General features: G+C 45.3%; 2 protein-coding genes across 3 annotated transcripts; both read right to left on the reverse strand.

Annotated features, from left to right (window-relative positions):
* Positions 1 to 2,606: 2,606 nt before the first annotated feature.
* fwe (calcium channel flower) lies at positions 2,607 to 7,953 on the reverse strand. The gene is made up of 5 exons (XM_075687029.1): positions 7,679 to 7,953; positions 6,815 to 6,899; positions 5,616 to 5,741; positions 5,058 to 5,165; positions 2,607 to 3,756 (listed from the first exon to the last, which is right to left on the reverse strand). The coding sequence occupies exons 1-5, from the start codon at positions 7,788 to 7,790 to the stop codon at positions 3,651 to 3,653; spliced, it is 537 nt and encodes a 178-aa protein (XP_075543144.1). The 5' UTR covers positions 7,791 to 7,953; the 3' UTR covers positions 2,607 to 3,650.
* Positions 7,954 to 8,666: 713 nt separating this feature from the next.
* Tsc1 (tuberous sclerosis 1 protein hamartin) lies at positions 8,667 to 96,754 on the reverse strand. Of its 2 annotated transcripts, none has more exons than XM_075687025.1 (21): positions 96,552 to 96,754; positions 96,132 to 96,247; positions 95,691 to 95,794; positions 94,057 to 94,206; positions 93,371 to 93,518; positions 92,861 to 93,027; positions 92,275 to 92,348; positions 85,092 to 85,270; positions 79,059 to 79,172; positions 70,388 to 70,470; positions 70,121 to 70,241; positions 57,855 to 58,186; positions 56,923 to 57,247; positions 40,963 to 41,135; positions 40,436 to 40,566; positions 33,875 to 33,971; positions 23,889 to 24,126; positions 18,354 to 18,442; positions 18,203 to 18,271; positions 11,468 to 11,576; positions 8,667 to 9,372 (listed from the first exon to the last, which is right to left on the reverse strand). In XM_075687025.1, the coding sequence occupies exons 2-21, from the start codon at positions 96,226 to 96,228 to the stop codon at positions 9,101 to 9,103; spliced, it is 3,072 nt and encodes a 1,023-aa protein (XP_075543140.1). In that variant the 5' UTR covers positions 96,229 to 96,247; positions 96,552 to 96,754; the 3' UTR covers positions 8,667 to 9,100. The 2 variants fall into 2 exon arrangements, with proteins under 2 accessions (XP_075543140.1, XP_075543134.1); XM_075687019.1 differs by having other exon boundaries at positions 96,372 to 96,753.
* Positions 96,755 to 144,179: the final 47,425 nt, after the last annotated feature.

Consider the following 144,179-nt stretch of genomic DNA (forward strand, 5'->3'; position numbering starts at 1 on the left):
AACTCCTAAACAAAGTACAAATCTAACATTCACCGGACTTTTAGCAAGAAAAAGGTGTAACATAATGGCGGCCGGTTTTTTAAAAGTTGGCTTTGCCGCAAGGTTTTTCTAACCAGCCTTGCCACAATACATCTGTGTCATGCGTTACAGTAAACAAATGCTGCAAAGGTGGTTTAGTGTTTGATTGCACTGCGTAAGCAGTTTTTGACCCAATTAAAATTAATTATATTCCGGTAAATACCATAAGCAGACATTGTAGGCTACGTTTACTCCTTGAAAATGTTCCTAGGACAGGCCGAAAGTAGGTGTTTTCGATGGGAGATGATGTGCTCAATGCATCCACTGTTCCCCTAGCTCCGCCGGGGCAGACCAAAGGGGTTGCTATTGGGGTCACCATAGGGATCAGGTGTGTGTGCCGACAGGTCAAGTTCGAAATATCGAGCAAAGGCCAATTCTAGGATCGAAATAACGAGCTTTGGCCCATATAAACACATGGGCGCAAGCCAGTACCTTTGGTTGTGATCGAATTAACCAAAAAAATTGACTCGCTATACCGGCCCTACGAAAGTGGACGTCCAGCGAAGCTGTTGAAAACCACCACTACAACTGCTGATGGGGTTTGCAATGCTATATTACTTTAGAGTAATGGTAGTAACTAATTTTGACAGCACACTGCCACCCATAGCGGTGCTAGGCTGTTCTTTTTTTTTATATGAACGGCTAGGGACGTCACACCACACATCACAAGCAGCAGTGAGCACGGCAACTTGCGCAACAGTAATCTTTAGTGGGAAACATATGCGGGGAGCGCTACGTGCTTGGAATTGTTATTAAGAGCGCCTTATCATCAATTATGTGTTTCAAACGATTGTTTTGTGCTTGCACTTTATTGAAACGTATGCTGTTCTGCATGTTGTATGTGTGATTCTAAAGAATGCATGCACCGTTCGCTTCACTTTGCCAACTGCTTGAAGCCTCTGCCTTACGGGGGGGTATGAGCCACTGCTCCTGGCCCAACACTGCCACCGAGATTGGCCCACATTTAGCTGACAGACATGGAAACGAAAAATGCCGACCAACTAGTGGCTAACAACTTCAGTGCAAAATCGAACTGGAGCTGAATTTATGCATGCTCACTGTAATTGTACAAGACCCTATGGTTTCATACACAGGATGCAATGCTGTGGAAGCTATGCATGTGGTGTGGCCCATATAGTTTCCTACAGTAATTACTAGACAGAACTCTGGCACTGCAATTGTTCAGCCACCATGGGAATGTGTATTACATGGATTTGTCTGCTCTTCGTGCTTGCCCCGTCAAGACATTCTTGTGGCATTATCATGCTTTGTCTTCATTGTCCTAAACTTCAAAACAATGTATACTTTTCCAAGTGTAGAACACTGTGAACGTGCACAATCACTACCAATTGCAGTGGTTCAGCCTGTTGAGGTGGCAAAACAGAGACGCACTGGCTTGCCCACGACTAATTCATAAGGGCATTCTATACCGCGTGACGATGCATGCGTTCGTGATGCAATACTTTCAATATCGGGCTTGTACGCTAGAAGTCCTGTTTGAATCCTGCTGTCGGAAAACTTTTAAGGTTGAATTATCACACACAACTTTGCTGAAAAATGATGAGTTGCAAAGTCATGAAGCCATTCCAAGTCAGAAGTTTAGGCACATCCATGTCCTACCCATCATTCCCATGCTGGCTTCCATAGACACTAGTGCCAGAGTCCTTCTAGTAATTATTGTACAAAACTTTACAGTGTGGCCGTATAAATCGCACTCCGCATGTTTCCCAGCACACATTTATCTGCAACATTCTTTGAAATAATGCTATTACAACTGCTACCTGTGGAAGCGAGTTTACCTCAAATCAACACATTTATGCAGTGTGTGCTTCTAGTAGGCGATGTTTTCGTCACTAGTGCAAGTGATGTGCTGTGGCTGCAGGAGTATGTTGCCCCACTTGTTTGGTGGTTAATAGGTTGACATCTGGTACCTTTCATGCAACATGTCCTATTCAGAGACCCAATTTCACATCGAATTACATGGCACGTACCAATATCTTTCCTCCATACGCAATGCACTACTTTTTGGTCACAAATTTGAACCAGCGAGAAAAACCTCTCTAGCCTTTGTAGAATTGCCTGCTATGTATGCAACTGTAGGCATACTGTAGGCAAGCTCATTCTGCACAATTGACTGACTGCTCCTGTTAAATGTCGCCACGCGCAGTTCCTGTGGTTAAAACATTTCCCAGTGCACTACTGCTCAAAGCTTTTCTTCGGCAGCCACAGCAGCACGAACAATGAATACCTGAACTTTCAGAATTACTTTTGCCTGTTAGTCAAGGTTTGAAGTCAATAATGCAAGCATTAATGCGGCAGTATCTCTGGTGCCTTCACAGGGCTATGCCTACAATGGGAAACACTATGATAAAAGATTAAATTCGGAAGTTCACATGCCAAAACCACAATATAATTATGATGCATGCCGTAGTGGAGAACTCCAGATTAGTTTTGACCAAACATGCATTTATCACGGATGCCAGATCTAGCAATTCTACTGGCTCCCAATGAAAGAAACCTCATGCTGGCACATTTTAGGCACATTTTATTCACCACACAATGAATACATAGCACGTTCAGAGAACAGATGTAAGTGGAGCAGTATACTTTGGTTGGGGTTGCTACAAACTTGATCTCATACACAAGTTACAACACATGCTGCACCTTTACAATAACCTATCTTGCGTGTGTATGCTATGAACTGGTGCCATTTGCACAAATTATATGTTGTGGCTAAATCCAAACATGGCATAAAACACTGGCTTGCTTCGGCTAGATCAAGCTGCTTAACCCCAATGACTACTATACTGCATTTTCACACACCCACACACACACAGTCTATAAATATATTTTTAAAAATGTTCCAGGATGAATGGGACGATGTACACCAACAAGACACTTCTGCCGAGGCAGAAGGCTATTACAGATGCCCAGTGGCAGTAATTCAGGTTGACAAAAACATGGTACATAGCTGCTTTTAAATACCTTGAGCAGCACTTCGCAACAAGTTCTGGAAACGGGCGTCACAAACGAATAAAAGGAGGTAAAAGTGCAGCAACACAACAAATGTTAACAAAAAGTTTATGCATATAACGAAGAAACAGTGCTCAGCGAGAAAACACCCAAACATGTAAAATACCTGCACGCATACTTCGACTTGAGCAGAGGGCCTCCTTTAACACCTTAAAAAAAATAAAATAGCAAGAATATACTGACATGCCTAAACATTTGTGCAACTACACCAAGAGGAAGTGATTAGCTGACACAAAAGCCTTAGGCAACATAGTAGATAGAGAACAAGTGACAAAAAGTTATTGTCCTGCACATCCCACACCCTCCCTCGTCCAACTGGACAACGCCAATCAAAGTTGTTCAAACACCTTTGCAACATTGTACATATTCAGAATGGTGTGCGGCAGAAGATTTGTTCCGCTCAACTGGAATGACCTGTCAGATTATCATGCTGCCTAAACAAGCTACAGAGAATAAGAACGTGAAGGAGTTCGCAGCAAAAATAAGGGCAGCTTCCAGACCTCAACAGAATGATGGCTGAATGTTGTTTTAAGCTGCCTTTAGCTGGGTGTAAACTTGTCCCCCGATGGTGCCTCCACGTCTCCACTGGACGGAACCAGGTTGGCGGTACTTGTGGCACGAGCTCTCATTTCATCGGCACTGGCTCTACAAAAGGCAATAGGTTAACATTTTGAAATGCCCACACAAAAAGTGTGTGCTAAAGAAGCTTCAGCATACACTAACACAATTATACAAGCAATGATTTCACAGCACGCTGAAGGAGTGACTGCAGCGAGTGAGCTGAAGCACCTTGCTTTACAGTCACTTCTTTTGGCAAAGCATAAAGTCTGTAATCATCTGACTCGTACCCCTGTTAGATGGGCAAACAAGTGCATTTTGAGCGAGCACACTTTGCCCACTACAGTCACTCGCAGGCTGCCACGAGGTAATGCTTAGCGACACTTACTGCAGAGTGCGCTTGTCGGCGATTATGTTTGGCTAAGTGTGTAGCCTCATTTTCAATGCGTAAAAAGTAAGTCATATTGAAAGCAGAGCCAGGAGTAATTTTTAATAACATTTCCTTTAAATTGCTAATGTTACAACGTAATAAAATGTGCCACACTGTGAAAAGAAAGACAAGAACAGCAAAAAAAAAAAAAAAAAACTTCTCTTGCTTTACAGTAGCACCGGGGAATGACAGTGCAGTTTGGCAGAATGCATCGTTTTAACTGGTACTAGTCAAGCCTTGTTGTCTTGTCTTGGCTCATGACGATTAATCTTGTTACTGAGGTTGTGATGAATTGCTTCACCTGTACTTAAGTTGATTGTAAATGCTGTTTCTAACAATAACTAACTGTTTTTGTGCATGAATTTTTAAGTTACCAAATATATATGTTTTGCCTTCTTACTCGTGATTGCCATCGCCACCAATATGGAACACTTTCTCGTGTAGCAGCGTGCCGCCAAAATGTCACTCGGCGCACTTGCTCAAAGTGCACTTAAGCTTGCCTTTGTGACAGGGGTATCAGAGACTGGAAGAAACGTAGAGCAAGTTTATATATTTATGAGTGGAAGCAACAACTTCATGGCACAATGCTGCGCTACATTTTCCTTGCATCCCCAAGTACCATAAGCACATTTTGTCTACAGTATACAACAGCATTAAGGAAACATTGCCTCAATGTAAGTACAATTTTCTCAGCCACACTGGTCAATGCTGTCAACACAAGCAATGGTGACAGCATGCACACACACACGCACGCACACGCACACGCACGCACACACACACACACACACACACACACACACACACACACACACACACACACACACACACGCACAGAGATTTCACTCTTATCAGCTGCTCACTCCTGGATATCTCAACGTATGCTCCCTCTAATGTTATGTAATCCCTCTAAGCTCTTATACCCATGAAATGAAACAAAGATTTGCATAATAACACTCACTTGCGACCCATGGCCATGATTCCATAAATGCATCCAGCCACAAATACCAAGCCACCACCAAAGAAAGTAGTCACGCCACCGCACAGTGCCACAGGTAGCACACCACCCCTGTAATGAGAAACATGTTATTAAACAAGTACAACTCCAAGCACTCCAACTGGGACACACAACTTGAAAGAACTGGGGGACACACAGTTGGTGTAAAAAGTTTATAGCGCGTCACTTCTACGAAAAAACTCAATTCTGGCTTGCTTCAAGAATGCACCTTTAGATAAGTGGATCATCATGCTGTCTTGTCACAGGTATTTCTGCGAACAAACTGAATTACGGACTCTGGGGCTATGCTTTACAGAAATTTACATTTTACATTGATCCTGCTTTGCAAAACTTTCAGTGCTGACGGTACAATTGACACAGATTTAAACTGGGTGCCCGTGAAAATGGCTGTGTATAAGTTTAACCCACATCTACCATGAGACCAGCGCTTTCGATGTTTGGCATGATGTAACTCAATGGCTGAAGTACACCGATGAGTAATCAAAACTGCACAGCACTTACACCCCGTACAGAAGCGCCTTGTACCAGTATGGTTTGCGGTCAAAGAAGTTCCCTGGAGCTTGGGCGAACTCGAGAAAAGCACAGAAACATGGTGCCTCAATCAGGGCCACCATCATGCCAACAATCCTGGAGGAGAAAGTTTGTATCAGTACATCTTAATGTTCATTTGGAAACACTCTGCTACAATTTCTTTTCCTGCCTTAATGTAAGCAAATAACATAGTACAGGACCATAGAAAGCACATACTACAAATTGTTTGCATTGCTACGACTAAAACGTACAGCCATTAAGAACGGGTTCGAATATATAATGAATATGAACTGAATAGACTTCAGCGTTAGATTCAAAAACGAGATTCACATTTAAAAAGCATCAAATATTCATTTATGTTTGAATAAAGGGACTAAAAAATTTTATTCTGGAGTTTTACGTGCCAAAACCACAGTATGATTAGAGGCAAGCCGTAGTGGGGGACAGCGTATTAATTTTGACTATGTGGGGTTCTTGTAACGTGCACCCTATGCACGGCACCTGGGAGTTCTTACATTCCACCCCCATCTTGATCTTGTAACCTCGAGATTTGATCTCGTAAACTTGGCCTTAGCTGCACAACACAATAGCCAATATGCCCCCACAGTGGGCAACCATAAGGGATAACAGCACTTACTAGAGCCTCAGGGGAGAAAAATCAATGCCAGTGGCGACTGTTTTGAATGATTCTGCAGGAGAGCTCAGGTCATAGTGCAGAAGCACCAGTTCCAAAACACACGAGGTAGTTAACTGCTGCTCAATAAGCTCCAGTGTTCAATAAGAATGGCTTGTTTTTAAGCAGCCTCCAAATTTGCTTCCCAATTTACACAAAGCAAATTATTTTCCAGTCATATCCCGTTTGCACCCTTTAAACAATGCGCGGTGCTTTCGCTTGTTACATTACTGTTAATTGGGCACCAGCTAACTGGAAGCTGTGATTTACAAGCTCCACAGTTGACTGAACGTCCACTTGTGAGCAGCTTTATATGCACACACACACACATGGGTAACTACAAGTTATAATGCATTGCACTGATTTTCTGTAATCCGCTACACGTAACGAAACGAACAGCTGTACACAGATTTTTTCTAGATCCGAACTGTCAGCAATATAATGTGTTGACGCACATACTATCTATTTATTCGTAAAGGGCCATGTGACCACTTACATTTGCAGAATAGCGGCCAAAAGGCATGCCGATGATATGGTGATGGCAGAGAGCACCGCCAACTGCGCGCCGAGACCAATGGCAACTGAAACCAAGGGGAAAAAAAAAAAAATAAAGGAATGCACCCGAACACCATCCAGACGACCTTCTCTCGTATCACACTACAGCAACTACCGCTGTCCGTCCAATGGTGTCGAAAAGGCAACAACGACCTCCAGGATAACACAAGTTGTATCAAATGGTACGAGTGAATTGAAAATGAGAGAAAAAAAAAACGAAGTTCACCACCAAACGAGTGCCCGTAACGCTCTACTTACGGGCTCAAAATTATAGTTTTAATAAAGTAACATCAAGCACTGCACGTGTGGTCACGCTGTTACGAAATTTCGCAGCGCAAATCTCGAATATTCCCCATAAACCTTTTGCGTTGTTCACGACATCGCGGAGCAGCTGTCTCAGTTGGAACCCATGGAACCTGCGTTCAAAATCAATCTCGACTGCTTGAAAGTTTAAAATAAGTCGAAGAGTTATTTGTTTATAAAGGACATTTATAACGTCAGCGCACTAAAACACACGTGCTAACATACAGCCAGTGGTCATACACGATTAGTTTAGTTTGAAATATGTGGACAATCGCGCAACTCGAGCAGGGCAATGAGCTGCCGCACCTCGTCTTCATCAAATATGCAACCGCTTCACACTGCCGGCTTTATCCTTCTGAATAAAGCATATCTGACTTGTCAGCTGCATCGCTTCTCGAGGTGCAGTCGCGATACAACTTTAAAAGCAAATACTACAGCTCTGCGAAGCCGGGGGGGGGGGGGGGGGGCAAAATAGAAAAAAGAAAAATCCGATTAGGCTTACCGAGCGCACTGACAGTTCCCACGAACCTGCCCAAGTACCGTAGCCACCACGGCGCGTCGTCACTGGGGCCTCCAGGGCCCTTGTCGTCGATTTTGCCGACGTTGGGAAACATTCCTGCAGCTTCGGCGTGCTCTAAGGAAGCAGCTCACATAGCGCAACAGCCAGAGGCGGCCGCCGCTGCTGAAAATCAGCTGCCAACGCGCCGTGCGGTCGGTCACTGCGGCGGCTGCGGCCCCTACCGCCCACTGCGAAGTAACGTCAGCAGTGACGGTACTTCCTGCTTCCGCTTCCGCGCACCATGCAAGCTCACCATCTAATAGATTAGTAGGTGGTGGTAGGCAACGATTCGTGGTAGGTATATAGGACGATAGATGTCACTGGTGCTTGCCTTATGTTGGCCTCTCGTACATCCAGACGCGCTAGCTTGCGTTGAGCGCGAACATAGAGTTTCTCACTATAATTTAGTGAGAAACTCTATGAGCACAAACTTCTTACCCACTTCCCCACTTTTCTTTTTAAGGAAAAACTTACTAGCAAGATGAGCAGTTTGAACGCCCATACTTCAAGAGAACCATTCCGGAAAATATAACAGTAATAATGATTTGAAATTTGTACATTTAAATGGCTAAAAAATGTAGTGAAAACCAAATGGTACATGGGCTGCATTTTATGATCCATTTGATTTTCTACTCTTTTCACCCTTTGTGCCACTTGGTGCTAAGGATGAGAATAACGGAAAATGACCAGGATCATTACGAAATATGGCCAAAGGTTCATGATCCAAGGACCTTGATGTACATTGGAAACTGGAGCACACTGGTATGCCATTCCAATGTATGGTTGTATCAATTAATTCTACACATGCATCATATGATCATTAATGCTTTCAGCCAGCTATTGGGAAAACACATTCTATGCTCTTTTGATTCCACTAATGTCGTTATTTGTGGTAGGTAATTTATTTCACAAAGCACTTCCAGCATTTAGATGTATGTACAAAAACTTTATTAATAACATTTCCACTCAGAGCCAACATCAACATGAACTTTCCCTTGTTTCATACAAAGCTTCCATGACCACAGTGATAAAAAAAAGAAGCCATACAAACCCCTTGACAAGCAAGGCCAAAACCAAACAAATCTGCACCTTCAATACGTTTATCAGTATGCAAATATTCAAACATTTCCCCCTTTTTTTCTAGAACAGTAACTAATTAGGAAACAATTTTAGTGGAAGTGCCAACAGGGTCCAGGAACATGCAGCCAGTTTAAGATTTCCCTGACACCTGTGCTGCCTTTAGCGCATTTAACAAGGCTTGCAAACTTGTAAACCAACATAATCGGAGCGAGATAGGGCTCTGCCTTGAACCCAAGTCCTTATGCTTTAAGTATGTCTCTACGTTTGAGGCTTGACTGCAACTGCTCATTGTAGGTCACTTGTCTTTTCATCTGCAACATTTATCTGAGGTTTCTCCTCATGGGCTTCAACCGTGCCGCTGAACTCCAGCTCTTCCAGCAGTGGACTGTGCTGCAATTCAGGAGAGCACAGTGCCTCCTCTGCTTCTTTGAGCATGTCAGAAACTGGCGTCATCTCAGTGTTTGAAGTGTAAGAACCCAACAGTCCGGTAGGGTCGACTGTTGGACTGCTTCCGTCAAGCTCCATGCTAGCGCACATGTCATCAAAGCCCCCGGATGCTGTGTAAGAAGAGGGAAAGGAGAAAATGTGTCACAAACAGATAGTTTTTGGATCTGTCAAGTAAATCCCCACAAAACCATGAACCATATTTCTTGTGTACAGTTAGAAACCTCATGAACAGGCACATACAAGCTGTTGGCACTCTATACTATCAGCATGACGTGGCATTCAAGACTGGCCGGCACACACAATATTACAAGGAGTTTCAGCTTAATGGCCTCTCAAAAAAAGCAGTATGAAGTGCAGGTAAGTGATCAGTTCAAATTCCTAATTTCAGTATGGTTCACTAATGACTATCAGCCAGGTGAAGCTTTTACTGACAAGCTTCTTGCCACTCACTGGAGAACCACAGCATTTACTTGGCGCAGTTGCAAGAGGAAAGCACCTCCATGATCTTTAGCATGGTTGCTGGTGAATGCTGATAACACAGAGCAGTATTAGCTTGCATGTAGACATGTAGGAAACAAGTAGAAATATGCAGATCATACGACATCAGATAACTGTCACCTGTCTAGTGAAGATCTGTGCTAAATAAAGCGTGAACAAATGAATAACAGATGGCTTTACAGCTGGGATGGTGGGAAGTGCATGGTCACATGCTCACAAATGGCTAACAGCCGATGCGGGACTAAAATTGCGACTTTTGCCAGAGAAACATTTCCTACTTTTGTTTATTTTTGATTGCTGGACGTATAAAGAAGCTCATCACCAAGTTTGGTAGCAATCAACACAGCAGAAAAGAAGAAAATGAATTCTCTTCTCATGACAGTGGCACACGCTTGCTGTAGAAAGCACCCATCACCCATGAACACTCTATTCAAGACATGGCCACAGAGTAGGCAAGAAACCGAAAACAGAGTGAATACCTGTGTTAGACAGCTTGATTTTCGTGCATTTTAATCATGGGAGACCTTCCATCAAGAATACAGCAGACTACAAAGTAAAAACTAAAAAAAGAAAGGCATAACTGTGGCTGCAGCACCCTTGTCTGCGAACGCAGACTAGGGCGCTGGACTGCTCTAAAGGTGAAAAAAAAAAGAAAAAAAGGGAAACAACTCGAAGCGACTGCCGCAAAGCAGGTTCGAATTGAAGCGGGCGCTTCAACCCATACAGCAGGGCACTTTAATTATTTTTGGACCTAAAATAAAATAGAAGTGTCTAAATATGTCTGAAGCGTCTAAAAGGTGTCTGGAAACAGAGTAGAAATTACTCTAACTACGGCACCGCCACCTACCACTAGCACCAATGTGTAATGGCAATGATTAAAATTTCAGATACTGTACAGTGTCTTGAGCTTGAAATATGCACGCGATGCTGCAAACAAGGTGGCCATGAACAAAGCTGCGACCATGTCAACTAGGCAAGAAACCGCAACTTTAGTTTCAGGCTATAGTTATACTGATGAACCGGTGTTGGTTAGGCCTAGCAGCCTAAGCAACTGGCAGAGTAGCTGGTGTCAAGCCGTTGCGGGAACTTTGCAGTCAATATGATCGCGCACATAGACCTTAATGGTGAAGACTGGACATATGGGCTAGACTGACAACCGTAGCAGTAGCGAATTATGGATCCAAGTGCAGTCCCTTCCATGGTGGTGGCAGCGGTTTGGCTTGGTTAGACTGCAGTCAGCAAGCCAATGTTAAAATTAAATTCTGATGTTTTGTGCCAAGCCAACATGTCAACACCATGTGATAACACCAACAGAACTGTTTCCTACTCACTGTAGTGCAGAGCACGTGCATGTAATTTATTGTTGTTCTCGTGCTGTGCCAATACGCCAATGGGTCATGAAAATACTATGCAGGAGACTTTTTTTGCTGGCCCGTTGGAGGCATCCTGCTTGTGTTTCTTTTGCACAGATGTGATCAAAATATTTTTTTCTACCACTATCTATGGGTATGCTTGCAACAAATATACATATGGATGAGTGTGTTTGAAAACAAGGAGGGGGTGGAAGAGAGTAAATAGGACAATGTTCACTCTGTTGCATTGTCCTATTCACTAGTTACTACCATGGTGTTCATCTTCAAATTCGTGCTCATTGATCTTCTTTACATATAAATAGCGAACTCATTTACAAAACAGTGTGTCACTCACCTTCTGAACTCGATTCTCGTTTCTGCTCCGTGCAGCAGCGAGCTTCGACCAAATGTGCTTCCATTCTCTGGCACACATTGATCAGGGAATTGATTCGGCTCTCCTTGGTCTGTGTAGACAGAAGGTAGCAACAATGATCAAGCTTTTCTGGTCAACTCTTTATTGAGATATTTATTTTTCTGCTGAAATGCGTAACATGACAGGTTGAATTTCAGGGCATGCAATAAGTAGACTGTATTACTGTATTAAAAGGACATACTTAACCTTTATCAAAATATTGCAATGACTACCAAGAGCACTTTTGTCCAACTAGCTGGAAGTTTGGATAGGTGCAACTACTAGTGGTGGAATCAATCCAAACATTCAGCTTGTCAGTTTAGAAGAAAAAGAATTCCTGAAGAAGTCCTTTTCCGAGGAACTCTGACTGGAAAAACAATTCCCAGACAGGTAAGATGTTGAGGCTTTTTAGAATCAGCCTAAAGGCTGTTCGAGACGATCACATGTTACCTATGGCCCAATTCACAAATTGTCTTTCTTATGAACACGCATGAATGGGCATTGTCTCAAAGCAAAATAGGATTCCTCCCCAACCCTCCATCGTTTACTCTTGATTAGCTTCTGTTTAGCTAGTTTCTGACATACGGTGTCAGTAGCACGGCTGCACTGCAGAGGCAGAGCCAAGTGACGGAAAATTCTAGTGAAGTTATAAATTGTTGGCTTGACTTGTGGCTCCTCTCTTCTTTAGATGCGTGGGAAGGTTTAATTGGTGGCCACTTTACATTCATTCATTCATTCATTCATTCATTCATTCATTCATTCATTCATTCATTCATTCATTCATTCTTTATTTACAACATATTTTACAAAATACAACAGCATTACTGGACCGATAGCCATTGGCTAGACCCGGGTCCATAGTCAACTTAGGGTATAAAACGCAGCATGCGAGCAATAATAGTAATATTAACATAGATAACTCAGACACGAAGGCAAAGATAAACTCAGTGTTCTTTTATCCTTCATGCACGTGAGCAAACAGAACAGACATAATACACAACAATGAAATTGGCATGCACAACTTGAGCAATTGGCATGCACAACTTAGGCAGGAATGTAAATATAAAGAAGTGTACTTTTATCGACAGTATTTTAAAAAAAAGTATGTCCTCACAGCAGACCTAACGTTACGGGCTTCTTTTATGCGTATTGGCAGCGAATTCCAAATAAGTGCGCCGTTAAATTCCACGAGCTTTTTCCTGCACAGATTATGACATGGAGGCAGATTAAAACACTGATTAGTTGCAGCCCTTGTATTTCGTAGTGGGATTTTAAACAAAGTAATTGGAGGTGGATTATTGGTTTCGATAATACTATGAATGACCTCAGCAATTTTCAGTTCATACAATGCATGCACTGGCAAAACATGCAATGAACTATCAAGTACGTACTGGATTGTGTACACCTAGAAGAAGTGATAATTTTTAATGCACGTTTTTGCAGACGGAATACGGGATCAAGGTAAGTTATAAATCAATACAATAAGATATGCGACTCTGAACAAAGGAAAAGTACAGAATGCGTAGGTCAGGATATTCGAAATATTCACGAGCCTTAAGAAGAATATAACATCAGTAAGCAAGCTTGGAACAAAGGTGTTTGATACGAGTTTTCCATTGCATGTCTGAATAAAAGAAAATGCCTAAATATTTGTAGGAGACGACTTGTTATAGCTTTGTACCTAGTAATGATATGTCCAGTATTTCAGTAGAGAGTTTTTTCTTCCTGGAATGAAAAACTGTATACTTAGTCTTACTAAGATTAAGGGTCAGTTCAGTGGACGTGAACCACTTAAAAACATTATCTAACTGCATTTACTTTATCCTGCATATCAAGCAGACTGTCTCCAGTAAATAGAAGAGCGGTGTCGCCAGCATACATCAAAGCCTGTGAATGCCTAAGCATTGCAGGGAAATCATTTATGTAGAGTGAAAAAAGCCTGTGCCGAAGAACGGAACCGTGTGGCACGCCAGTTAGTATGGTTCGTGAAGTAGACGTATAATTTTTAAGCATTACTTGCTGCTTGCGGTTACTGAGGTAGCTTCGAAGCAAGTTCAGGATTTTGCCCCTCAATTCTAGATTGTTAATCTTGTTCAGTAATATCTGATGGTCAACTGTATCGAAGGCCTTTTTTATGTCGACATAGACAACTGCAATTTTATTCTGCTGGAGAGCCGTATTCAGTAGGTGCGTCAGGAGGAAAACAGCGGAAGAAGTAGATTTCCTAGGTCTGAAGCCGTGTTGGTGAGGGCTCAGTATATTGTATTTGGATATCAATTTTTTTATGCGCACAGAGAGTATCTTTTCAAGAACTGTGTTGATAACGCTATTAATTGAAATCGGCCAATAACTTGATGGATTAGAATGATCTCCGTCCTTATAAATCGGAATTACTTTTGCTATCTTTAATTCTGAAGGATATATGTATTTCGGAATCAAGGGAGTGATTAAATAGGTGAAGAAGGGGACCCGCTAATATGTCAATGTTGTCCTTAATTAGCTTAACAGGTATTTGGTCAAGCCCAGCTGCCTTAGTTCTTAGCCCATTAACAACTGATATTATTCCATCAGCTGTGATATCCTCAATTACCATAGTATTCACCATTTATTGGATAGACTGCGTACATTTCGTGACTTGAGGAAGTTGGTTTGCTAGTTGCGGTCCTATATTTACAAAATACTCGTTAAATTCATCAACTGTTTCCTGGTCAAGTACATCAGGCAATATACGCTGCTCTGAACGAAGCCCTACTGCTCCTGTTACAATGTGCCAAATTTTACCTGTGTTGCCCTGAGCATTAATGATAAGAAAATAGTGGTATTCTTGTTTTCTTTTACGCAGTAGAGATACAGACAGATTCCTGAAACGCTTAAACTGGCCTATATGATAATTATTGGTTTTAGCACGTTTCCACTCCTCATGCCATGTTTCTTTCACCTTCAGTATGCGTAGGATGTCGTGAGTCATCCATGGGCATATAGGTGCCACATATCGACCCGAGGACTTGCGTGTGGTACACTCAGCAAGACGGCAGTCTGGACAACTGTAAAGAAGTTTCTATATTCTTTGTTTATGTCGGTGTCATAGGCATCAAAGAAGTTTACTTGCTGCAAGTTCTCGCAAACTAATCGATAGTCAATCTTCTTCTGCGGTTCATGACCATATATGTTCGCAGTTATATTTCCTTGGATTTTAACTGCAACATATATGGGTATGTGATCGGCTATTGGATCTACGTAAGTTCCGGCCCATCTGTTACATGAGATGGTCGTAAGCGCGTGGTCTATTAAAGTGCTAGAACTGCCTGTGATATGCGTTGGCTCTGTTATAAGATTGCATATGTTATACGACTGTAGAAGTATGGTGCAATTGTTAGTTTCTCCAGAAACATCTATATTAAGATCTCCTACAATTACAACATGGTTACTTTTTTCAGAGGTTAAGATTTCTATAATTGATTCAAGTTTCTCAATAAAAATTGAAACAGCAGAACCGGGAGGCCGGTACACCCCACCAACTGTTATACCCCACTCATTTTTTACAAAATGTGTCTCAATTGTAGGGTCACTGATAGTAAGGGCAGGAAGAACTTCAAAAGCAATACTTTCTTTTATAACGAAGGCAACACCACCTCCTCGTGCCTTTGAAACCCTTGGCAGAGAGGAAAGTTTGTAGCCTGGTATAAATGGCAATTCTTTATCCTTGAGCGAGGTTTCCGTAATAACGATCAAGTCGAAAAGTGTGCTGGGGTAGGTAAGCACTCAGTAAGTTAAGAGTTTTTTTTTTATACTGCTCACATTGCAATGAAAAACTGAGAACACATCTTGGTGCTTTATTAATTTATCAACTTGATCCAAACTAAGAGTCATGGTGAAACAGAAAAACAAAAATGAGATATGAACAGAGAAAAAAAAAAACTATACGATTTGAGCCAGGCCGCTCTCACTCTCAATTCTCAACACAGTTGAGGTTTCTGTCTTCCTAATGAGGACCTTTCCTTGTGAAACCCAGGCAAACTTCCATTTTTTCTCTAGGCACAGTTGACGTGCTTTGCTCAACAGTACTTTGATCTCAATACAGAGATGCTCATTAAAATAAACCAGATTGCTTTCTTCGAAGACAAGAACTCTTGTGGTAAGCCTCGACTTTCTAGCTACAGAGAAGAACTTATCCCTCACAGCATGAGTGGAAAACCGCAACACAACATTAGGTCTATCCTTGTCCTTTGAACGGACGCGGTACACAATGTCAATGTTGTCTTCGGAGACATCGACACCCACAAATGTTGCCATCTTTTCCACTGACTTACGCAGATTTTCATCAGGCACCACTGGTATGCCTTTTATTCCTACGTTCTGGCTTCTGCTGTATTGCTTTAGCTCGATCATTTCTTCCTTAGCTTCCACTAGTGCCTTCTGCATCTGCTTAATTTCATACTGGCATTGAGAATTCTGTGTTTTGACTTTGGTCACATTGCGACGGAGCTCTACGACATCCTTCTTGAACTGCTCAAAGCTCTCATTCATGAAACCCACAGCCCCTCGTATTCCCTCTAGTTCAGAATGGATATCAGTGTTTGATGTTCGCACGGCTGCAATTTCATTCTTCACCTCAGTTGCGAATTTGTCAAGCTTCGCTAGTACATCGGTTAACACTTTCACAATCTCTTTTATGCTATTCGATTGTTTTTCGCCAAAAGCCGGAAACATTGACATTGACTCAGGGACGGAAGCGGCCAAGGAAGCTTTGGAGCTGGAATTGTTCATTTTGGAGCAGAAGATACACGTTGTGTAGCATGCTAGGTAATGCTCAACATGGGTGAAATACAGACAAATCAAGAAAAGATGTTCTTTATTAGACATTGCAGAATACAATTAGGTTATGGCGAATTAGTTCTGTGGAAGTCCGCAAGGTGGAGGAAAGTTCAATTAAGGAAAAAAAAAAATGATGTCATGCACCCGGCAAAGGAAACTCATATCTGTTCTCCAGAAATCACTATTATGTTATATACCAGATGTGCCAACTAAATGTGGCCAAGAAAAAAAAATAACCAAGGGATTTACGCGAACAGCACCCACTGTATGTTGATAGGCTTTTGTTAATGCTAGTCAAGAGTCTTCTTTTTGTTGTGCCCAAGCAACTATTAGTAAAGTTTAATTAGATAAAATTAATTACCTCGTTCATTGGCTAAGGATATTCGATAATGCAAATCCAAGGTTACTTTAAACCCAGTTATCGCTCATGTTTCAACATTCTCCACAACTTTTTCATTGTCATCTCATCAATTAGGTAAGTTCATAAAGTTAGCCAATTAGACATATTCGTGCACAATGAACAAGAAATAATGACCGGGAAAACAACATAAAATAAACGCTGTTCGCGTAATGCCATTAGTTATTCTTTAAATTTTTGGTGGCATTCAGTTGGCATAGCAGAGTACCACAGAATAAATGCAAAGTTACTTTGTTGGTCATTGCATGTTTGCCAGCATTCCACATAAGTTGGCGAGAAGAAAGAAAAAAATCTCACATTTATGAAAGGTACAAATGGAAAAAGAAGTGTTCCATGGCTTTGCTATCAGTGCCGCCGACCAATAGTCTGCACAAGCTCGATTATTAGGGCTGTCCATAAAGTCAAGAGAAAACTGATGTCGACCGATGTTTTGAATGCCAAAAAACGGTTTCTTAAAATTTTTGGACTCAATCTGCGCAAGTCAGATCATGAACATCATTGCCGCGAACGCAATTTCTGGCACTCGCGTATTATATGACCACCATTCGGCCGCTATGGTAGACTAAAACCGAAACTTTACATCCTTGGTGTTTGTTTTGAGGCTGAAAACGTCTTGTATGGTGTGTTTGTGCAGAATATAGAGTACCTGGAGTGAAAATTTGCGCGACGATTATGGTTGCCATAGGATATTTCTGGTCAAGAAGCTTCACGAAAGCAAGCAGCTCGTTTGTCAGCATGCCGCACTACCATCCCAGTAACCGACCGTGGTGCACGTGCAAAATATATTCTTAATGTTACACGCGTGGTGCTCGCCATTAATCGACGCAGATTTACCAAGAGGGCGTACAAGCGAGCCTTAAAATGTATATTACGACAGACCGTACGACTTATTCATTCAGCTGAGAGCACAGCTTTCTTTCCCGATTGCCCCGCAAAAAGAAAGTCAGTTCAAATCACCTTTAGCTGGCTCTAATATTACGCAAACATGTAAGACTGTAATGCATTGTACAAGTATAGCGCAAAGTATTTTTCTTCTCCTGCCAGCCGTTACAATGTGCCTCCAAACCCACACTCCAAAGACGCCGATGCTGAAATGGATTACTTAAGCTTGGCTTCTAGGGCTAAATGCTAGCCAACACATGTCTGTCAAGCCTGTCACTGAGAACAAACATCTCGCAAAACTTAGCGACTTCATTCCAAGTTAGTGTTTTTGTGAAAGCTGGCGTAGCTCGGTGGTTTGGTGCAAGATGGCGCAGCAGTTCTATCCCTGTTGACTAAAACCTTCCTGATAAACAATTATTTCAGCAGGAGACATTGCATCAAATATAATTTTCACAGAACTCCATTGCACAATTCAATTAAATGTTAAAGGCACTTCTGCGGTGCTAAATTGTATTGGGAGAAGACGCACATCATAGAAATGACTGACAATTCACAGCACTGACCAGCAACTGCTCTTTGTGGATGGCGTCCATGCGTTCAAGCTGCTCCTTGAGGTCACGAACCTTAGCGTCCTGAACAAAGAGAAAGGAAGATGATTACATCATCTAACTGAACAGAGGTGTAACAATGACTGTTATACAATAACTTCCGTACCCTGCTTGAGAGAGTTGCCTCGAGCTGCTTCACCTCGCAACTTAGCGATTCCACCTGGTTCTGTTTGGTTTCCAGCTGGTGCTTTATACCTGAAAAGCAGTATAAAGACAGTTCCGCTTCCCTGTTGGTGAGGTCCTCTGGAATTTTATTTCAAAGGCTTAACTACAACACCACTTTCAAAACTAATGCTGGGCAAAAATTTCTTTTAGTCACACGTGCCAAAACAGGGTGGCAATGGTTATCAAAAATGTGGTGGTTGTGTGTTATACACACAGCATGAAGTGCATGCGAAATAATTCTGAAAACTACACAAATGCACCAGATGTCCGCTTTCCATCCTCTCTCACACACACATGTGCACACACAAATCACATGAGATGCACAAGTAATTACGGTCCCAAGAACAAGTTTACAGTCACGTTTTTGGCAATGAGGCACTGAGGAAAAGGACACCATAATGTTTGGCCAATTACCGCTCTTCAACCTGTTAACTACAGTGGATAAGCTGGACTTGTCCACAATGTTTTCTACCACATCACCTGATTTTACTGTAAGAGCGGTTTCTGTTGAGGTCTGCCACAGACTCCCATTACACGGATGCAACGAAAATTGTTATTGCCTGACATGGCAGCAGATGGCCTGCCTATGCCTGCCTGCTTCAGGTCGCCGGACTGGCGTCGGACAACACTCTGTGCAACAAAAACGGGCACAGAACACGGATTCCTCACAGTCTTTTCATTCTTTCCCCCATAGATATCAAAATTCTGATGAGTGCATTGTCATGTCCACAGTGAATGTGAAATAAATGGGAAAACCACACACCCCGTCTGCTGGAAGATTGAGTTCATTGTGGTGGACCTTTAGTTACTAAGCAACTTATGTTCGGTGCTAGTTCATGAAAGGTGTGAGGATTAGGCAGAGAAGTATTGCAGTGAAAGCACACTACAGTCCCTTACAAAAATGAAACAAGAATTCAATGTGCCACCCTGCAGTATAACACATTGCTGCACATTTTCTCTCTCATTACATAGCATAGAGCTATACGTAAAGAGTTTGTGCAGTACGTTAAAAAAATTACTTTACAAACTTTAGAATACATTATTGTGGCCGCTTTCAAAATACTCCCCATTAGAGACGATACACTGGTTCCACCTCTTTTTCCATTGCTAGAAGCACCCATGAAAGTCCTCTTATGTTAAGTGGAGCAGCAGCAGCGCCGTTTCCTTTTGAATCGTCACATCCACTAACCCGGAGCACGAGTTTGTATTTTGGGAACAAAAAAAATTTGCAGGCGGCTAAATCTGGGGAGAGTGTTCCTGCACACTTGTGTGCCAAGAACACGCACGCTATCAATGCAGAGTGCGCAGGGGCATTATCGTAGTGGAGATTCCAGCGGCCCTCTTTCGACATATCTGGTCGCACGCGGTGAACACGATCTATCAGACGCTTTAGGACATTCACGTAGAGAGATGCGCTGACAGTTTGACTTTCAGGCACAAATTCATGGTGCACGACTCCATGGCTGTCAAAAACCACGATAAACATGACTGATTTCTGCTTTGTTCTTCCATGCTTTTCTTGTCCTTGGCTCATCTTTCTTTTTCCACTCCTTCCTCTGTGACTTAAACTCGGTGACATATTTGTAAACCCAAGCTTTGTCGCTGGAGGCGACCCTTCTCAATTATTGCTGCTGTCTGTAGTTTTACAACCTACGCAACATTTGACGAAACTTTTGCTCGGGAGTCGGCGCATGTTTCAGTGCCATCTTGGTGCAAACCTTTTCCATTTCAAAAATGTTAAGCCAAAATCCGGTGAATGGACAAATGTCAAAACCAAGTGCTTCTGATACCATCTCTAATAGCCACTCGGCGATCACTGAGCACAAGAGAACACACACAATCAATGCTTTCATCTTCAGAGGTGCATCCTGATCTTGCATCACCCTTGGGTCTTCACAGCCTTCCTGAAAACACTGCACTCACTCAAACACAGTTCTTTTCTTTAAGCCATCCTTGTGATAGGTCTTTTACAAGATTTGATGAATTGCTGCACCATTCTTGCCCAATTTTATAAGAAATTTGACAGAGATCTTTTGCAGGGTTTGCACATGTCTCAAGAGACAGAAATTCAAGGATATTTGAGGACTTTCAAGGCCCTGTCAATAAAGGGTGCACAGAGGCATCGTATGCAGCAATTTTTTACTATAACAGCATTTTCAAAACACTACATCTAAACTTAGAGATAACAAAATGTGTAAAATTGGCACTTTACTTCGTCATATTAAAATTGGACCTTTTATGCAAATAAGTACAGTCGTCGATGTATTTTTCTTGCACGGAAGGGGACGTAAAACTTTTTGCATAACTGCGCAACTGGAAAAATAAAGGAATTTCATGATGAAAACGGCATTTTCTTTCATTTGCGGTTGTTACACTGCCTGCAGTGGGATGACTTTGTGCCTGCCAAAGATTAACTTCAAAGATAAAGCGTGGCTTTAAGAAAAAGAAAAAGCGAGCTGCTGCACCCGCTCTTGTGCCACGCAACCAATGCGGCAGGATTTCGCTGCATTGCCAGCCTCGCACGCCTTTCTCCGGTCTCGCTTCCACTCTTGAAACATGAGTCCAACAGCGCCGACAGAGAAGGGATGGACGGGAGAGAAAGTGCGAGAGGGTGTGACTGCGACAAAGTCGTGCTGTGCGGAGTCAAGAAATTCAAGGGTTTTCAAGGGACAAAAAGAATTCCAGGACTTTAAAGGGCCTTGAAAACATACTTTTGAATTTCAAGGGTTTTCAAGGATTTCAAGGACCTGTGCATACCCTGCTTTGCTCTGTCTGTTTCTCGATCGACATTTCGACAAAGACTAAAAATGAGCTACCTACACACAGCTAGAAGGGGGTTAACCGAGGGGCCCAATTTTTTTTATTAGACATATCGTGAGACGCCAACAAACACTGACACCAAGGACGACATATGGGAAATTACTTATGCTTAATAATGAAATGAAGAAACGATAAATTAATGGAAATGAAAGTGGATGAAAGAACAACTTGCCGCAGGTGGGGACCGAACCCACAACCTTCGCATGTCAGTCACATAATTTGGTAAACAAGTCAACAATGAATTAATTAATCACATCAGAGTGAGCTGGTGCTAGCTGTACGACATGAGTTGTTCGATGACGCCATTTATGAAGGCATACCACATACAAAAACTTGTTAGCTTCCTTTAACTCTCCTTGCAGAAATGGAAAACTCTGTCAGTCACCCTTTTTTTCTTCCTATATCCAACATTAATATTATTACTATTAACTACTATTACTAACAAAGTTATATGACCACAACATTTCTGTTACTGCATCAGTGAAATGATCACTTAAGCATATAAAATACTCTGAAATTTGCTGAATGCATTCATACTTCTACTTTAGGAACTTTCGATGAATGCTCCAAATGGCACTAGGGTGAGGACAGCGCAGATATGCCTTATAAGCGATTGACTTCGCTTCCTTTGTTGCAGAGTGCATACTTTCCGACATGCTTACAAACATGCATTATCCAAATGGCATCGCCAGTCACCATATTTAATCATGCAAATCAAGTGAATCAGTATCTTTGTTTTGTTTGCCCAACAATGGACCAGTAAGTAAAGCATTAGTGAGGTGAAAGGGTCAACAATTGCAAAGTGCCTCATTCATCAAGGGTAATCTCCTCAAGGAATCTTCTTCTGCATGAATTTTTCAAAACAGTTTTGTATCAGAAAAATTGCAAAGACCAAAACGCTTTTCCACTCCCTATCACACTGCAAGCTGCAATGCACTGTGACAGAGGAATTTGCTCTGTCCACTGTAGCTTAACCATGCTTCACTTTTCATATTTAATGCCTCTGTGTTTTCGCTCTTTCTACAGGCAAGGAATTTAGTACGCGTGAAATAAAGATTTGGGCACTGTTGTGTGGCAACTACTGCAGATGACGTCGCACGGAAAACCAATGAGTTTGCTCGCACCTAGTGATGTCAATGCCCCAAACTAAGCAGGATGGCAAAAGGGGTAGATTAACACGTGGAGGTGTTACTTCAACAAAGAGGAATGCAAACTTTTTTTGAAAGTTTGTTTATAACTTACAGAATTTGCATACAGCCCTTAAGAATTGGCCTCCACAATGTTCACCAAGCGACTTCTACTAAATCAGTGTGTTTTGTACAAAACCAATGAAATTGGCTTGGGTGCTCATTAAAGCAGTTTTATCAATACAGCCATCAAATACCTCCGTGGTATCATAGTGCTGAAAGAAGTGTGGCGGGGATTCAATAAAGTTGCAGCAAAGCACAACTACCTATATTTAAATTTTACTTATAGAGTTTGACATCTCGAAGCTGCCCAGTGGGTTATGAGAGATGCCGTAGGGAAGAGCTTTGAATTAATTTTGCCAAGCTGGGGTTCTTTACCACACACCCAAAGCACAGAACGCAAGCGCTTTTTCATTCCACCACCACCAGAATGCAGCCACAGCGGCCGGGAATCAAACCTGTGACCTTGTGCTCAGCAGCAGAACTCCATAGCCCCTGGGCTACCCAGGCAGATAAGGCAAGAAATATTGAGCAGGTCATTTGAAGTACTGTACCTATCTCATACTGCGCCATAAAAACAGACAGAAAGGAGGGCACTGACGACACGAGTGCAACCTGAAGTACAAATCAGTACTAACTAGCCCAGTTTTCACTTTCGCTGCATATTTTAAGTTTCCTGAATTTTCCAAGCTGTTCAGACGAGCATTATATAGCAATTGCATTATAGGCAGGTATGCTACAGCTACGCAAGCAGTGCTGTTAAAAGGGATGCTAAATCAGTTTAGACAGATAAACTATTATTTTAAAAGACTTTTTTTCATTAATTTTGCAGAAAGAATTTGATTACTAGAAGAGAAAATGAAGGCAAGATGTAGATTTTTAGCATTTCAAGCAGAGACCCCAGTGTCGCTTTGTGTGACGTCACAAATTTCAAAGTATTTTCCAGCAGTTGGGCCATTGTGGTGCAGTAAAAATTCTTGAAACCTGCCAAGTTCTATCTTTGGCTCCTTCAGAATACAACGCAGTCTATATTTACCAATAAGCAATAGACCAAGGCCCAAGCAACCGCAGTCTAAATCCATAACATCATGGCAAGTTGGCACACAAACTTAATCACCCGACTTATGTTTCCAAGTCTTCTTCTGGCTTGGCAAGCCTCCTTTCATGGTAAGACTGGCTTTTTAGGCATAACAGAAGCTTAATTTACTAACTGAGGTCAGCTTATTTTTCTCTTAGGTGCCCCTTTAATTTTCTGTGTCAAGGTCGCTCAGAGCAGCTTCCAGCACTTGTTTACACCTGGGTCTAACACTAACCAGACCCAAGAGATGCACTGCTGCCTACGAAAACTCAAAGGCTACAACAGTGGCCTCAATGACACTGAGCCAAACTGAAGAGTGACAAATATACAATGCTGTGACCAAAACAGAACTTGATTCCAGACACAACGGGTGAACCGTTCAAGCCCTCACTGGCCACTTCGCTGTGTGCTGCCTGTTGAAGCAGGACCAGCTCTGCTTCGGTCTGAGGTCGGGGCTCGCTGGCCTGCAGGCGCGCCTCCAGCCGTTTGTACATCTCGCCCAGGGCCACCAATTCCTTCTGCAGGGACTCCACCTGCTGCCGGTAGCTGCTGCTCATGGCAGCCCGACTGCGCGCCGTCTCCAGCTCCATGTCCATTTCCATGCGAAGGCTGGCATTTTTGTCCACTTCCTGCCAAACACCAGTGCGAAGGGGCACCATTTCACAGGCAAGACTCCTCAGGAAGTGCCAGGAATGCTATTCTGGGCATAGCCAAATTCCGCCACATTGTCAAATTCTGCAATGGTGACACTTTGGGCCAATAAGAGAGGCCACAGCAGCCTTCTGGGCCAATCAGAGTATACAAGATGGCGGAATTTGACAATGTTCAGAATAGCACCCCTGGTTAAAATTAAAATTAAACTGGGGGGCTGCGCCAGAAGTTGCACAGCGAGTTTGAGAGATGCCACAGTGGGGAGTTCTGGCTTAATTTTTCACCTCTAAGGGTTCTTTAAGAGTATGCACTTAAATCTAAGTACACAAGAAGTTTTTTGCCTTTCACCCGCATTGAATTGTGGTCGCCGTGGCTAGGAATCAAACCCACAACCATGTGCTCAGCAGCACAACACAGTGGCTATGGAAGTGCCAGGTAGCAGAGGTACTGGGCAAGGGGAGACTGCAAGCAGTGGTCATATTGTCCATCAAAAGCTGCATTTGAGGGAACTTGTGAGCAGGGAAATGCGGATCTGCCACCTTTCTTCCACACTTCTTCCACCCTTGTGAGTGCCGGGTATTTCCACCTGTTGTATGCCAGAGGTTCTCCCAAAAGGCATCCAATTTTTAGTGGGCATTGGATTCAAATGATGTTTACTGGTGCCGGTATGCTGCTGAACATTTTCCCAAAATTTCTTGATCTCAATATTCGTAGAAGACTTAATAATTATGCTAATTAATAACTTGGCCTCTTCATTGCTATCATTGTGCATCTAACAAATCTCGTAATCAATACTGCAGTCCTTCAAATTGGAGTGCATAAGAAGCTCTTGAAATTCTGCATCACTCAAAAACTGCACAGGATTTTTTATGCTGGTCCGTAATGCTGGAAAACAAGAGACCCGAGTTCGGAGATGGAAACAAGCAACACCAACAGATAAAACACAGGTCATGTCACTTGACATACGCAAAGAAAAGCTGGCATGCAATTTCAGTTTAACCAACTTCTGTGCAGACAGCGTGACCAGTACAAGGAGGTTTCATGTTTGTGAATAATCTTGGGTAAGGCAAAGAATGAGTCGAAATTGTGACAACTTGATTTGGGTACGGCACTTGAAGTTCTCAAATGGCAGTCAAATTGTTTCTTTACTTCACAAGCTTAGTAATTAGTGATAACTTGCAACAGGGAGATTAGAGCTTGACATAATTAATGGTCACACAATCATACGTAATGCCAATACCATTTATTTTCTCAATGACCCACTACTGGGTGAGTCCATGAGAGATTGAACATGCATGTCCACTTGATATTTTTGTTTTGTCCGTTTTTTTTATTTCATGTAGGAATATTCAAACTGTGCGGAACCGAAAATTTTATTACTGAAAAGTGTTCCGAGCAAGCTAAAAAAATATTTGAAGGTGGTGGCGCGAGCATCCTTTTATTACTTACCACAGTATTTTCAGATTTCACGGTCTAATTAAATGCAAACTAAAAATTTAGTGTCGAAACACTTTCTCTGCTCATTTTATTACGCTTCCCAGTAAATTAGTTCCATACATTTTTTTATGCTGTTCACCAACGAAAAAAATGTAAAAAAATTCCAAACATGGCCCAAATAAAAAAAAATTTTTATAACTTTAATGCGTCTTGGTGCATTTTATATTTTACATAGAAACTTGAAAAAAGTGTCAAACATACAACATTCTTTTTGCAACATTTATGCAAAATATCATCTTCCAACATGAAACACAAGAGAAGAAAAAAATAGTTAAATAAGCTTTTTTTTAAAAAAAAAAAAGAAAGAACTTAGTTTCAATTTTCAAGAAAATTTTGGACCTAAGTCCGCTTATGTCGGGCAAAATGCGGGTGCGATAATACGTTTCCTGATTTGCTTTATCCACAAAATATAAGGGGCCAAAGTGGCCCGTGTTGAGCATGCTGGCTTTAGTGCCGCAATGTCTCGTTCCGGTTTGTTAACATTTACTCTCTTAAAGAAAAAAAAGGCAGCGGTTGCCACAACTGAAGGAAGATTTACCTGGGACTTTTATTGTGGCGAGAACAGAGAATGTATTTTTGCTTTCTTTTCTTGGACGCAAGAGAGAACAAACTCGCGACACTACTTGTGGTGCTCGAACAAATTTATTGTGTGTCCTTTGCAGTTGGTATTTAAAAGGGTGTAATCACTGTCAGCTGACTAGCGGCAGTTCTCGCAATGGGCAGCGCATGTCCGCTTGGCTGATGGCGGTTACACGTCCACACATGCCATGACTGAATTCCAGGCACACGCGGCACTGACTTTCACTCCACTGACTTCTGTTGACGATGCTCCTTGACGGCTGCAGCAGGCAGGCGTGATGCAGGGCCACATTCTTGAGGTTGCCGCTAAGTTGGGAGACCATCTCATGTGCCGACTCAATTGACGCGGCGCCTCCAGACCTCAGGTTGAGCAGGGAAGCTTGGCGGTTAAGGAGTCCACCCACACCGTCGCAGGTATTCTTCCCATGCCCGGTGGCGGAAAATATCCACCTCGCAGATGTATACTTGGAATGGCAGAACTCATACAGTTGGTACCTATTTATAAAATGGCTCGCTGCACCATCGCTGACAAATGTTACGTGACAGTAGACGGGTGCTCTTTCGTCCAACGCTTCGTGCACTCTGCCCAGGGCATAGCAGGCGTGCGCTGCGTCCTGATGCATGTCATTGCTTTTGACAGCAAAGCTGTGTGTTGCTTTCCTTGTTTTGGCGACACAGGTGGAAATGGAGATTTGTTTCTTGTGCCAATGGTACGATTGTGTTTCATTTGAGAAAAGGACTGTCCAGTTTTCCGCAATATCAGAATGCAGAACAATGCTTCCGTGCTGTTTGTACTTCTTTGCCTCATGAACAGCCACGGCTTGAGTGCGGCATATGTATTCGTGAGGCATCCATTTGGTCATCCATTTGTCGAGCTCTTTCACAAAAAGGGTTCGAGATGACGTCTTTTTGTTTAAGTGACCGCTTTCCCAAACAGCAAATGTGACCTCGTCCTCGTCGACCATTTCCAGACTGGCCAAAGTGAGGCTTTCACTCCATGGGCACCACTTGCATTCACCTAACATACAATCTGTGGTTGGGGAGTAGCAAAAGCATAATGCCTTCATGCCTTCCAATGAGATTGCCATGTTGGTTACGTCCTCAAGCACGGATACACAAAGGTTGGCATCAGCGCAATAAACGCAAACCTCTTGCTGTGGGGCGAGCAGCACACATTTTTGGACGCATGCTGTAGAACTTTGACAGGGCGATGGCACTTTCAAGGTGAGCTACTTTAAACATCGTGAACATCTCGCGCATAGATCATGTCATAAACCCCTTTGAGACATTATCTGGCTCTGGCCGTTCGTGATGACTGACATAACGTCCTCGTTCGAGACACAAAGTCCGAGAGCACCCAAGTTCGTCCTTGGTGAAGTAGTCGAGCGCGCTTGTACATTCGATGGGCTTAACCTTGACCTCGTGTACGGATCAAAATCTGACCACATTCCATGCTTCTCGTGCCAATTCAGGGCCTTTCTGAACATATATGTTGTGACAGCTCTAATTGCCTCTTGAATGCATTTGTTTTCAACTTCTGGTGGCACAATGGTTAAGAGACTGAGACGCTCTTGATAGGACCTTGAAGCCTCGTACGCTTGCTTCAAGCTATTTAACCAGCCAGCACACGCATGTCATTCTGTCACAGACGGTTCAGGTGTACTGATCCTTTCATATGCAGCGCTCAAAGTTGACCGCATCTTCGTCACCATGACACTTTTATTTTCAGCCTATTTTCTTGTTCTGTAGGATCGCCTTCTGCGCTTGTGAATGCAAGATGGTGGCTTCAATGGTGAAACATTAGAAGAAAGGGGGATGTACCTGTTTAAGTCATCAATCGCTTCTGCTTCCTGAAGGAACGCCTCATCTGCTTCATTGTGGTTGTCACTAGATGAAGACAGGATTTCCTTGAGGCGTGTAAAGCAGTGATGGCAGACCTCGTCGGTGTCGCAAATACCTCAGCCTCTGGCAGTAGCTTCCACAGGGAGGCAACATCCAAAACATTTATGCAACAAACATTTTTTTAGTGATCTTCTGCTTGTGAACGCATAAATAATTGGCACAGATTACTTGGACCGAGCTATGAGCCGCATGCATTGTGTGTATAGTGAATAGCTAGACCAAAAGTTTGTACTGAACAGCACTGCACTCTTTCTATCACTTTTTCTGCACCGCTGTCGTGACTGAGCCTTCAGAACGTTTCACGGTTTCATGTTTTATGAACAAGGCCGTCTAAAGCTTTTCACTGTGAAAACATGTGAGCCGCACTCGTTATCGAAGGACAATATCCGTCTGGCGCCACCAGTAACCTCTGCTGTTCTTGGCACGGGAAAGCAAGGTGCTGACAAAATATCATAAATTAGGCAACTTCGGCAGCCTTTGGCTCAATCTTGCTGCACTGCACTTTTTTGGACAGCTGAAACGCAGAGGTGAAGGTCGAGGTAAGACAGGAAGATGTTATGTGTGAGCGACGTGGAAAACCTGTGATAATGGGAAAGAAAATAAACGGCTCGCGAAATGACTCGGGTAAGTTTGTAGAAAGGCACAGCGTGAGTCGCACGCGGTGGTGCTGAAGAAGGTTCCAGTATCCATTGCACGTGGGGGATGGGCAACAGGCACTGAAGTAGCACCTCTATAATGGCGCACCTGTTGATTATGGAAGCGTTCCCTCGCTTATGGTTTAGCCTGCCTTGGTGCTGCATACAGGTAATTTACTGAGTGCAACAGGCAGATTTCGGCAGGCTCAGCCACAACATGCACTTGCGGTGTCTTGCGTGCCGTTGACAAGCGAATAATGGAGGTGTAAGTGCGATGCCCACAGAGGTTGTAGGCTGCAAATTCAGTATGCGTTAGGACTTTAGAGAGCGCCAGCGCCAACCTCCCCAATCCCTGCACATGCTAAACACAAATAAAATCTGACAATACACTTTTGTTGAAAACAAGCTGCCAGAGCAAAGTTCTCAAACAGCAAAGTAATTAGAACTATATATGCAGGAATGCAACTGATTGACAACCAGCAAAAGTACTGAAGCCAGCACACTCTTTATGGGCCACTGTGGCCTGTTATATCTTGTGAATAAAGCAAATGAAGAAACATATTGCACCCACGTTTTGCACGACATAAGCGGACTTCCATCCAAAACTTTTTCAAAAATTGGAACCGGAGCTTTTCCTTTATCTTATGTTTTGAAAAAAGTTTTTTTGAAGAAACTTTATTTAACAATTCTTTTCTTTTATGTTTCATATAGGAAGACAATATTTTGCATATATGTTGCAAAGAGAACATTGTATGTTTGGCACTTTTTCACGTTTCAGTGTAAAACAGAAAACGCGCCAAGACGCATCAGTTACAACATGCTTCTCATTTGGGCCTTGTTTGGAATTTCAAAAAATTTTTTTCATTAGTGGACAGCATAAAGAAACTAATTTACTGTGAAGCATATTAAAATGAGCGGGAAAGTTTTTTGACACAATGGTTTTAGTTTGCATTTAATTTAGCCATGAAATTGGAAAATATTGTGGTAAGTACTAATAGGAGGACGCTCGCATCGCCACTTTCAAATAATTTTTTTGGCTTGCTGGGAACGCTTTTCAGGTATAAAATTTTTGGTTCCGTGCAGTTTGAATATTTCTACATGACACATAAAAAAACCAGACAAAACAAAAATATCAAGTGGACATGCATGTTTGATCTCTTGTCGAATCACCCTACTATTAGTTTCTTTTACATAAGCTCTTTTAGAACCAATGTTCCTGCACAAACTCACTGTATGAGCAAAGGCACCATACGCGAGCTCAAGTCCGAGACAGAAGGGGCTGGTGGACGAGAGGAAAGCGTGCATGTACCCAGTGGTGGTCTCCGAGAGAACAGACCTGTGCTCTTGTCATGAGCAGCTGACACCAGCTACGCCGCAATGCGAGCACCGCAAACCGTATCGAGTGGAGTACCACTGCCGACAACCGTGATGAGTGGAAAGGGGGAGAGGTGTACGGACGACAGAACAGGTGAATGCCCACGCAGTGGTGCCGGGGCGTACCTCAATCCCCACAAATATTAGAGCTTAGAAATTAATAGAATTACAGAAACAAACATGAAACACAGAAATACCGTATTTATTCGCATAATGATTGTACTTCTTTGTAAAAAAAATTGACGCAAATTCAGATGTGCGATCATTACGTGGGTTAAATTTCCAGTGAAAAAAATGTTTCATCCCGCATTTGCTGCGGGATGACAACAGGTCAAGCAGGTGGCTGCTGCTGTACAATTGCGCTGTAATAGTGCGGGACTGGTGCGGGACACCAAAACAAAAATGGCTGCCGGTGGAGCAAGCCGAACACACCGAACTCGATTTTTTTTCTTTTCGTGGGTACATTACGTGCATTGAAACAGTTTCTTCCGTATCAGTAATGAGTAATATCATTAATATCGGCAAGTTTGCGACAATAACATAGCCATGTCCACTTTGAGGGGACAGAAACAGATGGCGAGCATGCTGCGGAAACTGTGTCATTTGTCTTCACTACTATCCTAATACGGCACATTTCCGCTAAAGGTGGGCGACTATCTTAGCCGTGTTACAAGCGTCGGCGTATGAATAGGGTACACTTCCAACGTATCAGTGTAAATGTGGCCACTACGGTTGCCGCTTGCGATTTGTTGCGTGCCCACAAGTGCAGACGAGAAGAATCGAAAGGCGCCTTTTTTGTCGTTGTTGGCCAAAACCATTATGAAGCCTACAAGTAATAAAGCCAAGGCAAGTTTGGTTGTAGCTTTTTTTTTTTTTTTCATGGAAGTGAGGAAAGTGATGAAAGGAATGAAATGGGGCATCTGCATAAGAATATTGCATGTGTGCAGACCATTTGGTATGTCTTCAAGAGTCGCGTTTGACAGCATTTGACAAATGGTAAGCGCAATCATCATTTGCTAGACTTGGCACACAACATATCGCTGCGACAAGTTCGGGGTGCGATCATTAGACGGGGGGGAAAAAAAAATCGAATTTTGACAACAAAATTCAGCGGTGCGATCATTACGCGAGTGCGATCATCATGCGAGTAAATACCGTATGTGTCCAAAAGCATTTACATGTCAAATGGTAAAGAGCAAGAAGGACTGGTTTGAGAAAGCTTTACAGGGTAACGAGGTCTTTAAGCATTAAAGTGCCCCAGGCCAGCACCCCTAACCAACCACAAACCTTGAAAAGCTCATTAGTAATATTGTGTTCGTGATTGTATTGGCTCTTACTGCATAAATTCTGAGATGTCCGTCGTTGCTCGGAAGCTTGGTCAGCAAAATCCCTTCCCCTGTTCTTGATTATCTGAGATGGTTGTTGCAGAAATGCAGCACTATAGCAAAACCACACACAAATTATTGAGCTTAACATCCCAAAGCAATATACAGGCTATGAGGGATGCCCCATGGTGGGAGGCTCCAGATGAATTTCGACCACCTGGGGTTCTTTAACGTGCACCTATACCTAATCACACAAACATTTTTGTATTCTGCACCCACTGGAATGTAGCTGCTGCAGCTACATCCCAGCAAACTTGTGCTCAACAGCAGAATGCCGTAGTTGTTGCTGAGCCACTGCCACAAGCTACACAGCAGAGGCACCAAGAGCGGAGGAGGCTGAACCGGTGGAGCCTTCACGTGGCGGTGCTGCAAATGTGATGGCATGCGATGGCTGGGCTGTGTGCAGCAGGCACAGCTGCCAGCAACGTTGGTTGATTACTTAGTATCATTTCTTTTGTTTCGCACTGCCAAAATACCACGTGGAGACAAATCCAGACAAATGTGTTGCATTTTTGGGTGCACAATAGGTTATTCAAACGTGACTGCAGCTGATGAGGTCATTCAGTTCCATCTGTTTTCATCGCATCCTCACCAGGTGGAACGGTGGAAAGTCTGGATATGTGTGGTCCAAAGGCAACGGTACATTCTATTCTTATTCTGTTTTGCTTTTGTGTAATTGTTCTAGCACAAATAAAGGAGCCATTCATATGCAAGACCTTCATGTTCCAAGTAGATTGTGTGTCTTCGCCTCTGGAGATGTGACGGCTGCAGAGCTTGGGCACTGAAGGCAAACACGAGGATTTGTGGTCGTCATTTTGCCGTCCTCTCAGTTGTCCAGTCCTTTCATTTGGGGTATATTTTCTTTCCTCATGCTTGCCACCTCTCATTGTGTCTGGTACACTACTCTGTGTCCCCTACATTGATGGTGAGCGCCAACGCAGCGGCGTGTTTTATACTCGCCGTCACACCAAGCTGCGTGAAATATACAAAGAGTGAAGAGTGGGCTAGTTGTCAGGAAATTATTATCAGCAACATGTAGCAAAATAAATAAATAAATAAATAAATAAATAAATAAATAAATAGAAAGGAAATGGACAGAGAACAGGAATGTACAGACACATGTGCGATTGGTGCAGCAGAGTAAGAAACCCACGAAAGGGAGACACAGGTCTATCTTTGTGATTCTTATGCTGTTTCATCAATCTACGTGATTCGAAATGTTAACGTGCACAGCAAAACAACATAAACTGCTGGAGTTCCACATCTTAGGTTGCTGCGGTGAACTTTGTGGGGTGCACCTGCATCGTTAATTGCTCTCATTTTTCTCCTTTATACAGGGTTTTTTAGCAGAACCATATTTGTTTCAAAGTAAGCCTGTGTCAGATAACACAATTCTAACCCTTGATCTAAATTACTCAATGAGGAGGCCATTACTTCGAGAAATCAAAATGTTCCATTGAAAAAGTCAGCTAATTAACTTTTTAATTAATTACTCTATGACACATATTTCGATGTACGAATTATAGCCACTGAGTTCGCACGGCGTACCCACATGGAACAAATTCTCTGGACAGCACCAGTTCCGAGATATAAATTTTCAAAGTGTCAGTTGAAATGCATTGGTGTTCCAGTTACTTTTGTACTTCAATGTATAAAACAGTTTTTTTTTTTTTTAAAAGTAACTGGAACGCCAATGCATTTCGTCAGACACTTTGAAAATTTATATCTCGGAACTGGTGTTGTCCAGAGAATTCGTTCCAAGTGGATACGCCGTGCGAACTAAGTAGCTATAAATCGTATATTGAAATATGCGGCATAAATTAATTAATTAAAAGATAATTTGCATAATTATGTTAATTATTCCATTGAACATATTGATTTCTAATAGAAGTAATGGCTGCCTCATCAAGTAATTTAGATCAAAGCTTAAAATTGTGCTACCTGCCATAGGCAATCTAAAAAGTTTTGTGCAGCTAAAAAAAAACATCCTACACTACCCGATGCCACGAATGTGACCTGCCTTGTACAAGCAGTGACCTTTCACAAAAATGCATTTTCCATTTCGTCAGACCTTGGAAACAAAATCACTGGAAGCGCTGTGTGCGCCTTTGCCCTGTCATCTGCATCAGATGCCTTTGCTGTTACTGTTGCTGTTAGCGGCACCGCTCGCCAGCGCACAGTTGGCACCTTACGATCGCCAACCAGTGGTGCTGGCAACAATTGTGTGTGAAAGTGGCCAATCTACTCTTGGCAAGTGGCGGCCACAGGCCAGCCAAATGCACTGGCTATTCCTCCAGTCGGAACAGGCAGACAAGGATGAGAAGGGAAAAAAAAAAAAAAATGCGTGCACCCACCTTCTGAAGGGTGGCTCTCGCCGACTCAGTGTGGCGCACCTGCTCGGCCATGGACCTGTTCTCCCGAGTCACAAGTTCGTTCTTCATCTGCAACTCCCTGCACCAAGCACAACAAATATATATATATTGCGAGACAGTTGTTAAACCTCGACGGTTTATACTGCAGGTTGCGCACTGAAAACGACGACGCTGGCCATGATGGTGAATATATAGAGGTGAAGAAGATGAAGGGGTAATATAATGCTCACACAATTTTCCCTGTGCGTGGAAGCGGCCAACCTGGCCGTTGGTTATGACGGCAAACGCCGTGTGAAAGGCTTTAAATGCGAAACATGCACAATCTCTGTGGCACGGCAGCGGCCATCCAAAGGCGGAACAACTGGAGTGACACGATAGTTAACTGGTGAAGTCTGTTCCTGAACAATGTAGGGTCCGATAAAACGGGACTGAAATTTGTCGCATAAGCCAGGAGCGCGAACTGGGGTCCACAGCAACACTTCGTCTCCAGGGTGGAAGGAAACGACACGGTGGGATGCATCATAGCAAGTTTTGCGGTCATGTTGACTGGCGTCGGTGTTGAGGCGGGCACGTTGGCCACACCGGGCAATGCGTGAAACGAACTGCTCACACATTGATGTGGACGATGGCATGGGGACACCGAAGAAAGAAACGTCGAAGATAGTGATCGGTTGGTGACCATACACAAGGAAAAAGGGCGAGTACCCTGTAGTGTGTTGGAAGGCCGTGTTGTATGTGAAAGTGATGAATGGTAGAATGACATCCCAATTGGTGTGGCCAGGGTTGATGTACATTGATATCATGTCGGACACCGTGCGATGAAAGCGCTCTGTGAGACCATTAGTTTGAGGGTGGTAGCTGGAAGTCGTTTTATGGATGGTATTGGACGCATGGAGAACATCGTCGAGAAGTTTAGACAGAAAGGTCCTGCCGCGGTCACTCAAAAGGACATGTGGGGCTCCGTGCCGTAAAAAGATGGCTTCGAAGAAAAAGACTGCAACCTCCTCTGCGGATCCTGAAGATAGTGCGGCTGTTTCAGAGTACCGTGTCAAGTGGTCGAAAGCTGTGACGTTCCACCGTTCACCGCCAGTGGATAAGGGTAGCGGTCCATAGAGGTCGATACCAATGACTGCGAAAGGAGCTTCCGGACACGGCACAGGTTGGAGCAGTCCAGCCGGAGGTGAGGTCAGTCGTCTGCGGTGTTGGCAGAGCGAACAGGAAGCCACGTATTTCGCTATGCTGGTTGTCAGTCCAGGCCAAGAGAAGTGGCTGTGAATTTGCTCATAGGTTTTATAGAAACCAAAGTGACCGGCAGTGGGATCGTCGTGAAAGGTTTCCAGTATCTGGGCCCGAAGTGGTCGGGGAACGACAGGAACCCAACAGTGTCCTTCGGGATGAAACATGTACCGGTATAATATACAATTTTCGATCTTGAAGTTCTTCAACTGCCGACGGAGCTGAGCGTTAGGTGTGCGAGATGATCCACGCATGCGTTCCATAATGGAGTGGCAGTAGGAGTCGCTACATTGGCAAGATGCAAACGTATAAGAATGGCTGGATGGGAGCTGGTCGAGAGCTGCGAGTAAAGGGAATTCAGATGGCGCTTCCTGCGGTGTGCTCACGGAAGGTTGTAAGCGAGCAGCGCTTGGTAGGGGACAGGGGTGGTAGGGGACAACGAGAGAGAGCATGATGATGAATATATACAGGTGAAGAAGAGCAAATCGGTGCGGCGGTGTGCACATCGGAGCAAAGTGTTATTACATTCCTTTCACCAACAAGAAAACAGAAGTACGAAGTGCATACTCTTTGAACGAGGAAATTATTCAAGTGGCAGATAAAGTAAAGTACCTCAGCGTCAGAATTACTGATACACTGCACTGAACTGTGCATGTGGATAATATAACAAGCAAGGCCATGCAGATGCTGTCCTTCTTTCAGGGAAATTTCAAGCATGCACCACAGTCATTAAAAGAGACATTGTATGTTACTAATATAATGCCCACATTTGAGTATGCATCCATAGCATGGGATCTGTATACCGAAATCCTTACAGACAAACTAGAAAGGGTTCAGAAGTGCTCCCCAAGATTCATCACAGGCAAATTTTCCTTCACACGACTGATGAATGGAATGCTTTACCCTGGGAAATTGTTGATGGCCCCAATTTTCTAAACAGTGTTGAAAATATGCTTTAAAACATATTATTCTTTATCTTCTTTCATAAGTTTCTTCGAGAGCAATGTTATAGTACTGCTATTTTGTATATATTTCAATGTTTCCTTGTCGCTTTCCTTCAATTTTGCAAGCAATGTAACCGTACAATAATGCATTCTTGGTGCTGAGGGTAATCCTAATAAATAAATAAATAAATAAATAAATAAATAAATAAATAAATAAATAAACCATGCGCGAGATCAGATGCACAGGCTAGACTGATGGCTGTAGTGTCACAGTATGAATCCACACGAGGTCCCCTCCGCGTCAGAAAATTCTGTCGACGGCATGTAACTTTTGGCCAGCAGCTAGGTTTGGTTGGACCGCAGTCGGCAAGCCAATATGTCAACCCACGCAATAGCACCAATCACCCAGTTGCATATTCGCGGCGATGCAGAGCACATGTATATGTAATTTATTGTTCCCGTGCCTTGTATCGGCACAGCAAGATGTCGACGGGTCATCAACATCTGCAGGAAACTGTTTGCTGGCTCTCTGAGGCACACTGCTTACGTTCTTTTGGCATAGACCTGACTGAGATGTTTTTTCCATTGATGTCTACGTATATGCTTACAGCAAATATTGGGTGTAACGAAGGTATTATCGTGTCCAATGCAACTTTGTTATAACACGGTTTGACTGTAAACCAATTTCACCATGTTCAGAGGGCAGGTAAAGAAGCCCTATCAGTGCCATGACAGTAGTCTTTGCCTTTTTTACTTGGTTTCAAGGCAACATTGACAGGAATGCTGAGAAAAATCTTACTGTCTTCTTTTTTGTTCCAGTGAAACTGAGAAAGTTGAGGGTGCATCTGCTCAACCCTACTCTTATTGTAGAATATTTTTATTCGCCCCTTGCTGTGTTTTGATCTTGAGGAGTAGACGGGTTTGTCATAGCACAAACACAACACGCTTCTTACTATATTTGGGAAAACACAGGAAACGAGGGAGGGAAGACAAGTTCACTTGTCAAAACACTGGCTCCTGCTTTCACCTTGTTCTCGTTTTGCTCATCTTACTATAGTTGCCCTTCAGCCTGCTAAGGACAAGTACCAGCATGCTTTGCGGTGGTGGCGTAATGAAACTTGTGAAATTGTTCTACTGAAGTGCTACTTGTTCGTGCGTGTATAGTGGAATAAAATGCTTTAATTGTGTAAGGCACACACCACCTAGTATTTGGAACGTGAAAATTTGGAAAAAAATGTTTGACTAAGCATACCCACATGTGTGACCTCGAAGACTGCAGCGGCGTGCCGTTGCCCTGGAGGTCACATTTGCACGCTCTTTAATTTCCGCAAGCCACTGCTACATGGCGCTGCTAATTACTGTTCTGCCAACGATAGCATCATAATCAGTGTTGTCATTTTAGCAATTTTGTCACTAGATTAGCACATTTTTTTATCTGTTTAGCAAAAAAGTTTTATATTAAGTGACAGGTGACTTTTTTTAGCAGTGTGACAGAACAACTGGCAATGCTTTAGCAACTTCAAAGTTTGAAAATGGCTTTCTAGGATGCACTTAATTACTCAAAAACTATAAGTAAGTCATCAAAATTGCCTGTACAGCGCATAGGCTCTGTAACCATGATAAGCAGCACTTGTCTTTATATCTGTGGCATTCACATCGTGTTTGTGCTTCAGAGCAAGGTGGTCTTAACCATTTCCGCATGGAAGATGAGCTCAGCTTGTCAAGGGTTTACTAGCAGAAAATGAAGAAGACGAGCTAAGCTAGTACAAAGATGCTTGGCCTCATAATTGAGTCTAAGAGACTGCTCTGGCTTGACCACTGCACTGTGTTTGTAGAAATTAACGCCAGATGGTGATGCGCGGTTATGTCCAGCAAAGGTCAATTCTTTAAGGGGAGATTTGTTGTTGCACTGGAAATGCTTAACTTCAAGATGGCAGCCCCCATGGGAAGCGCCAGTAATTCAACGCGTGGGGTTTAGTATAAAAATAAAATGTGCGCTTTCCGAAACTTCATCGCCTTCAAGTGGAAGTGATGCTGAACAGGTCTCGAAAGACTCTGGTGTGTCATCTCAGCTCTGATGACGGTGTGAATGACAGTGTGAATGACAGTGTGGATGACAGTGTGGATGACAGTGTGAATGACAGTGTGGATGACAGTGTGGATGACAGTGTGGATGACAGTGTGGATGACAGTGTGGATGACAGTGTGGATGACAGTGTGGATGACAGTGTGGATGACAGTGTGGATGACAGTGTGGATGACATAAGCTGTGCACGTGTATGCACACAACTTGACAACACGAAGAGCAATATTTCTCCTGCACCACCCCGGTTTCCTTTCCCTAGGTCTCCTCAAATGAACCTCTAATCAATGATGGAGCCGGAGGTGGAGTCTTTCCTTTAATTTTTGTTTCAATAGTGATTACCTGGACCCTTCAGGCAAATTTCCACAGTCGGCATTGCTGTCGCCCATGATGTTCTGTATAAAGTCTAAATGTGATAACATCGCAGCCATGCGCCGTATGCTGTAAGTGTGAGGGAAAGTTCTGAGGGTGAGCCGAGAAGGATAGCGGCTTGATGCAGTGGTGCCTTCCCACGCACGCAAGTGGGGAGAGGTGGCAGGTTAGTGCACATCTCCTCTTCTACCCCGGCTGCGGCAGATGAGTGCACTACCTGCGCCCTATCATGGGGGCAATCTGCAATGGGTGTGAAATCTGAGTGACTCAAGATAGCTGATGGATCCATGTGCACTGTGTTCGTATGTACCTAGTTCACGCTGAAGTGAGAGGCAGCACGATGGGGAATTCGCTCGCCGCTGCTGCCTCTCTTCGTCACGCCAGCGTTCCAACAGTGAGTCTCCGTGGTCGTCGATTGAGATGTGTTCGTGTTTGCTTGGGCACGCGTGATAGTGTGCTTGTTAATTTACAGCAGTTTATGCACCTGACAAAACTACTAACCTTGCTTCATATAGCTGTCTAATAATTTGCTATCGCAATAAACACTTCGCCTTTTGGGCAAAACTGTGACATTTCTACAAAACTTCTTTTAATCAATCTTAAAGCTGCAAGCTCTGCAGCTTCTCAAAACATTCGAGTGGTGAATGTAACTGTAGCAGCAAATTAATCTATCAAAACTAATTTCAATAAAGTGTATGGTGAAATTTAGAATGCTGATTTAGAATGCAGCAGGTGCATAATCAACAGATCAAATTTATAAAGGCATACATGTCGGAGCAGCTGGGCTTGTTCATGTGGATCTCAACACAAGAACGCTTCCGTTTCTCATGGCTTTCAGAGAAATCACTACTTCACAAAGTTTTCAGGTGAATCAAGGGGTGAAAGCGTAGTACTTTACCTACCACGGCTGGTCTGGAGAGCGTGTCTGGCATCAGGTATAATATACAAGCGCTCCAAATCAGCCGTGGACCTAGGTAAAGATCACGCACTTGTCATCATCATGTTAGCAATGTATGACAAAGCAAATGTTGAATAATTTTACTCTTGCACGAGCGCTGAGACCTGCAAAGTTTGCACGAGAAGATCACTTTACCTGTGTTTTTAAAAATCTTCCTCGCTTTGTAACCTTACGATCTGGAGGTAAATGCCATATTTCAGCTTGCCTCATCCATTTTTACGTAGACATATTTAATTATTAGCAAATTAAAAGCCTTATACACACTACCAGAAAATTTAATATTTATTCCTCACCTACATAGACACTAGCCAAACATGACACATTTCAGTAGATAATAATTTATGCCTCATTAGCTTATGTAACAGGGTTTGAAAATGGCTACATCATATAAGTTCACTCAAAAGCTTTAGCTACAATTTTAGCTACTTTGAGAAATTTTGAAGAAATTTAGTGACTTTCATGTCTCTGTTTAGCAACACACGTCAAAAAGTTGTGGCGATTTAGCAGTAAATGTGAGAGAAATTAGTTAGGCCTTACCTCGCACCTCTTTAGGATCCCGGATCTATGATTTAAACCATGTTAACTGCATTGTAAAGTGTTGTTCAGGAGCTCACTCAACATACATCCTGCCTCTTTGAGGGGCGAAGTGCAACTGACGGTGGTCCGGAGGAGACCACCGTCAGTTGCATTATATATACATATACATACACCTCTGCCATGTGACGGCTTCCCACACTTTACACACATGCACTTTTTCCATTTTGACACTCTTAATGCTAACACATAAAAAAAAGTGAAAAAGAAAAGTGGCAACACTGATCATCATCATTATCCCCATATTCCGCCAGACTGCGATCCCGCAGATCCCGCTGCATAGGCTGCATAGCTTCAGTGTGCTTCCACGGTATCGACTATGCGGTATTTGCCAGCAAAAGAACAGTGATGCTTACGCAATTTTGCTCTCCAGCATTTTGATGGCTCCTTCCAGCTCAGCCTTCTCTTTCTTGGCCTCTTGGGATGACTTCTGTAGCCTCTCTTCGTACTGCTTGATCTCCAACTCTAGCAAGAACAATTGGTCCTTCTGCAGAAAAAAAAAAAGGGGGGGGGGGGGAACAAGCAGGTGTCTGGTGTCACGGTAGCTAAGAGTGCTAAAATCATGACGCAAGCACTGAAGTCATATTCACACAGCTTTAAAGTCCACAGACATGGCTGGGGAAGTATCAATGTTACAGGGACCATGACACACCTTTTAAAACTGAGAAACATGCTGGACTGGGTGCGGTGCTTTGACAATATGTGACAATATGGCCTTTAAAAAGACAAGTCCACTTGCCACAACGTTGGCTGCTGCTTTCCCCTTGTTCTCGTTTTGCTCAGTATGTGCAACTACTATGCACTCATGTAGTGAGCAAGTAGCACAGGAAACCTGGATGGCAAACACACAGTAAAGGCTGTAGTGCAGAAAACAAATGCTCACATAAGCAGCAGTTTGCTCTTCAAGAGCCAGAATCTTCTTGGCCTTGGCTAAAAGACGACGGTTCCGCTCCATGTGAATGTCTCTGCGGTGCCGCTCATAGAGTAGCACTACATACAGCAGGCACACTTGTCCTTTCAAACACTCCACTTCTTCCGATTTATCTTCTCTCATTCCTGGAAGAGAGAAGAAAAAAAGCTTGTTTTCATCCTCACCATGTTTTTACCAGCCATAGTTTTGGGGTGGCTAGGTTAACAGTTTTTGCTGTCTAACCGATTACACTGTCTGCCTATACTAAAGCACACTGTGATCTGAGCACACTGTTTTTGCATTTATGCAAAAAAGAAGAAGATATCGCACACTGCGGCAAATGTTTACGTGATGCATTTGTGGACCAGCAAGGAAAAAAATTAATTCTGGGGTTTTACGTGCCAAAACCACGATATGATTATGAGGCACGCTGCCGTGGGGGACTCCAGATTAATTTTGACCACCTGGGGTTCTTTAACAAGCACCCAATACATGGTACAGGGGTGCTTTTGCATTTTGCCTCTGAGCCAGCAAGGCAAAATGGCACATTACAACAAGAGAGGCACTGCAGATTTCAGTGATGAATGCGTCCCTCAGCCACCATAGTGGACCTTGCAGAGCAAGCAGAAATTTTATTCAGTCTTAAAATGTGTTGAATTACAAGACGCAATGTGCTCAAGCTTGTAGTAACGTGCCACAGCACCACAATACGATGAACGATGTGCAGCGAATTTCGGTGACAAACGTGTCCTCCAACTTCAATTTTCGTTGTCAGCTAAAAGATGCACGTGCTAACTTCTTAAAAGTAAATTGTTAATGTGCAATGGGCTAGCATGACAAGCATCTCAAAGCACTGGCTTGTATGAGGGAAATTCGCAAGGGTGTTTTATTCTACCTTTTCAGTAGGCATGCATCCGTGGCACTCAAGTATGCACTGTTGTGCATCCCTCTTTCTATGTCATCATCATCCCTCATCACACCTACATGTCCCCATTCCCCTCTCCCTGTGTAGAGCAGCAGGCTAAAGCATGCTGGCTCAGGTTGACCTCTCTGCCTTGGTTCAAATAAGTGCTCTCTCTCTCTCTCATCCGTGGCCTAATGGTTAGAGCATCGGCCTTCTGTGCTGGGAGAACCGGGTTCAAGACCAACCATCAAACATGTAATTTGTTTTTAATGAGCAGAAGCTTTCACTTAGTATCAATATGCACATGTGTAGTGCTCTCATAGCATGTCAAGCGGTTAGAAATGGGCACCAATTTGGGGAGACTGGCAGCAGCGGCATTGCATGATCCACATCTAACCCTGAATCCTCTGCTTGCGCAGCTGTCCTTGTCGGCCGCTGTTTCTTCGGTGACCGTCTTCGTGGTGCCATCCTGCCGCTTTCCTTCCCTGGACGGCGCTGAATCATCCACACGGGTGAATCTGCGAATGCGTAGCCACTTCGTGGTCTGCTGCTGGCATTGGCAAAATCACCACTGGAGATCGCTGCTATCGCGGCGCGCTTGATAAAGAAGCCGCTATCGACGCCTGCTCTTCACTGGCAGCAGCAGCATTGCACGATCCACATCTAACCCTGAATCCTCTGTTTGCACAGGTATTCCTAAGTTTTCCTTCTATTCCATATTTTTTTTCTGCCACTGCTGCTGCTGCCATCAACCGTTTGTTGGTGCTTTTTTTTTTTCTATCCGAGTCTCTGTTTAATACTCGTACCATGCCAACGAATGCAGAACTATCGAAACAAAATTGAGGAGCTGGAAATTAAGATTAACGACATGGCTAAAAGCATTCATGAACTCGTCTTCAGTAAGATCTTGCTAAGAATGAAGGAGTCTGGGATTTATGTTGTCGAGCTAAAAAAAAAGAAGTTGATTCCTTGATTACAAGTGCCGAGCACCTCAACGCACTTGTAGAAGAATTACGCAGCCAAAATGCTAACCTGATTGTTGAGAACAAGCAACTGAAATCCCAGAACCAGTCATTGACTCGTAAAATGGAGGAGCTTGAGCAGTACTCTTGCCTTGGCAATGTCGAGATCAAGGGCATTCCCTGCTCCCAAGGAGAGGACTGTATCGCAATAATGAAAACAGTAGGAGACAAAATTGGCTGTCCCGTATCGCCTAGCGATCTGGACATTGTTCATCGCATACCAACCAGAGCTATCGACAAGAAAAATATCATTGCTCGTTTCTGTTCCAGAACTAAGAAAGCTGATTTTGTGAGCAAAGCACGTAAAGCCAAACTCTCTCTTAGTGACGTATTTTCTGGCCCATTTAATGCTCCCGTTTTTGTTAACAAGCATCTGACCCCATCTAACAAGGCTCTCTTTTCCAACGCCCTAACTTTGAAGAAAAGAAGCAACTGGATGTTCCTTTGGATGGACAACTGCCAAATCAAGGCTAGGAAGACTACTAACAGCAAGTTCTCCGCACTCGAGACGAATCTGACCTAACCAAAATAGACTAGAGCTCATTGTATAACCAATTGACATAACAATTATGGCTTCTCTACTGATACCCCACCAAGTGAATTCTTTTTTTAAGCGGATTTCATTCCATCATTCATTTTAACGCAAGGAATCTTCGTAAGCACTTCGACGCAATTGACAATTTCCTCATATCACTAACTAGTTCGTTTTCACTAATTGCCATTACTGAAACTTGGTTATCTGACGATGACAAAAATTTGTATTGCTTCCCTAACTGTAAATCGGAATACTGCAATAGATTAACGAGCTGTCACGGTGGTGCGGCCATATATGTTTCTCCTAATATTGCTTATTGAAGAAGACACGACCTATCCTTAACCATTACTAAATGCAAACCTGTTTGGACTGAATACTGATTTCTTGCTCAGGACAACAAGAATTTAATATTTGGCTGCATTTACCGTTCTCCTTCATCGTCAGTAAATGAGTTCTGTACCAATCTTGATCATATCTTACAAACTATATCACTAGAAAATAAAAATGTTGTTGTTATAATGGGTGATATAAATATTATAAAGGAGATTTATTGGGGTTCGTAGCGACCGCCAGTCCTGGGATACACCGAGCAGCTCCCGAGCTCGAGCTTCTGCTGCGCGCTTGATGCTGCCGACTCTGTGCGCACGTTCGTCATCTTCCTTACAATGGCCCCGCGGAAATAAAGGAGCCATCCTGACGACTTAGTTTTCTGGAAGGACGGTAGAATGGTGATACGACTTGAGACGCTGAATATGAACGACTTCACGGTTACGACGTCGCATGTCAGACGGCGGCGTTAGCGGCTCAACCAGGTAATTGATGGGTGATGTTCTCTCGAGAACGCGGTATGGCCCGTCATACTTCGGAAGGAGTTTTGAAGCGAGCCCAGGCGTGCGGTGTGGCACTAACAACCAAACGAGAGCGCCCGGGAGAAAAGTGGGAGTTGAGTTCTGGGCATCGTGAACGGCTTTTTGACGGTTCTGGTCGTCCGAGGTGAATCGGCGGGCCAGCTGGCGACATTCCTCGGCGTGTCTGGCGGCTTCCGAGATCGGCAGGCATTCAGATGGGTCGGGGCGGTAGGGTAGAATGGTGTCAATTGTGTGCGAAGGATGACGGCCGTAAAGAAAGTAAAAGGGTGAGAATCCGGTAGTGGCCTGAGTCGCGGTGTTGTAGGCGTAGGTGACAAACGGCAGAACTATGTCCCAATTAGAGTGATCAGGTGAGACATACATGGAGAGCATGTCACCAAGAGTTCGATTAAAGCGTTCCGTGGTACCGTTGGTCTGTGGATGATAAGCAGTGCATTTACGAAGAACAATGGCACCTCGCACTGTGCCCGTCCGTCGCTTCCAGCAGCCTGTGCACCGCCCTCCCCCTCCCAACCCCTGGAACACCACTGGCATCGCTAACCCGTGGCGTACGCCGGACAATTGCCCTATATGCTTCGCATGTAGATGTCCCGGTCATGTCGCAAGGTTCTGCCGCCGCCGATCGCAGGCGTTCGATGACGATCGCGGGGCCATTGCAGCAACTGTAGCATAAGTGACTGGTGTAGTCACGACATCCTGCTGGTGAACAGCCGAAAGCGCTTCTGCGACCTCTTCATGGATCACGTTACGGAGATGAGATGGTAAAGTGCTAGCAGACTCCTGAGTGATGGACACCAGAGATAGCTGTCGTGCGACTTCTTCGCGGACGAAGTCCTTGATTTGGGTTATCAGGGAGGCTTGTTCTGGGCCGGTGGACAGGCTGCAGAGTGATGCCGCATTTGGTGTGGGATGTCGCCTTGTCAGAGCTCGCTGCTTACGTAATTCATCATAGCTCTGGCACAAGCTGATGATGTCGCCAACAGTGCGCGGGTCCTTGGCCAGCATCTGGAACGCGTCATCATCGAGTCCCTTCATGACGTGCTTGATCTTTTCCGCTTCCGTCATGGCAGCGTTCACGCGCCTGCACAAATCTTACACGTCTTCTATATAGCTGGAGAATGTCTCACCCGTGTCCTGTGCGCGTGTACGCAAACGCTGCTCGCACGTTCGTCATCTTCCTTACAATATTAATTTATTTGATGAAACATCACCCATATGTATTCACTATACTAGTTTGTTCCATACCTACGGATATGATTGTTTAATTGATGTCCCCACAGGCGATGTTCCTAAAGGCACAGGTACACTTATTGATCATGCTCTTTCTAACCTGCTTAATTCACCAGAGGCAAAAGTTTTGCACATCGACATCACTGACCATTATCCCCTGCTCTTACGTTTCAATTCCAACGTTCGACCTTGCCCGCCTTCACATACTAAAGATGAGTAGAACTTGTTGCTGGGCGAGATGGTTGGGATCTAAAGAATACATTGTTGCGCCGAAAAAGGAGAATAAAGACTTGGGAAGGAAGAGTACGAAACGACAGATTGAGCGCTCAATCTGTCATTTCGTACTCTTCCTTCCCAAGTCATTATTTTCCTTTTTTTGGCACAACAATGTATTCTTTACATACTAAAGATGTTCTGGACAAAGTCAGCTTCATAACTGCTGTTGCTAATACAAACTGGTCTGAAATTAAATCACTAAATGACCCACAGAAAGCCTTCACCAAATTTTTTTCCCTAATTACATCATACTTCTGAAACTTCACCTCCAAAAAGAAATGCAAAAAAAAATGTGTCATTTTCTCACAATCTATGGCTCTCACAGCAGTTACTAGCAGAAATGCGCAAACGGGATAATTTATATAGGAAAACTAAAACGCAACCATTTAACATGAACCCACGTGCCCAATATAAAAGCTTGTGTAACACTCTTTTTAACTGTAAAATAAAAGCAACTAAACAATTGTATTTCAAGCAAAGAATTTTACAGGCAGCTAATAACACTACAAAGAAATGGGAGATTGCCAACTCCTTTTTAAATAGACACGCACGAATAAACCAGGTATCTAGAATTTTAAAGGATGGAGTAGAGCTCGATTCCCTTGCTGAAGTAACTGAGGCTTTTAGTAGTTTTTTCTTTCCTAACAATCCACCTACTCCTGCACAGATCATCAACATGAACCGTCTACCTCATTAATTATTTTTATTTCCTACAACGGCAGAAGAAATAACTGCTGTTATAAATAATCTAAAAGTGACAAGCGCTGGAATTGATGAGGTCCAGCCTGCTAACATTAAATTAATTGGGCACTTAATTTCAGATATACTTTCATTTATTGTTAATTTATTATTCAAGACTGGTTTATTTCCTTCTGAACTTAAGCGTGGCAAAATCACCCCAGTTTTTAAGAAAGGCGATAGCTCATTATTAAATAACTACAGACCTATTTGCATTCTACCATTCTTTGGGAAAGTTATTGACAAACTAATTGAAATACGGCTAACGAAATAGCTTTGAAATTTAATATCCTCTCTTCATGCCAGTTTGGTTTTCGCCGTGGATATTCCACTGAGCTGGCACTCATTCATCTTACTGACCAACTAAAAAAAATTTAATCGACGAAGGATTTCTCGCCGCCTCAGTTTTCATCGATCTAACGCAAGCATTTCATAGCATAAATCATAACATCCTTTTCTTTAAGCTCGAAGCAATTGGCATTTGTGGGCCTGCTCTCTCACTACTAAAAAGCTACTTATATAACAGAGTTGTTTCTATTTCCAATGCTTATTCTCAGCAGCGAATTAATAACATTGGTGTGCCCCAGGGATCTATCCTGGGGCCACTCTTGTTCTTGGTTTATATTAATGATTTACCTAACTGTCTTTCTTCCACAGAATGCATTCTGTATGCAGATGACACCACTATGTTCACCTTTCATAAAGATATCTCATCTCTCGTTAATAAGTTAAATGCCGACTTAGAAAATATCTTAAGGTGGTGTCATGTTAACATGTTATCTATTAATGCAACTAGGACTAAATTTGTTGTATTCTCTTCACATCAGCAAAACATACCATCCATTCCACCTATCACTTTTGGTCCTTACCGCCTTCCTCCAAGTTCATGTTCATCTTTCCTTGGTATTCTACTTGATTGTAATTTGAAATATTACAATCCTATTGCTCACATAAAAAAAGAATACAGCTTATGGTATACGCATCCTAATTAAAACACGCCCTTACTTCACACATACTACGTTACTCTAACTTTACCAATCTTTTGTACACTCTGACATTACTTATGGCATAATATGTTGGGAAAACACATATAATACTCATATTGCATCTCTCCAGACAGTTCAGAACCGAGCCATAAGAATAATTACTTACAGTCCACGCTTTTCTAATGCCATTTCTCTAATACACGAGAATAACATCCTCATCATTTCTGGACTCACTAAGTACGACCTAGGTATTTTTTTCTACAGATTTGTAAATAATGAGCTACCATCGATCCCATTTTCACCATCTAACCTGATGATTCATAGTACCACCAGATTTGTGTTGAATAACAATTTTCTTCTACCAAGAATCCGCACTAGCTATGGTAAACAGACTGTAGAATTCACTTGCATATCCATATGGAACACTCTTCCTCTCATAATGAAAAACGCAAGATATTTATCACAATTTAAGAGAAAACTAAAAATGCATTTTTTATTGCCAGATTAACGACAAGGATTACTGTAGTCAGTCTTTGTTCACTTTTTTCTTTTTTTTTCTTTTGTTGTTGTAAATTGTTGATATTTTGTTCCCGTACAATTTTTCCTGCTACCATGAGATATGCTAAACGACATTATTTGTAATCAATTCTGTATTTTTTCTGTAACCGTTCTTTTCTTGTTGCTTGTATACTTCCTTATTATATGTCACTGTTGCTTTGAGATGTTAACTATAACTGTTTTTGTACAGGAGGTCCCCATACAGTCTTTGACTATGGGACCTCCTTCTATATACTAAATACTTGTAATATGATCCAACTTCTAATAATATTAAATTCCGATTCTGAAGAGACTGTGCTTCACTTTTAAAAATATGTTTCCATTTGAAACCTAAGGCACAATTAAATTAGTAAAATTGCATTTTGTAGCAGTTTGTAGCAGACAAAATTGCATTTTGGAGCAGTTTTAGAACAGTCTAAACTTAATTTTGGAGCAATCTGGAACAGATAAAATTTCATGTTGAAGCAGTTTGGAGCAGGCTAATGAGAATTTTGGTGGAATAATGGAATATGGCAGTGCACTTCGAAACCATGACTAAACACAGAATAAATCAACACAAAGCGCGTTGTAGAAGCATGCTTTGTAGCTATGGTGTACTGTAATATATACAGCGGGTTGAGCAGCGGCACGGCGCATGTTTTCCTGTAAAGCCAAAAACATTGGTAGCACTACGATCAAACTATATTCCCGCGCCAAAACTCATGACGATAGTGGAAAATGTGCTCAAATCATGCAGTTTAACAGACGCGGTAACATCGTTTCTGGATCAGCATATGTCACCGCAGACCCAGAGAGCCGCAATCAACACTGGGCAAGTATGACACAAGACTATTGTAATCTGTTTTTATTGCGATAGTGATTATATGGACATTCCAGGCACATTTCTGTTGTCTCCATGATGTTCCCCATATAGTCCAGGGGCGATAACATTGTCACCATGTGCCATATGCTGTATGCGCGAGTGAAAGTGTGCGAGGGTGAGCCGACGATGGCGGCTCAATCTCGCACGCACACGGCACTGGGGGAGGGGAGGGAGGGGTTCTACTCTGGCGGCTGCTGTGTATGGGGCTGCCTATCTTGAAAGTGATCTGCGATGGGGACAGAATGCGAGTGCTGACAGCTTCATGTATGCTGTGTTTTCGCTGCTTAGTTCACGTTGGAGCCAGGCAGCATGAAGGTCAATTCGCTCGCTGCTGCTGCCGTACTTCCGCACTCCTGCGTTTTAACAGCGAGTTTCCGCAGTCATCGAGTGAGATGTGTTCATGTTTGTTTGCGCACATGTCCCGCCATACTTGTTAATATAGTTAGTAAGTGAATGTTTAAAAGTTTATATGGCCGATAAAACTACTATCTTTACTTCGTATAGCTGTCTACTAATTTGCTATCGCAATCGACGCTTCGCCTTTCGGGTGAAACTGACTTTTTATTCCAAATCTGCAATTAGCCCTTTGCGATAGGTCAGAATGGCTCAGGCCTTGCCCACATGGGCATAAAAACTGATTGGTATAGATTTACGTTATACCAGCCCTGGGGACCCGAGGCACCTGCACGTTGAACCCGGTGCAGCGCACTTCCCTAATATCTAGTTTGCACACAATGCCCTCGGCCTACTTTTCTTTGTTTTGTGCCTCAGCTAGGGATTACCGCGCCACTTGGCCCACTGAACCATATTTTAGTACAGCCGCCCTGGGCGTTCCCACAGCAGCGACAACAGCCGAGAGTGGCAGCACGCATGCCGGCCACTTGCCAAAAGCGCAGAAAAATCGATTGTCATAAGCAAGAAAATTATGAGAAATTGTGTGAGAGGCACCGTCGCGCGGTGTGTGGAATGTGAGTGACTGCACTCTTTTTCAGATAATGAATCCACTCACTGTTCGCGGCCACTGCCAGAGCACACATGCCGAAGCTGTTCTGGCACAGCATGGTGCAATTTCGGTCAATTCCCTGTGTTTGGCGAAGTTTGGTGCAGGAATTTGCATCAAAATTGGCACAGGTGTCGCACAATTGCAGTAGGCAGGAGTTTTAAATTGTGTTCTGCGCACATGGTTTGTCTTACACTTGCAGTGCCCCGGTGGCTACCTACAATAAATAATAATATATGATAATGGAACTGCTTTCAACGTATGTATGTCAAATTAAGAATTCTGACTGTTATTAATACAGTTAAACCTCAATATAACAAAATTCTCGATATAATGAAGTATTTAACTTTTCATAACCTCTTGTCCATAGAACGCCATGTATTTAGAACCTCAATATAAGAAAATGTATTCATATGTGATTTCAATGTAACAAAATTTCATTTCCACCACAAAGGAATGCCAAGACACTAAACGGAAACTTTTGCGGATGCCGATGATCAAATGATTGAATTACAAACATCTGCTTGCAAACGTACCTCTGAAATCATGCATTGCGCGACAAGAGCGACTGCCACAGTAAAGCCGCTTCATGTTCCGTAAAGTATAAGTGTGATAAGATCCTATCACGGCTTGCACACTTCATGCTTTAGGTGCAAGTGAAAGTGTGCGAGGGTGAGACAAGAAAGATGGCTGCTTCACGAGTGCCACCCTCCCGTGTGAGCAAAGGGAAAGAGGGGAGCAGAGCTCACTCGCGGTAAACCGATCAAGCACGCGCGAGGGGCGAGAGTGGGGGTGGAGGGTTATGCTGGCGCTTCGCGATTTCTGGTGTGCGTCTCGGCCGTGGCTGTGCATGGCTGTAAGCGCAGCTGAGCGCATACGCAGCCGCGCACATTGCCTTAGAGGTAACCTGCCGCGCGTGCAAAGAGTGGGTGTGGCATCATGTTAGCCGTCTTCCAGCGAGTTTAGTATTGGAGGTTGCGTAATCTTCAGTTTTGGCGACTCGAAGGAGTGAGATGCAGACGACACATTTGCTCCCCACTGCCGGCACTTTTCATGATAGTGACGTCCCAATGTGGGTGACGCTATCAGCTGTGGGGGCGGAGTACACGCGAAAGCGTGGCTGGCTTCGATCGCTTAATTCTTACCACTGATGTAAAGATATTGTTGACGCGGCATGAAATCGTATCATTCGTCGCCGACTCCCAAATTAATAAAAATAAATTGTTTTCTCATTCAAATGAGCTTTTTTCAATTGCCCAATAATTCAGAAGATTGTGCGGCCCCTTGTAAGAAAAATTTATTGGTGACTGCACTTATTTGCATAAAAGGTCGAATTTCAATACAATGAAATTTCGATATAACGAAGCAAGCTGCCAATTTTACCTACTTCGTTTATCGAGGTTTAACTGCACATAAGCAATGAACAATTTATTGCACTTAGTTCCGAGAGACTAAATTATATGCTGCCACAAATCAAAGCAATCCACAGTAGGGAACTCCAGCTGCAATCTTTCTGCTTTAGGGGTATGAGCTCTCGAACTGACAACTGATCTCGAAAAGAGCAGTCACTTCAGCCAAAATCTTTCTGCTTTATGCCTATGAGTTCTTGCATTGACAAAGAATCTTCAAAATAGCAATTATTTATTACTCAATTACAGTCTACGCTCGTTACAAAGGACACATGTACAACAGACTTTCGGATATAATGGACAATATTTCAGTCTCAGTTTGTTCTACCTATTTTATTAACGCAACGAAGCACATTTTTAACGGACGGCGCTACAACGGGCTATCGACAACAGCGGACTAAATTAGCCGCAATTTTTTTTCTCAAAATCGGTCGTATAAAACGTACTTCTGCTGTGTCGACACGGGCTGGCAACCAACTTGCGTGGGTCAGCCAACGATCGCGGCTCAACATCGCGCATGCGAGGTACGGGAGGGGGGGAGAGGGGTTCTACTCCTGCAGTTGCTGCTTACGGCACGGGTACCATATCTTGAACGCGATCTGCGATGTGAACGAAGCGCAAACCTGCGCAGGCCTCACCTTCATAGCGATCTGCGATGTGGACAAAGTGCGCCCATTGCCGGTAGCTTCCTATGCAGTGTCCTTTCGACGTTTAGTTCGCGCTGAAGCGAGAGACAGCGCGAAGGTCAATTCGTTCGCTGCTGCTGCTGCTGCGCTTATCTTGCTTAATTTTCTATTGCAATTGATGGTTCGCCTTTCCGACGAAACTGCAACTTCTTTATTTTTATTTTGGAAGTTTGTCATTTCTCTTTGCAATAAGGTTGTTACACATCGGGACAAAAGTCTCGGAAGTGAGCTGTTTCGGATATTACGGACGTCGGATAAAACAGACGTTTTTTTTCGCATTATCGGGGTCTGTTGTAATGAGAGTCGACTGTATTAAAATTTTTGTGAGATAAGTGATTGGCTACATCATTATTTGTTGCCTACGAACATTATGCATCACTCAGAAATCAAGTCGGATGTGGTGCTAAGCGAGGGCTGCCGCTTTGATGGGTGCCACTATGTTTGCTGGTGCAAAGTTTTGGGGGCAAGTTTGGGGCACCCAGACTGTATGTGAAAAAAAAAGTCGCAGTTTCGCCCGAAAGATGAAGCATTGATTGATAGTAATATCAAAATATTAGACAACTACATGAAGTAAGGTTCATAGTTGTATCAGCTGTATAAATTTCAGTAGGCATTGATTTACTACATAAACTAACAATTAACAAGCATGGTGTCATGCGTACGCAAGCAAACACGAAAAGATCTCACTCGAAGAATACATACACTAGCTGTCACAATGCTGGCGTGATGAAGAGCGGCATCAGCGGCGAGTGAACGCTTTGTGCTGCTTCTCACTTCAATGCAGCTCGGAAACTTGAGATTACACAACCTCGAACACTAGGTCCGTGCGAAGGCAGCGTACATAAAGCCACCAGCCATCTTGACCTGCTCAGCTTTTGCACCTATCGAAGATTACTTCCAAGATATGTGCTCAGTCGCATGCACAGACAGCGAAGCCACGGCCGGGCTAGAGAAAGAGACTTGTGTTCATTTGCATCACCCCCCTAGTGCATGCTTAAGCACAATGCCCCGTGCATAATTTTTCATACTCCGAGTCATGGCCACTTGATCAAAACACACAAGGTGCGCTCTGTTTTGTCACGTGGGAGTGAAAGTGCGAGGGCAGGAGTGCTGTCCCGACCGGTGGCATTGTGGTGGCGGTGGGCTGAACTAGGTGCCTGCCACAGATTTTGGCTCGGGCAACAAGGTGCCTAGTTCAGCCCACTACCGCTGCTGTGTCATCAGTCGGAACAGTGCTCCCGCACTCGCACTTGTGCACCGGCACAATGTAACAGGCTGGGCTTTGTTGTGCATTTTGATCGGGCAGCCATGTACGAGTTGTATAGCTCAAAATTTTTATTTAGACCCGGAAAGCATAACGCAAAGCCCATAGTAGCTCATTGATACACTGGAGCAAAGTTTTAGTTGTGTATAGCCCAGAAAACCAAATACTACTTAATTATTACCCCAATTAATTTTACTCAGAAACAGTTCACTGTTTTCTTTTTTGGGACGAATGTACCCTTTATGACTAGAAATGAAGGCGGACAGGTTGTACTAATTTTTCTTGACATGGACTGGTGTGTGAATTCATTAAACACACTGAATCCACAGAAGTAAGCTCGTCTTGTAAGGCACAGACTTTCACCTGGGCATTACAGGACATCCATGCTTGCAAATTATGCACTGAGGCCAAGAGGCGAAGGTAAACCAAAGAGTACATTATTATTGGTGGCCAGCTGGTAACACAGATAATATGTGCTGATACTATGAGCATCAACAGCTGATGGAACCCCACCACTCTGCCCACAATTAAGGCTGCCGAGTGCTGTCATCAGTACTGTCTTTCTGCTTCCCTCCTATTTTGCTGAGACAGGTACAGCCTACATCATACTTAAAGGGATACTAAAGGTTACTATGAAGTCAAGTTAAAGTAATAAAGCAATGTTCTAGGATGTCTAAGGCGTCAATATAGTTGCGAACAGAGCTTTCGGAACCGAGAAATTGAGTTAAATGCCCGATACGATTTGAGACCCCCCCCGTGACATTCCGGTACTAGCCTGATGACGAAGGCACTCCTCATCATAATTTATGTCACTAGTACTCAACTATTCGTATTTAAAAGATTATTTCATTAGGTTATAAGACGGAAGAAAATGCTACTTGTCTACTTCTGTTTGATTCTCAGAAAAAATAACATTTTGATGTTACCCTTCAGTAGTATTGGTGGTGGAAATGTTTCGTTTTCGCTCAACTCCGCGTGCTCGACTCTGTACTGCGCGTGCTTTGGAGTTTCAGTTGTTTCGTTATCACGTCATGCTGCGTTGGTTCTGCTGGCTCGTGAAACTTGCATTTGGAACAAGCAGCGAGAATGCCACGTCCATGTGATGTCGTGGGATGCGCGAACGGTCCGCAGAACTTGGCCAAGAGCAGTTGCAGCGGCGAATCCAACGTTACTTATCACTGTGTGCCAACGAGTAAACCTCTCCGTTCGAAGCGGGTGCCGTACCTCTGCCACAGCACGTTGGCAAAGAGCCGAAAAATCGCATAGTGTGCTCGCTGAAGTTTCATCCAGAGGATTACGAGTTCAACGCTGACTTACTGAAGTCGTGTGGAGGGCCTTTCAAAGCAATGCTTTCCTATAGCGCTGTTCAGTCAGTCTTGCCTGCATTCTCCGAAGTGCAAGAACAATTGCAGGTCAAAGACGGGGCGGTGAGTGCGGCATTTGGTTTTCACGAAGGAAAAGCTACAAATGTGCGAATATGTACAGCCATGACATACAGTTGCTGTCGCAGTAGTACGCAACGACGCAGGCAGCGCGAGCCCTCAGCAGCAGTTCACATTCATCATCATCATCATCATCATCATCATCATCAGCCTGGTTATGCCCACTGCAGGGCAAAGGCCTCTCCCATACTTCTCCAACTACCCCGGTCATGTACTAATTGTGGCCATGTTGTCCATGCAAACTTCTTAATCTCATCCGCCCACCTAACTTTCTGCCGCCCCCTGCTACGCTTGCCTTCCCTTGGAATCCAGTCCGTAACCCTTAATGACCATCAGTTATCTTCCCTCCTCATTACATGTCCTGCCCATGCCCATTTCTTTTTCGTGATTTCAACTAAGATGTCATTAACTCGTGTTTGTTCCCTCACCCAATCTGCCCTTTTCTTATCCCTTAACGTTACACCCATCATTCTTCTTTCCATAGCTCGTTGCGTCGTCCTCAATTTAAGTAGAACCCTTTTCGTAAGCCTCCAAGTTTCTGCCTCGTATGTCAGAACTGGTAAGACACAGCTGTTATACACTTTTCTCTTGAGAGATTATGGCAACCTGCTGTTCATGATCTGAGGATGCCTGCCAAACGCACCCCAGCCCATTCTTATTCTTCTGATTATTTCAGTCTCATGATCCAGATCCGCGGTCACTAACTGCCCTAAGTAGATGTATTCCTTTACCACTTCCAGTGCCTCACTACCTATCGTAAACTGTTGTTCTCTTCCGAGACTGTTAAACATTACTTTAGTTTTCTGCAGGTTAATGTTTAGACCAACCCTCCTGCTTTGCCTCTCCAGGTCAGTGAGCATGCATTGCAATTGGTCCCCTGAGTTACTAAGCAAGGCAATATCATCAGCGGATCACAAGTTACTAAGGTATTCTTCATTAACTCTTCTCCCCAATTCTTCCCAATCCAGGTCTCTGAATACCTCCTGTAAACACACTGTGAATAGCATTGGAGAGATTGTATCTCCCTGCCTGACGCCTTTCTTTATTGGGATTTTGTTGCTTTCTTTATGGAGGACTACGGTGGCTGTGGAGCTGCCACAGATATCTTTCAGTATTTTTACATCCGGCTCGTCTACACCCCGATTCCGTAATGCCTCCATGACTGCTGAGGTTTTGACTGAATCAAACGCTTTCTCGTCATCAATGAAAGCTATATATAAAGGTTGGTTACATTCTGCACATTTCTCTATCACCTGATTGATAGTGTGAATATGGTCTATTGTTGAGTAGCCTTTACGGAATCCTGCCTGGTCCTTTGGTTGACAGAAGTCTAAGGTGTTCCAGATTCTATTTGCAATTACCTTAGTAAATATTTTGTAGGTCACGTTCATCAGTGCTTAAATCGCTGAAGTCGAGCCCAGCATCACGAGCCAATGTGTCGTTGTCAGGGTCGTCCATTGCAACAAGCGTCAAAGTTGGTGTCATAAAATAAAGAACCAGCATATCGTCGTGCGCTTTCCCTTCCGCTAGCCACCTTAGTTCCGCTTTCACACTTCTATTGGCTCTGTCTTGGCTCTGTTTCTGGCCGCGCGTTTGCGTTTTGCACAGAAAAGCCATAGCGCCGTCTAAGGGCGCACTTTTACTCACCGACGGCGCAACGTCACTATGAGACCATGACGTCACCACTCCTCGATCGGAGGGCGGGCGATTTGAACTGCGCTAGAGGTACGTGGACGCTTCAGAACGCATTTCCTCTTAAAATAAGCCTGTTCTACGCATGAAACAAGCGTTTCGAGGTTTCTGGGATGGTATTTCAACAGTCCACGTTGACTTAATATTAACCTTTAGTGTGCCTTTCACCAGAACATGCCTTGAGTGCCTTTCGGCTTCTCCTGCAGAGGATGCCAGGGATTTCTGGTTTAGGTGATAAGAATGCGCTAGCCTAATACGTCTTCCTTCCAAAGATTTAGTGCTTGCTCTTTACAACCTGCATTTTTAAAAAAAGTTAAGCCACTAGATATATGTCTTCACTGTTCGGATCACTGTTAGGATCCCTGTTCGGATCAAGCTTGACGGCGAGTGTACAGTACCATAGCTGTGTGCATGACATGTGGCCTGTAATGGCTCTTAAGGGCGACCATGTGTTTCTCACCACTTTGCTTATTTCCCTTCTTGGCGAGCTGGGCCTGCTGCATGTAGCAGTTGCTGACCAGCTGCAGATGCTTTTCAAGCAGCTCACTAGGCGACATGTCGGCAAGGGCCAGGCTAGAGGCATCCCCCGAGCCCTGCTGGTGGGGCCTGGACAGCGAGTACGAGAGCAGCGTGCGGTAGGAATCTTCGGCAGGAGGATGGGGAGCTTCTTTTTGTGCGTGGTCCCCTGTTGTTGGTGCTGCCACCGCCGCTGCTACTGAACAGACCTGGTTATTGGTGGGTGCCACAGGTGCCCGGTGAAGGTTGCAAGCATCCACAGAGTCACCCTGTCACAAACAAACAAGGAGTTCGCTGCCATTTCTTTTTCAGCATATGCTCTGATTTGACTTTTGTGGTTTACTGGTCTAAAGTTAAGCTGGATGGACAAGGTGTATCACTTCTGGAATATCAGAAACCTAAGTCCTACCATGAGCACAGTCTTGGCAAGCTAGAAGAGATGCAATGACGAAAGATGGGGCTGAACTTGCCGACTAGCTCCTCGGCACATCATGAGAGAGTTGGAGAATATCTGCCCAAGACTCACAGATTTTCTATAAACAAGACTTATACTGAATTCTATAGAAACTAAAGGCTCAGCCTAATAAGCTTCTAGAACTTTTGCTGGACAAAATGGCTTAAGCATGCAAAAATACTATGAAAGCCACGACGTCGTACTAACATAGAGATGCTGTGGTTTGGGTGAAAAATTCAAGGGAAATTGTGCTTCTCATTTCCTGCAGGCAACTGCCCTTTTTCTGCCAGAGAAATGAAAATAGCCTTGGAGAAACACTCCACCAGACTAAGCTAGCATAATGTTGCTTTTTAGTGTCCCTTTATTGCGCCAACGGTAAGTGTGGTGACTGTGTGCTCTACAGGGGGCTCTTGAATGCTTACCTGGTTGGACCTGTTGGCTGTCCTTCGAGGCCGCACAAACGGTTCCTGGAGCCGGGGGCATGAACGGCTGCGCTCCAGGGTGGAGCGAGACGTGCCTCTGCTGCTGCCACTGCAGCAGCGCACAGGACACTGGCTGAAGTACCTCAGCCGATCCATGCTGTGCGCCAATTGCTGCTGCTCCTGGTACTCTGGAAGCTCCGACACCGAGTTATGTGGCTCCGTGGTCAGGTTGTTAGTCGTCGAGAAGAATGGCGTCTCACACCCCACGGCACCACCACTGGCCCCTGGCATAGAAATTAGCTTCTCCGCCATGGCTGCTGCCACCGCTTGCGCTGGAAGCGGGTCCGAAAAAGGACCATTTGCAAAATTGTCTAAGTCAACTGCACTGCAAGGCTGTTTTCTAACCAAGAACTCTACTCCACGGGCTACACTTTTTCGTCTAAGTGTGGTCATGCCACGAAGAAAGCACAAGTGTGAAGGTTTTCAGAGAATTATTCCAAAAATATGTGTGTTCTTTCCAACCTGAGGAAATTTGTGGCTGCCATTCAATAGGCTTTACCACTGACGAATCTATGCAGAGTAGAGGGATGTGCAGGAGTTCGGTGGTCACGGTTTGTACAGGTTTCGGAGACAGAAATTCAAGGATATTCAAGGCCCTGTCAAAGGTTTTTAAAGGGTGCAGAGCGGCACCCCATGTAGCAATTTTTTACTATAACAATGCTTTCAAAACAATATAGCTAAACTTAGAGGTAACAAAGTGAGTGAAATCTGCATTTCATCATATTGAAATATGACCTTTCATGTAAATAGGTACAATCACTGACAACCTTTTCTTGCCTGAAAAAGGCTGTAAATTTTTTATGCACTATTGTGCAACCAGAAAAAGAAACAAAATTCACGATTAAAAAGTCATTTTCTTTAATTTGTGAGTCCACGACTAAAGATATGCTTTCATACCATGTCGATGATGTTTTTACATCGATGGTACAAAACAAAACCTGCGAAGCTTTCATGTCCACTCTACCACCGTGGCTGAAGTGTTGCTCATAGTGGCATGACTTATCACCTGCTATAGATGAACTTCAAAGATAAAGCGCAAGGGCAGCGTGAAAAAAGAAAAAGTCACAGTTTTGCCCGAAAGGCGAAGCATCGATTGCGATAGCAAATTCGTAGACAGCTATACGAAGTAAGGATACTAGTTTTACCAGCCATATAAACTTGGAAACATTTCCTTACAAACTGAATTAACAAGCATGGTGTCAGCGTGCACGCACAAGCACACAAGCCAGCATGAACAGATGCCACTTGATGAGCATGGACACTCGCTGTCAAAACACTGCTGTTAGCAAGCCCAGCAGCAGCAGCAAGCGAAGTGGCCTTCTTACTCTCTATCGCTTCAACGCAAGAGCGGCGAGAACACAGCGTGCACAAAGGTATGAGCAGTTTGCAAATCCCTTTAAAGATATGGCGCATGCGAACTTGCAAAGTACGCACTTATTGGCGGAATTGAAGCCGCCCCCCTCCCTCCCGTGCTGCTTCCCCATTTTCCTCCCTATGGCACGCGAAATTTAGCCCGGTCGCGATATGCGCAGTTGCTGCCGGAGCACAACACCAACCCCATCCACCCAGGGCCTTTCCTGTAACTAAAGATGGTGTGTTTACTCTCCCCTTTCCTCCTTTGCGCATGCCAGATTGAGCTGCGATCGTCAGCTTCCCTCACATGCTTTCACTTGTACACATAGCATACGACGTGCAGTGATGGTGTTATCGCCCTTGGACTTTATTAGGACGACCATGGCGATGGCAAAAACGTGCCTGGAGTGTCCATAAAATTGCTATCGCAAAAAAAAGCGAGCTGCCACACCCGATTTTGTACCACATATCAGATGTGGCAGGATTTCGCCATATCGCCAGCTTCGTGCGCCTTTCTCCCGTCTCCTTTTCACCCTTCTGAAACACGAGTCTGACAGCACCGAAGAAGGGGTGGAAGGGAGATGGGAGAAAGCAAGAGAGGGTGCAACTGCGACAAAGCCATGCTGTGCAAAGTGAAGAAATTAAAGTTTTCATGGGGGAAAACAAAAATTCCAGGACTTTCAAAGCCCTTGAAAGCATACTTTTCAATTTCAAGGGTGTTTAAGGGTTTGAAGGACCTGTGTGCACCCTGGTGGTTAAAAGCAGGCCCTTTGAATGGGAGCAATACTTAGTTTTACTAGTCTGTGGGTGAAAGTTACTGGTTAGAAAACAGCCTTCCTCGAGCATGTGCAGCACCTTTTCTGCAAAGGATCTATTACTTGCTCCAAAAGAACAAGGACATTCACCATCTATAAAAGCATGCAGAAGAAAGGCAACCACGAGGAAATGCGCTCCCCCATCCCAAATCTGACATAAATCAGCGTCTTTTGTCCCACAGATCAGAATAATTAATGAAAAAGAAAGACCAGGTAGTTACATAAAGGCAACGTTCCTTAGTTCAGACCAAGTACTCCAAATGTAGCTGCACTTGAGTAATACTTTTTTCGGCTAATTTGAGCGGTCTGGAAACTTTCTAGACAGCCACAACGAAGGCAAGAAGGAGCAAACTCTATAGGAAGGTGGCAAGACAGGGGCTGTCTTGCCACCTTCTTTTTGACAGTCTGCAGGGCTGGGGAGGGGGTTGAGCACTGCCCCACAGGCCTTTTGCGCTTCCATATATTACAAGTTGTTGTATTCACATTTTAACCTTACCAAGACTTACAAAGAGACTCGCACACTAGGGTGAGAGCGCGTCTTTGAATTCGCCAAAATGATGCAAGGCGATGCTTGTGACATGACTGTGCCATTCAGTGTGTGTGCACATGTGCATGCATGCACACGCATGAATGCAATATTGGTGCATTACACTGTTATTGAAGACAACTAGTATGCCTATGACAGTTTGCTTCTATCAAGATGCTATTTTTGTAGCCTGGCAACCAGCAAAAGATGCACGTGCACGTACACAAGCACACACTTATTCTCTCCATGTGACACTATATTTTTCCGGCCCTATTGCAAGGGCCTTTGGTGCACTACAAAAATTGTACTGCAAAACCCATAGCAGCACTGCTTCAGTTAGTTTTCCAACTGCAATTTGTATACACTTGCTGTGTCCTGCCATATGCTGTTTGTGACTACTCAAAATAAAGGTGTACATTTTGATGGTGTAATAGGAGATACCGTATTTACTCGAATCTAGGCCGACCCCGATTCTATGCCGACCCCCTAAAGTCCGAAGCAAAAAAAAAAAAAAAAAATTGCCTTGAATGTAGGCCGAACAAAAAAAGCGAGGACAGCGTTCACAAAATGCGAACAGCATTTATTGAATCTGAATGTGCAGAGCACATTCAACGTCGTCGTCGCTGTGTTCCTTGTCACTGCCACCTTCAAACAGTGCACTATCTTCAGTACCGTCAAGCGCATTAGATATGCTGCACTTTTTAAAGGCGCGCACGATCAAAGTACCTGGGATGTCGTCCCACGCTGCAGATACCCAGCCTGCCAGCTGCGATAGCGATGCACATTTGATGCGGCCCGTTGCCGTTAGCATGTGGTCTTCGTCAGTCAACCAGTCCATGTAATATTTCCGCAGACGATCCTTGAAAGGTTTGTTGATGCAGACATCAAGTGGCTGCAACTGGCCCGTCATGTCGCCCGGTATGACAGCGAGGACCCTGTTCGCTTGGGCGAGCGCAGCCTTCACGTTGTCGGTCAAGTGCCCACGATAACAGTCGATGACAAGGAGCGAGTTCTTTGTCAAAAGGGCTCCTGGACGCTGTCGCCACACAATCTTAACGCACTCTTCCACCATCGCACCTGTCATCCACCCGTTCTCATTTGCCCGCACAATGACATTTCTTGGGAAAGTTTCTTGAGCAGGCAGTGTCTTCCTTTTAAATATCATATAAGGAGGGAGTTTATGTCTATCAGCTGTGCAGCACAGCATCACAGTTGTGCGCTGCTTCTCATAGCCCGTATAGCGCACCTTCACCTGGCACCCTTTTCATTCATGGTGCACGCCACTGGAATATCAAAATACACAGCCGTTTGGTCAGCGTTGCCGATTTGCCCAAGGTTGTAGCCTGCCGCTTCTCTCTTTCGCCACACGTAGGGCTGAACAGCTATCAGCTATTCTTCGAAATCGCTTTGCAGCTTCTGGGTGACTGAAGTGCGATGTCGGAGGCTGAAGCCGAAGTGCTTCATGAATTTCTGAAGCCAGCCCCGGCTGGCTTTGAAATCCTTTGGCGTTAGGCCTCGCTCCCTCAAAAGTTCCCTAGCTTTCGCTCTGAGCACTTCTGTCGTCACTGGAAGGGCAGCTGCTCTCTGCGTCCGAGCAAAGTCGGCCAAAACTGTCTCCACTTCGTGGTGATGGCCTTTTTTTGGTCCGCTAAATGCCATCCTCGTTGCGGCGCACGCAAAAAGCTGCTGTCGTTGTCCCCTCCAATGATGGACGTTTTTCTCGTCGACGCCAAAGTCCCGCCCGGCTTGAAGGTTTGACAATGCCTCTGCGGCTATCACAACTTTTCGATTGAAAGCGTCACTCTAGTGGCATCTCCTTCTTGGTGCCATCGTGATAACACCGCGCCACACACCGATACGGCCGACATGACACAGGTCAAAATGGTGACCTCACTTGTGTAGGGTTGGCTACTGGCACAGCTAGTAGAGGCTGCGATAGCGACTTTTCTAGATGGCGCTAGCTATGCACCATATTTAGCAGTTTCAATGAAAAACTGGCGCGTTTTTTAAAATCCTCGAATCTAAGCCGACCCTAGAGTTTGGAATATGATTATTTGAAAAAAAAAAAAAAACTATCGGCCTAGATTCGAATAAATACGGTATTCAAAATGGCAAGTGCCATCTACTGACTTGTTGCAAAGCACCATCTGCCATCTTGTTGAAGTAGTGGCAAAATAAAACTGCTCGCTCAACAGCACAAGGACATGCATAGCTGCTGCCTTCACTCTTGTTCTGCGGTATCCTCCCACTGCTGTTCGCTGCTATAAGTGATGCAATAGCTAATTGGGTAGACAAAACAGCCACGTATCCCACAAGACATAATTAACCTTGGCGAGTGCAAATGCACAAAACAAATACGGCCAACAAACATTACAAAACAGGTTACCCAGAGAACTGAATACATTACATAAGAACAAGCTTAATTTGAAGAGTATAAGTTTCAAACAATTATGCATTTATTTCAGACCCCCTTAAACTATTTTATAGATTTTTTACCCCTTCATAATACTATGCATGTGACATTACATTTTGTTATCAGTGTTTTTTTGTTGCTGTAAATGTAAAATGCTTCCTTTCTAAACAGTCGCAACTTATTCATTATGTACCTTAGCATTGTTAATACAGTCTACGCTCGTTACAACAGACCCGCGTACAACAGGCTTTCGGATATAACGGACCATATTTCAGCCTTAGTTTGTTCTATCTATTTTATTAATGCAACGAAGTTCGCTTTCAACGGACCGTGCTACAACGGACTACTGGCTACAGCAGATGAAATTAGCAGCATTTGTTGTCAAAATCGGTAGTATAAAACAGACTTTTGCTGTGTCACGACACAGGCTGGCAACTGACTTGCGAGGATCAGCCAACGATGATCGCCACTCAATATCTTGCGCGAAGGGAGGGAGCGAGGAAAGCGGGGCAGAAGCGCATAGTCTTTCGCACGCGAGGCACAGGGGGTAGGCGAGGGAAAGAGGGGGGTTGTGCTCCGGTGGCTGCTGTTAACCCCGTGGCCGTGCCTGCTTGAAAGCGATCTGCGATGTGGACAAAGTGCGCGCCAACGCAGGCACTGTATCTTGAAAGCGGTCTGCATGTCAACAAAGTGCGTGCCCACGCAGGCCTCATCTTCAAAGCGATCTGCAATGTGGACAAAGTGTGCCCAGTGCCGGTAGCTTCGTATGTGCTGTGCTTTCGATGTTTGGTTCACGTTGAAGCGAGAGACAGCATGAAGGTCAATTCACTTGCCGCCGCTGCTGCGCTTATCTTGCTTAATTTGATATCCCAATCAATGCTTTGCCTTTCGGGTGAAACTGCGGCTTTTTTGTTTGTTTTTTACTTGGGACGTTCGTCATTCACTCTGTGCAATAAAGTTGTTAGACTTCTCGACGAAAGTTTCGGACGTGAGGCATTCGATACTACGGATTTCAGATAAAACAGTTTTTTTTGTCGGATTATCAGGGTTCGTCGTAACGAGAGTCGACTGTATACGTTTCTGCAAGCTTGCTACTGTTTGAGTACATGGCATCATGCAGCTGCGCAGCGGCTATTTATGGGGAGTGTGGCTTCGTTGTGCTGTTGATCTCAACAGCCTTTTCTCTGGTCTCCAGTATTATGTATGTTGCCTATGATGCAAATAAATTTATTTATTATTACTATTTATTAATAAATCACTGGACATCCATGCATGTGCACCAGCAGTGCACACAACAAAATGAGCAAATAAAATAAAATTCACATGCTAAACAATGGCCGGTGCTGATGACGCTGCAGATCGAGTGCTGCTGCTAGCACGTATAGCATGTAATTTACATATCAGTTTCCCCCCTTTTACTGTGACTAGCACCAATACTCCCCTCCCCCCCACGAAAAAAAGGTAGATTTCTGTATAACTTTTCATCGCGTCGACGCGTCGAAGTTTGTGCTCAATATAAAAAATTTATTGAGAAATGTCTGTTTAGGCTACTACAGCAACTATTTTTTTTAAATATTGAAAGGATTGTTCCATTATAGATCTCTTGCATAATGCCAACAACTCTGTGCCCACAGTCGCTTCCTAGCACCACTGTGAAAGGTAGGCGTGCAGGTCAATGTAGAATGTGCACAGGATGTTTGTCCACGCGAGCTCTGTTACAGGCCATGCCAATTGTCTGTCCATTTTTTACACCAGCTGTAAGAGTTAAAGCGGAACCCCGGTTATATGCCCCCGGTTTTGAGACGACCTGGGTTTTATGACAGATTACCACAGTCCCGGCGAAGTCCCCACAGAAGCAATGCATTAAAAACCCCGGTTATCCGACGCAATTTTACGCCTGACCCGCATTATACGACGACCCTCGCGAAGCGCGGGACGGAACGGCGGACGAAAGAAAAGTGCCGTGGGTCTCTTTCCTCGTTCCATCTCTCTGCATGCGGAGCGCTTGACACCGCTCGACCGGTTCACTTCAGCACAGCTTTCTTTCCTGCCTCATCTCATCATTTGTTTCTCTCTCCCCCACCAGCAGCTGCCCGCGACGCCCGCTGTGCTGAAATAGCGCCTTTTTTTCTCCACAATCGCTTTCTCCTCTCTTCTCGGTGGCGTCGCCTCTTGTCGCGTTAGGGAAGCGTTTACCTCCCCCCACCAGCAGCTGCCCGCGACGCCCGCTGTGCTGAAATAGCGCCTTTTCTTCTCCACAATCGCTTTCTTCCTCTCTTCTTGGTGGCGTCGCCTCTTGTCGCGTTGGAGAAGCGTTTCCCTCTCCCCCCACCAGCAGCTGCCCACGACGCCTGCTGTGCTGAAATAGTGCCTTTTCTTTTCCAGAATCACTTTCTCCCTCTCTACTCGGCGGCGTCGCCTCTCATTGTGTTGGGGAAGCGTTTCTCTGCTTCCAGTTTCCCAGCAACAGATCGCCAACAAGGTAGTGCGGAGACGCCTAGGTTTATCGCACGTGTTCTTCGTCGTATTCCTAGCGACCAGCGTTCAGCGGAGGTTTTGAGTTGTGTGGAGTAACGCAACGCACAATGTCCCGAAAGCGGACAGTTCTGTTGCTCGGCGATAAGCTGAATGTTATGGAGGAAGCGGAAAAGCGGCATGGCGCTACGAAAGCCAGCATTGCCCGGGACCTTAAGATACCCGAATCTTCGCTTGAGATGATCCTGGCAAACAAAGCGGTGATATTGCAGAATGTCAGCAAGTTCGGGCTCAAGCGGAAAGCGGCAAAAGAAGGACAGCATGAGAAGTTAGAAAAAGTTCTCGTCGAGTGGCTGCATCAAGCATGGAGCTCTGAGATCAACGTTGACGGCGCCATTCTAAAAGAAAAGGCGGACCTTGTGGCATTGCGTCTGGGCATCGACGACTTTCAGGCATTGAACGGGTGGCTGGATCGCTTTAAAAAACGAAACAGGATTGTGTACAGCCACTCCTGTGGATAAAGCACTTCCGCGGACGTTTCCACGGTGAACGAGTGGATGGAGTCGCTGCCGGAGATGATTGCTTCATACAAGCCCTGCGACATTTTCAAAGCTGATGAGAGCGGTATTTTTTACTATATGCAGCCAGAGCAAACCCTTGCGTTTAAGGGTGACAGCTGTAATGGTGGCAAGTGTAGCAAAGAGCGTGTGATGGCACTATTCTGTGCTAACGAGGATGGTTCCGAGAGGCTGCCCGTGCTCGTTGGTAAGTTTACAAAGCCACGGTGCTTTAAGAACTTGAAGACGCTGCCCTGCAGCTACAACTTAAACAAAAAGGTGTGGATGACGTCTTCGCTCTTCAGTAATTTTTTGCAGCAGCTGGATAACAAAATGGGTGCTAAGGTGAGGAAAATATAGCTTTTCGTGCACAACGCACCGTGCCACCCACCCAATACGTCCAGACCTGAGGAACATAAAGGTTGTTTTTTTCCCGTTCAACTGCACAAGCCAGCTGCAGCTGCTGGATTCCGGCATCATTAAGTGTGCCAAGCAAGGGTACTGGAAGCGGTTAGTGCAGCGTCGGCTGGTGGATATGAGCGCAGCGAATCAAAAAAAAAAGATCACTGTGCTTGATGCCATGCATTTTATTGCCAGTTCGTGGAATGCAGTGTCGCAAAGCACAATCGCTAACTCGTTCAAGCACTATGGCTTTAAGCGAGAGACTGCCTCCTCTGCTGGGTGACGCAACAACCTCCATGCCGCTCGAGGCCGATGCAGGCTTCGCCGACGACGATTTCGAGGGTTTAAACCTCACCACGACCTTCGCCGAGTACGTGGAGGCCGACAACAACATTGCGATCTGCGGCGAGGTGTCGTTGAATGACGCCATTGAGGAGGCTTCGCCTAGTGCCGACACAGCTGCGACATCGGACGAGGACAACGACGACGCCACAGATGCCGTGCCTGTGCCTACCACGTTCGCCGAGGTGCTACAGCACATAGACGGCATCCGGAACTTCATCTTTTCACGTGAAGCCGCAGAGGACCTCCTTTTGGACGTTGCCCAACTCGAGCGAAAGCTCTTGGTTCATGGACCAAAGAAGGTCCGTGAACCAAGAGCTTACCGACTTTTTAAAAATTTGCGTTGGCTGGTGGGAATCGTGGCAGTGGAGTGCTGTAAAGGTTTGTTTGAATAAAGCATGATTGGTACCTGTACTGCAGCATTAATTCTTATCACATTTATTTTTTTGGTAATTTGTGTTTCCAAGCCCTGCAGAGTATGTTAGTAGTTTACATTGAAGTTTCTCGTAAATCCGTCACGCGAAATAAGTAGTATTCTTATAGGCATAATTTATGTTCGGATTTTACGACGCCCGCATTTTACGAGGCTTTTTCGTGGTCCCAAGAAAGTTGTACGATCGAGGTTCCACTGTAAGTGCACTAATAGAGATGTATACAGCACACACATGGCTAGTTATCCATTTTTTGCATTCATGAGTGACAGTGGCGCCGTAAGCTACACGTTATTCGTCTGAAGCCATGTAGGTGACAGCAGTCACGTCTTTTGAGGCAATGATGATATACAGGGCATTGGGGGCTGCAACAAGCTGACCCAATTGTATGGCCAAATACTCGAACACTTGCAAGGCTGCAACAGAGACAGCACTGGATTGCTACACCAGTACCTAAGATATTGCAGCTTGCCACACTTCTTTTTTCATGCAATTTGCTCTGATGGAATAAGGAATGACGTTAGACTGAACCAAAGTGGAAGCTCCAGCAGTTAAAGCCCCTTCAAGTCACTGCTTTCGCACTGTAGTGTGTCAATGATGCCTTCGTGGCACTAATGTGGGAACATGCCAAGATGTATTCTATCTATCCTTTTGCGGGGAGAACCAAGCTTGCATTCACAAGTATGTGTCATGCAGCGAAAATGCTATGTGTGTGTCAGAACCCTGCAGCAACTCAATGCGATCTGTAGCACAGCCCGCACGGCTCAAAAGCTTCTTATGTGGCTCCTGAGGTCGCTTGCAAGTCTGCCCTTCACGGTGGCAGTGGGAATCCAATGTGCGCACAGGGTTTTTGTCATTTTTCAAAAGACCTATAACAGCACACTTTGAAAATTTTAAGCCTTTCATCCACTAAATTATCTTCTGCAATGGAAATAAAAAAACTTTGTGGGTGTTGCAGCCCACATTTTGCACCAAAATTGTTCCAGACCAAGTAAAATTGAAAAAAACTCTGAGAAGACAGTGCAATATCCAGAAAATTGTATTTCAACTTGTACGAAAAAAAAGTAAAAAAGAAAAAAAAAGAAAGAAAATGTGCTTTCACACATTAGTGTAAGTGTGCAGATGGAGCATTTATGATTGCTGTTTATTCCCTCAAAAGTCCAGAAAGCTCAGCAAAGTTCATCAAGGAATGTTATGCCAACCAGGGGAACAAAATGGAAAAGCAGTTACAACATTGGTGTACATTCAATGCTACTGCACCTGTCCACTGCAGCACACCAACAGTAGAGACAGGCAAGGCCTGCGTGCTCCATTCCCTAGGTGTTGCTGCTTCATTACGAAGTGTGTTAAATTGCTGTTGAATTGCACGCGCATTCATTTTCCATACATGACATCTAATCAGCTTTTGCTTACTCATTTTCGGCTCTGGTATCGAGATGCTGCGCTAGTGGGCCTAGCCGCGTGCTTGCAGAGTTGCTCATGTTATTGCATTGTGCTTGCAGCCAGAGCATCTCTGAGCACTGAAGTCCTAAACTTACAGACACAAAAGCAGTGCGAGCATTAAGCAGTGCACAGAATGCAAGTGAGAGTGAGAGAAAACAAGCACAACACCCTATCATGCCAAAATGTGATATGTGCTGTGGTGAATAGAACAAAGAAGTGCACGGAACCAAGTTCCGACATTGAACCTGGTGATCATGTCTGTCTTCTGTTTTCACAACACATGCACGTGCAACCTGACTTCCACAATTTCAGTTCGCACACTCAAGGCAAGAATCCAACACGAAGAGAGCAACCACAGTTCTCATTAATCGCATGCACAGAGATTTTTTATCAGCTCTATTGAACAGCCCTACTATTAACAGATCTCCAATTTTTTACATGCAACATGCTTCCTTACAGATACAAGAAACCTGGGGAACTGCACAGCAAAGAAAAGTTGTTTTAGAGGCTTGACGCGAAAATTTGAGAGCGAACAACCAATTTTCCAGGGCATCTTGCTCAGGTTTGAAGTCCACATGACTTTCAAAAAGAGACTTGATGTAAGCTTCAGTTGCAAAGCAGCACCATTTCATGAATGCCGTTCGTCCGGACATCCAAAGGTGCAAAAACCTGCTGGCATAGCTTCGTTGATTCGCGGCAGCCAAGTGAGACTCACAGTTCATTAATCACGGGACAATGAAGAGTACTGTTCCATTTAAGAGTCCTGAATGGCTGCACAGTAATAACGGTCGAACCTTGCACCATACAGCTGCCTCACAACCTACACTCACCTATGCCTATGCTTGTTACTAAGCCAGATGGCAGATGCAGCCACTGTTTACAATGACTATGCATTTTGAACATTCCCTATTATCCCCTATATTTCTGGAGAAATCTTATATATAATCACACAGTGCTACAGGGAACCAAGACTTTTACGAGAACATATGAAAATTATACACAACTGCTTAAACATAATGAAGCCTTGATTTAACAAAGCCCTCAATTATGAATATGTTAAGTTGTGCTTAGACCTCATTCTTAAAGCAACACCTACCACACAAAGTGACAGATAAACTGGCCTGTTGTAGCTGCCTAGAGGGCATACCCCTGGTGTTAACCAATAAAATGGAATAGTAGCTATGACAGGTGGGCAGAGGTGACATGCGGTCAGCATATACAGCAGCACACAAACATAAAAGTATGATTATAGTCACGTTAATTTGTCTAAACATTAGTTCAGTATTAAAAGAAAGTGAAATGGACCATTTTACTAAAATGTGCAGGTTGCTCAGAGCAACTTTCCCTTTTCCCATTAAAACCATTCAATCAAAACAGCAGAAACACGACACGGTACAACGAAGTGTATGTTCATTATCTCATTCAGGACAACAAATGTTGTTGCCCTACCTTCGCCACCATGCAGCAGTGCCTTGTTTCCAAGATCCCTGAGAGGTATGTCATCCTTGGTGGCAGCTGCAGCGATTCTCGCCATGTCACTTTTTGACTCCACAGTTATCTGCTGCGATGACTGCAGAGCAGCGAATCAGAAGAACAAAAGCAGTAGCAAAAGCTCATTAATGTTTCAAGAAACATTGCAACAAGGCATCAGATGAGACAAGGTATCATACAGAATGACACAATTAAAGAGTAAAAACTGTGCCAACGTTACCATACCTCTGTGCAGCCCGTTTCCTCTGGCGTCGCTTCCACAGCAAGGTCGAGAGGCAAACCAGCCTCTGTGCTCTCATAAGGTTTTTCTTTGAGTAGAAAAAAGAAAAAAGAGTAAGTTGAACAAATTGGTTACTTCTAACTTTGCCCTCTTAGGCATATCAAATGCAAGCTTAAGAGTGAGTAAGAGAACGCTACAAGGCAAACAATGGAAGTCTGATCTTAATAACCTATCTACATTAATTTTTCTTGAATTTCCTACGGACATCAAAACACTACATGACAAAGGAAGCATCCTAGCACTGAGAAAGAACGCAATAAAGAATGTGATGCAAGCAGAACATGCGAGGGTGAGCTTTGGTTTTGCTCGCACTACCATTTGGCCCATATGGCCCACTATATCTTCTAGATTTGCTCAAGCACTTATTCAAAAAAATGTCAAAAGAAAACAAAAACACATGTGACAAACAAACACAGATGAGCTGTAAACAACTCCTTTCGGCAATTTCTGGTAGCTCATGGTATTATGAAATCAACACAAAAAACAAGAGAGGTCAGCCAAGGTGTGCTGTGAAAAATACAATTAAACAAGAGGAAGACAAAAATCCCTCTCACTACCAGGTCTGAAGCTATAAATGAACTGTGCTTTTTGCCCAGAAATAGTCTGATTCATGCATGCACTTGCCGGTTTGTGCATGGCCGGCAGTTACACAAGACTGTGCATCTCTCTCTTTTTTTTAAAGGAGCCTTGAAAAACTTTTCCAACTAATCATAGAATAAAATAGCCTCACTATAAAAGGATCTCATCTCATGAACATCATGGTGCAAACCCTTTTTGAACACTTCAACTATTGAGGAGTTATCGCACCAACTCCTGGTTTTATCTCTCTTTTTGTCTTCACTAGTGCACTGGAAGCTATACAGAGGAGCTCTGCCTTTGGCTCACATGTTCACACCAGCCTCTACGACAGATCGGCAACATTCTTTTTACTATACTGGAAAAGCGTTTCAGAGCCCCTTTAAATTTCATCAGAGAACCAGGGTTGCTTTCACATTCGGTTGCTTTTTATTTCACTCCAATTATTTGGAAGAAGACAAATTAAGCACACTGAGTACTCTGTTGCACGGAAGTTCAGGCCACACAGGTTTATGCACTTTTTCTTTCCTTCGTAGTGGCGCCACGAAAAGCAATAAACAACAGGCGAAATAAATGCAGAGCTTGGTGCCAGCTATCAGCAAATTTTAGCAGCAGTATCCACATGCGAAACAGTGCAGAATGTCCAGGCTCAGCACCACCAGCCACACTTGTATAACTCTCAGGATCGCACCTTTGCATTCAAGAGGGGACTGGATATTTGGCAGAACGGAAGTCGAAATACCACTATATTCGTAACCTTTGTGTTTTTGTGCAATTAAAAAGCCTGCACTCCTTAAATGGCGAGAATGAGGTTTTTAGTTACTCATCCAAGCAGTTTGCGCTAACACTGTATCAGTCCACGTTTAGTATACTGATGACTAGAAGTGGGCGAATATCGAATTGAATATTGAATAGCCAAACGTTGGCGCATATATTTGCAATTGGAATATTTGTTTCAGTATAATTATGTACCACTCCTCTTACTAACTAGTGCAAGAAAGACAGATAACCATCAGGGACAAATGATCAGTTTTAAACACAAGATCCCTAATTGTCATTTAAGGAACTGCATGAATAGGTTTTCAACATCTTTAGCGCCTCGTCACAAACAAGCTTTCCAAGAATGAGTGAGTGGCTGCTGGGTGTGTTCAGGTAAGGACAGGTCTGAGCGGTACCAAGTATTTGTTGTTTTCAGCGAAAATTTTATAAGAGGTGGGCAAATGTCTCTTTAGAAAGGAATCAGCCTTTGTTTTGCAAGATGTAGTGCGGATTTCCAGAAAAAAACATTTTAATTCACTAAAAGTGAAGACAAGCACTTTCGTGCCATGCAGGTTTCACAAATTTGAAGACCTATTACTTGAAAACGAAAACACTGTACGTCGTCAAACATTTTTTCAGCAATTTTACACCATTAGAACTACTGGCCCAAGAAAACTTGATGTTGCAAACAATTTTTGATTTTTTGAAAAATTACCAAAATGCTTTTTAAGCAAGCATTTCTCACCGACTCTGAAATCAGTGGCTTTGTAGGGACATTTTAGCTAAGGTGACGAAGCTAAAACATTTTGCAACAAATCTTTAAAAAGAATTCTTGCAAATTAACACAAGAAATGTGCAGCTACATTAAGTAGTTATTTTGTAATAAAATCCCTATAGCACCAAAACTGCACTAGTGGTAGAAAATGGCCCAATTAAGGGCATTAAAAAAATATTTTCAATGTAGATTTTCATTAAAATTTTACATAATTCCCTCGCAGGAGTGCTAAATCTATTACTGCAAGAACATGTTGCATTATTTTATTTCGAGCTGAAAAATTGGGCCTATTTTTAGAACCCTGTATGGTCATCCCTATGACCTGAAAAGGTAAGACAGAGAAATGCCGACCAAAAATGAAAATGTTTAAAAACTTCAAGACGTTTTGGCTTCGGTACGGAAGCCTTGTTCACAAAAAAGCAGCTCTACGAGGCGTGCTTATCTCCGTTTTAGTGTTGTGACCAAAGCACCTAGTGTGCGCAGGTGGAAGATTGCCATCATTCCTGTTTAGTGTTTTCTTTTTGTAGTCTCCCTATGATCTGTGTAGTTCTAATAAAAAAAATCTAAATTACATTCATATTGCAATATGAGGTCGTTGTTATTGTGGTAGTAAAGAAAAGTGACTAAGATTGCATCTTATTTTGCCTCTGCTGATCCACAAAGTCAGTTGAACTTGGGTTTTTCAGGGCTCCTGTATCCGTATTTTTCTTAGAGTATGCTGAGGTAGCAAGCATGCGAGAGCGCACACAGTGAACTGTTTAAGGCTGGTCTGGAGAAACTACTTCTGGCACTGCTCTCTTATTACACCTGCAATGCTCACACTTTATGTGGCCGATGCACTCGCCTAGCGCGAAAGTGCGATGATGCCGCTGCAGTGGTCAAGTCAGCTTGGTGCGTTCAAATAAGGACAGTAGCAAAGGGGCCCCAAATATTTTTACATTAGGCGCAAAAACACTTTGACATAATACAACCAATACTATATTCCAACATACATTTGTTTTCACACAGAAAAAATCTTAAGTGAGACAAAGTGAAAAAATTTTTGCTATCGAGTCACAAAATGTTGCAACTAAAAAAGCGTATCGAATTGAGAATACTGTTTCCTACACATTCATTGCTTTATTCTACATTTTACAACCTCTCACAGCATTAAGGTGAATTGAGTTTAATTTGTCATATCATGGCACGGACAAAAATGAAAAAACTTCTTTTGTAGTAACAGGGCAAGAATTGCATAGGTGTCAGGCTGGTGCAAGCAAATCAGTCATTCTATATGCGGAAGAACGTAAAATCTGACCAAGAAAATTCCTTATGCGCTACACGGTGTGCCTGCACAGATTGGAGGAAGCTGCGAATGCGCAGTTTGCACAACTTACTTCGAAAATGCCTATTTGTTCCTGCATACCAGGGCCCCACCCTTTTGCTTCATGAGCACGAATTATGCATTAGGAAGTATTTTAAGCATTGACCTTGCAGTGCCTATTATTTCTGTCCATTATGCCTACATATGCTTGTTCTTGCTTTTAGAACCTGAAAATGCTTTTTTGGGGTGCTCTTTTGTTTCAAAAGCACATTCAGTTACTTCACACAAGGCCTGGCAGCACTGGCAGCACTGGCAGATGCTGTTGCTAATGACAATGAACCCGGCAATGTGATCTAGCAAATAAGCACTTGTGTTGTCAACATTAGTTGAGCTTTTGAAGGCCTCTCAACATCTGCTTACTGGGCATGAATAACACAAATGGTAATTACATGCCAAAGTCCTAAACCTTAAACAGTGGTTCTTACACTGCCATACAATATCCTCCCACCCTCCTTATCAACCCAAGCTGTGAATGATATATTGGTAAATCTCTATTAGCCTCGTCATAGCTCCTGAACAACCACTTACCGCAATAATGATTCAGGCTGCCTGCACATTATTGGCACCAATTCCAGCCGTGAAATTCATTGCATCAGAAATAAAATTAAAATAAGTACACCGTTGACCTTGACAAGTGCCCCAGTAGTTGAGCAGTGAAGCGGATACCTTAGTCTACGTCTTATATTTGTATTAGTAACAAAATATAGCAACATAATTTTGGAGGAAACTGATCACAAGATATGAACCTCATGAAGTTTTACAGAAACTGGTTATGATATTTTGTTATTTAAAGGACCGAAAATTGGCAATATTCTGACTTGGAAATTTTTTTTACCATTTGCCATGCAGTTCCAAGAAACAACAATAAACTGGTCAACACACTCTTCTGTAAGTTGTGTAGAACATAATGAACAATGGAGCAAAATATTTCTGGAGTTAAACCCATTGATCCAAAGTACCATATAAAAAAAAAGCCGAAATAAGCTCCTAATTTTTCCTTGCCTATCAACTCTTTCCCTACTGCGCCCATTTGGCATCGTTAGCCCGCTATCGATGGTTTGAAAGCCACTTTTGAGACCTTCCACGCTGCTCATGGACACACTGCGCTATTGGGCATGAAGGAGCAGAACATTCTAAGCAGTTTGCTTTTTTTCCCACCAAGCGGTGATTTTTGAATGCGCTCCGAAGTTTTTGCGAGTGTCAGAGGAGAGAGGGAAAATGACTATCTGCTATTGATGGCTTGAAACGCCCCTTTCGAGACCTTCTGCATCGCTCACGGACACTCTGGGCCATTGTGCGTGAAGGAGGAGAACAATATTTTTGTTTTCTAAGTAGTTTGCTTTTTTCGTACAACACATTCATTTTTTAATGCGCTCGAAGTTCCGTTATCATCAAAGTAGGAAGCAAAAATGGCCGCCTCCAGAAGCGACGCATGTGCTACGAAAGACCACAGATCTCGCGATTCCGCTGCGTCTGCAGCCAATTTTATTGACGGGCTAAGGAGCAGCGAGTCTGAGGATGCTGCCTTTTCGTCGGACTTTGACTCTGAGAGCGATGATGACACAAACCAGCCCAAAAGATCGGCAGCCCGGCAGGCCCAACTGTAGTGCTTGCAGTTAAATTTTTGTACATAGTTGAATACCTGTTCAATTAAAAAGTGATTTTATCGGAGATAGTGCCTATTAGAGGGCAATACATTATGTATATCTCACAATTTTTGTTACATTTCTTTTCTTAGTAGATACAAGCATGTCTTTAAAAACTTTGTTCAATTTTATCCCACAATTTTGATTCTGGCAATTATGTCTTTCTTATGACATACATCCCTTTAATGAAACTTTTATGCGTAAAAAAGTACATTCATTCTGCTTTTTATTTATGTATTACATAAATTATTAAGTGCAGTAATTCCTTGAGGAAAAAAAAAATCTGGCGTAACCTACAAAAAAAAAAAACATTTTCCATATGGTAGGGAAAAGCTGAAGAGGCCTTTCTTTTCCTATTCCGCGAACTCAACTCATCTTAACTCCATGAGAGAGATTGTGTAGATTTAGAGTACAATGTTTAATGTGTAGAAAACAGCATTCTATATTACTATGCGCTTTTTGAGTTGCAACATTCTGCAACTGGATAATGATATTTTTGCTATTTGTCTCACTCAAGCCTTTTTCTCTGTGAAATAAATGTGTATGTTGGAAAAGTAGTATTGGCTCCACTGTCTGAAACTATTTGGGAGCCCTTTTGAGACTGTCCTTATCTGAACAAACCCAGCCGACTCCTCCACAGTAGTGGCATCATCACGCTTTCCTATTAGGCTAGTGCATCAGTCATATAAACACATAGCAGCTGTAGTAAGAGGGCAGTGCCAGAAGTAGTTTCTCTAGACCAGTCTTGAACAGCTTGCTATGCGCGCTTTCGTGTGCTTGCTACCTTAACATACTGTAGGGAAAAAATACTGATACAGGAGCCCTGAAAACCAGACCTCAACTAATTTCATGGTTCAGCAGAGGCAGAAAAAGACAATCTGAGTCACTTTTCTTTACTACCATAAAAATAATGAGCTCAGATTGCAATATGAATGTAATTTCACTTTTTTTTTTATTAGGCCTGCACAGATCACAGGGATGGCGACCATGCAGGGTTCTACAAATAGGCTCAATTTTTCCGCTTGAAATAAAATAGTGCAACGTTTTTGCAGTACTAGATTTATCAGCCCTGCGAGGGAATTCTGTAAAATTTTAATGAAAACTGACAATGATTGGTTTTTTTTTAATGCCCTTAAATGGGCCAATTTGAGCTACTTGGGACAGTAGTTTCTAATGGTGTAACATTACCATAAAAAGCTTGGCGGTGTACAATGTCTTAGTTTTTGAGTGAAAGGTCTTCAAATTTATGAAACCCTCAAGTTGCATAAGTGCTCGTCTTCACCTTTAGTGAATTACCTCTTTTGTTTTTTTTTTTAAAGAAAATCCGTGCTGCTTCTTGCATAACAATGGCTGATGGATACTGTTCAGATAAGTTCGGCCAGGCATGCCCGGGTGACCCTTGTCAATTTCTATCAAAAATATGTATTTTGTTGCCCAAGTGCCAAGAAAACAAGATCAATCTTAGTTTTGTGAGAAGAAAGTGTCTTTACGAATAAAAATATGGAGGCACCCAATAGTCAGAAGCATTTATAACGAATTTTGCCGAATCCCTAGATGGTTTAAATTAGTGAGTTTGCATCTAATATTGTACTTTAGCTGTTAGATTCTGTAGGCCCCAGCAACAGCAAGGTGGCCAATAGATGTCTTGCAATTTGGAAAACATCTTTGACACTTTTATGAGTATGCAAAGGGCTAAATTGACACTAAAGAGAAAAATAAATTGAGCTGCATTCGTGTCAGCAAATTACACTTCTACAACACAACTAGAGCAACTTCCAATGTGAGAGGAAGCTTGATAAGCCAGAAAAGCCACTAAAGACAGGTCAGGCCACCACCTTGAAGATTCTTGACCAGTTTGCTGCAACATCATAGATCTTGATGGCATCTGCTTGGGCCCATTTAATTTATTGGTAAACATGGACTACATTGTTTGTAAGATAGCCATAGACTGAACTGAGCAAGTTTCAAGATAGTTCACTAAGCTTCAACAGAAAATAATTTGAAATCCTTAAAGGGACCCTGAAAGGATTTTGCACTTTTGTACAAACATACTAAGATGTTAGGGTAGGTCCTTTTGATCATTATTTGATGCAGTTAAGTGCTCCGCGTAAAGCCTGCAATTTATTACAAGGCTTTAAAAATGTACATTGCTACTGATCGCAGCACATCACTCTGCTGAAATTTTAGTCGCCCCTGACCATTTGACGCAAGCTGCCCTAATGACGCCAGTAGGGAGAGCTATCCGATTGGCTGCCCAGGGCGCGTCATCGATAATTTTTCTAACTTTATGGTGAACAAATGTTGTTCGTAATCGTTGGAATGTTAGTTAATCTGTTTCTATAAAAAGAAAGTAACAGAAAGAGAATGCACAAGGACAATTTCTCACTAGACTTAAGCACTTCTGCCACAAAGCAGGTGTTGTCTACTTGTCTTGCAACATGCTCCGTGTTGACGAGAGCTCCGCCGTCAGTGTCAGGTGCAGCCACCTGGTGGCAAGAGCTCAACCAAACACTGTAGCTGTAACGAAGTGTATTCCACTTTGCTGCTGATGTAAATTTTCTTCAGGAGTGTAATCATGAACAAATTGTTTTCGTAAATGTTTAACAGGTTTTACACTTGGTTAGAGCAATATTAGCTCTTTATTTGGCTGGTTAAGCTCAGCGCCACCAGGTGGCTGGACCTTGCAGATCGATCAGGCCGCTCACGTACGTCTACGCTAAAGCTCCTTCATCAGCTTGAGTTTATGCCTCCACCCATCTGTTGAAACGCCCAGCTCGCCTGTAGTTACCGGAATACTGGACACGCTCGGCACTGCGATAGAATGCTCGCAACAAACGCACGCTGCTTCGATAACTCTCGCTTAGGGTCGACTGCCAGGTGGCTGGCGGAGAGGTTGAAGAGGCTTCATGCGCTTGCTCCCAGACAATTGGAAGTAGACGACACGACGTGCCATCATGACGCAGAGCCAGTGAAGGTGGAGCTTAGCCCCAATCACTTGGCGAACGAGTTGAGGAGAAAATGCATGGCTATGGAGGAGGGTAACTTGTCATTTTCCGTAGCTCTCTTAATATGAGACACTTCACACAAATTGTAGTGCGAATTATTTAATGTAGCTGCACTCTACGAGTCTACAAAATTTGTCTGAACCATTTCAGGGACTCTTTAGCATCACAGTGACGTATAGGCACCGACATTTTCGTGCGAAATTAAAAAAAATAACAATTTTGACCTTCATTCTTTCTAATAATAATCAACCTATTACTGCAAAATTATTGAAAACAGTTTCAAAATAACACTTTACCACTATAAATTGAGTGCGTTTCCTTGGCATCCTTTCATTGAAGACAAAAAATTTCAGACAAACTTGACTGGATATCACTAGAAATACAACACACTCAGACCTTGCAACAGTAAGCGATGGATGACAAAAAGGAACACCGAGGTGCTGATTCACAGCAATCAAGTGTGTCCTGGCAATGTCTGAACTTTGCACTTACCGCATGACAATGACCTAGAGTACCCTACAGTTCTCCAGGCAGGAGCAAGGCCACAGGCCTCTACAGGACTCCAGCAAGGCGTTGAAACTACCGAAGATGCCACAATAGCCTCCCCTGTAAACAAACGCACAGATGTGGCAAAAGCAGGAGCAGACGTGCTAGCTGATGCTCAGAGCCAGTATGCCTCCACATAGGAAAACAGGATTCTAGCCGTAGCCTTGTTTTGTTTGCCAACCTACAACCTTATTTCCAACGGACCATGCAGGTCAGGGTCATCTGTTTACCTTAAAAGGGTACTGAGATGACATTTCCTAAATGTCCTTTTTAGTTTGTTTTTTGCTTGAAGTGAAGGTCAAAACCCTCTAAACCCTAACAAAAAATACTGCCAAGCTTCATTGATGAACTCGAGCGCACACTAAAGATGGACACAGGCAAAGTTAAAAAGTGCTGTTAACCAACTCTGCCTGTGTTCCTCACCTGTTATGTGCACTGCAGTTCAAGAATGGATTACAACCAATTGTCCAACTTTCACTCCTACTGCCTAGCTTCAAAGGTGCCCTAGGTAATTTACAAAATAACATTTGTTTCTGTGAATCAGCTTTGTTTTTGGTATCCAAGAGGTGGATGCGTCACGACTTCATGATACACTTACTCACTCTATTCCTGTGATCACTGCCGGTTGCCACATGTGAATGCAGCCAGAAGAAACATGCACATCACTCTCGCTTATTCTTCACGAGCAATGTCGCCATACCTAGCCATACACAATGTCAACAAATTTTGCTCTTTGTCATCCGATCACGATAATGTCAGCAATGCCAGGTCCGGCATTCCGAGGTTAACTTCAGTACCGAATTATGTTACTTCCTAACCATTTCTCAACCTTTGCACTTGCCAAGTCATCCTTTTACGTGTGAGAAGCATGCAGCAGAGTTTATACAGCCTCGACATTATGTGTCGGTCCTCCTTTGCAGAGCACTGAATACAAGTTTAAAATGAGGAAAGCACGGTCATTGCATGCCCACTTCCAGTCAGTCATTGGTTCACATATTGTTGAGTGAGTGGCAGCATTCTTGCTCATTTGGTATCTTATGACGCGCCAGGCTGCTTCCTTGATTGTGCCTAGGCCATCAGATATGACATCCCGCCTACCACAGCAACACAGGTGGACAGGGCAGTCATTGTAATGAGACACAGCTTTAAGGTAGCAATCAAACATGCTAATGAATGTGTGTCAGTGTCTTTGTTATACTAGAGCAAGCTATAGTTGAACATCAATATTATGAATATATGTATAATTATCAGATATAACAAAGTAAATCTAAGTGCTAATTGTTGATATCAGCATGTAAAGAATATATGGGGTATGTTATTTAATCGTTAACAGAAGTTCTAAAAATCTTCTGTGACATGTAACAATTATATTTCTTGAGCTAGATTAATCTCAGAGGCAGACACTATTTTCACACACAAAAAAAGAAAATGAATATTCGACTAATTAACAAATGTTTGCTAATTAGCTTTCGAACTAATCACTTCATGCCACATGTTGCAATTTAAGAATCTTGGCTGGTGGTGACATTTAAAGTCACATCCACTTCAAACCAATTCTGGGGATCACAACAGTTTCATGTTGCGTGTTCCCAAAGTTGGCGACAAAGTGCATTGGTGTTCCGGCCGCCTTAAAGCTTCAATGCATAAAAAGGCATTTTGTTAAAAAGTAAGTAAAACAACTGTGCATTTTTATGGCAAGTTTGACTGCGCTTATCTGAAAACTGGTGCTAGTTTCAAAGTTCATTTCAAGTGGATGCCCCTTGTCAAATTAGCTGCTTCAATTCGTGTATTGCTACATGTGCAGCAATATAATTAGTAGAAAAGATATTTATTGAAACTTTGCTAATTTGTCAATTATGCAAATTGATTTCCAACGCAAGCAATACACACCTCTTCGAGCACTACAGCTCAATAGGTACATTTGTGTAAATGCCACAGGAAATCTTAAAAATTCTGTTAACATTGCAAAACCTGGTATGCTTATAGCTAGAGACTGGATTAAAGAAAAACGCCTATTCATTCCTGTGCCCCAGGGCACCACCCTTTTGCTGTATGGTACAAATTATGGATTAGGAAGTAATTTAAGTATGGACTTTGCAGTGCCTATAAATGCGTATTTGTCGATTACCCCTACATATGCCTGTTCTTGCTTGTAGCACCTGAAGATGTTTCTTTGGGGTGCACTTTGTTCCAAAGCACATTCAGTTACTTCTTTCCACAAGGCTTGGAAGCATTGGCAGATGCTGTTGCTAATGGCAATGCACCTGGCTATGTGACCTAGCAAATAAGTGCTTCTGCTGTCACTATTAGTTGAGCTTTTAAAGGCCTCTCACCATCTGCTCGACACTTATCAGCAATGCCAGAGAAAAAAATCACCAAAGGACACTCAACTCCACGTTACACTGCCGGTGAGGATTTGAGAGAAAAGATGCAGAATTTTGAAAGGTATACTGTATACTGTAGCTTGAAAAGATTTGACAGTAGATTGTGCTGTGCATGTGTTATAAGCTTTGTCCACCAAACACTAGAAACCTGTTAGGTTTATGGTTAACTGTAGTTTCATGGCGAAGCACCAATTGCGATAGCAAGTTAGTAGATAGCTGTATAAAGTAAGGATAGTAGTTTTATTGGCCATATAAACTTGTAAACATTCGCTTATTAACTAAATTAACAATGATAAAATGTGCGAGCGTGACTCAACGAGGACATAGAAAGAAACAGACACAAGGAGACAGCGCTGTCTTTGTGTGTCTGGTTCTTTCTAAGTCCTTGTTCAGTCGCGCATACACATTCTATCATGGATTCAAACCAACTAGCCCGTCGACGTGTCTTAACTAAGTTAACCAGCACAGTGTTGCACGCACACAGGTAAATAAGAACACACATTGCTCGATGACCACGGAAACTGTCTGTGAAACGCTGGAGTTAGGAATTGCGGTAGCAACCGCGAGCCAATTGACCTCCGTGCATCTGTCGCTCAATGCGTACGAAACGTGGAAAGCACAGTGCATACGAAGCTAACGACAGTAAGCGACACTACAAACATCGCAGATCACTTTGAAGATGAGGCCTGTGTGGGCGCGCACTTTAGGGACGTTGCAGACTGCTTTGAGGACACACGAATGCCGGCAATGCGTCCCTACAGTGTCCGCCCAAGGCGTCTACCACAGCGTCCGCGATTCGCGTGGCCAACGCTGTAGTAGACACCGCGGTTGTGTCCACTCTGTACGGAGCGGCGGGCGAGGAGAACATTGAGGCACCGTAGCAGCCGCCTGAGAAGAACGCTCCTCCTCTGTTGCCTCACCCCCCTGCCTCAAGCGCCACAGGAGTGGGCACACATCCGGGCCATGTTCCTCGCTCGTGCATGTGAGATTGAACCGCGTTCGCCGGCTCACCCTCACACGCTTTCACTCATATGGAACCATACGGCGATGGTAGAAATGTGGCTGGAGTGTCCACATAATTCCTATCAGAATAAAAGCATTTAAGGAAGAGTTCCAGTGAAGAGTTCACACTGTTTCACATGCAAGCGACTGCGCGAAGGTGGTCGCAGCGATTCAGTGGCACCGCAATGCAACGAGGCGACTTTGTTCCAGATGCAACGTCTTCGTGTGATGCTTGTCGCTGTGATTAGTGTCACTTGCAGAAAGCACCAGTGAGCAGTGGGTTTCCGTTCTCTGCAAAGGTGGTGCTGGACCACCCCTTTCTGTTTTAGAGCGCGAGAGAGAGGTGCCGGCTTCGTCATTCTCCTAGGGCAACATTAATTCTTCACATTTTTGCATAAATACATACTGCACTGATTCACGTTTATTTCGTTTTCAATTCCTGTTTTAAAGAATCGTTCGACCACATGCATCTAGAACAGTAACAAAGAAGATTGTATTACCTAAATATGGCGTGAAAGGGGTGTGTCAGTGGCTCTTTATCTTGAATGCTGCCAGGCGCCCATGCGCTATCTGAGCCACATAGATGTCAACTGCTTGGTAACGAGGCATGGTGAGCTGTTAACTTTTAACTAATCTTTTGTCCCTTTTTCTTCTCAAAGCATTTGAGCAGAATAGTAGTGGCCTCTTAGTTCTAGAAGAGCTCGGGTGAACTTTGACCAAAGAAGCACAAAACCAAACTATAAGCACTCGTGCCCACACTTCACGTCATGCAAAGGAACTTTCTGTCAGTTGATTCATCACTGGCTGTCGTCTGCTAGAAAAAGCATCGCCAGTTTGAGCATGCAAGCTGCTGTGTGCCTCGACACCACCTATGCCACATGCTCCACGTCACTGCTTCTGAATTTGTCCAAATGTTTCGATTGCAATGGCAGCAGTGTGCACAGCCACCCAAACAGGTTTAGATGCTCCCAAAATCGCCACTGTGCCCCTTTCGGGCCAAAATAGCTGTCATGTGAAACAGGCGATAGACAAGAAAAACATTAAGTGCCTGTTTTAGGCACTTAAAACCCACATTTTTAGCACCTAAAAACCAGCCTCTACTTATAACAGGTATTGGATGTAACGAAAGTACTTTCATGTCAGGTGCGACTTCATCATAACAAGGATCGCATCAAGACGTTTGTCCACTTTCATTCTGCAAAACACATGGCACTTTTTACAGCGCTCACTTTCACGTCGCCACCTCTGCCGAGAACGAAACAACTTTCTCAGTACTACCAAGGCACCAGGCAGACAGGTCGGCATTCCACATGTACTGTGGTGGTCTTACAAGGAGCACAGGATTGCCACACTGCAACATGGCATTTGGGAAAAGGAAGCCCAGCACAGCTTGCACATGAAGTACACACCAAATGGTGCTTGTGCTGCAAGATTTCTTGAACATGTTTGTGCTGCTTTTGCAAGGAGCGACACAATTCAGTGTCACAGAAAAATGAATTATACCATATTTACTCAATTCTAACATGCACCTTTTTCTCGAGAAAAGCTTTGCTTAGGGACGGCTGGCTGTGCTCGAATGCATGTGTTCACGCGTACAAATGGACACATGAACACAAGCAAAACGGGGAGGCAAAGTGGGCAATGGTTCCCCTCTAGCTGAAAGAGGGAAGCGAGATTGGGATGGTCTGCCACCATATCTAGTGGCCTGTTGAACAAGGAGGCTACTGGGAAACTAATTTTTAACAGTGTTTGTGAATTAACGACACTACCTAGAGTGAGCATTAGAGTGAGCATCCTTCCATTATGACTTAAAACCTGAGAGGACCTACCCAGGATATTCAGGTGCTACAGAACTAAGGTGAGCTGGAGAAGGCACCGCAGGTGAAGGGAGAGACTGCAATGATATTTGCCACCCCCTTTCTTAAAAGGGTTCCAACACATCAATGCTGTATCTCGCTTTTTTGTTTTATCAGATAGCTGCTAACTCCATGACGGTATGGTGCCAGAATTTCTCAAATGTGCAACAAATAATTAATTTTATCTACTTTAAATGCAATCAGTTCAATATGTGTGCCAAAAGCAGCACCACTTTCTGGCTTAGGGTCTGCTGATAAGCACTAGTTTTACATAATGAAAATTAGTGTTCATGTGGTATTACGAACTATTGACGGATGGATCAGGCCAGGTGCAGTGGTTGCAAGACACACAACTGCCATGCCACCGAACACTGGGTGTGCTATGTTTTCCATTCATTCATCTTTCAGACGATCACGGCTTCTCTTCGACCACTGCACCGCCCCGCACACCAATGTCTTGTGACCACAACTTCCCATTTTCATGACATGTCGGGTATTCTGGTCCACATACCCACGACATCCCTACATTTGAAGCACATTTTTAATTCATTTAATTGAAGAATAGTATAATGCACAATTTGTTGAGGCATTTGTACCACCGTTACTAAGTTGGCAGCTACCTAATTAAAAGAAAAAAGACAACTGTATGTGTGCCTATGCATCTGAACAAATAAAGTATTGCCAAAAAAAGAATGAGACACTGCTGAATACAGCGTAAATCTGCTGCCTTCCTGTACCTTTGGCAAATGGTACTTTAGGAGGCTGCAATAGAGGCAGTGGTGACGTCGCATTGCTTCCACCTAGAACCACAGGAGGAGGCGAAGAAGCTTCATTGTTATCGGTTACGTGTTCGTTTGGGTCCAGTGTGTGCTGACCGCACTCCATCAAGATGTCATACGGCTGCATTTTCTTCCACCTACAGGAAAGGAACTACATGATTATGCACCATATCAACATGCAGAAACTTTCAGTATAGAAACATTTTGCAGCGATACTAAATTACATTCGCAGTTTCTCTACACTGCAGTAAATGCTTACTTCACAGCAACATAGAAAGTTGAGACACAGCTGCTAGGCTCTCACGCTGAAGCACACAGCTTTGTGCATCTGAAGTGACACGTATAGCAACTCATCCAAGGTTCGGCAATGCAAAATGAAGTTGCAGCATCTCGTACCCGAAGACTTGGCTGCATTATCACAAGCATAAATGTAACGTTGCGTTAGGGGAATGATTACATTATTTTCGTCCTTTGTATTGTACAGGCGAATGTTTGGAAAGCACGACAGCAGCAAAAATCTCCTACAACAGTTCCGCAACATGGAATTGTTTCACTAAAGTTCATTAGCGAAACACACATGAGGCTGCCCAGGCCTGCGAAGCAGAATTTTCTTTTGTGCGGCACCACCATTGGTCTCGCTTTCTCTGGCGAGTGCACTATTACGCTTTCTTTGACAGGGCATACATGTCACGTGCCCTTTTCTTTCTGCCATAATTTGCGTGCATCACTGTCAAAGTTCACCAATGGTACATTTCCAGCAAACAAACAAGAAAACCTTAGGCTTGTTGACATGTGTATGGGAAATGAGAATCTAAACATATCAGCAGTGGTGATAGCCCCTTCAGGCACTATATGTGCACAACTGTGCACATCAAGGTAGCGCATCAAATTCAAAAGCACTAAATAAAGTTATGATATTGTTCCTATAAAGCAGGGCTGTGCAAATATCATACAAATACTTGGCATCAAATATTGAATTAAATATTGAATGCATTTCTTAGCAAGTTGGTTTGTTTTAACATGCTGGAACATTGCAGTTACAGTGTCATTGGTAAAAAATTAAACTAGTAAGCTGTTACACTAAAAGATTGTGTATTTGGCTCATGTTAGCTTTGAAAAAATGTGTAATTTCTGCTAGTCGTCGGTTCTCGCCAACCTGTTCCTTATTATACCGCATCAATTTCCTGTTATCTCAGAGGCATTTGACCCTGTACCAGCCATGACTCATTGCATTTGCTGTCAAGCAATAAGCTCAGGATTGGGGATGGAACCTGCAAACTTGTGACCCTTGCTACTGAGAGGCTGGCTTTCCTGCATAGCTTATATGTCCAGTAGTTAGGCATACTTTACAGGCAAAATTTTGCCAGCAGCATGAAATTATTGCAAGCTTCAGCTCTAAATCAGACACTTTCATAGATAGAAACAAACGCTAAGTGCCACGTTTGCTCCCGCACAGCCAGCAATATATTCGATTTGTTTTGAATATTCGTATCCAACCCAATATCCGAAGATTTTCAACTACCTAGTTTTTTAATCGAATATGAATATTAAAAACATAATATTCCATATGCGAAATTTTCGAATACTGGCACACCCCTACTCTAACGAGTTCTCCCATGAAGTCCACATTTTGTAAACTTGAGAAAACTCACTGAAGGTTGAAAGTTCCTAATTTGTTTTGCAGCTGTAGTTTTCATTATTCTGACGGCACAAGGTGATGATGCTAAATTTTCAATAGAGAGAACTGGCACCTGAAGGGGATATTACACAAGCTGCACCAAGTAAAGCAGCCCCTTTACACACTAAGCAAAGCACTTACACATAAAACAAAAATGATAAGACAGCAGGTCAATAAAAAGGAAGTCTTACTGAAATATCCACCCTTTGCTTCACTTTTCATGTAAAGTGCACAGAAGACCTAAAGACCTCATAACAGCTAACACTGATGCCTGCTGCAAACAGTTTTGGGCTCTGCGAGCTGTGTTATTGACACTGCTGGCTAAAACGCTGAACAGTACGCTTCTAGAACAAGAGTTAATGGATCTGTACAGAAGAAAGAAATATACAGACCTGAAGGTGCTTAAAACAATGCATTGGTGCACTGCTGCTAACACTTAAACCTACATCAGAGTTAATAGTGTACCTAGCTAAAAGTGAGAACCTACCGGGTGCACAAGGTATTTGAGGACACATGGCGACTTCAGGAAGAGCATCGATATTTCAGACAAGGTTCAGTATACTCGTTCTAAATATTTTGCAGCGTCTCTTTTGCTGCCTTTTTACAAGACTGTTAAATAACACTACCTTCAGCCTCAATTATTGGCTGAATTTGGCTTCGGTAATGTCTATATACTCGAATCAGACAGTGCGTATGTTGGGCAGCACTTCCACAATAGCAGGCTTTAGTGAGTGTTACTCTTTGTGTAGCTATCTGTTAGACTCTCTCAATGACGCCCACCATACATAGCAGCATACAGGTTTAGATATTCGGAACTAGGATGCCATATTGAGGGTGACATGGCCGCAGAAGTTCGCAACCGGACATTTTTGGGCAGCACAGGTTCTGTGGCCACAAGCAAATGCATCACTTACGAGTGGCGCCTACAGAAATCATACCCAGGAAGCTTGTCGACTCTGCCACTTGCAGCTGCCACACAATGGCTATGATTCGTTTTTCAAAGTTATTGGTCACCATGACATCCACCTGCTGCAGAGATTGAACAGTCACCTGACCACTGGCAGAACTTAATTGTCCTTATCACAGGTTATAATTGGCCACAAAATCTTGCCTCACCCAGACAACAAACCATTTTGCAACATTCATCATGGTGGCAATCTCCAAGTCATTGTGGTCGGCATGTAAGGTGACTACGGGAACATACAGCTTCATTTCCAGCATCAGGCTGAAAATTGATACAAGCATTGATACCCTGGAATAAATGCACTACATATGTGACAGAGGGGCTGTTGTAGATGATGCTAAGCACCTAGAAAGATGGAATGAGAAGGGTAATATCTGTGGCGATTCAAAGCAGTGTCCTCAAATACCTTGTGTAACTGGTACATCAGTTGAGGCATCAGTTCACTTCAGCAGTAAAGTGGTGCACGAAGCACTGTTTCACTGCAGGCCTGCAAAGCCACACTTCTTGCTGTCCTTACTCTGTCAATAGTAATGAGTAAAAGTACTCTATACAGCGATTTCAAATGTGCTATTTAGTGTTTCATTAGCCCAGGCGATCATTAAGCAGGTATGAATACGTAACTTAAGTACTCAAAGCATAAAACATGTATGTGGTGACAAGTACGAACATTATGTTCTTTATGACTTTATGAAATTTGTACTAAACTCACACTCCAGCAGAGGAAAACATTTAAAATTAAAAATTAAATTATGGGGTTTTCCGTGCCGAAACCACTTTCCGATTATGCGGCACGCTGTAGTGGGGGACTGGAAATTTAGACCATCTGGGGTTCTTTTAACGTGCATGTAAATCAAAGTACACGAGTGTTTTCGCATTACGCCCCCCTCGCCATGCGGCCGCCATGGCCGGGATTCGATCCCGAGACCTCGTGCTTAGCAGCCCAACACCATAGCCACTAAGCAACCACAGCGGGTCAGAGGAAAACACTAACAGGGTTGTCACTCTAAGAATAAAACAGTTCTGGATTAAAAATCAAGCAAAGCCACCAGTGCAGTACCAGTCTCTTTCAAGCTAGCAATGATAAACTGGGCGAGTCAAGGATTCACAATGCAATGAGAAAGAACAGTATGCAACACTGTGCTTATGCTTGTCGCTCTGACGCAGCGCAATGCCCGAGAAATTCCCCGGCTTAACGCCACATCACACTACGAGTGTTTTTAGCTTAGCGTAGATGTACACTTAGCAGAGGCACATAGCGAGAAATAGAGATACATTTCTGGGAGCACCAGCAGAGCTTGTGGGATCTTGTGACACTGTCGCTAACCATATCATAGTACTAAAATTCTTCAGCTGCATATTTTTTCTCTGAAAAAAAAAAAAAAAAAAAAAAGAGACTACCCAGCTACTATTAGGTTGGCAATGCAGTCGACAACTGCAATAAAAAGTAGACTGAACGGATGGATTTTTATAAGCAATGCCTCTGAAAGGGAGAGTGGCGGCTAGTGCAATGAAGTTTGTTAATGTTGCCTTTCCCTGCATTTATACTATTGGCCCTTGAAGGGCCCCTCACCAGGCCACATAGCAAATTTTGGCTATACGTTGGAAGTTATGTGCCCTCTTGGGAGTGATCTACTGCAATAATTTTTCAAATTGGTTCATTAATAGCCGAGACACAAATATTTCAGTGCCGCAAACCCATGATTTCACAAGGCGAGCGTCGCTGCCAATATGGACACTCTCTCCACTTGCGCCGTGTCTAGCCTCCGCAAGCGAAATTCCTCCCCTGCTTTCTTCCATACTGGAGTTGGAGGCTGGTTTTGTGCAGCACACAATTTTGTGCGCTGTGCACGAGAAGACACGATTAGCTGTATAAGTCAGTGCTACACGAACACTGAGGCAGACGCAGGTAGATCACAGAGCGTGATCGTGTGCTGGAACATGGCAGAAAATGACAGTTTCGCTCTCTCCGTGTGCGAGTGCATGGCATGGGAACAATCAGATGAATCAGAAGTACATCTCTCTTGCTGCAGGGCGAGGTAAAAGAAAAGCACGTAGACATTCGGTATGTGCATTTTATTATTTCTCTAAACTTTAATTCATCTATTGAAGCAACAGATTACACAAACAACAGATGTTGCCTTGAATAATTATCGAAATGCCACATGTCACTACGAGCGATGTCGCAGCACATACATGAACGAAGGCACCCTTTCTGATATACATCATCCATCTGTCTAGAAGTGTGGCGCCCAAGAAGAGAAGGGCAAACGGCTTTTGGTTTGAAATTTTAGTTCTTTCTACAGCGCGTAGTGATGTAATTCTTAGCAGACACGATCGCGAGCGCACATTGTATGCACTGCACTTCTCAGCTCAAGAACACCAGACCTGGTGAGGGGCCCTTCGAGATTTGCGGTTCACGTGAACAAATCATTAAAAAGCTTAATTTATTTCCCTTAAAAAAGTAATGTCTTTTCATTCTGCGTGTTCCATATCTATACATTCCCAACACTCCCAGCTGCATTTTACAATTCTCCACTACAGACTCGTTCATTTACTTTTCTCTTACCATCTTTCACACGACATGCTTGGAAAATAAAACAAGAAACATACTCAATAACTGAGAAGGTAAAACAGTAGCATGAAAGAAACAAAGCGAGTACACAGGACTGGCATGCGATAAGCATTAGTCCTGTGCACTCTTCTTGTCCTTGTTTTATTTGTGCTTTTCTTTCTCAGTTATGGACGAACTTACCCAAGAAAATGTGTTACTGTGTGCAATAGTTGCCACACTATTTCCATGCTCTATGCATAAAAAATCATCATCAGCATACTCTCTGCTCTGCTCTTTCTGTTAGTCTGCATACCGCCATTCATGTTCCAAGCTGCTGCTGCTGCTTCGTTATTATTTAATTTGACCAGAAGTGACCTTAATTTGCTTTTCTTTTATTATGGCTTATTTTCAAACTTCACTCCCTCGGCAACCCTTCTAAAGCTTTTCTAACCAAATTTGCTTTAAGTTTTAAACGTGAATATGCTGCCCCACTGTCAGGCCAAGTCAATGTCATCTTTACTTTTCTGATCACCACTTCCGGTACGAAAAGCGATGCGAAGATTATCATCACCATCTTTGCTCGAAGAACAAAACTCCAGTGCATCGCTTTCACTCTCACTTTCACTGTCACAGTTGAGCAGCGGCTTTCTTGCACAAGCCCGACTCACGTGCAGGCTGTCAGTGGCAGACCTTATCATTCCAAATCTGCCAAAAGCCATTAAGAAGTTGCGATTCTAAAGACATCGTCTTTACATGCTGACAAGGTGCTGCCATCTATGTAGTGGAAAACAAAGACCGCAATAAATGCGACCCTCCAACACTGAAGAAATGGCTGCTATTTATTTATGTGGTGGAACACGGAAGACTGAATCAACGCGGCCATCGAGCTGCTGAAAAAGTGCCAACATTTATGTAAGAAAAAAAGAAAAAAAGTGAAATAACTGCAGACTTCACATGCTGGCACTGCAGTCGCCTGTGTAGTAGAAGAAAAAATAAGCAGCCCTGCTGAGTAGACATGCTGGGTTCGTTCAAATCCCTTTTAACACGGGATTATTGCTGTTAATGAGATGAACACACACAAGGCAAAATTAACCAGGATTGCACTGATGAGCTTCACGCATCCAGAACGATTAAACGGTTAGGCTACGTCTCATACCTCATGGGGCAGAGCTTATACAAGCGAAATATGCGAAAGCAAAGATGGGTCTTTACATAGCTACTTTAGCAAAATTAACAATGAGGGCTGATGAACAAGAATGACAGAACGGCCACTTCAAACACCTCAACTGTTCTGACAACAAGTGTCATCGCTGCAATATTTGGCAGACTTGAAAAAAATTGGGTGAAAAGAATCCTGGGCTATTTTGTTTGGATAAGTGACCTTTGACACCAAGACAGGTGGAGTCACCAGACAATTTGTTTGGGTACCTTATCTATCCTACGTCTACTCCTCAAGATAAAATGTGAAATTTGATTATTGGAACTTGCAAAGAATGGTTTTGCTATTACATCCAGCACATTAAAGAAAGGAAAGGAAGACATCTGCTTGATTATTCTATTGAAAGTCGGCTTAGAGGCAAGGGGAAAGAGGAGGCTACTCTTTCCCCAATACCCCTTCAGCATTTGTAAGCCAAACACAATGGCTGGGTTTTTCTCTGGCTATGAAATGTGGCCTGCTTGAGATTGGACTAAGTCGTCTTCTTCCACTGAAATACAATAAAGAGGCCTTTTGGGGCATTTTACAGAAGGTGCAATTTGCTACCCATTACCTCTTTCTTAAATTTGCATTCCCAAACATTTCATTGTACTAATGAAGTTCGGTATCTTTTCATTATACATGTAATCTAAATACAACAGGCCCAAGAGACACATTAAAGATGTTAAGGCATTCATTGTTTTACAAAGGGCACACACAAAGAAGAGCAAATAATAGAAACCGGCTACAAACCTAGCTGAACTCAGCTCAGCATCTTTAGAAGCAGTGACTAGCAGGGGATGAACACGAGTTCTTTGTAGCAGTGGCTGAAATAAAGCGTGAACAAAGTTGCCAGGTCAACTCACAGCTTGGAAGACGCAACTGGAACCCGACATCAAATACGATGTTCTGGGTACAGCACATAAATGTCTGCTACAAATTACATCAGGGCCAGTCTGGAGAGGCCGAGAAAAGTGAGGCCAAATGACAAGAGGTCAGACATAATAGATGTGACCTCGGCCTCCCACCACTGGCAAGCATGAAAGTGTTTGCAGGTATGATGCAGTGCTACTATGATGAAACGAAACCTCAACCATTTGGTATTCACTAGCTGAATAACGAACCTGAATGCACTAACACCTTTCTTCTTTTAATCAATGGGTATAGCGAGACAAAAAAGGATCCAAAATGGAGCGGCTGTTTACACCAGTACTGGTAGACTGTACATGCTTCAGCCCGATTCTCACAACATGAAAGCTGTGCTAATAACTAATTAACTGTCACTTCCAGCAAAGCCTTCGTAATTCTGCCGTATGTCCTGGTGATCTCGGAACCTCACCCGGATGGTCTTGGTGTAAACAGTAAGCCTCTCACGACTGTTGTCCTGGCTGCCATAGTACCCACGCAGGTAGGCAAGAAAATTGCATGGGTACATGCCATACAAGTATTGGAACAGAATCTGCAGACTCAGCTTCAAGTACATCAGGTGGCTTTCATGAATGTGACCTGAAACCAGAGAGCTTACTTTTTACTATGCATGCGCACGAGTAAGTACTAACACAAGTGCATGCAGCCTGGTTATTGCTTTCGAGAAACAAGTTTCACTCAATGTCGGTACCACAGGTTAGCGCAGGAATGCCACTTTCATTTCGGGGCTTGTGGCCAACTTTATGCCGCCTTTAAGCGAGATGAAAAACAAAAATAAAGGCACCATGAAAGCCCACACCACTAAAGTCTATAAAGGGCCTTGAACCAATCAAAAGTAAAATAAGACGAGTAGAATAATGAAATCTCAAAGTGCAGACAATTTAGTGGAAAATCAAATTGAAAGAATAAACAATTGGCTTACTAGGTCTCTTCGTACACTGTGCAGCCAGGACTGAGAAAGCATCAAAAGTGTCTGCAAGAGCAGAGGTTCCAAACTGCACAGGCAGCATCGGCATGAGACTAAAAATGATCATGCTGGCCTGCATGATATGCACGGGTGCTGAATCATTCTGGAAAGGCACAAATATAAATAAAAAGGTGAAAAGAACACTTTCGCACATGTATTCAAAGCACGCTGATGTTCTGTCATCTATGGCAGTCACCTCATTGCCATCTTAATCAACTTGGGAAACAGCAAACAAAACTACATGCTTAGCAATTATGGTGTGTAGCTTTTGCTTACTGAAGACAAGCCAGGTCAGTGCAACCAAGAAACCCCACAAATTTCATAAAGTTGGATAACGGCACCAACCACTTCAAACTTTAATTGTATACGTTTATATTTAAAGAAAAACAATGCTGCAAGAAAACATACAAAGAAAGGGCTGAAGAAAATGCAGCTTTTCCCATCTCAAATATGCTGTGGTTGGTTAGATGTACTAACACTCTTTGCAAACTTGCAATGAACAGCTCTATCAACATCAGTGCATCAATGTCAACAGTAGATATTTCCTTTATGAAGCCTGCAATGCCTGTAATGGTTTAAATTTACACTACAATAAAAAAATGTATCCCACAAATATACATGCACAGTGACACTGCACTCACCCTTATGACTGTGAGGATGTGACTTAGAATCTTGTGACTTGTGATGTGATGAAGCCAAGGTGGTTGCCTGTGCACAATATTGGTGATTAGCTTAAGTGTACTATGCCTTGTCTTCCCTTTAAGACAGTCGTGAAGCTTGTCGAACAGGTCCTGAAAGAGTAGAGGTGTATATTGAGGTTGCATCTCCATATGTGCAGTGCCAGTAGATAAATGAAATGAGTTTTGTGGACAAAGTGGTCAAAGTTTTATTAAAACAACATTTGCCATTGGCCTAACAGCAATCAAATGCTACAATGGGTAGACAGTGTTAGGTTGCTCAAAGACCAAATGTAGCCACGAAGATCTCCCAGTTCATTAATTGAGCCTGAAACGACAGCAAAGCTGGCCTAGTCACCCTAAAGCAGCATTCAGATCAGCGAGTCACGGAGGCCACGTGATTGGCTTGGTTGCAAATGGTTGCTTGAGTCAAAAAGTGTAAATTTCAGAAAGTCTCTTTCTGCCGGATTTTTTAGCTCTGGTCAGTGTTGGCTTTTCAGTCCCAACACTGCTGAACCAATAAGTAACGTGGAAGCAGGTCACCAGAATATGACGACGTTTATTTTATGTGGCAGTGGTGCGAGCGGAAGTGGACTGCACCAATCGCGAGACATTTCAGGGTGCTGATAGACAGGGTGTGTTTGCCTTCAGTTGCACTCGGTTGCACAACCTTCATCAATTGCCAGTTTGAATGTGCCCTAAAGCTAGCAACAAGCTAGGAATGTAGGCAAAAGAATGCAGCTGTCCAACTAAGAAATTTGTAAAGATGCACAGTGTGTTGTTACGTTGCACAGTGTGCAGTGTGCCAGTTATGCTGGCCAAATTCCGTGACAGCACAGCAGAGACAAACTTCCTTCGATATTGGCATCTGCCGTGAACTATGCATTGCAGCAGAGAGCAGCTGCAGTGCCATTTTGTGGGCAGAGGTGTACCGAATTTTTAGTGTGTCACTAAATGTACTGATTGAACCAAATAATTTCCATGGAAAACCGCAGAGGTAGGTAGTTTCACGACACAGGCATTTATAATCCATCTGATCATAGCCGAATGCTTCAAAGAAGAGCCCATATGGGCTCCTCAAAATACCAAGCTTTACAACCGGGCAAAAATTCTAGCTGGTTTGGAAACTAGAATCAAGACTCCCACTAATCTGGAGCAGTTCTTCTACTGAGTGGGCTGACCAAGAGGCTGGCAGGTGACAGCAAAAGGTCGATTTGATTGCTTTGAATTGCAAGATCAATTATTTGTCAATTAATTTGGCCTAGCCTAGGCATCTGTTAACATGGTGAGTAAAGGGGCTACCCATTTCGCTGTGGTCCCATGCTAGATGCCTACACAAGGTGAAATTTTTCCTAGTCACAAAGTTTAGTTTTTCGCGGAACCTGTAACGGTTATCATTTTTAGCGTGCTGCTTCAATCAAGTGGATGGCAAATTTCATTCCACCGCTATGGGGATAAAGAATGAAAAGCTTTCCAGAAGCAAAAAACGGAAGTACAGAGCATGTTATGGGATCACAAGTGGAATTCGGGGTTGTTACCAAGTGGAATAACAAAGCAATTAGTTGCTTACTCACAGAATAAAGAATGAAATAACAGACCTTGGCACTGGTTTCCCTGATAGCGACCAAGACATCCAAACACCGCTGAGATCGTGATGTCAAGTAGTATTCAACCAGGGTGGACAGAATTGATGTATCTTTGTCTGTTGACAGAAAAACAAAAACCCGACTCAATGCACTATGCACATTAGGAATTACTACCGAACCACTTCGATGAAGGTAAAGTTAACGAAAAAAAAACTGTCAGCAACTTTAAAAAGTAAATACCAACTATTTCTTTCCTCCTCGCAACTACTAGGCGCACGTGAGCCGGGGAAAGAAAGAAAAAAAGCTTCGACAGAACAGAAAAGAAATAAATTAATCAAGACTGCACACCCACATCCAGCCTAAGGTAGCAATGAAAACAAGGACAGACTATAATCTGGTAAGAATGGTAACCGGCACGGCAGCGTACAAAAGAATAAAATAAACGTAGCCTACTGTTGGCAAGGCTCTCATTCACAAGTTGTTTGATTTCCTCCACGTCGCAGCCGTCGCATGATTCCAAGCTTGCGAATACTTCTGCTGGAAGAGCCATGACTTAGTCGTCGTTCACGCTGCACGAGAAAAAGCCCGGTCACATTACAAACAGCTGGGCCACATGCAATGCACCACACGATCAGTAGGACGTGCCAGTAGCCGTCGGCGCCAGGTTTCCGAAAACGAAAAAGTCAAAATAACCTTTTACATATCGTGACAGCAGGCGAAGTAGTCAAGTGCCGTAATTGTGGGCGTCTGCTGAAGCGACGGGAGGGCCCCGAGACATGCTAGCAGAGCAATCGGCACCCTAGCGATCGCAAATACACACAAAATTATCTGCAAAACATTTCTTTTCCCCCATCAAGCGAACCAGCCAAGTACATCTAATGCGTTCCTTTTCTTACTCTTCTGCTCTTCCCGTGGTGGCGGGAGTATAAACCACCAGAGTCCTCTTGATCCAGATGTTAACTGTATTTGTATTATTCCGCACAATAGTTGACGTCTTAGAATAAGCTGAAATAAATTGTTGAATAAACTAGCACAGTGACTTGCTAAAATTATTAGAAGTAAACTTTTCTAAGTGCTACCTAGTGATTCAAGGAAAAGGCGAAAACTTCTGGGTAAAACTAAATTTTATTGCGCAAGGAGAGCCTAGAAGTAGAGGTACGATTTAGCGAGACGTGCTAGCAAGCTCCATAGAGATATGCTAGCGTATTTAGGTTCCTTTTGCATGTGCTGTAGCGCCTTTACCGTTGATCATTCGTACTAATTTGTAAACAAGTGGAAACAACAGAACCGCATTAAGCGTCACGTGATGTTTATTTACCCAGCACAGAAGCGTAGCATTTTCGTGCGTCTTGTTAGATGCGATAATAGCGAACTTAAGGAGGAGAAAAGAAAGAAGGAGTGCGAATAGCCTTCTAATAACGCTGCAGAATCCTACAGAAGCAGTGAAAAGAGGGAATCACATAAGAAAGCAAGGAAGTATAAACATAAATGGTAGGAAACGAAACTGAAACTTTGAGGCTCAGTGGCCCCCGCTTTGCCGCGTTGCTTTGAATGTATGTAGCGTGTGAATATATCCGTACGAATTTAAAACAAGCTTTTAAGGTAACCTATGCCTCGTTCGCACTGAAATTTCTCGCAGAAGTCTCATTTTGCAGACCGATTTGCATAATAACAAATTTAGCATCGCAACAGACACAGGCTCGCGCGCATGCACACAACTCGAGTATTGGCAGCTATTGATTACATAAATGGTAATTCAATTTTCTGCTGCAATGGCTGTGAAGGAGTAGAGTTTTCTACCCGACGCGGTAGCTCAGTGGCTATGGCGTTGCGCTGCTGAGCTCGAGGTGAAGGTTTCGATCCCGGGACGCGTTGGAGGTGAGATGCAAAAACATTTCTGTATTTATATTTAGGTGCACGTTCAACCCCATGTAGTCGAAATTATTGTAGAGACCCTACTATGGTGTGTCTCATAGCCAGATAGTAGTTTCTTCTCGTAAAACCCCTGATTGTTTTTTTTTTTCTGAAAAAGGTTTTGTTTACCTAGCGGGGTCGAAGAGGTCACCGCTTGCTGTTTGCTTGATGTGAAACGCAAACAGATTACTGAAATGAAAGGGGCGGTGAAATGAAAGGGGCCATGACACCTCGACGTGATTGCGGGCTGCCTGTTGTCGACGGGCGTGTGACCTAATTACCCGAGACGACATCGGTTATCATTTCTGGAGGACAACAGTCGGAACGGGATAAAGCATGTGCGTCTGATACTGGTAGGACAGGTGATTAGATGGCCACCTGAAGGTTATGTACGTATCCTTGGCATCCCCTTTCCCGAGAGGGGCGGTTAGAAAGCACGTGGATCAAGCAGCCCTCGCCGACATGGCGCCGCATTCTGCACATCAGCAAGCGAATATCTCGTCGTAACGGCGGTGCAGGCACACACTTCGCACGAACTTTAGTCACTGCAATATTAAAATTGAGGGCGTTTACGGCGCCAGCTGCCATGAATTGAGATACGGCCAGAAAACCAAACTTGAAACTTTGAACAGGGATCGAGGCCCTCCGCGTCGATCATAGGTCGGCCCAAATGCACCCGCGTAGAATTAATGTACAGGTATGCCAGCCTTCCCAACACTTCAAGGAATTATACACGCTCGAAGCCAGAGTCATGATGTGAGAAGGGAATGGATAAAACAAGAGCAAGAACTGCGGCGCTTCAACAAGCAACGCTTCCAGGACATATGCGTGCCACTACGGGGAGATGTTTACGTACCCTTGCCGAAGCCACTACCTAGGGCTACCAATATCGAAAACCACAGCCAGGCGAGAAAAATTAAGGCTAAGGGCGGTGCACATAAAGGGACTGTCATCCACACTTACATGGCATATGGGACGAAACCTCGATCACAGGCGCTTACCTGTGATGGAAACATAAAGCAGGAAACAATTACGCTCGTTCGGTACGAAAGTTCACCAGCCTTTGCCGAGCTCAAAATAAAGGTGATCGAGATGGCTCTTAATAAATAGGAGTCATCAATACCTTCTGGAGAGACAGTGTATGTGTACACAGGCTGGGCGGACGCGCTGAATATACTCGATCCGGCTTATCAAGAATAGGCACGACTGCATACTCCGTCAAGTACCTCTGCAAGTAGTTCACAGAAAAAATTGGGACTCGGGTTCGGGTGGACTAGCTGTAACGGGTAACGCGGGCAACCAAGGGCACAAGTCTGTCCATATTGTTGTGGTCGCGCCGCTGGCACGATTTGTTGGGAACTCGGCGCTGACGCCCGTTGTTGCACCTGGGTCGCAAGCCCCAAGGGTAGCGTTGGCCTGGCGGCCTGGGGTACAACTGGAAGCATCCGAAGGTCCCGGCAAAGCATGAGTCGACTGGTAACAACAAAACAACTTGTTTATTCTAACATCGCAAAGAGTTGGCGGTCAGGTTGACCGAAGTAGAGAGAAGGGAATGCACTTTACTCAACAGAAGAAATCGGAGCCCTCATTTTGGCGTCCGGGGGCAGCTGTTTTTACACTCTCGCAGTTGAGGGCAAGAAGGAACCCCTCTATAGACGAGCACGTGACTGTACAATGGGATAAGGTGGCTCACACTGTCGTGTCGCCGCCGGTCGGGCACAATGGGGAGGAGAAGGTGACTCCTACTGTCGTGTCGCCGCCGGTCGGGCACAATGGGGAGGAGAAGGTGACTCCTACTGTCGTGTCGCCGCCGGTCGGGCACAATGGGGAGGAGCAGGTGGCTCACACTGTCGTGTCGCCGCCGGTCGGGCACAAATATGCACATACACTCACACACGCACATGAAGACACGTGGCATCGGAACATGCCTGGACGCGCTTGGCGGGGAGGCGTAGCGGCGACGCCGAACGGGCCAAAATGTCTGCCGCTTTGTTGCAGTCGCGCCGGCTAAACCGCGCGTCGTAGGCGAAACGTAACAATATGCGCTGGCGAGCGAGTTGATGTATTCCCCCCTCTTCTAGGGCAGTTCGACTCGTACAGCTGTCCCACCTCTGCCGAGAGATCCAGATCACGAGCAGGCTGAAGCATCTGCGGCCCGGCAACCAAAAGGCTACAGGAGACAATCCAACCTAACAAACACCCGTTACCGATAGGCCTCCCGAGAGATGCACAAGTGCTCATTCACAATGGCCGCAGCGGCTTTGCGCTCACTGAAGTCGTGCTCGAGAATAAGGTGTCATGTTTACATACATATGGCGAAGCGCGCATCATACAGGCACATTGACGCAACGCAATCACAACCACCCAGAGTCAAGCGCTCGACTTGCCAAACGGGGCCCCGCCCACTAATCGCTCTCATGCTCTGGGATTGCACAAGACCCTAAGACAGCTGAGACCGCCATCGTGGCAATGCAAAAGCTCTGGAGCAGTGGATCTATCCGCCCGCGATGGTGGCCAGGACTGCCATAGCTACAATCCCTGTGGGGCACTGGCGTGGCCGGCCGGATCGAGGGCCTTCAAGGGCGGGAAGAGATCTTTCGTCGCCGCTGGGGGCGTCTCGTCTTCGGCGGCGATGCTTCACCCCCACCCCTCTTCTCTATACCCATCTCCCCGCACCCTAGCGTAGGCCACAGAGCCTATCCCCCATTTGAATAAAATTCATTCATTCATTTTTAGCCAGCTGGTTTGCGTCGGTCGCGTCGCTCTCGCAAGAAGGCGGCCACGCCCGAAGAGGCCGCTGCTACGGCGGAGAGACGGCCGGCGTCGCCAGTCGAAGCCTCAAACTTCCGAGCAACGCGCTGCGCTCGTTTGTAAGTCGCTCAGGTATAAAAGATGCGTCGCTGGTGAAAAGCGACTACAGAAGAACGCGAAGCTGTTCATCGTGCTGCTCCAGAGGCTGAGAGGGAGTGTCGTATGTGTACGAAAGAACTCAAGCAGGGCCTGAGGTTTTGGGTGTACGCAAAGGCGCTTGGCTCCGCATTTTCGAAAACTCCCTAACCCGTCCCGATTTGTGCCTGATAGAAATGATTTCAACCGTCGGTTCTCAGAAAACGACTTCGGCCGCACCTGAAATATGTGTAATATGCTGTGGGTTCGTACGGTTACACCCCATAGCCACCCTACAATATTACTCGTATGAAAATAATGTGAATGAAATCTTCTTAGGGACCCTGGCAGGAAATGTCGCGCACTGGAAAACTTAAGGCTCATTCAATGCGGATGAGTCTTAAGATTGTCGATTGATAGAATCACCAAGTTGGAAATTTATGCATGTAAGAAAATGACAGGAAATTCAATAAGTTTTGAAGAAACCCAAATTCACTCAAGGACATGCCGTACCGATAAATTATATAGCAAACTCCTAAGTACACAATATAAACGAAAGTTTAGGTTACAAAACCCCTGAATTTCTATTAAGCAGTGTTCGTCAATAAGTTCTTTATAAAATTTCTTGCCCACTCATTAGCGTTTCCCAAGTTTATTGCGCATTTGCGCCAGTTGTAGTCGTGTACCAATGGCTTTTTGCGCGTAAGTGCCAGTTTTGCACAAACTGCATCATAGGCGGAGAGCTTTCATTTTTTCACACACACACTTCGTGTGACCTCGCAGAATTGAGCGCTGAAGTGACGGCGCCATATGAGTATATACAAGACCTCATAGTAGGAGACAGTTCAATTTCACAGCCTGAGTCCTCTCGGTGGTGTAATCTTTCTCCGTGTAATTGTCGGATACTTGGCTATCACTAATACTGCGTCGCCTTTCCGGCGAAACTGCAGCCCCCCCCTCTCTCTCTCTCTCATTTTTTTCTGTGAGCTCGAGTATGAGCGATACAGCGCATGACTGCTGTTGATTTTGATTTCAAGCGAATCCGGCTTGCCCTCATTTCTGTTACTGAGTGAATTATACAGAGTGCCCAACTATCATGCACTAAGATAAAAAAAAAAGAGCAATCGCGTTATTCGAAGAAAACCTAGTGCATATTGTTTCCAGTACAGTAGAGTAGCCGCTAGTAATTCTTTCATTAATGAGATTTCATTCGATAATTGCAATTATTGATCTAAATCGAGAAGTACTGTCCCAATTATTAAAGTGTCAATGAGGCATTTGTAGGCACCCCCAGGCACCCCTAAATGACAACTGCGAGGTTTCAGCGACGTACTAATTGCGTGCAGCTTTTTTCCGACTGGCAAACAAACCTGACGAAATATGAATAATACCACGTCACTACGCTCCCACCGGCACCATAAAGCAGCGCCTTCACATTGAAAGCAACTGCATTGCATGTCGCAAAGCCGAAGAGACAGCGCATCACCTTGATAATTGTGCGGAAAGAGCACCAACAGCAGGTTTCGCAGTTTTGCAGCTATTCCTTCCTTTCTACGTCATACTTATTATCCGTCTCTCAAGGCGAACTGATCACACTGATAATAAAAGCCCCTTGATAACGCGGCCGAAGCGCGGCTCTGACCACGCACGAAACGCGAGAAGCAATGCAATAGGCGTAGAATGTTTCAAAATCCCGGCTTTCGTCGCACCGAATCTACAGAGCGCGTGCGCAGCTATATTTCGCGCCGGAAGCTTGCTTAGGATCAAAGCCATATTAAAGTGACAGTTTTATTTTTCATGAAAGTGTATACGTGCTGCAAAAACAAGTTCGTGTTAAAGAATAAAGGGAAATAAACAGGCCGGGAAGCGACCAACGTGTAGAGAAAAGGCAAAACCGATGCGTTAAAGAAAGTAAATATACCACTTCTGAATGAGCCGAATTGGCAATCAGGATGTCGGGAAAAAGAAAGAAAGAAGGAAACATCACACTTCGGTGTGCTCTTATTATCTATGAATTCGTGAGCTCCGTTGAACACCATCCTAGAGGACATGTTCGAGGACGTGTTTGCATCTACTCAATACTGTGTTCGTTTTATCACCTCTTGAGTGGCTTTCTTGATGACCGACGCCGGAGTTCTACGCAGACATCCTATATTCTAGCTTTGAACTGTAATCTGACGTCCGTCTCGATCATGTAAGCACGATCTTTCACATAACTCCAAAGAAAGAAATTGAGTGGAGAGATGTCAGGTGACCTATCCGGCCAATTTACAGGCCCGTGCCGTCCGATCTATTGGACTTTCAGACTGACTCCAACCAAATAACTGGGCCAGACGTTTCGGAGCCCATTCGGCTCCTTCTTCAGGGGTTTTTCTTCATGGGTGGCGGTGTGCAGCTTTTAAAGGGTCTTTTGTAAAGAAGGAGGGGAGAGTACAGAAGAGGGGGGGAGGCACTTCACAGACGGGAAGGGGGGGGAGAACAAAAGGTTAAAATGGCTGCCGTGTTTCTGGGCGGCTGGGATGACCGGTGCGGTGACAAAAAACGCGTCAAGGGCAACCTACCCTCGGTGTATATCCATGACCTTGGCGACATGACGAAAAGAAGAAAAGGACGCCCAGCCAAGTAGATTCCCGCTCGATTTCACCAACATCAAAACGTTGGCGCTGCGACTCATAGGCTTTTGTGTGGACCCAATTTTAGAAATCTAGACGATTCTGCAGGTCCATATCTTCTAAGCATTGACGCTGGTTAAGGTGGTACGGGTGAAAGGCCGTCATTTAGAATCTTCCATATTCATTGCTTTGAAATTGGTACCTGGGCGGCCGCCTTCCGCACGCTAGCATGAGGGTTTGAGGCCATAAATGTTACAGCATCCGTGCGTAGGCTAGCACTCAAAGATGGAGTCCTCCGCTGTTTCTTGAAGCTGCCGGTTTGTCTCAGGTTTTCATAATTTCTGATGATAGTCGATGCGTTTGGTCTACCGCCATAATTGCATGACTGATATATACATTTGCGCCCTTCCTCTTGTTGCCATTTCCAGATCCCAAGTCAGGATCATGTTTACCTTCTGCTCATTAGAAAAAGACATGGCGACTGGGACGAAACAAAGCACACCTTTAAACCTTTGCACTGACTTTGTCAATTCACTTTTGTGACGATAGGTTTTGTGAAAAAAACAACAACATCCGTGCATTTTATCTACGCTAAGACAACAGCTACCACAGTTTGTTTCCAACTAACACCAAACGCGACCTATTACTTCGATCAGGCGCGGCAGATAAGGCACTAGCTCGATCACGATGTTTTCCTTTATTTCCCCATATATTGTTCTAGCTAACTCAGAGGGAGCCTATTCGAGGGCGCTGCTTTATGATCCGGATGGGAGCACAGTCACGTGGTATTCTACATATTTCGCGGGGTTTATTTATCAGCCGGAAAAAAAATTAGTACGCAATTAGTACGTCGCTGAAAATACTGCAGTTAGATGTAACCTTGGCTATGCCTTCAAATGCCTCATTGATACTTTGATAATTAGGATAGTACGTCTCGAGTTAGATAATTAATGAAATCTCAGTAATAAAAAAATACTGGAAACTACTTCACTGTACTGTAAAAGGTTTTCTTCGAGTAACGCATTGCTCTTCTTTTGAATCTTGGTGCGCCTGCCGTGGTTGCTCCGTGGCTATGGTGTTGGGCTACTGAGCACGAGGTCGCGGGATGGAATCCCGGCCATGGCGGCCGCTTTCCGATGGGGGCGAAATGAGAAAACACCCGTGTACTTAGATTTAGGTGGAAGTTAATGAACCGCAGGTGGTCGAAATTTCCGGAGTCCTCCACTACGGCGTGCCTCATAATCAGAAAGTGGTTTTGGCACGTAAAACCCCATAATTTAATTTTTAATTTTAATCTTGGTGCATGATAGTTAATTGGAACAAAATACATATATTTATGACCTTTGCATGCAACTGATGATGTTTCCATCCCTAATAAATGTTATAAATTATTAGAAGTTTGTTTTCATGAGTCGTTAGCATTGCTTACTGGAAATAGAAGGAATATTAGGACACACAACATTCACGTGCATTTCACATGCCAGTGATAAAAGACATCGCCGAAGGGGTCACTGCAGCCTATATGTTTTTTTTCCGGGTCAAAAAAGCACGCAAAGAAATTTGAAGTGTGGTGAACATACAGCAACATATTAATTCTCTAGGCATAGGCTATCCATACCTTTAGCAATAATTTTAATTGGCTACCTCCACCTCTTTCAAAAATGTCATAAACTTTGTCCTGTGTATATATTTAAATATATTGTACATGTACATGGTGTTTAAACCGGACATTTAAAACAATGTTGAAGTGAGAAAATACGGGTGAGGCAGCTGCCGCTAGTGGTTCTATGCGCGTGTCCTCCTATTGCCAGGATTTGCAGAAATAAAGCGAAAGTATGAGCTAAAAGCCGTGCACATCCGCACCGACAATGAGGCAGTAAGCTATTAGCCCCAATAAAATTTTAGGCGAGAGGTAGAGGCAAGTCAAAAGAAACCTCAAATGATGTGGATGACAAAGGTCTGGTAATGACACTTTAGGTGTGTGGGGGGGGGGTGGAGGGGGAGGGGCTTCGGCATCGCCTGGGGGGGGCTCATCCCCCCCCCCCGGAAATAACTTTCGGAAGAGGCTCGGGCCCCGGAATCCCCCCCCCCCCCCCCCCCTAGTCTGTGCCTGAATCGTCATAAGTGTTGTTGCTTGCTTATCAGTTATTACAGTTTTCTATACTTATGTGTAGTAATCAGAGAAGTGTGCGTGCTTCAATTTATGCTGTATGTATTTCGCATCAATCACTTTCTTTGAAGGCACTTTTGCAAATGTGGTGTCTGTGTTGAATAAGTTTTTAGAGCGCAGCTCTTAGGCGCCCGTTCCTGCGCTGAGCGTCAGCGTGCCTCGGCGTCGTACCTCGTAAACGAGTGAACGAGCACAGCGAAAGATGAAAAAGAATGTGGAACGCAGCGGGAGATAAAAGAAGAGAGCGCGATGAGGAAAGTCGAGGAGGAGGCTACAGTGGAAGCATGAGACGGAAAGTGCAGGAGGAGCGGAGGGGAAACGGCCTGCGCATGATCTGAGCTGCCGGCGGCCACGCCATCCGCAGCCGTGTGGGCGATCACATCTGCGCTTCCAGGGCGGGGGGGTGGCGTGACGTGGGGAGGGCTACGTTCGTCCGCGGCATCAGCTGCTGAGGTAAGCCCGCGGTACCAGCTTGTGTGACGGGGGTCATTGCTTTTGCAAGGGGCGATGACGAGCGGCTACAAGTAAGTCTCGATGTGACGCTCCCTTGGGTGTTGCCGCCACTGACACTGGTGGCACCACGGAGGAAGGAAACTAGGGAGAGGCCCTGACGTCACTCTTTGTGAAGCTAAAGTGAAGCCGGAAGTTGGCGTTGCTCATGGCGTTGCTCATGACGTTGCTCCGCCTATCGGGCCAGCTCTCCTCTCTTGTTTACATTTCTCGGTAATTGAAAAGTAGATTGCGTAATGTTAAAGTGAACAAAGTACTAATTAATTCAAGGTTTGTTAAGTTCAGTTACGCGTCAGTTAAAGTGTTCATGAAATGCTCCTTCGTTCTACGATTGAATGATAATAATGTAGATGTCTTCATGTCAGATGGTATAGAATTCCAAACAGAAATGCCTGAAAACGCGACGGTAAATTTCCCATAGTTAGTTTTTGCTTTTGGAAGAAGAAGATTGAGTTGAGCTGAAAATCTTGTGTTATAATTGATGAGGCTAGAGCATTTAAAACCTGGAATATTAAACTCGGTATTTATAAGACGAAACATAAGTAGCGACAGCTTATGATTGAATAACATGCGTAAAGGTAAAACATTTAGGGAACGGAATATTGGAGCAGAGGGAGATGTATGAGATTGGAATGCAATTAATCGTAATGCCTGCTTTTGCAAAACTTCTAACTGATGAAGATGTGTGGTATATGTATTACCCCAAGATGACAGGCAGTATGAGAGATGACTGTGTATATACGCGTAATATAAAGACATGAGAATGGTTTGCTGGAAAAAAGAGCGAGTTTTTATTATGATGTGAATACCAAATGAGATTTTTTGAATAAGTGATTGAATATGGCACTGGAACTTTAGGTTTTCATCTAGTACTACACCAAGAAATTTAGTAGACGTGGATCTTGCAAATACATTATTATTTAGAGACACTACAATAGAGTCAATGTGCAAAGATTTTGAAGAATGGAATACCATAAATGTTGTCTTAGATGGGTTGATGGTTAGCTTGTTTTTTTACACACCAAGAATGAACATTCGTTAGGTCAGCGTTAAGTTTATCCTGCAATGCAAATAAATTTTTATCAGATGCGAAAATGGTGGTGTCATCAGCGTAAAGAAGGCAGTGCGCATGTGTTAATATTTCTGGCAAGTCATTAATGAATATGAGAAATAAAAGTGGCCCAAGTATTGATCCCTGAGGGACACCTGTATTTACAGTTTTTGATGAGGACAAGACACCATTAAATTCGACTATATATTGTCGGTCAATTAGGTAGTTGCGAATTATTTGTAAAGGCGGTCCAGAAATGCCATATGATTCAAGTTTACTTAAAAGAATACGATGGTTAATTGTATCAAACGTCTTGGTGAAATCAATAAAGATAGCACCAACTAAGAGGCCTTGATCGATGGCTAATTTGACCCTCTCAGTAAATGTAATAAGCGCTAATTCAGTTGAAAAATTGTCACGAAAACCAAATTGACCAGGAGTTAAAAGATTAAATTTGGATAAGTATTTAGTTAAGCGATTATGTATAAGTTTTTCGATGACCTTACTAAAGAAAGACAAAATGCAAATAGGACGATAATTACTCGTGCACTTATGGTCACCTTTTTTAAATACTGGGATTATTTTACCTGTCTTGAGGCGATTAGGAAAGTTGCCATCTATAAATAGTCTATTTACTATATGTGCTAACGCAGGTGAGATTTCGTTAGACACAAGCTTAATGCTAGAGGGGCGTATCAAGTCGAGGCCCGGACCGGTTGTTTTAAGAGAATTGATAATGTTACATACTTCCAGCGATGTTGTGGGGAACAGGTAAAATGAATGAGAACAGCGCGGAAAACTAAGCAACGTTGAATCAGGCTGACTACTGTCTGCAATACTAAAATGGTCACTGAAAACATTAGCTTTGTCTTGAGGGTCAGTAATATTAGCAGAATTGTGGTTCATACACGATATGCGATTTTTAGTTGTACTGATGTTTAAGAATTCTTTAATAACCTGACAGTTTCGTCTGGTATCACTTCCATTTTTTCTAATTTTATTTTCGTAGTAATTACGCTTGACATTTTTTAAAGTGGCTGTTAGAACATTTGAATATGTGTGGAAGCGCAATCGCAACGCATTATTGAATGGCTGGACTTTAAGTTTCTTACGAAGATTATCTCTTTTTTTTAATGGACCGCAATAAAGAATCACTAATCCAAGGCTTTCTTGGCGAGCTAAACCACCGCGTCACCGTAGTGTTACTTGCACATAAGTTAGAGCATTCAGATATTTTTGCAAAAAAAGAGTCAAAAGCCCTTTCACCACATTGCTCTTCAAGCACGTCAGCCCAGTCAATTGCACGAATCATACCAGTGAATTTATTAGAATCAAAGAAAGTCCTGACATATTTTGCTGGTTGAGAAGGCGTTACGGAACCTATGCAAAAAATATAGGGTAATGGTCTGTTACGGCATATTCCACTATTCCAGCTGTGCTAAGATCAGTAGGTATGCTAGACAGTACATGGTCAATTAAAGTATTAGGTCCGCCTATTTCACACCTCGTTGGAGCTGTAATTTGTGAGGAGAGACCGCAACTAAGATAAGTACGTAAGTACTCAGAGCAACATTGACTGTCAGGGCTGATAATGTTGATGTTAATGTCGCCACATATCACAATATCCTTGTTTTCATCAGTGATTGTGTTTAGGAACTGCTCAAATTCTTTACAAAATTCGATGTAAGAGGAAGAAGGTGAGCGATAAATGCATGCAATTATGATGTTACGTTTGGTAGGCAGCTGCAGGTTATTACTCTCTACTTCTAGCCATACTGATTCACAGAGGCAATGACGAAAAAAAAGATCATGGCGACGTTTATCTGACAATGAAGATTTTACTAAAATGGCCGAACCGCCACTACAATAACCTTCACGATGACAATATTCAGGAGTGTAACCTGAAAGACCGTATAGATTCCCGTCATGAGATGATAACCACGTTTCATGTAAGCATACGAAAGAGAACGCATGATCAAGACTGCAAAGAAGAGCGATGAGATCATCGTGATGCCTACGAATACTGCGGATGTTCCAATGTATTAAGGATAAAGTGGGTTGTTTTTTCCTCAATGAGAGCTTTCGCTTCGTCAAGAGTAAAAACTGAGTCAGCCATGATGAATTAGACGTTAGTGCAAGCAAGGAAGAACTTATTTGAAGATTGACAAATCATTTACACTACATATGCGATGAACACGGCTGTTTTCCGACTTTCTTGCCTTAATGGCACAGTTATCGGTCCATAGAAATTTCCATCCTTTAGACTTCTTGAGCTCTAGCGCCTGCGCAAAAAGCCGCTTATTATCGGGTGTGAGGTGATCATTAACAAAAATGGAAGTGGGTGGTTTATGTGATAGCCCTACTGTAGTTGTTGTGAGTCTTGCTTTACGCGCTTTGGAAGCAAAGTCAGCCTTCTTTGTTCGTGAGCAGAACCGCGCGATAATGTTGGTTCCTTGTTTGGCAGGCACGCGGTGAACAATGTCAATGTCACCAGCAGTGACAGGGCACCCAATCTTGTCACCCAAAGCCTGGATAATTGTTAGGCAGCTTTCTCCTTCAGTCTTTGGAATACCTTTAATTTCTACGTTATTTTGCCTGGAATACTGCTCAAGGTCAGCTACTCGTTGTGAAAGGCTTTTGTTACTATCAATCAAAGACTTGTTATCGTCTCTCAAGGATTTGTTTTCTTGGAGAAGGTTGTCATTTCTTGCCTTCACAGATTCGTACAATTCATTAAACACACTGATACTTTGACGCATTTCTGCGACTTCAGAACGGAGAATCTCAAGTTCTTTCGCTAACTCGGAATTAGTGGGCATCTCGTAGAATTACGCAGATAAACACAAAAAGCAAAGAGCAGCAGCAGTGGTGACGGCGGAAACTTATGGGCTACGAGGAAAATTTCAGAAACACTAACCTGCACAAATATGCAGAGAATGGTTAGAAGCGGTTCGCAAGCCGCAACCACTGCTGCCTAAGTGATGATCGCCGTTCCAGGGCAGTCGCTTATAAGGCAGGATCCCTCTGTAGGCGGCGCTGCATGCGATGCAGTGATGACGGTGCTGGGGTCGCCGGTGTTGCGTTTCGCCTGCGACACGTGGTTTTGCCGGCGCGACTGCGGCGGGGCGGCAGACATTTTGGCCCGATCGTCGTCGCCGCAACGCTCATCGGCAGGTGTTTCCAGGCGCGACTGCGGCGATGCGACCGCAAAGGATCACCCTCTCATTCCAGTCATTGTGCCCGAACCAGGCGATGCGAAAGCAGGGATCATCCTCTCATTACAGTCATTGTGCCCGACCGGCAGCGCTACGACAGGGTGCTACGAGATTGTGCTCGACATGGTGCTACGGCAGCGCTACGACAGTGTGCGTCACCATTAGCCCATTGTACATTCACGTGCTCGTCTTTTGAGGGGTTCCTTCTTGCCCTCAACTGCGAGAGTATAAAAACAGCTGCCCCCGGACGCCAAAAGAAGGGCTCCGATTTCGTCTGTTGAGTGAAGTGCTCTCCCGTCTCTCTACTTCGGTCAAACCTGACCGCCAACTCTTTGCGATGTTAAAATAAACAAGTTGTTTCGTTGTTACCAGTCGACTCATGCTTTGCCGGGACCTTCGGATGCTTCCAGTTGTACCCCAGGCCGCCAGGCCAACGCTACCCTTGGGGCTTGCGACCCAGGTACAACCACGGGCGTCAGCGCCGAGTTCCCAACAGATCGTACCAGCGGTGCGATCCAAACATCTGGTTGGCAGCGGTGCGATCGCCTCCGACTCCAAACAACTGTCTGCCAGCGGTGAGATCGCGACAACGGAGGCCAGCAGCGAAGAGATGCAGTTGACTGTATGCTGAGCAGCTCATCGACGATCCGGGAGCAGTGCAACGAGCCCTGTGTGATGACTGGTTGCCTGCAGCGGAACGACTGCGCTGGACTCTTGGCTGCGAGGTTTGGTGAGTGCGGGACTTTCTTCTTCTGAGCTTTGCCAGGCTTTTTGTTAGTGTCAGAAACAGAGCTGGTAATTGTGGTTGTCGTTGCTGCCGGGTTAGTTTGCGGCAAGACAATAGTAAGCAGTAGAGAAAGCAGCATTCAGAGCAGCCATGGATTTGAAGTCGTTGCGCAAACCGAAATTGTTGGAGCTTGCAAGAGAGTTGGGTCTGGATGTCTCAGACAAACTAAGAAAACCTGAACTGCTAAAGGCTATTCTTGAGTTAGAGGCTGAGGATGACGAGCTGTCGGAATGCCTTGAGACTATTGAGGAGAGGTCAAAAAGACAGGAGCGCGAACTTAAAGAGCAAAAAGAGAAACAGGAGCGCGAACTTAAAGAGCAAAAAGAGAGACAGGAGCGCGAACTTAAAGAACAGAAAGAAAAAGAAGAGCGTGAACTTAAAGAACAGAAAGAAAAAGAAGAGCGTGAACGTAAAGAACAGAAAGAGCGAGAGCAACAAGAGAAAAAAGAAGAGCGCGAACACGCTTTGGAAATGAAGCGTCTCGAGGTAGAGATGGAACGCGCTCGTAATGGAAGTCAGGCACACGGTGCAGGAGAACGAGTATTGTTCAAAATGACTGACCTGATGCGGCCGTTTAAGCTTGGAGAGGACATTGGTTTGTTCCTGGTTAACTTTGAGCGAACGTGCGAGAAGCAGGGGTTCTCTCGGGAAACGTGGCCACAGCGCTTGCTCACTTTGTTACCCGGCGAGGCGGCCGACGTAGTCGCTCGCTTGGATAGAGAGGAAGCAGAGGATTTCGACAAAGTAAAATCGAGTCTGCTAAAAAAGTACCGGCTGTCTGCGGAGGCGTTCCGTCGGAAGTTTCGGGAAAATGAGAAAGGCAGAAGTGAGTCATATACAGAGTTTGCGTATAGGCTTATGTCGAACATGCAGGAGTGGCTCAAAGAAGAGAAAGCGTTTGGTGACCACGATAAAGTTCTGCAGTGTTTCGGGCTAGAACAGTTTTATAGTCGGTTACCGGAGAACGTGCGATACTGGGTCTTGGATAGGCCAGACGTTTGTACGGTGGCTAAAGCCGCTGAGCTAGCCGAGGAGTTTGTGACTCGTCGGGCTCGCGGAGCTAAGGACGGTCAAAAGGGTGAATTTGGCTCGAAGTTTGAGAGGCCGAAGTTCACACCCATGAGAGCAAAGGGGAACACGCGTAGTGCGGATGCGAGTGGAAGCAGTGCGACCGAACCTAAGGAGACGGCAGCAGCCGAAGCCGAACGCAGAAAGCGGTTCGAGATGAGGCAAGCGCGCGTTTGTTATACGTGCCAGAAGCCGGGTCACTTTTCGGCGCAGTGTCCGGAAACAACACCAAAAGTTGTGTTTTTTTCAATAGGCAGCACTGACGAGAACATGAAGCTTCTCGAGCCTTACATGCGAGACCTCCTCGTGAACGGGAAAGAGTGCCGAGTGCTTCGCGATTCCGCAGCTACGATGGATGTAGTTCACCCGTCTTACGTAGAACCCCATATGTTCACGGGCGAGTGCGCATGGATCAAGCAAGCCGTGGAAGCTCATAGCGTGTGTCTGCCGGTAGCAAAAGTGCTTATTGAAGGACCTTTCGGAGCGCTTGAGACGGAGGCGGCAGTGTCATCTATGCTGCCCCCCCAGTACCCGTACCTATTTTCAAACAGGTCCGATCACCTCCTGCGCGAGAAGGGGCTTTTGTTTGGTGAAGCTAGTGTTCAGGCCTTAACCAGATCGAAGGTTCGGGAGCTCGCTGCAAAGGCGGTAGTTGCGGGGCCGACGTTATCAAACAACGAAAAAGGGTCAGAGGCGCAGCAAGCTGATATTCCGAGCACGCCCGAACTGAATAAACTTGAGTCTGTAACGTTAAAGGCGCCAGATACTGGAGAGGAAACGCCCGACGCGGGAAAGTTAGAAGAGCTATCTACTGATTTGCTCATCGCGCCTACGTCAGACGGACTTGATAGGTTGCTAAAAGTCAGCCGGACGGCTTTGATAGCCGAGCAAAAAAAGGATGGCAGCCTGGAAAACGTGCGCTGCAATGTCAAAGAAGGTATCGCCAGGAAAACTGCGCGTTTTGTGGAAAGAGGTGGAGTCCTGTACCGGAAGTATCTAGACCGCAGAGGAGTGGAGTTCGATCAGCTGATCGTGCCTCAATGCTATCGTCAGGATCTGTTGCGCTTGTCACACGGGGGTTCGTGGTCCGGACACCTTGGAGTTAAGAAAACTAAGGACCGTCTCTTGCAAGAGTACTATTGGCCAGGGTGTTTTCGGGACGCAGACCATTTCGTGAGGACATGTGACACTTGTCAGCGGGTGGGCAAACCAGGGGACAAATCGAGGGCGCCGTTGAAATTGGTACCTATCATTACGGAGCCTTTTAGACGGCTCGTTATTGATACTGTGGGACCTCTGCCGGTAACAGCCACGGGGTACAGACACATTTTGACTGTGATCTGCCCAGCGACAAAGTTCCCTGAAGCAGTGCCGCTTAAAGAACTCAGCTCAGTTGAGATAGTTAATGCACTACTGTCCATATTTGCGCGAGTTGGTTTCCCTGCGGAAATCCAATCAGATCAGGGCACAGTGTTTACTAGCGCTTTGACGACAACTTTTCTCGAAAGGTGTGGGGTAAAGCTGTTACACAGCTCAGTGTACCACCCACAGTCGAATTCCGTTGAGAAGCTCCACTCCGTCATGAAGCGCGTGTTGAGAGCGTTGTGTTTTGAACATCGAACTGACTGGGAGCTGTGTCTGCCTGGGGTGATGTTTGCTTTAAGGACCGCGCCGCATGCGGCTACGGGGTTTTCGCCAGCTGAACTGGTGTACGGTCGCTCGCTTCGATCTCCGCTTCGCATGCTTCGAGAATCGTGGGAAGGTAGGGGCGACGACCCAGTCGTGGTGGAGTACGTGCTTAAGCTCCTCGAACGCTTAAGAAGGGCACAGGAGTTGTCAGGTGAAGCAATGACAAAGGCCCAGCAGAGGGCCAAGGTTTATTATGATCGGACAGCCAGGGCCCGTCGTTTTGAGGTTGGCGATGAGGTCATGATATTGCGCACATCGCTAAACAACAAACTAGACGTGCAGTGGGAGGGCCCAGCACGAATTGTTCAGAAACTGTCGGACGTTAACTACGTGGTAAGTCTGCCAGGAAAGCGGAAAGCACAGCAAGTTTACCACTGTAATCTGCTCAAACCTTATAGACAAAGGGAAGCGGTGGTGTGCATGATGGTAAACGTTCCTGAAGAGCTTCCGGTCGAGCTTCCGGGACTAGGCTCAGTGACGAACAGGGAAGACACCGGTCAAGTCATTAGTGACCTTATCAGTAAAGCACCGCTGTCGCCCGAGCAGAAAACCGAACTACACCAGCTATTACAAGAGTTTCAAGGTCTGTTCTCTGAGAGGCCTGGTAGGACTTCTGTACTTACTCATGATATAGAACTTACCTCCACAGAGCCAGTACGATCCAAGGCGTATCGGGTGTCACCCCGCCAGAGCGATATTATGGAGGCTGAGGTAAAGAAAATGCTACAGCTCGGTGTTATTGAGGCAGGTGAGAGTGATTATACCTCCCCTTTGATTTTAGTTGAGGTACCGGGCAAGGAACCTCGTCCTTGCGTCGACTACCGCAGGCTTAATTCCATCACTAAGGATCAAATTTATCCGATCCCTAACATCGAGGAGCGCCTTGAGAAAGTTAGTAGCGCTCAGTTTATTTCCACCCTAGATCTTGTCAGGGGTTATTGGCAGGTTCCACTTACAGAAGAGGCTAGTAGGTATGCGGCGTTCATTTCACCAATGGGAACATTCCGTCCTAAAGTGTTGAGTTTTGGTTTGAAGAACGCGCCATACTGTTTTTCAAGTCTCATGGATAAAGTGTTGCGGGGACAGCAAGAATTCGCTTTACCGTATCTAGACGACGTAGCGATATTCTCCGCATCCTGGTCTGAGCATATGGCACACTTGCGGGCAGTGCTAACCCGCCTGCGCGAAGCGGGCTTGACAGTCAAGGCTCCTAAGTGCCAGTTAGCACAGGCCGAGGTTGTCTACCTCGGTCACGTGATTGGTCAGGGTCGTCGCCGCCCCTCTGAAATAAAAGTGGCCGCTGTGCGAGACTTTCCGCAACCGCGCACCAAGACCGATATTCGGTCGTTCTTGGGTGTCGCCGGCTACTATCAGAGGTACATCCCTAGGTACTCTGATATCGCGGCTCCCCTGACGGATGCTCGAAGAAAAACAGAGCCTCAAACAGTCGTCTGGGACGAGACAAAGGAAAGAGCTTTTAGCGCCCTAAAGAGTGCCCTAACAAACCAGCCTGTGCTACGATCGCCAGACTATACAAAAGGGTTCGTTGTTCAGTGCGATGCTAGTGAGCGAGGCATGGGCGTTGTACTGTGCCAACGGGAAAATGGAGAAGTAGAACACCCCGTCCTGTATGCTAGTCGTAAGCTGTCCAGTCGTGAGCAGGCGTATAGCGCCACCGAGAAAGAGTGTGCGTGTCTCGTGTGGGCCGTTCAGAAATTGTCATGCTATCTAGCCGGCTCGAGGTTTATCATTGAGACGGATCACTGCCCTCTCCAATGGCTGCAGACCATCTCTCCCAAAAATGGCCGCCTCCTGCGCTGGAGCCTCGCTTTACAACAATATTCCTTTGAGGTGCGTTACAAAAAGGGGAGTCTCAACGGTAACGCCGATGGCTTAAGTCGAAGCCCCTAACGTAGGAATCAGCCTCAAAATTGTTTGTTACTGATGTTTTTCTTCCTGAGGCAGGATTTTTTTTAACATATTGCTTTTGTTTAGTGTTTCAAAGTGATGATATGCTTTCTAGTGCAATTTTTCAATTTGTGGACGCGTTCTGAGTGATGCTAGACTACTGTAAGGAACTAGGCAGTGGTATAAAAAGGGGAAAGAGCCTGGCAGGGCTTAGTGAGGGTTGTGCCGTGCTTGCTGACTGAGCGGTTGAGTTTCAGCGTAGTTCTAACGCTTGCCGGGAACGAGAACAAAAATGTGAACTCTCCCGAAGTCACTTTGCAGTGTCCCGTGCGAACCTGAACGAGAGAACGAGGCCTTCTCTGTGCGCTGCGCTCAAGAAACGTCGAGGGACGCCCGACTTCGGTTATGAGCATCATCGAGCGACATCCCTCCGGACAGCGGATGCAGTCCCCTGTCCATCGGGATCTCCTTCCCCCGGCGGGGCGGTCTGTTGCGTTTCGCCTGCGACACGTGGTTTTGCCGGCGCGACTGCGGCGGGGCGGCAGACATTTTGGCCCGATCGTCGTCGCCGCAACGCTCATCGGCAGGTGTTTCCAGGCGCGACTGCGGCGATGCGACCGCAAAGGATCACCCTCTCATTCCAGTCATTGTGCCCGAACCAGGCGATGCGAAAGCAGGGATCATCCTCTCATTACAGTCATTGTGCCCGACCGGCAGCGCTACGACAGGGTGCTACGAGATTGTGCTCGACATGGTGCTACGGCAGCGCTACGACAGTGTGCGTCACCATTAGCCCATTGTACATTCACGTGCTCGTCTTTTGAGGGGTTCCTTCTTGCCCTCAACTGCGAGAGTATAAAAACAGCTGCCCCCGGACGCCAAAAGAAGGGCTCCGATTTCGTCTGTTGAGTGAAGTGCTCTCCCGTCTCTCTACTTCGGTCAAACCTGACCGCCAACTCTTTGCGATGTTAAAATAAACAAGTTGTTTCGTTGTTACCAGTCGACTCATGCTTTGCCGGGACCTTCGGATGCTTCCAGTTGTACCCCAGGCCGCCAGGCCAACGCTACCCTTGGGGCTTGCGACCCAGGTACAACCACGGGCGTCAGCGCCGAGTTCCCAACAGATCGTACCAGCGGTGCGATCCAAACACCGGCTTTACACGTGTGGGTCTTGATAGGATCGTTGTTACACAGATGGCGCCGGGAATCAGATGCACACGAAATCTGCACAAATATGCAGAGAATGGTTAGAAGCGGTTCGCAAGCCGCAACCACTGCTGCCTAAGTGATGATCGCCGTTCCAGGGCAGTCGCTTATAAGGCAGGATCCCTCTGTAGGCGGCGCTGCACGCGATGCAGTGATGACGGTGCTGGGGTAGCCGGTTTTACACGTGTGGGTCTTGATAGGATCGTTGTTACACAGATGGCGCCGGGAATCAGATGCACACGAAATCTGCACAAATATGCAGAGAATTGTTAGAAGCGGTTCGCAAGCCGCAACCACTGCTGCCTAAGTGATGATCGCCGTTCCAGGGCAGTCGCTTATAAGGCAGGATCCCTCTGTAGGCGGCGCTGCACGCGATGCAGTGATGACGGTGCTGGGGTAGCCGGTTTTACACGTGTGGGTCTTGATAGGATCGTTGTTACACAGATGGCGCCGGGAATCAGATGCACACGAAATCTGCACAAATATGCAGAGAATTGTTAGAAGCGGTTCGCAAGCCGCAACCACTGCTGCCTAAGTGATGATCGCCGTTCCAGGGCAGTCGCTTATAAGGCAGGATCCCTCTGTAGGCGGCGCTGCACGCGATGCAGTGATGACGGTGCTGGGGTCGCCGGCTTTACACGTGTGGGTCTTGATAGCATCGTTGTTACACAGATAGCGCCGGGAATCAGATGCACACGAAATCTGCACAAATATGCAGAAAATGGTTAGAAGCGGTTCGCAAGCCGCAACCACTGCTGCCTAAGTGATGAGTATTTGCAGTGATTTGCATGAGTATATCGTACACTGAATCAGGGCCTTAGTCAGGTGCTGGTTGGTCCCTATATGCCTGGACTTTTTGTTTTATATATGAAAACTAATCAATCAAGAAAGGCAAAGACAATCACATTCATGGGATCAGGCCCCTCTTCCGCGCCATCACCTCTTCTCGTTCCTCGGTTAAGGACAGGTGAACAACGCCATCTCGATTAGGGTGCTTGCACGTTGAACTCATCTCACCCCGCTTGACTTTCTCGCCTTAAATCCAACGATCCATCCCCATACCACACCGAGTGCACTCGCCGCTGCGGAAATGCTTCCGACGACGTTCCGCAAGAGCACAGGCCGCCGTATAGTTCGCCATTTACGCCATATCCCAGACAACACAAAAGAGCCCGTGGATGTCCAGAAAAGTTCCGAATGTCCTAGCCTTTTATGGACGTACTGATTACGTGCACAACACCATGGCCACGATGACTTTTGAACACATCTATTGATGGACTTATCGTGAACCGAACTTCAGATATATCCAAGCAACATCCTCAGCAGGATATTGCCTCAGGACGTTGCATCCAGGTGTGCTTATTTGGGAGCTTCATGCTTGTCGCAACGAAATTGAATAAGACCAAGAACGAAGTACAAATGGCACACTGCAAAAAAGTTTATTTTTAGACTATATTGTTCTAAACATTATTATTATTATTATTATTATTATTATTATTATTATTATTATTATTGCGTGAGTATTATTGGTCGTGGTGTCCAAAGCGCACCTTCTACCGAAGGTTGTCTTGAAGTAACAAAAGCAGTTTTCGAAGTCTATGCTGTTGTAAGCGCATAGGTGGTGCTGTATATGACGTATACTTCGTTTCGATGCCGAAATGCTTTTTGTTCGTGGCAAGAAACGAAGACGCGAAATTTCTGAAATTTCAGGGCACATGAAAGCGCACAAGCAACAAAACAGAGCGCTACAATATGGGTTCTCATACCCAAGCAGCGGGATGCCCATATCAACCAAATTTGTAAATAATGAATTATATAGTATCAAACAGTAGTGCCTTCGAACACGTCCTGACATCATCCTAAAATGGTCCTCCAATGTTGTACCTGGTATGTTCTACGTATCTACTAATTGGGACGGCCAAATGGACCTGATCAGGAGCCTTTTAGGATTAGGGCCGGATATCCTGAGGATGTACGAATGGCCTGACGCCGACATCCTAAAGACTTACTGAGGATGCCTTTGCAATATCTGGAATGCTAACTGGTGGCAACCGGGACCTTGTTGATGGCCCGATGGTCCTCACACTGATTGCCCCGTATATATACGAGGGCGAATCAGAAAGTGTTTGCCCCTATTTTTTTAGAGCGAAGCTGTATATGGGGGGGGGGGGGAGGGGGGCTAGGATCCGGGATTTTATGCATCCGGGATATCGCCGCTTGCGTCGGAGCTCGGTTTTCCGGCCACCTGTGTCTAAAACGGCGCTCAGTCACAGCTGTCTCTCTGTGAATGTATGACGTAGTGCGTGACGTATAGTGTGCGCAGGATGAGGCAACAAAGGGGAATTTTTGGTATCATTTCGCTCCTCCGTTGCTGTGGGAAGACTACGCGTGATCCGTACGCCTGAAGAGCAGCGTACCTGCGAGGAGCGACAGCGAGAGCAGAGGCGGGAGAGAGACCGTCGACGTCGGGCCAACCTGGCGGCCCGAGAAGAAGAGCGTAACCGCGACGTGGTATACGGAAGCGACGAGCAAGAGTCGACGAGGCACATCGCGACGCCGAGAATGCCGCAAAGAGACGTCGACGCCACGAGGGCTCGGTGCCGGGATTCGACGGCGCCTACGTAAGGTTTCAAAGACACTTTCTCGATCGTAACCTCGGATCAAGCTGAAGAGTAGCTGATCGCTATATGGTTCGATCACGAGTTCCCGAAATCAACGGCGCACGGTCGGAAGAGCGACGGCAGAAGTCGGTGGATGTGCTGACGCGGTGCTTTCTCGACAAGAACGTTGGGGAATTTGGAGTCTGCGGCACGTGTAAGGAGGCACTGATAAAGGTAATGTGCCACAGCTCAGTACAACGCGTGTACAGAGGCTCTGATAACGGGTGCGTTTCCACATTTCTCGACGACGAATGGTTACGTGAACCCGCATGGGCCGGTGCATCTTCCGAAGCTCAGCGCCGATCGGATCAGCTTCGCTCGTCATCCACTTTCACAGAGTGGAATGGCTCATAAATTTTTAAAGCCAAATTACGGCTGTAAATGTCAAGTCAACACATCCATCCGCAGCGATGGACCTTTCTTGGGCCGGCTCGGCCTCATCTGCCTGCAGCTCCGCGGCACGGCGCTGCTGTCAGTTGTTGAAGATGGCGGTTGTGCTTCACACGTCCACGGCGTACGAGCGACGAAGTGTGATTCGTTTTCTATGGAGCAAGCGATGAACGCCCATCGAAATCTACAGGGAAATGCAGCCCACGTATGGGGAAAGGTGCCTCGCTTTGAGAAGTGTGAGGTGGTGGTGTTGTGAGTTCGCGAAAGGCCATGAAGACTTGTATGAAAATGAGCGTTCGGGAAGGCCACGTGCGTCGCTGACTGACTACAGGGGCATCCCAAACTTAGTGCTGAGATGGGACCAATGCCAGAACCGCTAAGGAGACTATGTGGAAAAATAGTGCAAGGTGCGTAGAATATTATGTACATTTGTAATTACCTGTATGTACCTTATTTTGGCTAATAAAAATATTTGCAAAGACTTTCTGATTCGCCCTCGTGTATACATACATACATACATACATACATACATACATACATACATACATACATACATACATACATACATACATACATACATACATACATACATACATACATACATACTATAAGAAGCCAACAAACAAATACACCAAGGACAATACAGGGGAAATCACTTGTACTTAATAATTGAAATAAAGAAATTATAAATTAATGTATTTGAAAGTGGATGAAAAAACAACTTGCCGCAGGTGGAGAATGATCTCACGTGTTCACATTACGCGTGCGATGCTCTACCAATTGAGCTACCGCGGCGCCGTCTTCCCATCCACTTTCTGGGGTATTTATGTGTTACTACTAGAACTAATCCTGGGAGTGTTAGCCTGCGCCACCACTCACAAAGCGTGGCGGTGGATGTCGAACATCCTTTCTGCCACTCAAATGGTGAGCATCGCACACGTAAGGCGAAGACGTGGGATCATTCCCTAACTGCGGCAAGTTTTTTCATCCACTTTCAGTTCCATTAATTTATCATTTCTTTATTTCAATTATTAAGAACAAGTAAGTTCCCCTGTGTTGTCCTTGGTTTCCTTGTTTGTTGGCTTCTTATGATATTGTTACGTGTGGAAAGACACAGACGAAAGAAGCTATTTACCGGCTATTTACACTGGAGCCAGATAGCCAGGCCGACACTCCGCGCTAAGGGCACAGACCCACTTCGTCGTTCTCGCGGCGGCTCGTCTCTTGAGCATCTCGCGGATAATATCGTAATACTACCTCCCCCTCCTCCCCCCCCCCCCCGGCGGCGAAAGCGCCGTCACAGGGCTGTTAAATATCCAAGGCGCATGGAGATGTGTAGGGCTTGAGTCGGGCGACGTGGACACTGTCACTGGTTGTCACAGCGGAGGACGTAGTGGGCGTGGCTAGAACGATTTCATAGGTGACATCGGTCACTTGGCGGAGCACGCGATACGGGCCTGCGTAACAGGAAAGCAGTTTTTCACAAAGGCCAACTTTACGCGATGGTGAACAAAGCAATACGAGGGTACCGGGCGCAAAATGGACATCACGGTGACGGAGGTCGTAGCGTTGCTACTGTTTGTCTTGAGACACTTGTAGACGAGCGCGCGCAAGTTGGCGAGCATGGTCAGCACGGGCGATCCGCTAGTTGAAGATGTGGTGGACGGAAGCACAGTGTCAGTGGTAGCGTCGGTTCTCGGGAATACAAGAAGTAAAACGGGGAAAAGCCAGCAGTTTCGAGACGGAAAGAGTTGTACGCAAAGGTAATGTAAGATAGAGCCAGGAACCAGTCACGGTGGCCGTCTGAAACGTATTTGGATAGCATGTCTGTAAGGGTGCGGTTCAAACACTCAGTGAGGCCGTTCGTTTGAGGGTGGTGGAAGGTGGTAAATTTATGCTGTATTGAACAGGCACGCATGATGTCGTCAGTGACTTTGGCCAAAAACGTACGGCCACGGTCTGTTAGCAATTGACGCGGAGCACCGTGCATCAAAATGATATCATGCAGGAGGAAGTCGGCAACATCAGTTGCGCAGCTGGTCGGAAGAGCGCGGGTTACGGCGTAGCGAGTCGCGTAGTCCGCCGCGACTGCAACCCACTTGTTTCCTGATGTAGATTCCGGAAATGGGCCGAGAAGGTCTAAGCCGACACGATGGAAGGGCTCGGCAGGGATGTCGAGCGGCTGCAGGTAACCAGCGGGGAGCTGTGAAGGCTCCTTGCGTCGTTGGCAAAGTTCATAAGCGGCGATGTAACGTCGTACGGAACGGGCGAGGCCCGGCCAGAAAAAACGACGACGTACACGGTCATAGGTTCGAGATATGCCGAGGTGGCCTGCCGTTGGTGCGTCGTGAAGCTCTTCTAGAACGGCGAAGCGGAGGTGTTTAGGTATTACAAGTAGGAACTCAGAGCCGTCCGGATGAAGGTTACGACGGTACAGAGTACCGTTGCGGAGGACGAAGAGGCGTAGAGTAGCATCGGCCGAAGTGTTGAAACGGTCGATGAGTGCTCTGATGTAGGCGTCACGACGTTGCTCGTCGGCGAACTGAAGCAAGTGTGATAGGGAGAATACGCAAGCAGCACTGGTAATATTGGAGGAGTCAGAGTCGTCAACAGGGTGTCGCGACAAGCTGTCAGCGTCCTGGTGCAGGCGGCCAGACTTGTACACCACGGAATATGAAAATTATTGTAGCCTCAAAGCCCATCGACCAGGCCGGCCTGTAGGATCTTTTAGCGACGAGAGCCAGCAGAGAACATGATGGTCAGTGACTGCGGAAAAAGGGCGACCGTAAAGGTAAGGACGGAACTTTGCAACCGCCCATACAACAGCAAGGCGTTCTCTTTTCGTAATGGAATAATAGCGCTCCGAAGGTGCTAGGAGGCGGCTCGCACAAGCAATAACGCGATCTTGGCCACGCTGACGCTGGGCTAAGACGGCACTTACGCCATGACCGCTGGCACCTGTACGCAATTCTGTAGGGGCATCAGGGTCGAAGTGGGCGAGAATGGGTGGTGAGGAGAGAAGAGTAACGAGACGAGAGAAGGCGGCGGCTTCTGCAGTACCCCACGAGAATTGTACGCCTTTCTTCAAAAGATTAGTGACGGGTCTAGCAATTGCCGCAAAATCTTGAACAAAACGACGAAAGTACCAGCATAGCCCTACAAAACTTTGAACGTCTGCGGCTGTGAGTTTTGTCGGGATCAGGCTGTACTCCGGAAGCTTCAACGAGATGGCCCAGAAGAGTAATTTGGCGGTGGCCAAAACGACATTTGGACGAGTTAAGTTGCAGCTTCGCCTTTCGAAATACATCAAGTATAGTTGTTAGATGCTCAAGGTGAGTGTCGAACGTTCGCGAGAAGACGATGACGTCGTCGAGGTAGCAGAGGCACGTGGACCACTTGAAACTTTGGAGCAAGGAGTCCATCATACGCTCGAAGGTAGCAGGGGCGTTGCATAATCCAAACGGCATTACTTTAAATTGGTATAGACCATCAGGTGTGATGAACGCGGTTTCTTCTCTGTCCATATCGTCAACAGCAATCTGCCAGTATGTAGAACGAAGATCAATAGAAGAGAAATAGCTGGAACCGTGGAGACAGTCAAGGGCGCGTCTATACGTGGGAGCGGGTAGACGTCCTTTAGTAATGCTGTTCAGGTGACGGTAGTCTACACAGAAGCGCCACGTGCCATCCTGCTTCTTAACCAACACCACAGGTGACGCCCAGGGACTCGAAGAAGGCTCAATGATGTTTTTATCTAGCATTTTGTTCACTTCGCTTTGAATTGGCGTTCAGACGCAGAAACTCGATACGGTCGTCGGTGAATAGGAGTAGCATCGCCAGGAAGAATCCGATGCTTGACCGCGAGCGTCTGGCCTAAAGGGCGATCGTCGAAGTCAAAAATATCTCTGTAGGACGATAATACTTGATAAAGGTCTTCAGCCTGCGCAGAAGACAGGTCCGTCGTGTTACGTTTCGCCTACGACGCGCGGTTTAGCCGGCGCGACTGCAACAAAGCGGCAGACATTTTGGCCCGTTCGGCGTCGCCGCTACGCTCCCCGCCAAGCGCGTCCAGGCATGTTCCGATGCCACGTGTCTTCATGTGCGTGTGTGAGTGTATGTGCCATTGTGCCCGACCGGAGGCGATACGACAGTAGGAGTCACCTTCTCCTCCCAGCCATTGTGCCCGACCGGAGGCGATACGACAGCAGGGGTCACCTTCTCCTCCCAGCCATTGTGCCCGACCGGAGGCGATACGACAATAGGAGTTACCTTCTCCTCCCAGCCATTGTGCCCGACCGGAGGCGATACGACAGTAGGAGTCACCTTCTCCTCCCAGTCTTTGTGCCCGACCGGCGGCGCCACGACAGTATGCGTCACCTTATCTCATTGTACAATCACGTGCTCGTCTATTGAGGGGTTCCTTCTTGCCCTCAACTGCGAGAGTATAAAAACAGCTGCCCCCGGACGCAAAAGGAGGGCTCCGATTTCTGCTGTTGAGTAAAGTGCACTCCCGTCTCTCTACTTCGGTCAACCTGACCGCCAACTCTTTGCGATGTTAAAATAAACAAGTTGTTTTGTTGTTACCAGTCGACTCATGCTTTGCCGGGACCTTCGGATGCTTCCAGTTGTACCCCAGGCCGCCAGGCCAACGCTACCCTTGGGGCTTGCGACCCAGGTGCAACAACGGGCGTCAGCGCCGAGTTCCCAACAGGTCGTACCATCGGTGCGACCACAACAACCGTTGCCATCGGTGGGATTCAAACAACTGTCTGCCAGCGGTGAGATCGCGACAACGGAGGCCAGCAGCGAAGAGATGCAGTTGACTGTATGCTGAGCAGCTCAACGACGATCCGGGAGCAGTGCAACGAGCCCTGTGTGATGACTGGTTGCCTGCAGCGGAACGACTGCGCTGAACTCTTGGCTGCGAGGTTTGGTGAGTGCGGGACTTTCTTCTTCTGAGCTTTGCCAGGCTTTTGTTAGTGTCAGAAACAGAGCTGGTAATTGTGGTTGTCGTTGCTGCCGGGTTAGTTTGCGGCAAGACAATAGTAAGCAGTAGAGAAAGCAGCATTCAGAGCAGCCATGGATTTGAAGTCGTTGCGAAAACCGAAATTGTTGGAGCTTGCAAGAGAGTTGGGTCTGGATGTCTCGGACAAACTCAGAAAACCAGAACTGCTAAAGGCTATTCTTGAGTTAGAGGCTGAGGATGACGAGCTGTCGGAATGCCTTGAGACTATTGAGGAGAGGTCAAAAAGACAGGAGCGCGAACTTAAAGAGCAAAAAGAGAAACAAGAGCGCGAACTTAAAGAGCAGAAAGAAAAAGAAGAGCGCGAACACGCTTTGGAAATGAAGCGTCTCGAGGTAGAGATGGAACGCGCTCGTAATGGAAGTCAGGCACACGGTGCAGGAGAACGAGTATTGTTCAAAATGACTGACCTGATGCGGCCGTTTAAGCTTGGAGAGGACATTGGTTTGTTCCTGGTTAACTTTGAGCGAACGTGCGAGAAGCAGGGGTTCTCTCGGGAAACGTGGCCACAGCGCTTGCTCACTTTGTTACCCGGCGAGGCGGCCGACGTAGTCGCTCGCTTGGATAGAGAGGAGGCAGACGATTTCGACAAAGTGAAATCGAGTCTGCTAAAAAAGTACAGGCTGTCAGCGGAGGCGTTCCGTCGGAAGTTTCGGAAAAGTGAGAAAGGCAAGAATGAGTCATATACAGAGTTCGCCTACAAGCTTATGTCAAACATGCAGGAGTGGCTCAAAGAAGAGAAAGCGTTTGGTTACCACGATAAAGTTCTGCAGTGCTTCGGGCTAGAACAGTTTTATAGTCGGTTACCTGAGAACGTGCGGTACTGGGTCTTGGATAGGCCAGACGTTTGTACGGTGGCTAAAGCCGCTGAGCTAGCCGAGGAGTTTGTGACGCGTCGGGCTCGCGGAGCTAAGGACGGTCAAAAGGGTGAATTTGGCTCGAAGTTTGAGAGGCCGAAGTTCACACCCATGAGAGCAAAGGGGAACACGCGTAGTGAGGATGCGAGTGAAAGCAGTCCGACCAAACGTAAAGAGACGACGGCAGCCGAAGCCGAACGCAGAAAGCGGTTCGAGATGAGGCAAGCACGCGTTTGTTATACGTGCCAGAAGCCGGGTCATTTTTCGGCGCAGTGTCCGGAAACAACACCAAAAGTTGTGTTTTTTTCATTATGCAGCACTGACGAGAACATGAAGCTTCTCGAGCCTTACATGCGAAACCTCCTCGTGAACGGGAAAGAGTGCCGAGTGCTTCGCGATTCCGCAGCTACAATGGATGTAGTTCACCCGTCTTACGTAGAACCCCATATGTTCACGGGCGAGTGCGCATGGATCAAGCAAGCCGTGGAAGCTCATAGCGTGTGTCTGCCGGTAGCAAAAGTGCTTATAGAAGGACCTTTCGGAGCGCTTGAGACGGAGGCGGCAGTGTCATCTATGCTGCCCCCCCAGTACCCGTACCTATTTTCGAACAGGTCCGATCACCTCCTGCGCGAGAAGGGGCTTTTGTTTGGTGAAGCTAGTGTTCAGGCCTTAAACAGATCGAAGGTTCGGGAGCTCGCTGCAAAGGCGGTAGTTGCGGGGCCGACGTTATCAAACAACGAAAAAGGGTCAGAGGCGCAGCAAGCTGATATTCAGAGCACGCCCGAACTGAATAAACTTGAGTCTGTAACGTTAAAGGCGCCAGATACTGGAGAGGAAACGCCCGACGCGGGAAAGTTAGAAGAGCTATCTACTGATTTGCTCATCGCGCCTACGTCAGACGGACTTGATAGGTTGCTAAAAGTCAGCCGGACGGCTTTGATAGCCGAGCAAAAAAAGGATGGCAGCCTGGAAAACGTGCGCTGCAATGTCAAAGAAGGTATCGCCAGGAAAACTGCGCGTTTTGTGGAAAGAGGTGGAGTCCTGTACCGGAAGTATCTAGACCGCAGAGGAGTGGAGTTCGATCAGCTGATCGTGCCTCAATGCTATCGTCAGGATCTGTTGCGCTTGTCACACGGGGGTTCGTGGTCCGGACACCTTGGAGTTAAGAAAACTAAGGACCGTCTCTTGCAAGAGTACTATTGGCCAGGGTGTTTTCGGGACGCAGACCATTTCGTGAGGACATGTGACACTTGTCAGCGGGTGGGCAAACCAGGGGACAAATCGAGGGCGCCGTTGAAATTGGTACCTATCATTACGGAGCCTTTTAGACGGCTCGTTATTGATACTGTGGGACCTCTGCCGGTAACAGCCACGGGGTACAGACACATTTTGACTGTGATCTGCCCAGCGACAAAGTTCCCTGAAGCAGTGCCGCTTAAAGAACTCAGCTCAGTTGAGATAGTCAATGCACTACTGTCCCTATTTGCGCGAGTTGGTTTTCCTGCGGAAATCCAATCAGATCAGGGCACAGTCTTTACTAGCGCTTTGACGACAACTTTTCTCGAAAGGTGTGGGGTAAAGCTGCTACACAGCTCAGTGTACCACCCACAGTCGAATTCCGTTGAGAAGCTCCACTCCGTCATGAAGCGCGTGTTGAGAGCATTGTGTTTTGAACATCGAACTGACTGGGAGCTGTGTCTGCCTGGGGTGATGTTTGCATTAAGGACCGCGCCGCATGCAGCTACGGGGTTTTCGCCAGCTGAGTTGGTGTACGGTCGCTCGCTTCGGTCTCCGCTTCGCATGCTTCGAGAATCGTGGGAAGGCAGGGGCGACGACCCAGTCGTGGTGGAGTACGTGCTTAAGCTCCTCGAACGCTTAAGAAGGGCACAGGAGTTGTCAGGTGAAGCAATGGCAAAGGCCCAGCAGAGGGCCAAGGTTTATTATGATCGGACAGCCAGGGCCCGTCGTTTTGAGGTGGGCGATGAGGTCATGATATTGCGCACATCGCTAAACAACAAACTAGACGTGCAGTGGGAGGGCCCAGCACGAATTGTTCAGAAACTGTCGGACGTTAACTACGTGGTAAGTCTGCCAGGAAAGCGGAAAGCACAGCAAGTTTACCACTGTAATCTGCTCAAACCTTATAGACAAAGGGAAGCAGTGGTGTGCATGATGGTAAACGTTCCTGAAGAGCTTCCGGTCGAGCTTCCGGGACTAGGCTCAGTGACGAACAGGGAAGACACCGGTCAAGTCATTAGTGACCTTGTCAGTAAAGCACCGCTGTCGCCTGAGCAGAAAACCGAACTACACCAGCTCTTACAAGAGTTTCAAGGTCTGTTCTCTGAGAGGCCTGGTAGGACTTCTGTCCTTACGCATGATATAGAACTTACCTCCCCAGAGCCAGTACGATCCAAGGCGTATCGGGTGTCACCCCGCCAGAGCGATATTATGGAGGCTGAGGTAAAGAAAATGCTACAGCTCGGTGTTATTGAGGCAGGTGAGAGTGATTATACCTCCCCTTTGATTTTAGTTGAGGTACCGGGCAAGGAACCTCGTCGTTGCGTCGACTACCGCAGGCTTAATTCCATTACTAAGGATCAAATTTATCCGATCCCTAACATCGAGGAGCGCCTTGAGAAAGTTAGTAGCGCTCAGTTTATTTCCACCCTAGATCTTGTCAGGGGTTATTGGCAGGTTCCACTTACAGAAGAGGCTAGTAGGTATGCGGCGTTCATTTCACCAATGGGAACATTCCGTCCTAAAGTGTTGAGTTTTGGTTTGAAGAACGCGCCATACTGTTTTTCAAGCCTCATGGATAAAGTGTTGCGGGGACAGCAAGAATTCGCTTTACCGTATCTAGACGACGTAGCGATATTCTCCGCATCCTGGTCTGAGCATATGGCACACTTGCGGGCAGTGCTAACCCGCCTGCGCGAAGCGGGCTTGACAGTAAAGGCTCCTAAGTGCCAGTTAGCACAGGCCGAGGTTGTCTACCTCGGTCACGTGATTGGTCAGGGTCGTCGCCGCCCCTCTGAAATAAAGGTGGCCGCTGTGCGAGACTTCCCGCAACCGCGCACGAAGACCGATATTCGGTCGTTCTTAGGTGTCGCGGGTACTATCAGAGGTACATCCCCAGGTACTCTGATATCGCGGCTCCCCTGACGGATGCTCTAAGAAAAACAGAGCCCCAAACAGTCGTCTGGGACGAGACAAAGGAAAGAGCTTTTAGCGCCCTAAAGAGTGCCCTAACAAGCCAGCCTGTGCTACGATCGCCAGACTACACAAAAGGGTTCGTTGTTCAGTGCGATGCTAGTGAGCGAGGCATGGGCGTTGTACTGTGCCAACGGGAAAATGGAGAAGTAGAACACCCCGTCCTGTATGCTAGTCGTAAGCTGACCAGTCGTGAGCAGGCGTATAGCGCCACCGAGAAAGAGTGTGCATGTCTCGTGTGGGCCGTTCAGAAATTGTCATGCTATCTAGCCGGCTCGAGGTTTATCATTGAGACGGATCACTGCCCTCTCCAATGGCTGCAGACCATCTCTCCCAAAAATGGCCGCCTCCTGCGCTGGAGCCTCGCTTTGCAACAATATTCCTTTGAGGTGCGTTACAAAAAGGGGAGTCTCAACGGTAACGCCGATGGCTTAAGTCGAAGCCCCTAACGTAGGAATCAGCCTCAAAATTGTTTGTTACTGATGTTTTTCTTCCTGAGGCAGGATTTTTTAACATATTGCTTTTGTTTAGGGTTTCAAAGTGATGATATGCTTTCTAGTGCAATTTTCCAATTTGTGGGCGCGTTCTGAGTGATGCTAGACTACTGTAAGGAACTAGGCAGTGGTATAAAAGGGGAAAGAGCCTGGCAGGGCTTAGTGAGGGTTGTGCCGTGCTTGCTGACTGAGCGGTTGAGTTTCAGCGTAGTTCTAACGCTTGCCGGGAACGAGAACAAGAATGTGAACTCTCCCGAAGTCACTTTGCAGTGTCCTGTGCGAACCTGAACGAGAGAACGAGGCCTTCTCTGTGCGCTGCGCTCAAGTAACGTCGAGGGACGCCCGACTTCGGTTATGAGCATCATCGAGCGACATCCCTCCTGACAGCGGATGCAGTCCCCTGTCCATCGGGATCTCCTTCCCCCGGCGGGGCGGTCTGTTACGTTTCGCCTACGACGCGCGGTTTAGCCGGCGCGACTGCAACAAAGCGGCAGACATTTTGGCCCGTTCGGCGTCGCCGCTACGCTCCCCGCCAAGCGCGTCCAGGCATGTTCCGATGCCACGTGTCTTCATGTGCGTGTGTGAGTGTATGTGCCATTGTGCCCGACCGGAGGCGATACGACAGTAGGAGTCACCTTCTCCTCCCAGCCATTGTGCCCGACCGGAGGCGATACGACAGCAGGGGTCACCTTCTCCTCCCAGCCATTGTGCCCGACCGGAGGCGATACGACAGTAGGAGTTACCTTCTCCTCCCAGCCATTGTGCCCGACCGGAGGCGATACGACAGTAGGAGTCACCTTCTCCTCCCAGTCTTTGTGCCCGACCGGCGGCGCCACGACAGTATGCGTCACCTTATCTCATTGTACAATCACGTGCTCGTCTATTGAGGGGTTCCTTCTTGCCCTCAACTGCGAGAGTATAAAAACAGCTGCCCCCGGACGCAAAAGGAGGGCTCCGATTTCTGCTGTTGAGTAAAGTGCACTCCCGTCTCTCTACTTCGGTCAACCTGACCGCCAACTCTTTGCGTTGTTAAAATAAACAAGTTGTTTTGTTGTTACCAGTCGACTCATGCTTTGCCGGGACCTTCGGATGCTTCCAGTTGTACCCCAGGCCGCCAGGCCAACGCTACCCTTGGGGCTTGCGACCCAGGTGCAACAACGGGCGTCAGCGCCGAGTTCCCAACAGGTCGTACCATCGGTGCGACCACAACAACCGTTGCCATCGGTGGGATTCAAACAGTCGCAACCATTTTCTGTATCTTGGGATCGGCGGCCGAGGCTGGCACGATGGGCCTGCTGAGTTCGCAAGAACCATCGGTCGATAATGCTGCCACGTGATGGTCGCCGAGACAATCAACGTTGGCAATAATAATAATAATATTTGGGGTTTTACGTGCCAAAACCACTTTCTGATTATGAGGCACGCCGTAGTGGAGGACTCCGGAAATTTTGACCACCTGGGGTTCTTTAACGTGCACCTAAATCTAAGCACACGGGTGTTTTCGCATTTCGCCCCCATCGAAATGCGGCCGCCGTGGCCGGGATTCGATCCCACGACCTCGTGCTCAGCAGCCCAACACCATAGCCACTGAGCAACCACGGCGGGTAACGTTGGCAAGGCAAATACCTTGCGGTAGAATTTGCTTTGCCAATCCAAAGTTAAAGACAGGCATGCGAGTGCGGTTCGCAGTACTAGTAAGTATACTGTGAGGCACGGTAACGTCAAACTGTAGGGGAATGTTGGGCAGAGGAGTGACGAGGTACTGGCCATCAGGAACTGGTGGGGAAGACAACAGTTCAATATATGCTATTGACTTTGGCGGCAGGAGAAGAAAGCCGGTGGGGAATAAGCGGCACTGGGGTGCGTCAGAAGGTTCTGCGAGAATCGGTAACTCAAGGCGGAGGGTACTGACAGAGCAGTCAATAAGAGCAGAATGCGCGGAGAGAAAATGGAGGCCGAAGATTAGGTCGTGGGGGCAATGAGCAATCACGGTGAAGAGCACAGGAGTGTGGCAGCCGGCGATGCTGACGCGTGCCGTACACATTTCGATGATAGGCACAGTACCGCCATACGCAACGCGGACGACGCGTGCCGACGCTGGGGTGAGGAGCTTGTTCAATCGTCGTCGGAATGCAGCACTCATAATAGAAAGATGTGCTCCTGTATCGATGAGTGCCGTGACAGGACAGCCGGCAAAGTCAACGTCAAGAAGGTTTCGGTTAGTAGGTAACGTGAGCAGAGGATTTGAGGGCAGTGTCGAAGAAAGTTGGCGAATAGGCGGCCTCGAGTTCGCGGCGAACAATACGGGTTACGTCGTCACAGGGATAGTCTGACGCGGTCGACCCTCACATGTCGACGTAGCGACGTATATATATATATATATATATATATATATATATATATATATATATATATATATATATATATATATATATATATATATATATATATATATATATATATATATTTACGCATACTGCAGCCCCTGCTGGGGCTATAGCAGGAGTGGATAATACAATACAAGAAAGAAATACAATAGGCAACCTCCTGTCGCGTGTCTGTCAGCACCGGCCCAGCGTTGCCTTGCGTTGCTTTGCTTGACGCTCGTGGTGTGGCGGCTCTTGGAAACGCAATTTGGATGTGTCGATCGTCTGTTTCTTCTCGCAATGCTGGCGGCAATATATATATATATATATATATATATATATATATATATATATATATATATATATATATATATATATATATATATATATATATATATATATACTTCTAGTTCATCAGCTGGTCTACTAGAAGGCGGACATTACTTGTAAAAATAGAAATGCGTAGTCGCATAATTACGAAAAATTAACTAATTAAGTTTTAACTAATTACCTTATGGCCATTATTGCAATTTACAAATTCTAGCACTGCTGTTCGCAAGGCGGAGCCACTTGAAACGAATTTTCAGGACGACACCAATTTCGAGATATAAATTCCCGAACATTGCGAAGGAATGCATTTGCGTTCCAGTTACTTTCTTAACAAAACGTTGTTTTATGTATTCAAGCACACGAGAATCCGCCAGGGATTCTCGTTCGCCGCATCGTCTACGATGAACTGGCCACCGCCAGGTGGCCAGCGAGTCGTGTGGTGGATATTGGTGGAAGAAAATTAGGGAAGAGATTGGTAGAACCAATCTGGAAGAATCGAGGAAAAGGTCAAGAAAGCTGGCAGCCAAGTACAGTGTAATTGAAAGTGTACATAGACAGCCAGGAGTCATAAAAAAGAAAGTGAGAGTAACAGAGACGGTAAATTGGCTTCAAAGAATGGAAACAAAAAAAGACAATGGAGATTTACGAAAACAACAAGAAGGAAATGAGGAGGGAAAATTAGTATGATAAAGCAAAGGGGTGCGCCTTGCTAGCTGAGACCCGAGCTGGCTGCCTGATGACACAAACATAGCGGATGAAGTATGCATCACATGGTGCGCCATGTGTTTGCTACAAAAAAAAGGAAGTCCGGGAACGACTCGGAACGTCGCAATGAAGTGCCAAGGTATTGACCCTGCGATAACCGTAGGGAATGTCCACCTTCCGGAAGCGTTGGTGTTCAAAGAAGGTGGAAGGATTAACTGAATGGTCAGCAGCCGAGATAAGTAAGAGACGACGATTAGAGCATTGGTAGAAGAAAAGCAGGAAAGAGATTGATAGAACAGGAGTCAGTGCAAATGTAGGAAAGTCAAGATCGATATCAGATAGGCAAAATGCTATAGATAGCGATAGATGTAGCAAAACCTGTATAAATCAGGCAGGCTAGGGGTGCCCCATTTCAACGGTATTGCACTAAGCCTCACCCAACGAGTGAGTGACTGCTTCCCCTACTCCTCCCTCCGGCTCCACGCCGCAACTCGCTTGCCCGAAAGCACGTGCCCTCAGCCACCCGCAGAGTTAGGCTAGGTGCCGAAACAGTGGCCTGGCTACGCAACCAAACGTGCCCATCTGTCCTGTGACATCGCGAATTGGGATTGGCGCTAGTCTCGTCCTATGAGGCATAGATTAGGCAGGCGTCCAGATCGCAGGATTCCGTCATGGCCATTCTAGACTCGTTCTTGGCTTTCGCCAAGGTCACGCGCAGCTCCTAAGATGGCCCCGAAAATGTCTCACGATCATATTCCATTTAAAATGTAATCGTCCTGATCATCAAGATTAAAATCTTATTTTTTTAATCGCCTCCAGATAGTCTATTAGACTTTTCTTCAGTTAAAGGAGGACGTCTTAGGTGGATAGATGTTGTCGAAAGCCGAACATGGTGTCTGGGATTTATGCGTTGTCTTCTAGGTACGAGGTGAGTCTGTCGTGCAACGTGTGCTCGAGCAGTTTGCCCGCGCATGAGGTGAGAGAAATTCTTGATCCACAGCGGCATATTTGGTTTGGGAATATTCGTGATTTCCGCGTGTTTCCAATCCGCTAGGATATCGCCCTAGCCCCAGCAATCGTTCACGAAAGCGAGTAAATTTTCCATTGCTCCGTTCTCGAGGTTGTGCAGGATTTTGTTGGCGATTCGCTAATTTCACGGGGAGTGTTTCTGCTTAACTTTGCCTGGGCTGCCTCAATCTCTGCCCGAGGGAAAGGTCGGTCTAGTTCTTTAATTGATTTTCCAGTGTAAAGGAGGTTCGGCTTCGCGTCTGGGACATAATTTCCCGTTAACTTGTTTGAAACTGATTCTACCCAAGTATTCTAAGAAGTATTCTATCCTAGCGCTCGATGTCAAAGGGGGCTTTAACAACGTGTCACACGAAGCCATCCTTCAAAATCTGCAATGCATTGAGTGCGGTGAAAGAGCATTTCGCTATCTTCAGAATTTTCTGACAAACGGAACAGCAACCGAGTGGGCAATTTCAGCATAGATAAAATTGAGACACCGAACAAGATGACCCCCAACGCTCTGCGATCTCGCCCCTGCTTTTCAATATTGCCATTATAGGGTTACCCCGAGAGCTACACGATATAAATGGCTGAGAATATGCCATATAAGCGGATGATATCACCCTCTGATCGAGAACGTGTACGACTGTAAAGCAACAAGACGCACTGAAAGAAGCAGTCGATTGAATCGAAAGTTACTTCAGAACGTGCGGCTTGCGGCGGGCTCCCGAAAAGATCGAGTTGCTGGTTCTCAAAGCGAGAACACGAGGCACGCCATCAGCGCACGAACAACCCGATCCCAGTATCACACTAATTGGGGTAGATGTACCGAAAGTGGAGTCGCTACGTGCTCTCGGCCTCGTCATTTGTAAAGACGGATTGGACGCCGCTACGCTTCCCAAACTGGAGGCCTCACTCGTGCAAGTGATGCACAGCATCAAACGGGTCACCATCAGGCTGCACGGCCTCAAAGAGCAAGACACTCTCCAAATCGAGCAAGCATTTGCAATCAGTCGGATAACGTATGGTACACCCTATCTCGATTTCAAAAAGCCGAAATTGAGAGGCTTAACACTTTCATTGGAAAAGCAACCAAGATCGCCACTGGGGTTTCTGAGAAAGCATCGACGACCTGCCTAAATTAACTGGGACTCCATGATACGTGGGCAGAACACAAGAAGGCCACAAGGCAAATGAAATCGAACGCCTGAAACTGAGCCAAGTGGGCGAGACTCTACTGCGCCGTCTTGGTTACAGGCCGCCGGCAGAAGAAATTGAAGCAAAACAGCGAATATCAAATCACTTATGGGCCGCCATTACGGCGGCGCCCATTCCCCGCAACGTGCACCCCATCCACCACAAACAACGAAGACAAGAAAGAGAGCCCAAGCTATACACAAAAAGTACTCGAAGAACCCTGACACTAACTACACGGAGGCGGCATAATATTCGAAACGCTCAGCCTTCGCCCTGAGTGCCGTAGACACCCAGGGCAAGGAAGGAAGTTGTCGCCACGCTAACTGCAACGGACCTAGACACAGTGGAAGAAGTGGCGACCGCGCTCGTCTTTTCCACGTGCACTGACTCAGCCATGATAATCAGAGAGTCCCAAGCGGCGTGTCGCAATTACCAATAAGGAAAAATCTCGAAGCAAGTCCTGAGCATCCTTACTGAAAACTGTAACCGAGGAGGGGGACATCTTCCTGACAGCTACATCGTCTGGACCCTGGGACACGGGTGCCTAGCGGGGAACGAAGCGGCTGACGCCGCAGCCTCAGAGCATAGAAGCCGGACTTTCCTGCCAGATGAGACCAGAAAGACGACGAGACAGGAAGACATCCCGAAGAAATACAGCAATATACTACAGCACCATATACTCGAACGAGGAATGTACCCCCTACCTCACCTGAAACTGAACAGAGAAGGCACAGTTATTTTAAGAAGCGTGCAAACGAACTCCTATGTTCACGGTATTATATTGCATAGGATATCTACAACGCAGTTCTCGTACCTCTGCAAGTGTTGCGGGGTCCTGGGCACCCTGCGCCACATGGTAAGGGAGTGCTCGGGACCCACGGGACCCCCGCAAAAATCGAAGATGGCAGAGGAAAAAAAAAAGAAACAGCTGAATCAGAGAAGACTAGAGGACAAGAAAAAACTGTAGGAGGCCATGCTGACTTTCGCAGTGCTGGATGACCAGCGGAAGTTGGTGGACCGGGCCAGGGTGGCAGCGAGAGCCCACGGATTTTTGGAGTGAGGAAGCCGCCTACCTGAGGGCGAGGAGAGATCTCTTTGTCTGTATCGTCAGTTCACAAATAAGCGTTTACCTCTCTCTTTCTCACAAAAGCATAGAAAAAGCTGTGAACCCGAGGGACTGTCGAAACGTTGTCAAAACGTTTGAAGTCCCCAACCAGCCCGAAAGGGCTGGTTGGGGACACCGGACCTTTTACTTGTAAGTGCCTGGCGGCAGCTCTCGTAGGCAACTGACGCCAAGAATAAGTCAATTCTCCGCTAGCTGCTCGCAAATTCGAAAATTGCAGCTGCCACGTTCGGTGCATGGTGTAATGGTTGGGGTCGGGCATGTAATAGATGGTAGCTGGCCCATGCCGTCGTCCAACTCATCCACGCTGAGGACGTTGTTGAAAGGAGGGACTTGTTCTCATCGAGAACGAGGAATATGGGATTTATTTACAGTATCTACATGAGAACGTTATAGTTCAGTCTAACGTGACAGAAAGAGAATGAAAACCCAGCAGCCGCACCACGGCTGCTTATAAACACTCTGTCCTCCCTAGATCCCTAGGTGAGGGAAAACGGCCGTTCGACCAAACGAAGCGTCCAAAGTCATCGTAGCCGACCCGCCTTTGAGGGGGAGGGTTTACGTACTCACTTCCGCACAGGTTGCCCTGACCACACCAAGGTGAGAGGGTTCTTGCAGGCAGAGGTCTTGACCCGAACAGGCGCCTCGTATCCCAGAGTTGACCCTGCAGTCAGTGGCCGCCGCGTCTGTCCATTGACTGATGACGTCTGAGACCTGTGAGACGGTGCCGCAAAACCCCTTCTTCCAGGAGTTCCACCGCTTCAAACAAACCTTGACAGTGGCGGCGAATCCACTAACAATACCTTGTCCGCCGACTGCGTGTATACATCCCGGTGGCGTTCGGTTGGGGACTGTCGTATTGTGGTCCTTAGAAAGCGAGTCGCCGCAGTAGACATTGGTGGCGCCGTTCACCTGTTGACTCGGCGAATTGTTGTTTTCACAAAGTGAGCCGCCGCCACAGACATGTCGGCGCCTTTCCGACGGTCGCTTCCCCGAAGATCGGCGGTCGAACGTAACAATGGGAAACGGCAATGCGAAGTTCGCATTTGCGGAAATTGTAGCTGCGAAAAACGCAGTGAATTGAATTTAACTCAGGGGTTTCGCGTGCCAAAACCATGTTTTAATTATGAGGAGGGCTTAGGGGGTGGGTCTCCGGATTAATTTTTGCCACCAGGGGATCTTTAACGTGCCCATAATTAATGCACGGGACACGGGACACGGGTGTCTTTGCATTTCGCCCCCAACGAAATGCGGCCGCCGCGTCCGGGATTTGATCCGGCGATCTCGTGCTCAGCAACGCAACAGCCTAGCCGCTAAGCCACCGCGGCGGATGAAAAAACGTAGTGTAAAATGGCTTCATGTGAAACATGCTTTAGACGGGAGATGGCGGCGGATCAGAAGACGAGTGTTGTCCGTATGGCACATGACACTACCGAGCTGACTGCATACTCGCAAATACTACGAGCTAAGTGGTCATCATCCCGATTCTTGCAGCAATGCCCACGTGCGAAGCAATGCTGCCAAAAGGGTGCACTATTCGGCTATAATTTAGTGATAGCTTTTTGTAGGTGACGAACTGATGTAGCTGCCCAAGAATCGTACAGGAGAGAGAGGGAAACCTTGCAAGTTGCGAGTTCTTATTGCATGTCATTCCAGTGATCTTTCAATGGCACCTATAAATACGCTTTTGTAGCATGCGGCTGAGCACAAAGAGGCCTTGCTGCTGTTTCAGGGCACAGAAACGCAGCGGAGGTGCTTTCGCCATTGCTGTGTATTGAACAATCTGTCTAAATTTGGTTGTGGTGTGAACATTCTTCACAGAGCTGGCGACAGACGTAGCGGACATGGGCCGCAAGAGGGGTTCCGGATTTGTTCGCCCTTTAGAATAGCGAAGTAGAATGGGAAGTCGTGCTCACGTTTCATTATTACATAGGTTAATTCTGCGCAGTTAATCAATGCGATATCATCTAAATTTTGAAAAACCACTAGTGTTTGTAAGCTGGAAGTTTGCCAAGTTATTTGTAGTTGGCGAAATATGGACTTCACTGAATGAATGAATGAATGAATGAATAAATGGAAAACTTTATTTAGTGAGCTTCTTCAGCGCATGAGCCGCATAGAAATGGTCCCTACTTCACAGGAATCCATATGCTGCTTTTGCAGCCTCGCCCCTGGTTACAAGCCGAAGCTGGTCTTCCAGGGCGGGGCTGGACAGCACGATCTTCCATCGCTCTCTAGCGGGTAGGATGGGGTGGGAGGTCATGTTGGGGCTGGTGTTAGTGAGGAGTGGTGGGTGTTGTTGGATAAAGCTATAGTGTACTAGAGTACTAAAGCTGCATTTCCCTATCATGTCTTGGAGTGTTTCTGGCTCCTGACACATGGGGCACTCCTGCCCGTACTGGCTCGGGTACATGCGATTTAGTATTCAGGGGTGCGGGTGATTCTGTCTGAATCTGCCGATATGCCGCCTGCTGCTCCCTCGTTAACCTGGGGTGTGGCTCGGGGAAGCTTTGTCTCTCGTTTCTGTAATACTCCACTATGTCTTTGTACGTGACCAGTGGCTGGCTCTTTGCGTTCTCCAGCTCCCTCTCCGCAGTCGTGGCCCGGTGTGACAGCGCTCGGGCCTGCTGGCGGGGAAACTTGTTGCTCTCCACTGAGGAGTTGGCCGGAACCTAAGATTAGTTCTGTTTCCCGTTGCCTTTGATCGCCCGAAGCGCCAACCGGGACAACCAGTCCAACTGGAAGCTTCTATACGCTTGTTGTGAGTCTGTGACCACTCTGGTCCTGGCCGGTATCGTGAGGGCTAGGAGAATTGCTTGCTCTTCTGCTTCTTGGACGTCGTTTGTTTTTTCCGTTGCGCACGTTAGCAGCTTTTCTTTGTTGTCACCGTTACGGTGGTCCGGCTTTTTCCTTTTTCTTTGGAGGTGTCTGTGAAGATTACCCCCTTCTGGGCAATCAGCAGCCTGTTGTAAGTCTTTGCTCTGGCGTCCCGTCTGCCGCTGTGGTGTGCTGGGCTCATGTTCTTAAGGAGTGGTTTCACCTTGATAGCTTCGAGCCAGTTGTCCTCGCTCGGTTTGTTTCGTCTCCTCCCAGCCGATCTTCTTCAGGCTCATCTGCCAGCCTTCGTTTGACTTAGACGATGCTTCTGGCTGGAGAGGTGACCTTCGATCAGTTCGTCCGCCAGGTTATGCAAGCCCAACCTTATGAGTCTGTCCACAGATGCATTCATGGGAACTCCAATGGCATGCTTGATTGATCTGCTTCGTTTCGACTTCACTGAGTTGCTGCAGCGATGCATACGCTTTGATTCGAAGAAACCAGAAACATCACTTCAAGTGTTCTACTATGAATCTCTGCCTGTCATCAGGGCATCCAGAGGCACGAAAATTGTACAAGGGACTCGTATTTCGCAATAGTTTTTTTTTATCCTGTTCATATCATCCGTCGTGCCAAGTGACCGATGCGCACGATAACAGTGGCGCGGTGACGTGCGAGCCAAAGATACAAAAAAGAATGTAAGTTGATAATCGTTACAGAATACGGCCTCAATTGTTCATTACGCCAAGTATTTTCCTGATAACCGCAACAAGATAGCGCCACCAAGATAGACGAGCGCACCTGAGACAAAACCCAGCGATGGCTGACAAAGTCTCTCTTCTAAGGAGATTAGCAAGCTGTACTGACGTCGTCACTCTGGCATTCCAGCCGGGAACTATGTGTCGAAATGGTACAGTTGTGATTTTGCAACTGTAGCGTTCAATCCGTCAAGTGCCAGAGAAGTCGCGGCACTCATGTTAACTTCACTAGCTTCACTACAGGTGCTTATCTCTAATATAAGGCGTGTTCGAATAGTAATCATACCAAGTGCCTTTCTTTTACTTCGAAAAAAAAAATCGCATAAAGCACATAGCGCAACTCTCTGTTCAGGTAGATTACCTGAAGAAGTGCACATTACTTGAACGATAAATTACATTGTTCGGGTACTTCAATAAAAATGATTAATGAACTTTCTAGGCATTCAATTTATGACGCATGTTTCAACTGTGAAATTGAAGCGCGATGGCCGTCAATTCACGTCCGCTTAGCAAAAAATCCTAAGTCTATATCGCCACTTTCGAGATATCCGTCCTCAAAAGCTGTTAAAATACCGCGTTCCCTCCGAAATTGGTGCCTGTCAGAATTGGCTCAGTATTTTCTACAAATATAAATTAAGAACACACAGATGCGGCGCCCTTGCAGTCTAGTCTTTTGCCATAGGCGCTAATAAACCGTGCTTACATCGTAGTTTTCGGCTACAGACAAATACTCGAAAACTTCGAATATACAATTGTCAAGCCTGTTACGACATCGAATAATAAATACCATACGAATCGTATTCGAAGTCTCGAATATTGGCGTATCTCTCAACTCTGTGCAGTACGAGGTCTGTCACAAAAGTTCACGAAGTACATAAAGAAAATTAATTTCACGACCTTAGGATACATCAAGGGGCCACTTTCAAAATACTCCCCATTAGACGCAATACACTGGTTCCAGCTATTCTCCCATTACTGAAAGCACCCTTGTAAGTCCTTTTCTGCTAAGCGCTACAGTAACGATGTCGTTTCCTTTTGAACAGACATCACATTCCCAAAATGACGCCCCTTGCGCACCAATTTGCATTTGGGAAACATCAACAACATCATCATCATTATCAACAACAACAACAACAACAACAACAACAACAACAACAACAACAACAACAACAACAACAACAACAACAACAACAACAACAACAACAAAAGTTGCAAGGAGGTAAATCCAGCGGGTCGGGACAGTGTTCCGGCATATAGTGATGGGAATTGTCAGCCAAAAACACGATCAACATGTCTGATTATTGCTTTGTTTTTCCGCACATTTTTCGACCTCGGCTCGTCTTTATTTCCCCCCTTCTTGCTCTGCGACTTCAGCGCTCGATGTCGTATTCGTAAATCGTAGCTTCGTCGTCGTCGACGACTCTTTGCAAGGATTGATCGCCTGTCGTCTGAAGTTTTCCAATTAATGAAACATCCTTTTAGTCGCAACTTTCGCTCAGCAGTCAGATGTTTCGGCACCATCAAGGCCCCGAAATCGTTTCCATTCCCAAATTTTCAGTCAAAACCCGGGGAACGGACGGATTTCGCGAACCAAGTGCTTCCGCCATCATTCTAACAGTCATTCGCCTGTCACTCAGCGCAAGAGAACGCATATGATCGACGTTTTCATTTTCGCACAAGGTGGACGGGCGTCCGCATCTTGTGCCGTCTTTTGGGTATTCACGACCTTCTCGAAAACGCTGGACCCACTTGAACACAGTTCCTTCTTTTAGGTCATTCTTTTCATCGGCCTTCTGCAACATTTGATGAATTCTTCCCACACGTACTCAGTGCTTACTCTCTCCCTTTCTTCCTCTTTCTATTCCCTTTTCCCCTACCCCCAGTGTAGGGTAGCAAACCGGATGCTGTTCTCGTTGACCTCACTGCCTTTCCTATCCTTGTTTTCTCTCTCGATGAATTCCTGCGCGATTCTTTCCCAATATCACAAGAAATTCGATAGTGATCCTATGTTCCGTGTGTTCATTGACCTCCATTTCGACAAAGACTAAAAATTTGGTCGCACAATTGAAAAGTGCGTGCATAAAATTCTGCCTTCTCATGCGGAAGTCCGGATCACGGCATAAAGATCAACCGGGTCCTTTCGAGCGGAGTGAGCGGGACCGGCTACACGCTGTTCCACATTTTGGCTGACCCACTGCACGAACTTTTGGAACATACCTCGTATGGCTTTTCTGACCGAAGGTTATCATTATAATTCAATTCTAGGGTTTAACGAGGCAAAAGCTCCATATGATTATGAGGCGTACCATAGTGAAGGACTCCAGATTAATTTTGACCACCTGGGGGCTGTTAATGGGCCACGAAATCTAGGTACACGAGCGTTTCTGCTTTTCAGCTGCTATGAGAAGCACCTGCCGAGGTCGGAAATCGAACCCACTACCTCCGGCTGAGCAGTGCAAAGTTATAGACACTAAACCACCGCGGCGGGTGCTATTGTTATGCAGTTCAGTAGATGACCTGCCATGGGAACACCTACGAATGAAATGCGACGAATGCGCGTTGAGCTATCGTTGACGCTCTTCACCACCAGGGGTCTCGCTTCGTCGTAAGTCTTTCGGTATAACCTTCAGCTATTTGCTGACAAGCAGCGAGCCAGCAAGGAGGGTGAGGACGAGAGGAAGGCAATTGCGCGCGCTATAGAAGCACCGAAATGCGTGAGAAGGAAGAGGGCGCGAGTTTTTCAGTCTCCCGAACGCGTTGCCGGATGCTTAGGTAAGCGTGTCTGGGTATTCGTTTTCTGCTTCTTTCTTTCCTAGTTTTTTTACTCCGTGCTGCAGTTTTCGATTCTAACAGCAAAATACGGCGGTTTTCTTTGTCAGGCTCTTGAGCACGAAGAGCTTTCCGGCGAGAAATGCGTTTCGATTCTCTCGCTCCATCTAGGCTTTCATCACGGGTTTCACTAGCTTTCTTTCGAAAAAAAAAGCATATTTGTGTGCTGAGCATTTACTTTTTTCCTCGCTCATCAGCGCTGTGCCATCATCATGTCGCTTTTGTGAGAACCGAGTTGTGTTGTTCTCTGGGCCAGGAGTGGGTCCCGAGGCCGTTAATGAATTCCAATTAAACTTGTTGAAGCCCTACATCTTTATTTGGAAAACGTGGGTGCAAGCTTTTATCCGGGGCTTTAGTAAGCACCCAAGGTATAGTGCACTGCTAACAGAACAAAGGAAAAAAATCGATATCTATTCGGAAGCCGCAGATAGTTCTGGCTCCCACGAACAGCTTCACCGTTTTGCCACGCGAACGGAAATCCTGACACTTAGTTTTTTTTTATTTTAAATTTATTAAGGGTAATGTTAAGCGCTTCTATAGATTGTAGTTACCGTGTTCTTTTAACCCCATTAGTAAAATAAACATTTTGGTGCGCGGCTTTCGCGAGGCAGGCGCGTGCACTCATTTGGACTTTAATGTGACGCTTACGAGGATTAACAAGCATAACCGATTTCGCAATATTTCGCAATATCCGAAATGCTGGTCATATCATGAGCGGCAGCATGATAAAGCGGGAAAAAATAGCAAAAAAGAAAAAGCGGAAGATAGGCCAGTGACGCCATTTTTAAGTTTCCCCACCAATTTTCCGTGACGCGATCGATTTTGGCAGTCTGCGTAGGGCTGTTCGATCGTTTATCTATAGGCCAGCATTACATAGCATTCTGAGGAAACAAAAAAACTTGGTCGAGCAAGTTTTGATAGCTTTCTTTCTGCACAAAAGCTGCCCAATCGACAAGCCAACATATCTTGAAATCTGTGACAACACACCGAGGTATTGCCAGTGTGATGTTGTTGGCGAATTGTTCTAGGTTAATTTTTCAAGGCGCACAACTCGAGAAGCGGAACTTCAGTGTTCATTTTATCTGCTGTTAGTCAACCCTTTTCTATCGCATGAATGGAAATAGCAGTCAACCTTGCCAATCTGATATTATTATGCACGTTACTCTTTAGTTCAGGCTTCGCGCGGTTTAGTAGCCTCTAGTACTTCGCTCCAATAAAGAAAAAAAAAGAACAAAAGAAGGGCACATTTGCGTTATCCATAGAAAGAAAATAAAGTTATTGCACTGAAGCCATGATCAAAACGCTCGCTTCGACACAGAATGTCCCCTACATGTTGCTTCAATGATAAGCAACAGCGCCATTTTGCTCCTAGGTATTGCTTAAAATCCCGTTCTAATTCTGTTTTACGTCGAAAATTCGTTTACGGCGCTGGTCAATCGCGAATTGGTTTGCGTCTCGAAGTGCTCTGTATTCTTCTTTGGATGGAGGTGCTCCTGAACTTAGTTATTGTGTTCAGCAAATAACGGTTCCTGCGTATTAGACATGCTACACTGTACATCTGTCGGTAGGTTCCTGACGCTAGTTTGATAGTTGGCTTGTCGCGCTAAACAAAATGTTGGTGAGTCTGCACAATGGTGTTGTTTGAGGCGTCGAGTTGAGGATAGCAGCGCGCTTTTCTTTGAGACAATTTTGACCATAATATGATTACACTGTATTGT

Source organism: Dermacentor variabilis, chromosome 1 (assembly GCF_050947875.1).
Source record: "Dermacentor variabilis isolate Ectoservices chromosome 1, ASM5094787v1, whole genome shotgun sequence".
Lineage (NCBI taxonomy): Eukaryota > Metazoa > Arthropoda > Arachnida > Ixodida > Ixodidae > Dermacentor > Dermacentor variabilis.

What these genes read in the sequence shown, in the direction of transcription:
- Tsc1 (XM_075687025.1), bottom strand. Translation starts at nt 96,228, where the DNA reads ATGGCTCTTCCAGCAGAAGTATTCGCAAGCTTGGAATCATGCGACGGC. An exon ending in TTTACACCAAGACCATCCGG is followed by an intron (nt 92,349 to 92,860) that starts GTGAGGTTCCGA and finishes GCTTTATTTCAG; the next exon opens with CCACTGCTACAAAGAACTCG. An exon ending in AAGAGCAAACTGCTGCTTAT is followed by an intron (nt 40,567 to 40,962) that starts GTGAGCATTTGT and finishes TTTTTTCTGCAG; the next exon opens with AAGGACCAATTGTTCTTGCT.
- fwe (XM_075687029.1), bottom strand. Translation starts at nt 7,790, where the DNA reads ATGTTTCCCAACGTCGGCAAAATCGACGACAAGGGCCCTGGAGGCCCC. An exon ending in GGGAACTGTCAGTGCGCTCG is followed by an intron (nt 6,900 to 7,678) that starts GTAAGCCTAATC and finishes CCTTGGTTTCAG; the next exon opens with TTGCCATTGGTCTCGGCGCG. An exon ending in TTGGCCGCTATTCTGCAAAT is followed by an intron (nt 5,742 to 6,814) that starts GTAAGTGGTCAC and finishes TTTCTCCTCCAG; the next exon opens with GATTGTTGGCATGATGGTGG.